The following is a 111,348-nucleotide window of genomic DNA, read 5'->3' as shown; positions in this document are numbered from 1 at the left end:
ACCTATGACAAACCAGACACCCACTAGATATTCCAGTATTTACCTCACAAACCATTAGGTGAACAGTTTTTTCTTTAGTGATCTTTAGTCAAAATGAAATATCTATCTACCAAAGCATGCTTCAGTTTCTCTCCTTCCTCCAGGTCCCTGAACTGTTTTCTTTTTTTGAGACAGTCTTGTTCTGTAGCCCAGGCTGGAGTGCAGTAGCATGATCTTGGCTCACTGCAACCTCCGCCTCCCTGGTTCAAGTGATTCTCATGCCTCAGTCACCAGAGTAGCTGGTGTTACAGGTGTGTGCCACCACACCCAGCTAATTTTTATATTTTTCATAGAGATGGTGTTTCACCATGCTGGCCAGGGTGGTCTTGAACTCCTGACCTCAAGTGATCTGCCTGCCTCAGCCTCCCAAAGTGCTGGGATTACAGGCATGAGCCACCACACCCAGCCACCCCTGAATTTTTGACTGATCCCTTCTAGGCTTATATGCAACCCCACTTTATGTATTTATTTAATATTTTTATTTTTACTTGCAAGTTCAGTACCTAGACTCTTTTTATGACCTCTCCTAATGACAAGCTGATTTCAGGGTCATTAAGGTAATTAAAAGTTACTTCTTGGCTGGGCACGGTGGCTCACGCCTGTAATCCCAGCACTTTGGGAGGCCGAAGCAGGCAGATCACGAGGTCAGGAGATCGAGATCATCCTGGCTAACATGGTGAAACCCCATCTCTACTAAAAAAAATAGAAAAAATTAACCAGGCATGGTGGCGGGCGCCTGTAGTCCCAGCTACTCGGGAGGCTGAGGTAGGAGAATGGCATGAACCCGGGAGGTGGAGGTTGCAGTGAGCTGAGATCGTGCCACTGCACTCCAGCCTGGGCGACAGAGCGAGACCCCATCTCAAAAAAAAAAAAAAAAAAAGTTATTTCTTACCGAAACCTACATTTGTTTCACTAGAAACGTCTAGGAAAAGCTCCATGACAAAAACTGTCACTTGCGGAGGGCATCACTGAGTACTGTATCTGCCTGTGGATCCCTAGCTTTCCAGGGATCTGAGGTTCTGTCAGTATAAAGCGCTCCTCCCATGGTCAATTTGAGCAGCTGAAAACACCTGCAGTGGGGGCACCATGGGAAGAACCAGGTGAGCTGTATTTATTTTTTTGGAGAGTCTTGCTCAGTCATCCAATCTGAAGTGCAATGGTGTGATCTTGGCTCACTGCAGCCTCCGCCCCGAGTTCAAGCAGTTCTCATGCCTCAGCCTCCCGAATGGCTGAGATTACAGGCTTGAGCCCCTACACCTGGCTAATTTTTGTATTTTTAGTAGAGATGGGGTTTTGCCATTTTGGCCAGGTTGGTCTCAAACTCCTTACCTGAGATGCTCCATCTGCCTTGGCCTCCCAAAGTGCTGGGATTACAGGTGTGAGCCACTGCGCCTGGTGTGAGCTTTCAATGACCTCTCTTTGTAGTTTTCTCACTGGCCTTAGTTTGCAGTCACTGGACTCAGGCCTCTGTTTCAATGAGAAAATAGCCAGTGTTTGAAGAATCCGGCAAAATCTCTCAAACTCGGTTTATTATAGGCTGGAAGGAAATTATAAGGCACTTACCTATCACCCCTCATCAGGGAAAGTATCTAACCCTTTCACTCAATAAACATATTGAGAAATGGGTTTACACTACCATGTAATTGCTCCTTCCGTGTGCATGTCAAAAAGATTAACTCTCTTCCTTGTTCTTGGGCTATAAGTGATTAGAAAACACTGAGAAGTGCCAGAGGTAGGATCCTTTTGACACCACTACCCCTCCTTACAAAAAGTTAAAGCAATCATCCTTGAAATTTGGTAAGCTGCAATTTGGCAAGCGGCAACCAATGAAATCATTGAAATATATGCATTGGCTTTGTATGGAAAATGTAACCCTATTAAGCATCTTCATTTTGCCCTACAGAAGTGAAGACTTAACTTCTCCAGTTAAGAGTGGGAGCAGTGACCCCACTCTTCAGGATGTGTTTCCCCAGTGGCTACCCTCAAACTTTGTGTTCACATAAACTCAATATTTAATCATATTATCTGAATTTTATTATCTTATTAAGGTGGACATTATTACTTCATTATGATTTCCATAACAAAGCACATACTACACATTAACCATATGTGAATACAAACATATCACAACAGTTGCCAGCCAGGTCTTACCCCACAGATAACAGGAAGAGAAGAGTTATCCACCATTACAAGTTCTCCAACCTGCAAAGGAGGACTGATATTTTTCCGAATCTTTGTAATTCACTGATTATCTACTATACTTTGTTGTAGAAGTTTATTCATTTTCTCCAGCTGTAATAAAAGATTTTCCCTATTTCTTTTCCCAAGCAGCATTCCCAAAGCTAAGCCCTGAAACTGTTAGAAATGATGCATAAATGGCCAGGCACGGTGGCTCACACCTGTAATCCCAGCACTTTGGGCATGGTGGTGTGCGCCTGTGGTCTCAGCTATTAGGGAGGCTGAGGTGGAAGGATAGCTTAAGCCTGGAAGATGAAGGCTGCAGTGAGCTGAGATTGTGCCACTGCATTCCAGCCTGGGCACCAGAGCCAGACCTTGTCTCAAAAAAAAAAAAAAAAAGAAAGAAAGAAAAAGAAATCATCCACGAAAAAGGATAGACCAAGAAATGTACTACACGGTCTCTAAGGAAGAAAAAAATTAAACAAGAATTTTCAGGCTGGGCACGGTATCTCACGCCTGTATCCCAGCATTTTCGGATGCCGAGGTGGGCGGATCACAAGGTCAGGAATTTGAGACCAGCTTACCCAATATGGTGAAATCCAGTCTCTACTAAAAATACAAAAATTAGCCAGGCATGGTGGTATGCGCCTGTAGTCCCAGCTACTCAGGAGGCTGAGGCAGGAGAATCACTTGAACCTGGGAGGCAGAAGTTGCAGCGAGCCAAGATTGAGCCATTGCATTCCAGCCTGGGCAACAAGAGTAAAGCTTTGTCTCAAAAAAAAAAAAAATTTTTTTTTGAAACAAACTCTATATAAGACAAATGATATTTTCCTGAAATCTGTCTTTATCTGGGCTCTGTGCAAAATTTTCTTATCTTTCCAATTGTAATGAAAATGCAATTTACAATTCATTAAAAAAATCTGAAGCTGCAATAAGTGAACAATTTTTTTTGTTTTTTGTTTTTTAACAAAGGCCCTCACTCAATTACCCAGGCTGGAGTGCAGGGGCACAATCACAGCTCACTGCAGCATCAACCTCCCAGGCTTCGGTTATCCTTCTGCCTCAGCCTCCTGGATATGGTATGTGCCACCATATCCAGCTAATTTTTTGTATTTTTTGTAGAGAGAGGGAATCGTCATGTTGCTGTGGCTGGTCTTGAGCTCCTGGGCTCAAGTGATCCTCCTGCCTTGGCCTCCCAAATTGTTGGGATTACAGATGTGAGCCACTGTGCCCAGCAATGAATAATTCTTTATAAGGAGACAAACCCTGTCTGGGCATGGTGGCTCATGCCTCGAATCCCAGCACTTTGGGAGGCTGAGCTGGGAGGACTGCTTGAGACAAACAATTAGAGAGCAACCCAAGCAACATAGCATAATCCTGACTCTATTACTTAAAATTCTAAATGAAAGTCTGAATGAAAAGCAGAATTTCCCACCTATTCTCTCTGAGGGAGCCTTCATCTGCATAAAAAGGTCTGCTTTGCTAGCCAAGCTTCTTCCTTTCCTCTTGCAGAATCTGTCTTGCTATTAAACCTGACTTACCCATCAAACCTGGGATTTTTTGGCCATGCCACATCTGCATTCTTTCCTACCCTGGAATGGTATATAAGTTTTTGTCTTATTGTTGGGTGGGTCTTCATTCTGAAGGCTCCCATATATACATGTTAAATAAATTTGTATAACTTTTCTCCTATTAATCTGCTTAACTTCCTTGAGCTGAAATTTTTTTCCTGTTTTTTCACCTTGTTTTATAAAAAAAGCACAAAAGTAAAACATGCATATGTAAAAATGAGCATTTTCATACCTCATAAATCAAGGTATTTTCCATATATAACCAGAAAATGCTGTTCATATTTAATAATTCCTTAACATCAACACATAGAGTAATATTAAAACCTTATTAATTGTGTAAAGTGGAATTCTGAAAGCTTACCTTTGAATACATTTCATTTTCTCTGTTACACATTGAAGAAAGTGTGGTGTTATGGTATGTATTTGTTTTCATCCAGGGTAATGTTGGGTGTGTTAGGCCTCTGGGGAAGGCCCCTGACCTTCTGCTGCCCTCTTTCCACTCAATGTTTCCCCACCTTTTTAATTGTGGGTCTTAAAACCCTCCCATGAGAGGGTCCCACTGACTTTGTGAAGAGTTTTAGTCTTGGAAATACTCATGATATTCCCTATCTGTAGCTGTTTGTCTCAAGTTAGTTCAGAATAAACCACGAGTGTGTGGATTGCTAAAATAACTTATTTCTAAATGCTGAAAGTCAAAAATTGCAGATTTCCTTGTCTAACCAGATGCAGAAAAGCATATATTATAAAGGATCAGGACTCCAACAGGAACCAACATCACTGCCTTCTAAAATTAGTGGCCTTCCTGGCATATGAACACCCTTTGGGCCTGTGCTCCAGTGTCTCTTTGGGTTGCTCCTTGGGCTCTTTGTGAAGGATCAAGACACCCCCATAGTCTAGGCAAATGTCAGGCTCTCCAGTGTGTCCTGTTCATCACCCTCACCCTGCACTTCTATTGTTACTGTCTTTGGCTATTCCAACACTGTGCTTGCATCCTGTGGAAAGTCACATTTGGGGTCAAGTGGATGGTGTTGTTTCTACTCTTTGGTGAAAAGTATCAGGGTGCATTTGGCCTTCAAGGCAGAAGGATGAGACAGGGGTTAGATCCAGGTGCACCCAACTCTTTTTTAATTTTTTTTTTTTTTTTTTTTTTGTGATGGAGTCTCGCTCTGTTGATCAGGCTAGAGAGTGCAGTGGCGTGATCTCAGTTCGGTGTAACATCCGCCTCCCAGGCTCAAGTGATTCTCCTGTCTCAGCCTCCTGGGTAGCTGCGATTACAGGCACACACCATGATGCCCAGCTAATTTTTGTATTTTTAGTAGAGATGGGGTTTCACCATGTTGGCCAGGCTGGTCTTCAACTCCTGACCTCAAGTGATCCACCCGCCTCAGCCTCCCAAAGTGCTGGGATTACAGGTGTGAGCCACTGCACCTGGTCAGGTGACCCCATCTCTGCCACTGCCCTGTCTTCCCTGCTGTGAGTCACTTTGTGTGATCTGACAATCAATGACTCCACCCTTCACTGATGAAGATGCATTATCTGAGACTGGGTATGTCATCTCCACACACACATAGGGTTTGGTCAATGATTGATGCTGCATCCTTTGGTGCCTGGATTTTGACAGTGTTTTTTAAATAAGGGTTTCTGAAGAGCAGCTTCATTGGTACCTTAAGGGAAGTGACTGAATTGTTCTATGCCATTGCATAATATATAAAAGTTACTTTTCCATGTTGCTGTTAACTTTACACTGCTGAGATAAGCAGGCTGTTGACAAGTTAGCATCAACAGCACATTATCAGAGAAAGAAAGGCTTGTATTCAGACAATTTACACAACTGTATTAGCTTCCTATGACTTAGTAAAACAATTTGAAAAAATATAGCTTTATAAGGCATAAATGAATTTGTATGTTTTAACTAAGGTACTTTCTAGTAAACAGTGCCCACACATTTTAGGAAATATTTTAGTCTTTAGAGAATAAGTAAGGCAAAAACCGGTCCAAGAGTCTAGAGCTGACCTCCCCTCATCACAAGGCCAAGTCTTTTTTTTTTGAGATGGAGTTTCACTCTTGTTGCCCATGCAGGAGTGCAATGGCGCCATCTTGGCTCACTGCAACCTCTGCCCTCCCCTGAGATTCAAGCGATTCTCCTGTCTCAGCCTCCTGACTAGCTAGGATTACAGGAGCATGCAACCACACCTGGCTAATTTTTGTATTTTTAGTAGAGATGGGGTTTCATCATATTGGTCAGGCTGGTCTCAAAGTATTGACCTCAGGTGATCTGCCTGCCTCAGCCTCCCAATGTGCTGGGATTACAGGCGTGAGCCACAGTGTCTGGCCAAGGCCAAGTCTTTTACCATTGGAGAGACACAAGTCACACACCGGGCATATGAGACGATGCTCCTCAGTGACCATGATGGATCAGGACAAAAAAAGAGAATATTTTATAACTATATTTCTAAATGTGATAAAAGAAAACATATTTCAAATCATAAACATAACCAAAATTTTTCTCTTCTTACTAATGTGACTTGTAATTCTCATACATCCCACAGTCATTTATGACTTGTGGTCATATTTACCACTACAGTATATTACACCCTTGCTGACAGCAGGTATGGCACTGGTGGTTTTGGGGAAGAAGGCACTCAGAGGTATATGAGATAACTTTTGGTATAATGAGTGAATGAAAAATTAGGGTTGAGGCCGGGCCCAGTGGCTCATGTCTGTAATCCCAGTACTTTAGGAAGCCGAGGTGGGCAGATCACGAGGTCCGGAGTTTGAGACCAGTCTGGCTAATATGGTGAAATCCCATCTCTACTAAAAAAATACGAATACTAGCTGGGTGAGGTGCGGCACGCCTGTAGTCCCAGCTACTCAGGAGGCTGAAGCAGGAGAATCGCTTGAACCTAGGAGGCGGAGGTGGCAGTGAGCTGAGACTGCGCCACTGCACTCTATCCTGGGCGACAGAATGAGACTATCAGAAAAAAAAAACAAAAACCAGCAAAATTAGGGTTGAGATAAAAAATAAGTACATAAGCATGAAAAGTAAAATTTCTTTCTTTTTTTTTTTTTTTGGAGATGGAGTCTTGCTCTGTTGCCAGGCTGGAGTGCAGTGGTGTGATCTCTGCTCACTGCAACCTCCGCCTCCCAGGTTCAAGCGATTCTCCTGCCTTAGCCTCCTGAGAAGCTGGGACTACCGGTGCGTGCCACCATGTCCAGCTAATTTTTGTATTTTTAGTAGAGACAGGGTTTCACCATGTTGGTCAGAATGGTCTTGATCTCTTCACCTCGTGATCCGCCTGCCTTGGCCTCCCAAAGTGCTGGTATTACGGGCGTGAGCCACTGTGCCCGGTGCAAAAAGTAAACTTTCCATGAGGAAAAAGATGCCTGGCATTTTATCCACATGGTAATACTGACTCACAATGTCCAAATAATAACAATGTAACATTATAAGCTTGATCTAATACATAAAACCAATGGGATATTTTATTATACCTTCTTATTTAAAAAGAATAACATGTTAGTATACTTATGATAAAGTTAATTGTTTACATTAATTATCTGTATTCAAAGAATCTTGGCAGATCTGAAGGCTTTCCCATACTGCTTACATTCATAGAGTTTCTCCCAAGTGTGAACCCTTCCATGCCGTTGAAGGTGCGAGGCACATCTGAAGGCTTTCCCACATTGCTTACATTCATAGGGTTTCACTCCAGTGTAAGTCCTTTCATGATATCAAACGGAACTAGAATACACTCATAGGGTTTCTCTCCCGTGTGAGTCCTTTCATGACATTGAAAAGAAGTAAAAGGAATGAAGGCTTTCCCACACTGCTTATACATTGATAGGGTTTCTCCCCAGTGTGAGTCCTTTCATGATATTGAAAAAAACTGGAAAATGTGAAAGTTTTGCCACATTGCTTGCATTCATAGCGCTTCCTTCCAGTGTGAGTCTATTCATGTCCATAAAAGGAACCAGGCTAGCTGAATGCTTTCCCACAATCCTTACATTGATATGGCTTCTCTCCCATATGAGTCCTTGCGTGTATATGCAAGGAAGAAAAATAATTGAATGCTTTTCCACATTCCTTACATTCATAGTGTTTCTCTCCAATGTGTGTTCTTGCATGTATTTGAAGAATCTTGGCAGATGTGAATCCATTCCCACAATGCTTACATTCATAGGGCTTCTCTCCTCTGTGCTTCCTTTCATGTATTTGAAAAGAAGAGAATTTACAGAATGCTTTTTCGCATTCCTTACATTCATAGGGTTTCTCTCCAGTGTGAGTCCTTTCATGCATCTGAAGGTTTGAGGCAGATCTGAAGGCTTTCCCACATTGCTTACACTCATAGGGTTTCTCTCCAGTGTGAGTCCTACCATGCTTTCGAAGGTTTGAGGCACAACTGAAGGCTTTCCCACATTGCTTACACTCATAGGGTTTCTCTCCAGTGTGAGTCCTTTCATGCATTCGAAGGTGTGAGGCAGATCTGAAGGCTTTCCCACATTGCTTACACTCATAGGGTTTCTCTCCAGTGTGAGTCCTTTCATGATATCGAAGGGAATTGCAACATCTGAAGGCTTTACCACATTGGTTGCATTCATAGGGTTTCTCTCCAGTGTGAGTTTTTTCATGTGTTTGAAATGACTTGGCAGAATAAAAGCCTTTCTCACATATACTACATTTATAAGGTCTTTCTCCAGAGGGCATTCTTATGTGTTTTTCTGTCCTTTCATGAATTTGAAGGTGCTTCACATATCTGAAGGCTTTCCCACATTCCTTACATTCATAGGGTTTCTCTCCAGTATGAGTCCTACCATGCACTCGAAGGTGTGAGGTAGATCTGAAGGCTTTCCCACATTCCTTACATTCATAGGGTTTCTCTCCAGTGTGAGTCCCACCGTGCACTCGAAGCTGTGAGGCAGATCTGAAGGCTTTCCCACACTGCTTACACTCATAGGGTTTCTCTCCAGTGTGAATCCTTTCATGATATCGAAAGGAACTGGAAAGATTGAAGGCTTTACCACATTGCTTGCATTTATAGCGTTTCTCTCCAGTGTGAGTTTTTTCATGTGTTTGAAATGACTTGGCAGAATAAAAGCCTTTCCCACATATCTTACATTTATAAGGTCTTTCTCCAGAGTTCATTCTTATGTGTGTTTGAAAACTTATAAGATAGGATAAGCCTTCCCCATATTGCTTACATTCATACGGTTTTTTCCCAGAGTGGGTCCTTTCATGTCTACGAAGAGAACTGGTATATGCAAATGCTTTTCCACATTCTTTGCATTGATAAGGCTTCTCTCCCATGTGACTTCTTTCATGTCTGTGATAGGAACTAGAACTATGAAATGCTTTATCACATTTGCTACATTCATAGGGCTTCTCCCCAGTGTGAGTTCTTTCATGTATTTGAAGGGTAGCAGAATAAGTAAAGGATTTACCACATTGTTTACATTCATATGGTTTCTCTCCAGTGTGAGTTCTTTCATGGATAAGATATAAACTGAAAGAATGGAAGGCTTTCCCACAAAATTTACATTTATAAGTTCCATCCCCACTGTGCATTACCATGTGTCTTCGAACGCTTGAATGGAAAATAAAGGTTTTTCCACAGACTTTACAAGCATAGGGTTTCTCTCCAGTGTGATCCCTTTCTTGTGTTCTAATGGAGGGGCGATACCTGAAGGCTTTCTTATTTTTAGGTTGTTGACACTTATATGGCTTTGGTCCATATTCCTGATACTCACATGCCTTGTGTCCAGTGTCACCTCTGATGTTCATATTAAAAGACGAGTTACCTATGCCAACTTCTGCACACACAAAGCTGTCACATGATTTTACTTCAGGAGAAGCTTTCTTCTCCTGGAAGTTCAGTCTGTCATCTAGAACCTGGGTAAAAGTTTCTCCACGATGACTGTCTTCTTTAATTTCATTGACTTTCTCTTCTATGAGACTCCTGTAAAACATGAGAAGCACATCATGAAGGATTTGTTTACAAGTACTTCTATATTAATCAACAAGTATTGCACTTGCATTTTTAACACTGTCCATCAAAGTGTAGGCTTTCTGCCCTGTCTGAATCGTTTGAAGGTGACTGGACATGTTCTACAAGATGACCCAGCCATACCTTTTGTTTAAAAAAATATTCATAAGGGGCTTCTTAATAGTATTCCCATGTAAACTATTTTACAATTACTAAATACTGTATGTCATTTTTCTTTTGAGTCCAGTTCTTGTCCTGTTGCCCATGCTGGAGTACAGTGATATCATCATAGCTTACTGCAGCCTTTAACTCCTGAAGTCTCGAGTGATCCTCCTGCCTTCGCCTCCTGAGTAGCTGGGACTACCGATGCATACATACCACAATGCCCAGCTAATTTTTTGCTGTTGTTGATATGTGGTCTCGTTATGTTGCACAGGCTGTTCTTGAACTGATGGCCTCAAGCTATCCTCCTATCTCCACTTCTCAAAGGATTGGGATTACAGGAGTGAGCCCTCAGCCTCAGTCACGTTTAAATATATGTTTTTTGAGAAAATATTCTAAGAAGAAATGAGTTTGATGCTGGATTTAGTTCTTTGTTTTACTTCTCTTCAACATATTCTCATATTCTAAGATTGTGCAGAGAGACACTGCTTTCTCTTGGAAATGCAAATTACCTGAAGCTTCTTCTGGGGTTTTGGTACTCATATTCAATGTTCTGGTCGCTCCATTTTTTTCCTAAAATACAGACACAGAAAAATAGTCCTGAAGCAGTATAAAATTGTGAAAAAATTATTAGATTCTGTGCCCATGATTTACTGCAGCCATGCCTCATTTATTCATCAAAGTATTTCCTGTCTATGTTCAAAATCACTCAACAGCATTCATGAGCTAGAAACACTGGTTTGCTAATGCACTGAGGGAAGGAACATTGTCATCCTTACCTATAGAGGTCAGGTTCCTGAAAGTTTCCAGCATCACTTCCCTGAAGAGATTCTTCTGGGAAATATCCAGCAATGTCCACTCTTCCTGGGTGAAGTTCACAGCCACATCCTCAAAGGCCACTGGGTCCTGAAACATCTCACATGTGTAGAGGAAGATGGGTGAGAGTGACAGCACTGGAGGCCTAGACTCTATTCCCAAGAAGTTCTCAGGATGCTGTGGACTCCAAACATTTATTCCCTGCTTCGGTTATCAGATCCCTTTCTCTCCACCTATACTTACTTTCTTCCATAAAGCAATTTATTTATTTATTTATTTTTTGAGACAGAGTTTCGCTCTTGTTGCCCAGGCTGGCGTACAATGGCGTGATATTGGCTCACCACCGGGGTTCAAGCGATTCTCCTGCCTCAGCCTCCCGAGTAGCTGGGATTATAGGCATGTACCACCACACGTGAGTGACCTTTACCCTTTCCCTCTTGTAGTGTGAGTGTTGTCTTGTCTCGAAAGAAAAATGGGTCAGACACAAAGTAAGCCCACCCCACTAGGAACTATGTTATAAAAAATTTCAAAAAGGGATTTAAGGGAGACTATGGAGTTACTATAACACCAGGAAAACTTAGAACTTTGTGTGAGACAGACTGGCCAGCATTAGAGGTGGGTTGGCCATCAGAAGGAAGCCTGGATAGGTCCCTTATTTCAAAAGTATGGCACAAGATTACCTGTAAGCCAGGGTATCCAGACAAGTTCCTGTACACAGACACTTAGTTACAGCTGGTTTTAGACCCCCCACAGTGGTTGAGAGGACAGGCAGCAGCAGTGTTAGTGGCAAAGGGACAGATAGCCAATGAGGGATCTCTCCCCACCCGCCAAGGGAAGTCAGCTCCTAAAGTTCTATCTGACCCAATGTCAGAGGACCCATGGCAGGAAATGGCACAGCAATGCCCCCTGTCCTTACCTAGAAGAGAGACTCCCCACTCCTGAGCCCACAGCACCTGTGCCTCCTCTGGACAGATACACCCCTAGACCACCCAGAGCAGACAAGAGAGAATGTGAAGCTGTGGGAGAAACCCCTCCCTTGGCAGCTCATTTACGATCTAAGACTGGAAAGACAAGTGCCCCCAGTTAAAGAAGAAACAAAATGGCTCTAAGCCAGAGGTCTCAGGCAAGGACGAAAGGGCCTTGTTTAATCTGGCAGAAGGGCTACTGGATTAAGGGGGACCGGGCTCAGGTGCCCCTAACGAGCCCATGGTCAGGATGACAGTCAGGGACAAGGACATTGAGTTTCTTGTCGATACTGGTGCTGAATATTCAGTAGTAACCACCCCGGTCACCCCCTTATCCAAAAAGACTATTGATATAATCGAAGCCACAGGAGTCTCGGCAAAACAAGCTTTCTGCTTGCCCTGGACTTGTACTGTAGGGGTACATGAAGTAATTCACCAGTTCTTGTACATGCCGGACTTCTCCTTGCCCTTGCTGGGAAGGGACTTGCTTAGCAAGCTGAGAGCCACCATCTCTCTTACAAAGCACAGCTCTTTTACAGCTAAAGTTACCCGGAAAGGGAGTCATCATGGCCCTTACTGTCCCCCAGGAGGAGGAATGAAGACTTTTCTTAACCGAGCCAGGTCAAGAGATAAGACCAGCTCTGGCTAAGTGGTGGTCAAAGGTGTGGGCAGAAGACAACCCTTCAGGGCTGGCAGTCAACCAAACCCCCGTACCTACAGAAGTTAAGCCTGGGGCCCAGCCGGTCAGGCAAAAACAGTACCCGGTTCCCTAGAGAAGCTCTTGAAGGAATCCAGGTCCACCTCAAGCACCTGAGAGCCTTTGGAATTATAGTCCTTTGCCAGTCTCCATGGAACACTACCCTCCTGCCTGTTCCCAAGCCAGGGACCAAGAACTACAGGCCAGTACAGGACTTGCGCTTGGTCAATCAAGCTCAGAAAGAAAGCAGGTCATCTGCAGCCTATTGCAACCTAAAACCAGAAGGCAGGTGAGAGAATTCTTAGGAGCAGTAGGGTTCTGCAGACTGTGGATCCCAAACTTTGCAGTACTGGCCAAACCTCTATATGGGGTCACAAAGAGGGGTGCTGGGAACCTTTTGAATGGGAATCCCAACAACAGTGAGCCTTTCATGAGTTAAAGGAAAAACTTATGTCAGTCCCAGCCCTGGGGCTACCTAATCTGACAAAGCCTTTTACACTGTGTCAGAAAAAGAAAAAAATGGCAGTTGGAGTTCTAACCCAGACTGTGGGGCCCTGGCCAAGGCCAGTGGCCTACCTTGTACCCACTTATTCTAAAGAAGAAAAGGACTTTCTCCAGGCAGAGGGAGGACAGGTGATGGAAGAAGGATGGATCTGGTTACTGGATGGGAGAGTAGCTGTGCCACAGCTGCTGGGAGCCACAGTCATACTGGCTGTGCATAAAACCACCCATCTAGGCCAGGAGTCACTTCAAAAGTTGTTAAGCCGGTACTTCTACATCTCACATTTATCAGCCCTTGCTGAAACAGTGGCACAGCGATGTATTACCTGCCAACAACACAATGCAAGGCAGGGTCCAACCGTCCCTGCCAGCATACAAGCTTATGGAGCAGCCCCCTTTGAAGATCTGCAGGTAGACTTCACAGAAATGCCAAAATGTGAAGATAACAAGTATTTACTAGTTCTTGTGTGTACATACTCTGGGTGGGTGGAAGCTTATCCAACGTGAACTGAGAAAGCTGGTGAAGTAACCCGTGTGCTTCTTCAAGATCTTATTTCTAGGTTTGAACTGCCCTTACGAATTGGCTCAGATAACAGGCCGGCGTTTGTGGCTGACTTGGTACAGAAGACAGCAAAGGTATTGGGGATCACATGGATACTGCATGCTGCCTACCAACCTCAGAGTTCCGGAAAGGTGGAGTGGATGAATTGGACTATCAAAAATAGTTTAGGGAAAGTGTGTCAAGAAACAGGATTAAAGTGTGTACAAGCTCTCCCTGTGGTATTATTTAAGATTAAATTTACCCCTTCTAGAAAAACAGGATATTCCCCTTATGAAATATTATATCATAGCCCTCCTCCCATACTATGGGGACTTCCAGGCACTCCCTGAGAATTAGGTGAAATTAAGTTACAGCGACAGCTACAGGCCTTACGAAAAATTACATGAACAATCTCAGCCTGGGTAAACGAGTAACGCCCCATTAGCTTATTCTCCCCAGTTCACCCTTTCTCCCCAGGTAATAGAGTGTGGATCAAGGACTGGAATGTAGCCCCCTTGTGCCCATGGTGGAAGGGACCACAGACCACTCACACCACCGTGAAGGTAGAGGGAATCCCGGCCTGGATCCACCACAGTCGTGTAAAACCTGCAGCTCCTGGGAGGCAGGACCAAGCCTGGAAAACCCCTGCAAAGTGACTCTGAAAAAGACGACAAGCCCTGCTCCTGTCACACCTGGAAGCTGACTGGTCTATGTGCGGCCAAAGCATGAGGAAACTCATCATGGGACTTATACTCCTTAAAATTTGGACTTGTAGAATAAGGACTTCAACTGATTTTCCCCACATGGAAGATTGTTCCCAGTGTATTCATCAGGTTACTGAGATAGGGCAACAAGTTAAAACAATCTTTCTGTTTTCTAGTTATTATGAATGCCTAGGAACTTTAAAAGGAACTTGCCTGTATAACACCACTCAGTACAAAGTGTGTAACCCAGGAAATGCCCGACCTGATGTGTACCATAACCCATCTGAGCCTCCCATGATCACAGTCTTTGAAATAAGATTAAAAAACTAGTTCTTTTCTAGGTAATAGAAGTAAAAAAAATAGCTAAAACAGAAAAAAAAGAAATCCCCATTTACATGCTCAACCGGATCATATGGTTACAAGCTATCTTAGAAATAATCACTACTAAAACTGGCAGAGCTTTAACTGTTTTAGCCTGGTAAGAAACCCAGATGAAAAATGCTATCTATCAAAATAGACTGGCCCTAGACTACTTGCTAGCAGCTAAAGGAGGGGTCTATGGAAAATTTAACCTAACCAATTGCTGTCTGCATATAAATAATCAAGGGCAAGTAGTCAAAAACATAGTTAAGGACATAACAAAGTTGGCACATGTGCCTGTACAGCTTTGGCATGGGTTTAATCCTAAATCTGTATTTGGAAAATGGTTTCCAGCACTAGGAGGATTTAAAACACTTATAATAGAAATAATAATAATAATAGAAACCTGCTTGTTACTCCCCTGCTTGCTACCTGTGTTCCTTCAAATAATGAGAAGCTTTGTCACTACCTTGGTCCACCAAAATGTTTCAGCACAAGTGTATTACATTAACCACTATTGATCTGTCTTGCAGGAAGACCTAGGTAGTAAGGATGAAAGTGAGAACTCCCATTAATAAGTGAGATTCTCAAAGGGGGGAATAAGGAAGGAGACCACCTCTCTTATTGTCTCATACCTCAGAACAAGAAAGAGGAAGCAAAAGTTAAAGGAAGGCAGAAATGAGATCAATAGTCAGACAGCCCGGTGCCACACCCCAGGCCTGGTAGTTAAAAATCAACTCCTGACCTAACCACTTGTATTATCTATAGATTCCAGACATTGTATGAGAAAGCACTGTGAAAGTCTTTCTGTTCTGCTCTGTCCTGTTACCGATGCATGCAGCCCCAATTACACACCCCATCCTTGTTTAATTGATCATGATCCTTTCATGTGGATCCCCGTGTAAGCCTTTAAAAGGGGCAGGAATTTCTCTCTCTCTGGGAGCTCAGTTTTTAAGACGCAAGTCTGCTAACGCTCCTGGCCGAATAAAGCCACTTCCTTCTCTAACCCAGTGTCTGAGAGGTTTTGTCTGCGGCTTGTCCTGCTACAAATCCAGGGAGAAAAACGAGCTGCCTGGGCTGTCCCTAATGTCTCTTTGGACTGTGGGTCTGTAGCACCTGTCATAACAGAGTACTATGAATTAATATGCAGAAAAAAGTTAACATTAGCAGTCCTGAGGCTGTGTTTCCTTGAAAATGCCTGCTCCCAAAGTGTAATCTTTGATGACATTGTTAGAGAAGGCAGATAGCTAGCCAAGAGCAGGAGGGGAAGTCCAGGGGAAAGCCCACACCCCCAGGGACCACCCAAAACAGGCATGCTAGATATAAGCAGAGAGGAGGGGAAACACCTAAGTAGAAAGAAACATCCATTATGATGCCCAGGAATCATTCACTTCGCAGTTATCCTGTCAGAATGCAGCTAGATAGATGCTGGTAAGAAGGGCAAAGGAAAGGGGACATTCCTAAGCAAAACCTGGCACCCTAAGTACACAAGAGGCCAAACGAGAAACTCCTAAGAGATACCAGGGTGTAATAAGCACAGATTCAACTACTATACAACCTTCCTGGGGTGGCAGTAATGAGCAATGCAGCCACCCACATATCCACTGACGGCTGAATGGATAAACGAAATGTGGTAAGTATATACATACTGAGAGGTGACAGCATGCTGGCAGTCCTCACAGCCCTCGCTCGCTCTCGGTGCCTCCCCTGCCTGGGCTCCCACTTTGGCGGCACTTGAGGAGCCCTTCAGCCCACTGCTGCACTGTGGGAGCCCCTTTCTGGGCTGACCAAGGCGGGAGCCGGCTCCCTCAGCTTGCAGGGAGGGGTGGAGGGAGAGGCGCGAGCAGGAACTGGGGCTGCGCGCGGCGCTTGTGGGCCAGCTGGAGTTCTGGGTGGGCGTGGGCTTGGCGGCCCCGCACTCGGAGCAGCTGGCCGACCCTGCTGGCCCTGGGCAATGAGGGGCTTAGCACCTGGGCCAGTGGCTGCAGAGGGTGTACTGGGTCCCCCAGCAGTGCCAGCCCACCGGCGCTGCGCTCGATTTCTCACCCGGCCTTAGCTGCCTTCCCGCGGGGCAGGGCTCGGGACCTGCAGCCCATCATGCCTGAGTCTCCCACCTCCTCCATGGGCTCCTGTGCAGCCCGAGCCTCCCCGATGAGCGCCGCCCCCTGCTCCACGGCGCCCAGTCCCATCAACCACCCAAGGGCTGAGGAGTGCGGGCACATGGCGTGGGACTGGCAGGCAGCTCCACCTGCAGCCCTGGTGCGGGATCCACTGGGTGAAGCCAGCTGGGCTCCTGAGTCTGGTGGGGACGTGGAGAACCTTTATGTCTAGCCCAGGGATTGTAAATGCACCAATCGGCACTCTGTATCTAGCTTAAGGTTTGTAAACACACCAATCAGCACCCTGTGTCTAGCTCAGGGTTTGTGAATGCACCAATCGACACTCTGTATCTAGCTACTCTGGTGAGGCCTTGGAGAACCTTTATGTCTAGCTCAGGGATTGTAAATACACCAATCGGCACTCTGTATCTAGCTCAAGGTTTGCAAATACACCAATCAGCACCCTGTGTCTAGCTCAGGGTTTGTGAATGCACCAATCGACACTCTGTATCTAGCTATTCTGGTGGGGCCTTGGAGAACCTTTATGTCGACACTCTGTATCTAGCTAATCTGGGGGGGACGTGGAGAACCTTTGTGTCTAGCTCAGGGATTGTAAACGCACCAATCAGCGCCCTGTCAAAACAGACCAATCAGCAGGATGTGGGTGGGGCCAGATAAGAGAATAAAAGCAGGCTGCCTGAGCCAGCAGTGGCAACCCGCTCGGGTCCCCTTCCACACTGTGGAAGCTTTGTTCTTTTGCTCTTTGCAATAAATCTTGCTAGTGCCCACTCTTTGGGTCCACGCTGCTTTTATGAGCTGTAACACTCACTGCAAAGGTCTGCAGCTTCGCTCCTGAAGCCAGCGAGATCACGAGCCCACCAGGAGGAACGAAGAACTCCAGACGCGCTGCCTTAAGAGCTGTTAACACTCACCACGAAGGTCTGCAGCTTCACTCCTGAGCCAGCGAGACCACGAACCCACCAGAAGGAAGAAACTCCGAACACATCCAAACATCAGAAGGAACAAACTCCAGACACACCACCTTAAGAGCTGTAACACTCACCGCAAGGGTTCACGGCTTCATTCTTGAAGTCAGTGACACCAAGAACCCACCAATTCCAGACACAATACATTGAAATATTATTTATACTTAGAAAATAACATCTTGGCTGGGCACTGTGGTTCATGCCTATAAGCCCAGCACTTTTGGAGGCTGAGGCAGGTCGATCACCTGAGGTTGGAGTTGGAGACCAGTCTGACCAACATGGAGAAACCTTGTCTCTACTAAAAATACAAAATTAGCCAGGTGTGGTGGCACATGCCTGTAATCCCAGCTACTCAGGAGGCTGAGACAGGAGAATTGCTTGAACCTGAAAGGCAGAGGCTGCGGTGAGCCGAGGTTGTGCCACTGAACTCCAGCCTGCTGTCTCAAAAAAAAAAAAAAAAAAAAAAAGTCTTGTTACATACTACAACATTCATGAAACCTCAGGATAATTGCAATAAGCAAAATACAATAGAATTTATCTTACAGAACTTATGTAGATTTGTCAAACTATCTCAAGTGTACGTGTAAAATTCCTTAAGCTGATAAGTTTTAAGTTTTGTTTTCCAATAAGTAATGATAATAAATCATGGTAGCAGCCAGGTGTGGTGACTCATGCCTATAATTCCAGTACTTTAGGAGGCCAAGGCAGGTGCAATTATGGAGGTCAGCAGTTTGAGACCTGCCTGGCCAACGTGGTGGAACTCCATCTCTACTAAAAATACAAAAATTAGCCAGGTGCAACAGCATGGTACTGGTACCAAAACAGAGATATAGACCAATGGAACAGAACAGAGGCCTCAGAAATAATACCATACATATACAACCATCTGATCTTTGACAAACCTCACAAAAACAACAAATGGGGAAACGATTCCCTATTTAATAAATGGTGCTGGGAAAACTGGCTAGCCATATGTAGAAAGCTGAAACTGGATCCCTTCCTTACGCCTTATACAAAAATTAATTCAAGATGGATTAAAGACTTAAATGTTAGACCTAAAACCATAAAAACCCTAGAAGAAAACCTAGGCAATACCATTCAGGACATAGGCATGGGCAAGGACTTCATGACTAAAACACCAAAAGCAATGGCAACAAAAGCCAAAATTGACAAATGGGATCTAATTAAACTAAAGAGCTTCTGCACAGCAAAAGAAACTACCATCAGAATGAACAGGCAACCTATAGAATGGGAGAAAATTTTTACAATCTACCCATCTGACAAAGGGCTAATATCCAGAATCTACAAAGAACTTAAACAAATTTACAAGAAAAAATCAAACAACCCCATCAAAAAGTGGGCAAAGGATATGAACAGACACTTCTCAAAAGAAGACATTTATGCAGCCAACAGACACATGAAAAAATGCTCATCATCACTGGCCATCAGAGAAATGCAAATCAAAACCACAATGAGATACCATCTCACACCAGTTAGAATGGCAATCATTAAAAAGTCAGGAAACAACAGGTGCTGGAGAGGATGTGGAGAAACAGGAACACTTTTACACTGTTGGTGGGACTGTAAACTAGTTCAACCATTGTGGAAGACAGTGTGGTGATTCCTCAAGGATCTAGAACTAGAAATACCATTTGATCCAGCCATCCCACTACTGGGTATATACCCAAAGGATTATAAATCATGCTGCTATAAAGACACATGCACATGTATGTTTATTGCGGCACCATTCACAATAGCAAAGACTTGGAACCAACCCAGATGTCATAGGCTAGATTAAGAAAATGTGGCACATATACACATGGAATACTATGCAGCCACAAAAAAGGATGAGTTCATGTCCTTCGTAGGGACATGGATGAAGCTGGAAACCATTATTCTGAGCAAACTATCTCAAGGACAGAAAACCAAACACCGCATATTCTCACTCATAGGAGAGAACTGAACAATGAGAACACTTGGACCCAGGGAGGGGAACATCACACACCGGGGCCTGTCATGGGGTGGGGGGAAGGGAGAGGGATAGCATAAGGAGATATACCTAAAGGAAATAACGAGTTAATGGGTGCAGCACACCAACATGTCACATGTATACATGTGTGACAAACCTGCACATTGTGCACATGTACCCTAGAACTTAAAATATAATATTAAAAAAAAAATCAGCCAGGTGTGGTGGTGTGTACCTGTAGTCCCTGTTACTTGGGAGGCTGAGGCAGGAGAATCATTTGAACCTGGGAGATGGAGGTTGCAGTGAGCCAAGATCGTGCCACTGCACTCCAGCCTGGATGACAGAGTGAGACTCCGTCTCCAAACGAACAAAAAACGACAAGAATGAATAAATAGAGGCAGAAAAGGCATCTGACAAGCCTTAGCCCATTTATGAGTAGTGTTCCATTTTTGGAACGCTAAGCATGTGGGAGTTATTTATATCCTACTGTTCAAGGTTATTGCCAAAGTCTGATTTTTCACACATCTGCAATTCAAAAAATTGCAATCTCCAGCATAAATGGGTTAATATCTCCTCATGATTAAAAACACTCAATGAACTATACAAGAGAAGATTCCATAAGATGACAGAGAGGCACAAGGAACGTAGAAAAATCTATAGGCCAGGTGTGGTGGCTCACACTTGTAATCCCAGCACTTTGGGAGGCTGAGGCAGGCAGATCACGAGGTCAGGAGATCGAGACCATCCTGGCTAACATGGTGAAACCCCGTCTGTACTAAAAATACAAAAAATTAGCCAAGCGTGGTGGTAGGCACCTGTAGTCTCAGTTACTCGGGAGGCTGAGGCAGGAGAATGGCTTGAACCTGGGAGGTGGAGGTTGCAGTGAGCCAAGATGGCGCCACTGCACTCCAGCCTGGGTGACAGAGCAAGACTCTGTCTCAAAAAAAAAAAAAAAAAAAGAAAAAAAAAAAAAGAAAAGAAAAAAAGAAAAATCTACTATAAAGACATGTATTAAAAATTCAAAACCAGAGGCCAAGGCAGACAGGTCATTTGAGCCCAGCAGTTCGAGACCAGCCTGGGCAACATAGGGAGACCCCGTCTCTGTAATAAAATAAATAAATAATTAGACATGGTGGCATACAACAAATGGTACTGAAACACCTGGATTAGCAAAGGCAAAGAAATGAATTAGATACAGAACTTCACCTTTTACAAAACTACCTCCTAATGAATCATTTACTTAAATGGAAAATGCAAAACTCACAACTTCTAGAACGTAACACTTGTGAAAACCATGACAACCTTGGATTTGGCAATAAGGTTTCACACACAACACAAAAAGCATGATCTGTGAATGAGAAAATCGATAAATTGGACTTCAAAGTAAAACTGTCAGTACTGGGACCAAAACAGATATATAGACCAATGGAACGTAACAGAGGCCTCAGAAATAACACCACACATATACAACCATCTGATCTTTGACGAACCTGACAAAAACAACAAATGGGGAAACGATTCCCTATTTAATAAATGGTGCTGGGAAAACTGGCTAGCCATATGTAGAAAGCTGAAACTGGATCCCTTCCTTACACCTTACACAAAAATTAATTCAAGATGGATTAAAGACTTAAATGTTAGACCTAAAACCATAAAAACCCTAGAAGAAAACCTAGGCAATACCATTCAGGACATAGGCATGGGCAAGGACTTCATGACTAAAACACCAAAAGCAATGGCAACAGAAGCCAAAATTGACAAATGGGATCTAATTAAACTAAAGAGCTTCTGCACAGCAAAAGAAACTACCATCAAAGTGAACAGGCAACCTATAGAATGAGAGAAAATTTTTGCAATCTACCCATCCAACAAACGACTAATATCCAGAATCTACAAGGAATTCAAACAAACTTACAAGAAAAAAACAAACAACCCCATCAAAAAGTGGGCAAAGGACATGAACAGACATTTCTCAAAAGAAGACATCTATGCCGCCAACAGACACATGAAAAAATGCTCATCAACACTGGTCATCAGAGAAATGCAAATCAAAACCACAATGAGATACCATCTCACGCCAGTTAGAATGGCAATCATTAAAAAGTCAGGAAACAACATGTGCTGGAGAGGATGTGGAGAAACAGGAACACTTTTACACTGTTGGTGGGACTGTAAACTAGTTCAACCATTGTGGAAGACAGTGTGGCGATTCCTCAAGGATCTAGAACTAGAAATACCATTTGACCCAGCAATCCCACTACTGGGTATATACCCTAAGGATTATAAATTATGCTACTATAAAGCAATATTCACTATTCACAACAGCAAAGACTTGGAACCAACCCAAATGTCCACCAATGATAGACTGGATTAAGAAAATGTGGCACATATACACCATGGAATACTACGCAGCCATAAAAAAGGATGAGTTCATGTCCTTTGCAGGGACATGGATGAAATTGGAAATCATCATACTCAGCAGACTATCACAAGAACAGAAAACCAAACACTGCATATTCTCACTCATAGGTGGGAAATGAACAATGAGACCACTCGGACACAGGGCAGGGAACATCACACACCGGGGCCTGTCAGGGGGTGGAGGGCTAGGAGAAGGATAGCCTTAGGAGAAATACCAAATGTAAATGACAAGTTGATGGGTGCAACAAACCAACACGGCACATGTTATACCTATGTATCAAACCTGCACGTTGTGCACATGTACCCTAGAACTTAAAGTATAATTTAAAAACAAAACAAACAAAGTAAAACTGTCTGTTTTGGAAATGACTTTGTTAACAGAATAAAAAGACAGGTGACAGACTGGGACAAAATATTTGCAGAACGCCTATCTGGTGATGGACTGGTATCCAAAAGGTATGAAGAAGTCCTAAAATTCTATAAGAAAAAAACCAACCAATCAAAAAAGAAGCAAAAAGCCAGGCACGGTGGCTCATGCCTATAATCCCAGCACTTTGGGAGGCTGAGGTGGGTGGATCATCGAGGTCAGGAGTTCGAGATCAGCCTAACATGGTGAAACCCAGTCTCAACTAAAAATACAAAAATTAGTTGGGCCTGGTGGTGTAAGCCTATAATCCCACCTACTCTGGAGGCTGAGGCAGATGAATCACTTGAACCCGGGAGGCAGATGTTGCAGTGAGCCGAGATTACACCACTGCACTCCAGACTGGGCAACAGAGCCAGACACAGTCTCAAAAAAAAAAAAAACAAGATCTTTCCAAGTATACCTCCCCACAAAGACTGTAATTTTTTTTTTTTTTTTTTTTGAGACGGAGTCTTGCTCTGTCGCCCAGGCTGGAGTGCAGTGGTGCGATCTCGGCCCACTGCAAGCTCCGCCTCCCGGGTTCATGCCATTCTCCTGCCTCAGCCTCCCAGTAGCTGGGACTATAGGCACCCGCCACCATGCCTGGCTAATTTTTTCTATTTTCAGTAGAGACGGGGTTTCACAGTGTTAGCCGGGATGGTCTTGATCTGACCTCCTGATCCGCCCGCCTTGGCCTCCCAAAGTGCTGGGATTACAGGCGTGAGCCACCGCACCTGGCCAAAGACTGTAATTATGGCAAACATATGACAGGATGCTCTACATCACGTGTCATTAAAGAGCGAAATGAAAACAGACCAGGCGCAGTGGCTCACGCCTGTAATCCAGCACATTGGGAAGCCAAGGCAGGTGGATGACCTGAGGTCAGAAGTTTGAGACCTGCCTGGCCAACATGGTAAAACCTCATCTCTACTAATAATACAAAAATTGGTCAGGAGAGGCAGCACACGCCTGTAATCCCAGACACTCCAGAGGCTGAGTCAGGAGAATCGTTTGAACCTGGGAGGCAGAGGCTGCAGTGAGCTGAGATTGCGCCATTGCACTCCAGCCTGGGAAACAAAAGCGAAACTGCATCTCCAAACAAACAAACAAACAAAGAAAAAAAGAAAAAAAAGAAAACAATGAGGCAGCAGCAAATACCTGGTGCAGTAGCTAAAATCCAAAACACTGACACTTCCTAATGCCAATGACAGTGAACACTCATTCACTATCGATGTGAATGGAAAATTCTACAGCCAATTTGGAAGACAGTCTGCGGAGGTCTGAAGAAAATAAGCATGGTCTTACTGATTCAGTAGTCTCAATCCTACAATACTGACCCAAATGAACTGAAAACTGATGTCCACACAAAAGTCCTCCCACAGACGTTTTTAGCAGCCTTACTCATAACTGCCAAAAACTAGACTCAAACAAGGTGAGTCTTTTTTTAAAAAAAAATAGATGAGGTCTCACACTGTATCTACCAGGCTGTTCTCTAACTCCTGGCCTCAAGCAATCTTCTCACCTCCGTCTCCCATGTAGCTGGGAATTTAGGGATGAGGCATCACACCAGGCTCAAGATGAGCCTTTCAGTAGGTGAATAAAGAAACTATGGTAACACCCATCCAACGTAATGTTACTCAGTGATGAAAGAAAATGAGTGGCCGGACATGATGGCTCACAAGTGGAATCCCAGCACTTTGGGAAGCTGAGGTGGGAGGATCACCTGAGCTGGGGTGTTTGAGACCCTGTCTCTAACAAAACAAAAACAAATTTTTTTTTTTTTCTGAGATGGAGTCTTGCTCCGTCGCCCAGGCTAGAGTGCAGTGGCGCGATCTCAGCTCACTGCAAGCTCCGCCTCCTGGGTTCACACCATTCAAAAACAAAATTTTTTTTAGATAAATAAAAATAAAAAATACATGAGTTGTCAAGCAACAAAGGTATCGAGAGACCTTCAATGCATATTTTTACATCGAGGAAGCAAGTCTGAAATGGCCACTTACAGCATCATTCCAAGTATTTAATATTCTGGAAAATGCAAAACCGAGGCAGGAACATTATCATTTGTTGCCAGGGATAAATAGGGGTGGCAGAAGAGGGAGGGGAGAGCTATGATTAGGAAGAGCACAGGGGATTTTGAGGCCTGTGACACGCTTCTGTATAAGACTGTGATGGTGGATACATGACACACGTAGTTGTCTTAAACCACAGAACAAAAAGAGTGAAGTTTCACGTAAAAGATGGACTTTAGGTAATAATAATATTGGCTTCTTCAATTTTCATTGTGTTCACATGTAATATATTCTTGCATCAATTATAGGATACACTACACACAGTCAATATGGTTTCCTTGGTTTAAAACATTTTTTTTTTTTGAAACAGGGCCTTGCTATGTTGCCTAGGCTGGCCTCCAACTCCTGAGTCCAAGCTATCCTCCCATTTCAGCCTCTCTAAGTGGTAGAATTACAGGTATGAGGCACAGCACCTGGCCAGTCAAGATGTTTAAAATAGGGGGAACTATGAGCTTGGAAGAAAAATGAGGGAACTCTGGATTATCTGCTCAATGTTTTGGGTAAACAACCACTGTTCTAAATAATAAAATCAACTAAATAAGAAAGTGAATTAACTATCATTCCATGTAAGGTTCATAACTGAGTTTAAATAAAATCCAATATAAAATATCACATATTGGCCGGGTGCAGTGGCTCACGCCTGTAATCACAGCACTTTGGGAGGCTGAGGCAGGCAGATCACGAGGTCAGGATATTGAGATCATCCTGGCTAACACGGTGAAACCCCGTCTCTACTAAAAATACAAAAAATTAGCCGGACGGGGTGGCGGGTGCCTGTAGTCCCAGCTACTTGGGAGGCTGAGACAGGAGAATGGCGTGAACCCGGGAGGCGGAGCTTGCAGTGAGCCGAGATCACGCCACTGCACTCCAGCCTGGGCAACAAGGCAAGACTCTGTCTCAAAAAAAAAAAAAAAAAAAAAAATTCACATATTGGTTTGCATAAAAAACATGCAAAAATAAAATACACTGATGTGGATGGGTACCCAGGTTGGGGAAGTATAAAGAAAAGTAAGGCAGTTATCATTCACAGTACTGACTCCATCAATATTTGGATTCATTGTGCAACTCTTTTATGTATTTTGTGCATATGTAATACTTTTAGTTAGTTTCTAGAATGCACACTCTATACAGAAATAAATCTCAGTGAATTTTAATTATCAGCTACAACAGTATAGCATATTGAAACTAATTTTTTTGTGTCTTTTCTTTTTTCTTGAAACAGGGTCTCGTTCTGTTACCCAGGCTGGAGTGTAGTGGTGCAATCATAGCTCACTGCAGCCTTGAACTCCTAGGCTCAACAGATCCTTCCACCTCAGTCTCCTGAGTAGCTGGGTCTACAGGCGCACATCACCATGACCAGGTAAGTTTTTGTATAGGCAAGGTTTGCCATGTTGCCCAGGCTGGACTAATTTATTTTCTTTCTTTTTTTTTTTTTTTGAGACAAAGTTTCACTCTTGTTGCCTGGGCTGAAGTGCAATGGCACGATCTTGGGATCTTGGCTCACTGCAACCTCCACCTCCCAGGTTCAAGCGATTCTCCTGCCTCAGCCTCCTGAGTAGCTGAGATTACAGGCCTCTGCCACCACGCCTGGCTAATTTTGTGTTTTTAGTAGAGATGGGGTTTCTCCATGCTCGTCAGGGTGATCTTGAACTCCTGAACTCAGGCTATCTGCATGCATTGACCTCCTAAAGTGTTGGGATTATAGGCGCGAGCCACCGTGCCTGGCCACTAATTTTAAAACTAATTTTCTTGAAGTCCAAAAAAGTCTCAAGAAGGATAAAAAATGATTATTATGCAAAAAGTTTATACTGAAAAACATCAGTATAAAATGCGATAAATGGAAAAATGCCATGTGTCCTTAAAAGGAGATTAAGTATCACTATGATGTAACCTCTCTGAAATATGCCTACAGGTATATTTTATGAAATTTACAATGCAGTTTGTTTCCCTCACTCAAATTAAGAAAAAGGTACTTCTAAAAACTGAAATAGAAGACAATGACTAAAAATAGACAAGATCCTCTATAGAATATTGTTGGGAGGTGTTATGGCATGAATATTTGCATCAATCCAAAAAAATCATACATTAATAACCTACCCCCAATATAGTATTAGAAGTTGACATCTCTGGGAAGTAATTAGGATTAGATGAGAGCATAGGAGTAAATCCTTTCTGAATGAGATTAGTGCTCTTATAAGAAGACACAGGAGAGCCGGCTTCCTCTCCTCTGTCATGTGAAGAAACCACAAGAAGACGATCATTTGCAAACCAGGAAGTGGGCCCTTGCTGGACACTAGATCTGCCAGCTCTCTGAAGATGGACTTCATGACCTCAAGAACTGCCAGAAATAAATGTTTATTCTTTAAGTCACCCAGTCTATGGTAATTTGATATAGCAGCCCAAGATGACTAAGATAGAGAGGCACTATCCCTACTACACACTGCAGCTTTGTACTCTCTACTAATTAAGAGAAAGTGGTATTAACAGACAGATGGAAAGATAGACCAATGGAAAACAGCAAATTGTGAAACGAGGGCATCTATGTTGTTTTTTTTTTTTTTTGAGACGGAATTTTGCTCTTGTTGCCCTGGCTAGAGAGCAATGGCGCAATCTCGGCTCACTGCAATCTTCACCTCCCAGGTTCAAGTGATTCTCCTGCCTCAGCCTCCCGAGTAGCTGGGATTACAGCCATGCACCACTATGCTTGGCTAATTTTGAATTTTAATAGAGATGGAGTTTCACCATATTGGTCAGGCTGGTCTCAAACTCCTGACCTCAGGTGATATGCCAGTCTCAGCCTCCCAAAGTGCTGGTATTACAGGCGTGAGCCACTGCACCCAGTCTGGGCATCTATTTAAGGTAATGTGAAACTATGACAAACCAGGTATTGTCAGCCAATGATACAAGTGGTGAACACTTAACAGAAAAAGCAGGGACAAATGGTTATCTACAGGAGAATAATCAAGCTACTACCCATCATCTCCATATACAATAATTTAATTAATTCTAGAGTTGCCGGTTATAGTGAGTTCTTATATTGATATGTTACCTTAGCATGCATTTTGATTATGGATTTAACATTCTCATAACAGAAGAAAACTTTACTCAAACTCAACAGAGTTTCCAGTTCTACACCTCCTCCCAGTTCCTCCATGTGGTCAACTCACATATATTTGTTACACAACTGCATTCTGGTGACCACCTCCCTGTAGGACAGCTAAATACAACCTTGTTGGGGTGGCCTTTCCTTGTCTTTTGGGATATTTCTCTCTTCACAGTTGAGACAATCCAAAGGACAGGAATCATTTCTGTTTTTCCTCAATAGCAACATCCAATTAGCTGATTGGCCATGTGTCTCCAATTAATGGAAACTGAAGTTAGGAGAGAGAAGCTGAGCACCCACGAACTGGGTATCTAGATGAAAAGTATACCAGGCATCTCCTCCACCACTAGTCATTCAGCTGCTCTCTTGGGAGGCCCCACTCCCCTAGGCACAGATACCCACTAGACCCTCCAAGAGACATGGCAATTGTGGGGGTCTTGGGTCAGCTACAGGCAGTTCTAAAACTCAAAATCTGGAAAAGATAGGAGGGTGTACTGAAGACATATCACCCTGCAAAGTTTCCATAAAGGAACCTCATCCCAAAGACATCCTGATAAGGTGTCTGTGTCTAGGAAAGATAAAAGGAGGAGAGGCAGAAAGGATTTTTCAGGAAAATGTCTAGTGGTTATTCTCTGCTTTCCTGTCATGTTAAATGTTCAGAAACAGATTTTACTGCAAGCCCTTGAAGAGTTAGGCTGTGGTATGAGGGTGGAGGATTTGAGATCCGGCATCCCATGTATTTGGAAAATATAAGGGGAAACCAGTTGCCCTGGAAAGTGTGGAAAAATTTAAATAACAAGCAATGAGACTGAACTGTGTGTAGTGTCCTAAGGTCCTACCTAAGGACCCTGAAATCGAATTTAAATACAACTCTCAGAAATTACTAATTTATAGGGAAATAAAATTCATGCTTAATCAAGCACAATTTACCTATTACCTTGGAATTACATACCTAGAAATTTTCTACCTACATAGGCTGTTTGAACAAGTAAGTCAGGCCGGGCGCAGTGGTTCACGCCCGTAATCCCACCACTCTGGGAGGCCAAGGTGGGTGGATCACTTGAGGACAGGAGTTGAGACTAGCCTGGCCAGTGTGGTAAAACCCTGTCTTTACTAAAAATACAAAAATCAGCTGAGTGTGGTGGCACATGTCTGTAATCCCAACTACTTGGGAGGCTGAGGCAGGAGAATTACTTGAACCCAGGAGGCGGAGGCTGCAGTGAGCTGAGATCGCGCCTGCACTCCAGCCTGGGTGACAGAGTGAGACCCTATCTCAAAACAAACAACAAAAACAACAAAGTAATTCAAATATTTAAGCTGGTAGATCTTTAAATTATCTTGAAGCAATGTGATCATGGGGTTGAGTCACCTGACACACAGCTTTCACATAGCTAGCTGGAATCCTCCATTCCCTGATTACAGATTCGCCTTCTTTCTTACCTATAGCGTTTTGTAAAATGTTGTAAATGACTGAAGGGAAACAGGAAAGACCCTTTCCCTCTCCACTATTTTTTTTAACTTATATTAATATGATTTTTCACAAATGAGATGGGGTCTCAATATGTTGCCCAGGCTGGTCTTGAACTCTTAAGATCAAGCCATCCACCTGCCTTGGCTTCCCACAGTGCTGGGGTTACAGGTGTGAGCCATCCTGCCAGGCCCCTCTTCACTACTGATCTCTGTAGTAAGACTACAGAGACTACTTTCTCACACAAAGATTTCATGGCTATCAGATTGTCTTCAGATGGAATGTTAAATTCACTCTTTTAAATTGAAAAGGAAATAAAAACCAGCTAGAAAGAAAAGAAAACAAGCTCTGGGGGAAAAAAGTAAACCATTACAAATTAAGTTTTTAGCCAGGTGCAGTGGCTGATATCTATCTGTAATCCCAGCACTTTTGGAGGCCAAGGAAGCAGGACTGTTTGAGGCCAGGAGCCAGAGACCAGCCTGGGCAACATAACGAGACCTAACCTCTGTAAAAAAAAAATTAGCCAGGTGTGCTGGTGGGCAATTGTAGTCTTAGCTACTCGGGAGGTGGAGGTGCTTGAGCTGGGGAGGTCAAGGCTGCAGTAAGCCATCATCGCACCACTGCTCCAGGCTGGGTCACAGAGCAAGATACTGTCTCAAAAAAAAAAAAAAAAAATTGTTGTATCTCATACATCAGCCTTCTATGGAAAACATAATCCTGTTACATTTATTTGCCTTTTGCCTATACAAGTGTTAGGGAAGCAGGTGCCTAGGGGAGCCAGAGTAACACCAATTTAAGTTCAGTTCCATCTTGACACTAACAAGAAACACTCCTTGTCAGTCACAACCCATGATCACAAAATGTTTCCCATGAAGAAAACAGCCTGAAGATGCCTGCAAGTATCCTTACACTCCCACAACAACAGAATGTCCTGATGTCCCAATACCTATAACAATATGTGCTTTTAAGATAATTATAGTTATGTTTTAATGCACTTGGGTGCTAAAATGTAAAGGATAGTTTTCTTTAAATCAACAGAGTAATAAATTTTGTGATGCTGTCAGCCCACATGCACATAGGCACAGGTAGTTTATTCTTTACATAGAAAAGATCCCTACATAAGAAAAACTTAAAGACAGTACGTTCCTCCACTTGCTGTATGAGGATGCCCTACTCTGAAACAGAGAAGCTTTTTCTTTCTTTTTCCTTTTCTATTTATTTATTTATTTAAATAGAGACAGGGTCTCGCTGTGTTGGCCAGGTTGGTCTTGACCTCTTTCCTGTTTGTTTTGGTTTTTGAGATGGGGTCTCACTCTGTTACCCACACTGGAGTGCAGTGGTACATCCTCGGCTGGGCTGCAACCTCTGCCTCCGGGGTTCAAGTGATTCTCTCACATCAGCCTCCTGAGCACCTGGGACTACAGGCGCAGGCCACCACACCCGGCTAATTTTTGCTAGTTTTGGAAGAGATGGGGTTTCACTATGTTGCCCAGGCTGGTCTCGAACTCCTGACCTCAAGTTATCCTCCCACCTTGGCCTCCCAAAGTGCTTGGATTACAGGCCTAAGCCATCATGCTGGCCCAGAGTAGCTTTCAATAAACTCTCTTCTCACTGCACTTTGTGACTCGTCTTGAATTCCTTCCTGTGTGAGATTCAAGAACTCTCCTGGGGTCTGATCAGGACCTCCTTTCCTGGTAATACAAGCAAGAACTTAACTTCCAATTTTGGAGTACTGAGTCTATTTCCCTAGAGTCTGTGTTTTTCCCAAATGGGCCACTGCTATCTTTCCGCTTGAATAAACTCTTCCAACTGAAATCTTGACCTTTCTATTATTTCGGAGTGACAAGTCCAAATAAGGCAACTGCATCTCTGCAACCAATCAAGCATTTATCTGGTTTGTCTCCTCACGTAACTTATAAAAGCCTACCCCTAAACTGGTAAACTAAAAATAAAAACATACCTCTGGCCCGGCGAGATGGCTCACATCTGTAATCCCAGCACTTTGGGAGGCTGAGGTGGGTGGATCACTTGAGGTCAGGAGTTCGAGACCAGCCTGGCCAACATGGTGAAACCCCATCTCTACTAAAAATACAAAAATTAGGAGGGCATAGTGGTGCATGCCTGCAATCCCAGCTACTCAGGAGGCTGAGGCAGGAGAATCACTTGAACCTGGAAGGTGGAGGTTGCAGTGAGCCGAGATCAGGCCATTGCACTCCAGTCTGGGCGACAGAAGGAGACTCCATCTCAAATAAAAACAAAGTACCTTCCCAGCTAAGTGAAGTGACCGGCTCTTGGCCAACAGGACCCCCAAAAAACCCTGAAAATTGAGTGCCTCTGTATGACAGGATGGGAGGTGAGACAGTCTCCCTATACCCTCTCCCACACATTCATGTAAAAATAGATATCATCAGAATGGAAAAACAGACTCCTTGTGGCAAGAAGATACTAACTTACAAACAAAACCTAAGGCCACGCAAGGCAAAAGTAAAGTCACGCCTCAGAATTCATAAAATCTAGAGAAACAGGTCTGTTTTCTGGCTGGGATGGAATCAAGTGGCAGATAACAGACCCCCTTCCTTCAGCATTCCTTCCTACCTCCTCCAAACTTTAGACAAAGATTCAACACTCTCAACCAGCTGCCACCTACAGAATCCCTCAACCACCTGTGCCTTCCAACCCCCCTTCCACAGGTCCCACCCTTTCTGCCAATGGAACTTACACCTTTCAGGCACTGATTCATCATTTTCCCTGCAATTCCTGTCTCTCTGAAATGAATAAAACCAAACTGTCTTGAGCTGCCTCGGGACCACTTACTCCAGGCTGCTTGGGGTTGTGTTTCCCTCGGCCAACGGCTCTCCTATTCGGCTCTGAATAAACTTCTTTATTTTACATAGTTTGGCTTTTTCCGTTGACAAACCACAAGCCAGGACGGGGTGTTTCTCATTCGTGAATCGCTGTTTGCTCAAACGAACTCTTTAATTGTTAACGTACCTCAGTTTAATTTTTAACAGGAGAAAGTGGGGACTGGGGGCCCCACAGACCACTGCTCCTCCCACGCACGAACCCCACACCCGAGTCAGGATGCCTCCATGACCCTCCCGTTGCTTCCGCACAATCTGGGGAGACGCGGGGCTGCGGGAGCGGAACTGCCCAGAGAGGGCTCCGGGGCAGGGGCCGGGGCCGCAGTCGCCGCGCAGGGACGGGACAGGACGCCCGGGTCCTGGCTGCCGGCCCAGCCCCGTCCAGCGGCCATGGGGACCGAGGGCCGAACTGCTCAAGGAGGACTCGGTCCCAGACCCCGGAGTCGCCCACAGGGAGGCCCGGGTCCCGCCACAGCCGGTTCCCGCCTGTTCCAGGCAGCCCCTCCCCCGTCTCACGACATCTGGTCCCGCACACGCACCATTTCCCGGCTTTCAGATGTCCCGGGGTCCTCTCTACAGCTCCTGTGACTACAGCAGGGCATAGCGCAGGCGACAGAGCGACAGAAGCCTGGGTACAGGCACCAGGTCCCTCTCGGGCTGGACTGACCGGTTACCAACCGCCGCCCGCGCAGCGAGGAAGGTGAGGAAAGCGACCCCCTCCATTTCCGGATGAACTGTGGGCAGTGCCACGCCCCAGCACCTCTGATTGGATGAAATACTAGGTCCCGCCCCCCACCTCTGAGTGACAGCTGAAGCCCTGGGTATCAGGCCCCGCAGAGCCAGACTGACGGATTCTAGCCACAGCTTCTCTAAGGGCGAGCTCCTTCCTGCACTCTGGTTATTGGATATTTGCATTTCAGCCAAACTTGCTATTGATAGAAGAGAACACTAGCGTCATCCTCATTCAAGGGACTGTCCCCGCTCCTTCGTTCTGCACGGGGTCACAGGAGTGTGCAGGGAATTTCAGACTCAGTGTCCATAGGAGCCATCTGCTGGCCTCAGAGCAGCAGGGGAACCGAGACCAGGCCAGGCACGACAGCACCAGGAGGAGAGGCATATGTCCTCGAGCGGGCCGGAATTGGGGATGAGGCGTGGCCAAGCCTTGCTCACACACCCCCATCCCCTTGTGAAAATGCTTCCTCCTTTCAGATCTTCATTTTCACCAGCAGGAAACTCTCACCAGGTTTTGTTTCTGACCTAAGTAAACTGTCAACTTCATGAACCCTTTATCCAGGTGACGCCACCAAACAATTCTGTCTCTAGCTCTAGCCTGATCTTCACACATTTTCTTTTCTTTTCTTTTCTTTTTTTTTTTTTTTTTTGAGACGGAGTCTTGCTCTGTAGCCCAGGCTGGAGTGCAGTGGTGCGATCTCGACTCACTGCAAGCCCCGCCTCCCGAGTTCACGCCATTCTCTTACCTCAGCCTCCGGAGTAGCTGGGATTAAAGGCGCCCGCCACCACGCCCGGCTAATATTTTGTATTTTCAGTGGAGACGGGGTTTCACCGTGTTAGCCAGGATGGTCTCGGTCTTCTGACCTCTTGATACGCCCGCCTCGGCCCCCCAAAGTGCTGGGATTACAGACGTGAGCCACCGCGCCCGGCCACACATTTTCTTTATCTATACAAATAACTCTGACCCCAACGACCCCATGCATGTCAAACCCCAAACCCTGCCCAGAAGACAGCTCCAGAGGTACAACACCAGAAAGGACAGAGATGCCACAAATGCGTCTGCACGTGGGTCTTCTGCTTTCGAGGGCTCTGCAGCTTCTCGGAATCCACACCCTTTCTGGAGCTGCTCTGAGCAGCTGGAGGCCACTTGTAGAAGGGGGTGGGCTGCCCGCGAAGCCCCCAGGGAAACTCTCTTTCCCTCCCTTTGCAGGCTCCAGAGACTGTCCTCAACGTGGAATCACTGGCCTTGGGCTCTGCTGCCCCCTGCAGGTTATTCAGCTACTTCTCACCCCATCGATTAGTTTCGCGAGACAAACACCTTCAATCCCATTGTGTAAATAAGACACCAGCAGAGTCCCTGCTCTCCTCTTATGCTTATGTATAAAGTGGGGGAGGAAAAATCTAAGATAACTTATGGGCATTTGAAAGACTTCCAGATCGCGGTGGAGGTGGCAGCTGAGGGACTCGCAGTCAATGACACTGCAGCACCTCCAGGCCTGGCTGGTGGGAGAGAGGGTGGAGAGCTGGAGATGGATGTGGATAGGTGGAGGGAGCTGCCCTGGGAACTGGGCTCTGCAGCAGCGCGGCTCTAGGGCCCGGAGCCCGGGAGAGCAGAGATGGGGGCTCCCAGGACAGGAAACTCAGGGAGGAGAGAGTCGGGTGGCTTCCATGGGACGGGGTGCTGTTGCAGCTTGTGTGAGCCAGTAGCTAGCATAACTAAGCCCAATCGGGACGTGAAAACTTGGATTCCGTGGGAATTTATGAAGAGGAAGGCTCTGATGACAAAGAAGTCATCGATGAGGGAGTTGAGGGTCACTGGCAAGCTCGCTTCCTTATGGAAAGAAAAGTGAACGTTCAGCTACTGCTGCAAAATGGGGTCAAAGGATGAGACTCTCGCTGTCAGGGAATAAACTGTTGCAGAACTCTTAGAGATTGCAAAGACCTTTCAAAAACAGCCTGGGAGGCCAGGTGCCATGGCTCATGCCTGCAATCCCAACATTTTGGGAGGCCAAAGTGGCAGGATCACTTGAAGCCCGAAGTTGAAGACCACCCTGAGCAGTGAAGTGAGACACTCCCATCTCCATAAATTTATTTTTTAATTAGCCAGGAGAGGTGGTGTGTACCTATAGTCACAGCTACTCAGGAGGCTGAGGCAGGAGGATCACTTGAGCCCCAAAGTTTGAGGCTGCTATGAGCTGTGATCAGGTTACTGAACTTCAGCAAGCCACTGTCTCAAAAAAAAAAAAAATCAAAAACAAAAAAACCCATAAAAAGCCCACCAAACTCCCCGGGGAAACCCCGACCCCCTTGGATGGTCTAATTGTAAAACACAGCAGGTGATATTTCCTTATGGACTGGATCATTCTGGCCACATAAGAGGCTTGGCCTACTGAGGATTTACCAGGAGGGATGACCTCCTTGCAGTCAATGGAAAAGGCCCCTGGTGAAATCATCCCTTTAAACTTTATCAAATTCATCAGAGAGGAAGGGAGGAGAAAACTTAAACCAAGCTGCAGAACCTTCAGCATTAATCATTAAGTCAGCTTGTTCCCTGAACTTCCTCATATTTGCTTCATACCTAGTGTCCTAGAATCCCATTGTTGTGGTAAACTGAGGAAGGAGAGACCAATATGGAGTACAGGAGGATTTGTTTATATTTTAGGTACGCACCGGCTCAGATGATTCATATCCAAAAAGCTGAGCATTGAACGAACACAAAGCGGGGTTTTTATAAGCTGCCTTACAGATGCCAAACAAAAGCAGTTAATCATACAGTGACAGGTCATGTAATCTATAGCATAACATAATTTATGACCTGGCATAGCCAGTGTCCTTGTAGCTGCATTGAAAGAAAAACAAGAACTGGCTAAATACAGACATTTGTAAAACGTAATGATGCTTAAGAAGACTTGCAAAAGAGTAACAGTAAAAGAATCTGTCTCTCTTTTTTTTTTTTCCTTCAACATTGCTCTGGAAGGGAGGGGTGTCTGGAGCCCATTCCTTTGGCCTTGGCTATTTGGACATCGTTATCTTCTTGATAAGGTCCTGGAAGTGAGCTGCTAGGCAGAGGAAAACTTGTGCTTTTCTTTTCTTTTCTTTTTCACCCTTGCCTTGCCACACTCTGGGCCTTAGCTTTTACTTTTCTTGGAGTAAATAAATTCAGTACTTATTATTTTTAAATTTCTGCCTCACGATGGACCCTAAATGATAGTTCCTGTTAACTGCTCTATAGATAATAACTTGAACGTTAGATGTTTTCCCTTTGAAATATTTCCATTTCAGGGCCGGGCGCAGTGGCTCATGCCTGTAATCCCAGCACTTTGGGAGGTCGAGGCAGGTGGATCACCTGAAGTCAGGAGTTCAAGACTAGCCTGGCCAAGATGGTGAAACCCCGTCTCTACTAAAAATACAAAAATTAGCCGGGCGTAGTGGCAGGTGCCTGTAATCCCAGCTACTCAGGAGGCTGAGGCAGAGAATCGCTTGAACCCGGGAGTTGGAAGGTTGCAGTGAGCTGAGATCATGCCACTGCACTCCAGCCTGGATGACAGAGTGAGACTCTGTCTCAAAAAACAAACAAAGAAACAAACAAACAAACAAAAGAAAATTTCCATTTCAGGGCTGGGAGCATTGGTTCATGACTGTAATCTCAGCACTTTGAGAGGCTGAGGTAGGGGGATCACTTGAGCCTGGGAGTTCAAGAACAGCCTGGGCAATATAGTGAGACTCCATCTGCACAAAAAATTTAAAAACAGCCGGGCATAGTGGCATGTGCCTTTATTCCCAGCTACTTGGGAGGCTGAGGCAGGAGAATCCCTTGGGCCTAGGAGTTTCTGCAGTGAGCTATGATCCCACCACTGCACTCTAGCCTGGGAAACAGAGCCATACTATGTTTCTTAAAGAAAAAAAAAAGGAGAAAAGAAATCCAGACATTTGTTAGTCTTTGGATTATTGGAGAGCATTTATCTGACACTGAGTACAATGTTTGAGACCAATATATAGACTTATTAGAAAGGGGCACTTTGGGACTGGGACACAGCTCTGCAGGAAGCTTTGGACATATTAACATGTTAGTATGGCAGGCACAAGCCTCAGGCACATCTTTAGAGGGTAGAGCTGTAACTTGGGATGTTACAGCTGCTGCTGAGGGTAAAAATTGGGCCTTATGGCACCCACAGTGTGGTAAATCAGTCCCTTTAGGATTTTGGTTGTAATTACGACATGGAGATGAGACCAGACACTCTTGAATTTAACAAGTTCTGGTAGTATATAATGCTTTCCAGCAGGTGGAATCCTTAAGAAAGAACCTTTCTGTGACTGTGAGGATGGGACTACCATGCCCGGCTAATTTTTTGTATTTTTGGTAGAGATGCGGTTTCACCACGTTGTCCAGGCTGGTCTTGAACTCCTGAGCTCAGGTGATCCACCCCCTCAGCCTCCCAAAGTGCTGGGATTACAGGTGTGAACCACCGCACCCAGCCTCCCACTAAGTCTCTTTCATTTGGCCTGGCACAGTTTCCCATGCCTTAATCCCAGCACGTTGAGTGGTCGAGGCAGGTAGATTGCTTGAGCCCAAAAGTTTGGCCTATGACCACCTTGGGCAACATAGTGAGAACTAGTCTCTATTTTATTAAAAAGAGAAATACACACAAACATATTCATATACATAAAACAGGGCGAGCATAGTGGCTCACGCCTGTAATCCAAGAACTTTGGGAGGCCAAAGTGAGTGGATCACCTGATATCAAGAGTTCAAGACCAGCCTGGCCAACATGGTGAAACCTTGTCTCTAACTACCAATACAAAAATTATCCGGACATGGTAGTGCACACCTGTAATCCTGGCTATTCTGGAGGCAGAGGCAGTAGAATCGCTTGAACCCAGGAGGCAGAAGTTGCAGTGAGCCGAGATCACGCCATTGCACTCCAGCCTGGACAACAGAGCACAAACTCCATCTCAGGAAGAAAAAAAAAAAAAAAAAAGTAAAAGTTCTTTTTTTGTCCCAAGTCATTATGGGCTATCACTACTATCACCAGTAGTTGCCTATGAAGCACACCTATTCTCACAATGGGTCCAAGAGGAAAAGTAGAAGATTTGGAGACATTCCAGGTAGATCCAAATGCAGCACGATATCATATACGATAGTATATGATTTATGTGAGGACTCTTGGGGTGACTTAGCTGAGGCTGGTATAACAAAATACCATGGACTCAATTTCTTAAACAGCAGAATTTTTTTCTCACAGTTCTGGAGCTTCGGGAGTCCAACATCTTGCTGCCAGCAATTTTGTTCCTAGTGAAGAGTGTCTTCCTGGCTTGCAGCTAGATGACTTCTTGCTGTGTCCTCACATGCTGGAGAGACAGAGTTCTCTCTCTCTTCTTACTCATCCCGTTGTGAGAGCCCTCCTTTATAAATGTATGTGATCTCCTAAAGGGTTCATGTCCAAATATGACCATGTTGGGGTTTAGGGCTTGCAAGTATAAGTTTTGTTTTTGAGACAGGGTCTCCCTGTGTGGCCCAGGCTGGTTTTAAACTCCTGGGCTCAACGGATCCTCATGCCTCGGCCTCCCAAATACTGGGATTACAGGCGTGAGCCACCACACCTGGCCTCCAGGTATATATTTTGAGGAGAGTAAATACAAGACACGCCAAGGGGTAAACAGAAGCCCAAAAAGAGGCTTTGGAGATGATGCAATCAGACAGGACTTTATCACATAGCAGATGGGGAGCAAGAGTCACAAAGCAGTGAGGTCCAATTTCAGAATGGCAGAGAGAAGGGACATCGAGGTAGCTGTATGATTGCATGAAGGATGAAAATGCATGCCAGAGCCACTACATGGAAAAGTATTGTAATTATCTAGGAAAAAATGAGAATAAAAAAGAAAAACAAGGGGCCAGGCGTGGTGGCTCACGCCTGTAATCCCAGCACTTTGGGAGGCCAAGGTAGGCGGATCACGAGGTCAGGAGATTGAGACCATCCTGGCTAACACGATGAAATCCCGTCTCTACTAAAAATACAAAAAATTAGCCGGGTGTGGTGGCGGGCGCCTGTAGTCCCAGCTACTCAGGAGGCTGAGGCAGGAGAATGGCGTGAACCCGGGAGGCGGAGGTTGCAGTGAGCGGAGATCACACCACCGCACTCCAGCCTGGGCGACACAGCGAGACTCCGTCTCAAAAAAAAAAAAAAAAGAAAAACAAGTAATCATAATGAAAATGGAAAACAGAAAATGAAAAACAGAATAACCTTGGTTAGTATGCAGTTGTTAAAGATTTTAAATAAAATATTTGTCAGAAACATGTACAGATATCTTGGTTTAAAAAAAAAAACCCTAACTGCTGAGCATGGTGGATCATGTCTGCAATCCTAGCACTTTGGGAGGCCGAGGCAAGAGGATTGATTGAGCCCGGGAGTTCGAGACCAGCCTGGGCAAAACCGTGACACCCTTGTCTCCACAAAAAATTTTTGAAAATTAGCTGGGCAGAAAGCCGAGGTGGGAGGATTGCTCAAGCCCAGGAGCTTGATGCTGCAGTGAGTGACCAGAACACTGCACTCCAGCTGGGCTACAGAGCAAGGATGTCTCAAATTAAAATAAAAGAAAACGAGGAGAAAAAGAGAGATAACTACAAATTAGTCAAATGTAAGAGGATGACTGGATACTGCTACACAGAAGATAAAAGATTATATAAGAAAAATGCTCAACCAATGGCAACAAATAAAAAGCAATAAATAATCACACAGAGATTCTGTTTAAGAGTAAATGGGCGACGAAAAGTGAGTTAGATAATTCAAAATGTGGGCAAATCACAAGAATAAAGACACGTGCATGAAAGGTGAGATGGTTAATTCATAAGTTACATTCATACTGTACTGACATTTCCTAGTAAATTTGAATTTATCCATAATCTACAACCCAGCAATTATTTCCCAATGTGTAAAACTTTGTGTTGTATTTCCAGTTAGGAATAAAAACAAGAAAAGCATTGTCAATAAGATCAAGAGATAGGCTGGGCATGGTGGCTCATGCCTGTAATCTCAGCACTTTGGGAGGCCGAGGCGGGTGGATCACCTGAGGTCAGGAGTTCGAGACCAGCCTGGACAACATGGTGAAAATGTCTCTACTAAAAATGCAAAAATTAGCTGAGTGTGGTTGCAGGTGCCTATAATCCCAGCTATTCAGGAGGCTGAGGTAGGACAGCTGCTTGAGCCCAGGAGACAAAGGTTGCAGTGAGCCGAGATCCTGCCACTGCACTCCAGCCTGGGTGACAGAGCAAGACTGTCTCAAAAAAAAAAAATCAAAAGATAGACTTGAACCAACTCAAGTGCCATTAAGTAGTGGAATGGGCGAGTCAATTACGTGACCCACAACTTCACAGAGCAGCATGTGTGCAACAGGCTCAGGCAAGAAAACCAGAAAGACACCCTCTCAGCACAATACTAATGGTATATTATGGTAATATTCTGTTACTAAAAATTCAAAAGCAGCAAAATTCTGCTTTGTGACAAAGAGATGACAAAGCTACAAAGAACAATAAAAAGAATCAAAACTTTGATCACCTTTGTGTATCAAAAATAAGAGACCAAGGAGACAAACCAGAACTGCCCAAAGCCTATTTATTTTTTGGGGTGGTATGTCTCTGAGTATTCATATTTTTATTATTTTGACTTGGCATAAAACAGCTTATTTCAAGAACTCGATTTCCTTCTTCAAACATTATCAAACTGTTCACTAAGGTTCCAACCAGCTAATTAAAATCCTAACACCCAAATCACAGAATAAAATTATTAGATGCAGCCAGGTGCAGTGGTTCATGCCTGTAATCCCAGAACTTTGGGAGGCTAAGGCAGGTGGATCACTTGAGGTCAGTACTTTGAGACCACCCTGGTCAACATGGTGAAAACTTGTCGTAACTAAAAATACAAAAAAAAAAAAAAAAAAGCAGGGTGTGGTGGCTTGTGCCAGTAGTCCCGGCTACCCAGGTGGCTGAGCCAGGAGAATCTGGGAGGCAAGTTGCAGTGAGCCGAGATTGCGCCACTGATCCAGACTTGGCCACAGAGTGACATTCTATCTGAAAAATAGACAAACAAACAAACAAACAAATAAATAAATAAATTCTCAGATGCGTGGGGAAAGAGCAATTTCATGGCAGCAAGATTCTGTAAAAAAACAAAAGGGAGGCAGCTCAGGTAGGCAGCCTGCCTCACCCACAGCTCACAAGGAATCCCACACTGCACTAGTTATACATTCTCAAGCTTAGGAACCACTGGGACTGTGCAGACACAGGCCAGGCTGGCCCACTCCTAGGTAGTGTGTGAGGGAAATGTGAGCAGCCAGAAAATTACTTCTGGGACTTCCACACACACCCTGCTGGCCCCTCCCCACAGTGTGGACACAGTCCTTCCACCAGGGTCTCAATGCCCACCAAAGACCACTCGCTTACTGTGAGTCAGTGGAAGGTTCTGACCTATGGTGTCTTTTTGCCTGACATCAAATGTGTGGTGCTTGCTGAACACCAATCAATTCTCCAGCACTAAGCAGTTATGCAACCATGCAATTCAGAAGCCACCCAGAGTTAGCAGAGACTCCATGAGTTCCTGGCTCACCCAACACAGCCCCACTTGGCAGATGCAAGTCAAAGCCCCAGGGGCCACCTGTACTTCTCAGCAACTGCATCTAGATCTGGGTCCTGTACAACAGCCTCCTCAAGTTCCATAATTTGGTAGAACTACCCACAGTTCACTTACATTTGCCCACTTACTATGAAGGATACAACTCAGGACGAGTCAAATCAAAGACATGGATAGAAAAAGAGTAAGGGGTGTGGAAAGGAGATGGGGGTGGGTGGGCAATCCTGAAAATGGCTGTGATTCATGAAATCCCCCATCCTTTGTGTTGTGCAAGAGCACCTTACTACAGTGAAACAAGCTTCCCATGATGACTTAGATGGTGCCACATTTGTTACCTATAACAAACCAGACACCCACTAGATATTCCAGTATTTACCTCACAAACCATTAGGTGAACAGTTTTCTCTTCAGTGATCTTTAGTCAAAATGAAATATCTATCTACCAAAGCATGCTTCAGTTTCTCTCCTTCCTCCAGGTCCCTGAACTTTTTTCTTTTTTTGAGACAGTCTTGTTCTGTAGCCCAGGCTGGAGTGCAGTAGCATGATCTTGGCTCACTGCAACCTCCGCCTCCCTGGTTCAAGTGATTCTCATGCCTCAGTCACCAGAGTAGCTGGTGTTACAGGTGTGTGCCACCACACCCAGCTAATTTTTATATTTTTCATAGAGATGGTGTTTCACCATGCTGGCCAGGGTGGTCTTGAACTCCTGACCTCAAGTGATCTGCCTGCCTCAGCCTCCCAAAGTGCTGGGATTACAGGCATGAGCCAATCTGCCCAGCGGCCCCTGAATTTTTGACTGACCCCTTCTAAGCCTATATACAAGCACATTTTATGTGTTTATTTAATATCTTATTAAATATTTATTTAATATCTTTATTTTTACTTACAAGTTCAGTACCTAGACTTTTTTGTTATGAACTGTTTTAATGACAAGCTGGCTTCAAGGTCTAGAATTAGAAGTTATTTCTTACCTAAACCCACATTTGTTTCACTAGAATGTCTGGAAAAAGCCCCAAGACAAAAACTATCACTTGCAGAGGGCATCACTGAGTACTGCATCTGCCTGTGGATCCCTAGCTTTCCAGGGCTCTGAGGTTCTCTCAGTATAAAGGGCTCCTCCCATGGTCAATGTGAGTAGCTGGTACACCTGCAGTGGGGGCATCAGGGGAAGAACCAAGTGAGCTTTTTTTTCTTTTTTGGAGACAGAGTCTCGCTCTGTCACCCAGGCTGAAGTGCAACGGCGTGATCTCAGCACACTGCAACCTCCGCCTTGTGAGTTTAAGCTACTCTCGTGCCTCAGCCTCCCGACTGGCTGGGATTACAGGCGTGAGCCACTACACCCGGCTACTTTTTGTATTTTTAGTGAGATGGAGTTTTGCCATGCTGGCCTGGTTGGTCTCAAACTCCCAACCTCAGATGATCCACCCACCTCGGCCTCCCAAAGTGCTGGGATTACAGGCGTGAGCCACCCCACCTGGTGTGAGCTTTCAATGGTCACTCTTTGTAGGATCAGGACTCAAGCAGGCACCAATGTCACTGACTTCCAAAATTAGTGGCCTTCCTGGCATATGAACACCCTTTGGGCCTGTGCTCCAGTGTCCTCTTTGGGGTGCTCCTTCGGCTCTTTGTGAAGCATCAAGACACCCCCATAGTCTAGGCCAATGTCAGGCTCTCCAGTGTGTCCTGTTCATCACCCTCAGCCTGCACTTTCATTGTCATTGTCATTGGCCATTCCAACACTGTGCTTGCATCCTGTGGAAAGTCACATTTGGGGTCAAGTGAATGGTGTTGTTTCTACTCTTTGGTGAAAAGTATCAGGGTGTATTTGGCCTTCAAGGGAGAAGGATGAGGCAGGGGTTGGATTCAGGTGCATCCAACTCTTTCTTTTTTTCTTCTGGAGACAGAGTCTCGCTGTGTTGACTAGGCTGCAGGGTGCAATGGTGTGATCTCAGTTCACTGTAACCTCTGTCTCCAGGCTCAAGCCATTCTCCTGCCTCAGCATCCTGATTAGCTGGGATTACAGGCACACACCACGATGCCCAGCTATTTTTTGTATTTTTAGTAGAGACAGGGTTTCACCATGTTGGTCAGGCTTGTGTTGAATTCCTGACCTCAAGTGATCCACCCGCTTTGGACTAGCAAAGTGGTGGGATTACAGGTATGAGCCACTGTGCCTGGCCAGGTTTCACTGCCCTGTCTTCCCTGCTCTGAGTCACTTTGTGTGATCTGACAATCAACGACTCCACCCTTCACTGATGTGGATACATTATCTGGGACTGGATGTGTCACCTCCACACATAGACAGGGTTTGGTCAGTGGCTGATGCTGCATCTTGTGGTGCCTGGATTTTGATCTTAGGGAGTTTTAAATAAGCGTTTCTGAAGAGCAGCTTCATTGGTACCTTAAAGGAAGTGACTGAATTGTTCTAAGCCGTTGCATAATATATAAAAGAAACTTTTCCATGTTGCTGTTAACTTTACACTGCTGAGATAAGCAGGCTGTTGACAAGTTAGCCTCAGCAGCACATTATCAGAGAAAGACAGGCTTGTATTTAGACAATTTACACAAATTTATTAGCCTCCTATGACTCAGTAAAGCAATTTGAAAAATATATAGCTTTATAAGGCATAAATGATTTTATGTTTTAACTAAGGTACTTTCTGGTAAACAGTGCCCATACATTTTAGGAAATATTTCAGTCTTTAGAGAATAAGTAAGGCAAAAACAGGTCCAGGAGTCTACAGATGACCTCCCCTCACCACAAGGCCAAGTCATTTTTTTTTTTTTTTTTTGAAACGGAGTTTCGCTCTTGTTGCCCAGGCTGGAGTGAATGGTGTGACCTCGGCTCACTGCAACCTCTGCCTCCTATATTCAAGCAAGTCTCCTGCGTCAGCCTCCTGAATAGCTAGGATTACAGGAGCATGCCACCACACTCCGCTAATTTTTGTATTTTTAGTAGAGACGGGGTTTGATCATATTGGTCAGAATGGTCTCTAACTCCTGACCTCGGCCTCCCAAAGTGCTGGGATTACAGGCGTGAGCCACCATGCCCAGCCAATGCCAAGTCTTTTACTGTTGAAGAGACACATGTCACATACCAGGCATATGAGACGATGCTCCTCAGTGACCGTGATGAATCAGGATAAAACTAAGGGCATTTTGTAACTATATTTCTAAATGTGATAGAGGAAAACATATTTCAAATCATAAACATGACCAAAATTTTTCTCTTCTTACTAATGTGACTTGTAATTCTCATACATCTCACAGTCATTTATGGCTTTTGGTCATATTTATCACTATGGTATATTACACACTTGCTGACAGCAGGTATGGTACTGCTGGCTTTTGGGAAGAAGGCACTCAGAGGTACATGAGATAACTGTTGGTATTATGACTGAATGAAAAATTAGGGTTGCGGCTGGGCATGATGGCTCATCTGTAATCCCAGCATTTTGGGAGGCCGAGGCAGGCGAATCATGAGGTCTGGAGTTCAAGACCAGCCTGGCCAATATGGTGAAACCCTGTCTCTACTAAAAAATACAAAAAATTAGCCTGGCGTGGTGGTGCATGCCTGTAGTCCCAGCTACTCAGGAGGCTGAAGCAGGAGAATTGCTTGAACCCTGGAGGCAGAGGTTGCAGCGACCTGAGATCATGCCACTGCACTCCAGTCTGGGTGACAGAGTGAGATTTTTTTCTGGAAAAAAAAAAAGATAAGAAAAATTAGGGTTGAGATAAAATTTTAAGTACATAAGCATGAAAAGTAAAATTTCCAAAAAAAAAAGATGCCTGGCATTTTATCCACATGGTTATACTGACTCACAATGTCCAAATAATAACAATTTAACAGTATAAGGTTGATCTAATACATGACACCAATGGGATATTTTATTATAGCTTTTTTTTTGAAACGGAGTCTCACTCTGTCGCCCAGACTGGAGTGCAGTGGCGCAATCTTGGCTCACTGCAAGCTCTGCCTCCTGGATTCACGCCATTCTCCTGCCTCAGCCTGCCGAGTAGCTGGGACTACAGGCACCCACCACCACGCCTGGCTAATTTTTTGTATTTTTAGTAGAGACGGGGTTTCACCATGTTAGCCAGGATGGTCTCGATCTCCTGACCTCGTGATCTGCCTTGGCCTCCCAAAGTGGTGGGATTACGGGCATGAGCCACCGCACCCGGCCTTACTATTATAGCTTCTTAATTATTTAAAGATAATATTTGTCAGTATACAGTTATTACAAACAGTTAATTGTTTACATTCATTATCTGTATTCAAAGAATCTTGTCAGGTCTGAATGCTTTCCCATACTGCTTACATTCATAGGGTTTCTCTCCAGTGTGAGTCCTTCCATACATTTGAAGGTGTGAGGCTGATCTGAAGGCTTTCCCGCATTGCTTACATTCATAGGGCTTCTCTCCAGTGTGAGTCCTTTCATGACATCGAAAGCAACTAGAAAAATGAAGGCTTTCCCACATGGCATACACTCATAGGGTTTCTCTCCCATTGAGTCCTTTCATGATATTGAAAAGAAGTGGAATAAAGGCTTTCGCACATTGCTTACACTGATAGGGTTTCTCCCCAGTGTGAATTCTTTCATGATATTGAAAAGAACTGGAAGAAGTGAAAGCTTTGCCACATTGCTTGCCTTCATAGGGTTTCCTTCCAATGTCTTTTCATGTCTATGAAAGGAAGTAGGCAAGCTGAATGCTTTTCTGCATTCTTTACATTCATAGGGTTTCTCTCCATTGTGTGTTCTTGAATGTATTCAAAGGATCTTGGCAAGTATGAATGCTTTCCCACAATGCTTACATTCACAGAGCTTCTCTCCTCTGTGCATCCTTTCATGTATTTGCAAAGAAGAGAAATTATGGAACGCTTTCCCACATTTCTTACATTCACAGGGTTTCTCTCCAGTGTGTGTCCTTTCATGAATTCGAAGATTTTTGACAGATCTGAAGGCTTTCTCACATTGCTTACATTCATAGGGTTTCTCTCCAGTGTGAGTCCTACCATGTTTTCAAAGGTGTGAGGTAGATCTGAAGGCTTTTCCACATTGCTTACACTCATAGGGTTTCTCTCCAGTGTGAGTCCTTTCATGATATGGAAAGGAAGTGAAAGAAACAAAGGCTTTACCCCATTGCTTACACTCATAGGGTTTCTCTCCAGTGTAAGATTTTTCATGTATTTGAAATGACTTGGCAGAATAAAAGCCTTTCCCACATATCTTACATTTATAAGGTCTTTCTACAGAGTGCATTCTTTTATTATTATTATTATTATTATACTTTAAGTTCTAGGGTACATGTGCACAATGTGCAGGTTTGTTACATATGTATACACGTGCCATGTTGGTGTGCTGCACCCATTAACTTGTCATTCATATTAGGTATATCTCCCAGTGCTATCTCTCTCCCCTCCCCCTACCCCATGACAGGCCCTGGTGTGTGATGTTTCCCTCCCTGTGTCCAAGTGTTCTCGTTGTTCAGTTCTCTCCTATGAGTGAGAATATGCAGTGTTGGTTTTCTGTCCTTGTTATAGTTTGCTCAGAATGATGGTTTCCAGCTTCATCCACGTCCCTACAAAGGACATGAACTCATCATTTTTTATGGCTGCATAGTATTCCATGGTGTATATGTGCCACGTTTTCTTAATCTAGCCTATCATTGATGGACATTTGGGTTGGTTCCAAGTCTTTGCTATTGTGAATAGTGCCACAATAAACATATGTGTGCATGTGTCTTTATAGCAGCATGATTTATAATCCTTTGGGTATATACCCAGTAATGGGATGGCTGGGTCAAATGGTATTTCTAGGTCTAGATTCTTGAGGAATCACCACACTGTCTTCCACAATGGTTGAACTAGTTTACAGTCCCACCAACAGTGTAAAAGTGTTCCTATTTCTCCACATCCTCTCCAGCACCTCTTGTTTCCTGACTTTTTAATGATTGCCATTCTAACTGGTGTGAGATGGTATTTCATTGTGGTTTTGATTTGCATTTCTCTGATAGCCAGTGATGATGAGCATTTTTTCATGTGTCTGTTGGCTGCATAAATGTCTTCTTTTGAGAAATGTCTGTTCATATCCTTTGCCCACTTTTTGATGGGGTTGTTTGATTTTTTCTTGTAAATTTGTTTAAGTTCTTTGTAGATTCTGGATATTAGCCCTTTGTCAGATGGGTAGATTGTAAAAATTTTCTCCCATTCTGTAGGTTGCCTGTTCACTCTGATGGTAGTTTCTTTTGCTGTGCAGAAGCTCCTTAGTTTAATTAGATCCCGTTTGTCAATTTTGGCATTTGTTGCCATTGCTTTTGGTGTTTTAATCATGAAGTCCTTGCCCATGCCTATGTCCTGAATGTTACTGCCTAGGTTTTCTTCTAGGGTTTTTATGGTTTTAGGTCTAACATTTAAGCCTTTAATCCACCTGGAACTTAATTTTTGTATAAGGTGTAAGGAAGGGATCCAGTTTCAGCTTTCTACATACAGCTAGCCAGTTTTCCCAGCACCATTTATTAAATAGGGAATCCTTTCTCCATTTCTTGTTTTTATCAGGTTTGTCAAAGATCAGATGGTTGTAGATGTGTGGTATTATTTCTGAGGGCTCTGTTCTGTTCCATTGGTCTATATCTCTGTTTGGTACCAGTACCATGCTGTTTTGGTTACTGTCGCCTTGTAGTATAGTTTGAAGTCAGGTAGCCTAATGCCTTGAGCTTTGTTCTTTTGGCTTAGGATTGTCTTGGCAATGTGGGCTCTTCTTTGGTTCCATATGAACTTTAAAGTAGCTTTTTCCAATTCTGTGAAGAAAGTCATCGGTAGCTTGATGGGGATGGCATGGAATCTACAAATTACCTTGGGCAGTATGGCCATTTTCATGATATTGATTCTTCCTATCCACGAGCATGGAATGTTCTTCCATTTGTTTGTGTCCTCTTTGATTTCGTTGAGCAGTGGTTTGTAGTTCTCTTTGAAGAGGTCCTTCACATCCCTTGTAAGTTGGATTCCTAGGTATTTTATTCTCTTTGAAGCAATTGTGAATGGGAGTTCACTCATGATTTGGCTCTCTGTTTGTCTGTTATTGGTGTATAGGAATGCTTGTGATTTTTGCACATTGATTTTGTATCCTGAGACTTTGCTGAAGTTGCTTATCAGCTTAAGGAGATTTTGGGCTGAGATGATAGGGTTTTCTAAATATACAATCATGTCATCTGCAAACAGGGACAATTTGACTTCCTCTTTTCCTACTTGAATACCCTTTAGTTCTTTGTCCTTCCTGATTGCCCTGGCCAGAACTTCCAACACTATGTTGAATAGGAGTGGTGAGAGAGGGCATCCCTGTCTTGTGCCAGTTTTCAAAGGGAATGCTTCCAGTTTTTGCCCATTCAGTATATGATATTGACTGTAGGTTTGTCATAAATAGCTCTTATTATTTTGAGATACATCCCATCAATACCCAGTTTATTGAGAGTTTTTAGCATAAAGGGCTGTGGAATTTTGTCGAAGGCCTTTTCTGCATCTATTCAGATAATCCTGTGGTTTTTGTCTTTGGTTCTGTTTATATGATGGATTACGTTTATTGCTTTGCATATGTTGAATCAGCCTTGCATCCCAGGGATGAAGCCAACTTGATTGTGGTGGATAAGCTTTTTGATGTGCTGCTGGATTTGGTTTGCCAGTATTTTATTGAGGATTTTTGCATTGATGTTCATCAGGTATATTGGTCTAAAATTCTTTTTGTTGTGTCTCTGCCAGGCTTTGGTATCAGGATGTTGCTGGCCTCATAAAATGAGTTAGGGAGGATTCCCTCTTTTTCTATTGATTGGAATAGTTTAAGAAGGAATGGTACTAGCTCCTCTTTGTACCTCTGGTAGAATTCAGCTGTGAATCCATCTGGTCCTTGACTTTTTTTGGTTGGTAGTCTATTAATTATTGCCTCAATTTCAGAGCCTGTTATTGGTCTATTCAGGGATTCGACTTCTTCCTGGTTTAGTCTTGGGAGGGTGTATGTGTCCAGGAATTTATCCATTTCTTTTAGATTTTCTAGTTTATTTCCATAGAGGTATTTATAGTACTCTCTGATGGTAGTTTGTATTTCTGTGGGATCGGTGGTGATATCCCCTTTATCATTTTTTATTGCATCTATTTGATTCTTCTTTCTTTTCTTCTTTATTAGTCTTGCTGGCGGTCTATCAATTTTGTTGATCTTTTCAAAAAAACAGCTCCTGGATTCACTGATTTTTTGAAGGGTTTTTTGTGTCTCTGTCTCCTTCAGTTCTGCTCTGATCTTAGTTATTTCTTGCCTTCTGCTAGCTTTTGAATGTGTTTGCTCTTGCTTCTCTAGTTCTTTTAATTGTGATGTTAGGGTGTCAATTTTACATCTTTCCTGCTTTCTCTTGTGGGCATTTAGTGCTATAAATTTCCCTCTACAAACTGCTTTAAATGTGTCCCAGAGATTCTGGTATGTTGTGTCTTTGTTCTCATTGGTTTCAAAGAACATCTTTATTTCTGCCTTCATTTGTTATGTACCCAGTAGTCATTCAGGAGCAGGTTGTTCAGTTTCCATGTATTTGAGCGGTTTAGAGTGAGTTTCTTAATCCTGACTTCTAGTTTGATTGCTCTGTGTCTGAGAGACAGTTCGTTATAATTTCTGTTCTTTTACATTTGCTAAGGAGTGCTTTACTTCCAACTATGGGGTCAATTTTGGAATAAGTGTGATGTGGTGCTGAGAAGAATGTATATTCTGTTGATTTGGGGTGGAGAGTTCTGTAGATGTCTATTAGGTCCTCTTGGTGCAGAGCTGAGTTCAATTCCTGTATATCCTTGTTAACTTTCTGTCTCATTGATCTGTCTAATGTTGACAGTGGGATGTTAAAGTCTCCCATTATTATTGTGTGGGAGTCTAAGTCTCTTTGTAGGTCTCTAAGGACTTGCTTTATGAATCTCAGTGCTCCTGTATTGGGTGCATAAATATTTAGGATAGTTAGCTCTTCTTGTTGAATTGATCCCTTTACCTTTATGTAATGGCCTTGTCTCTTTTGATCTTTGTTGGTTTAAAGTCTGTTTTGTCAGAGACTAGGATTGCAACTCTGCTTTTTTTGTTTGTTTTCCATTTGCTTGGTAGATCTTCCTCCATCCCTTTATTTTGAGCCTATGTATGTCTCTGCACGTGAGATGGGTCTCCTGAATACAGCACACTGATGGGTCTTGATTCTTTATCCAATTTGCCAGTCTGTGTCTTTTAATTGGAGCATTTAGCCCATTTACATTGAAGGTTAATATTGTTATGTGTGAATTTGATCCAGTCATTATGATGTTAACTGGTTATTTTGCTCGTTAGTTGATACAGTTTCTTCCTAGCCTCGATGGTCTTTACAATTTGGCATGTTTTTGCAGTGGCTGGTACCGGTTGTTCCTTTCCACGTTTAGTGCTTCCTTCAGGAGCTCTTTTACGGCAGGCCTGGTGGTGACAAAATCTCTCAGCATTTGAATCTGTAAAGGATTTTATTTCTCCTTCACTTATGAAGCTTAGTATGGCTGGATATGAAATTCTGGGTTGAAAATTCTTTTCTTTAAGAATGTTGAATATTGGCCCCCACTCTCTTCTGGCTTGTAGAGTTTCTGCCAAGAGATCTGCTGTTAGTCTGACGGGCTTCCCTTTGTGGGTAACCCGACCTTTCTCTCTGGCTGCCCTTAACATTTTTTCCTTCATTTCAACTTTGGTGAATCTGACAATTATGTGTCTTGGAATTGCTCCTCTCGAGGAGTATCTTTGTGGCATTCTCTATATTTCCTGAATTTGAATGTTGGTCTGCCTTGGTAGGTTGGGGAAGTTCTCCTGAATAATATCCTGAAGAGTGTTTCCCAACTTGGTTCCATCCCTGTCACTTTCAGGTACACCAATCAGACATAGATTTGGTCTTTTCACATAGTCCCATATTTCTTGGAGGCTTTTTCATTTCTTTTTACTCTTTTTTCTCTAAACTTCTCTTCTCACTTCATTTCATCCATTTGATCTTCAATTACTGATACCCTTTCTTCCACTTGATTGAATCAGCTACTGAAGCTTGTGCATGCATCACATAGTTCTCGTGCCATGGTTTTCAGCTCCATCGGGTCATTTAAGGTCTTCTCTACACTGTTTATTCTAGTTAGCCATTTTGTCTAATCTTTTTTCAAGGTTTTTAGCTTCTTTGTGATGGGTTCGAACGTCCTCCTTTAGCTTGGAGAAGTTTGTTATTACCGATCATCTGAAGCCTTCTTCTCTCAGCTCGTCAAAGTCAAAGTCCAGCTTTGTTCCATTGCTGGCAAGGAGCTGCGTTCCTTTGGAGGAGAAGAGGCGCTCTGATGTTTAGAATTTTCAGCTTTTCTGCTCTGGTTTCTCCCCATCTTTGTGGTTTTATCTACTTTTGGTCTTTGATGATGGTGATGTACAGATGGGTTTTGGTGTGGTTGTCCTTTCTGTTTGTTAGTTTTCCTTCTAACAGTCAGGACCCTCAGCTGAGGTCTGTTGGATTTTGCTTGAGGTCCACTCCAGACCCTGTTTGCCTGGGTATCACCAGCAGGGGCTGCAGAACAGCAAATATTGCAGAACGGCAAATGTTGCTGCCTGATCCTTCCTCTGGAAGCTTCGTCACAGAGGGGCACACGGCCGTATGAGGTGTCAGTTGGCCCCTACTGGGAAGTGCCTCCCAGTTAGGCTACTTGGAGATCAGGGACCCACTTGAGGAGGCAGACTGTCCATTCTTAGATCTCAAACTCCATGCTGGGAGGACTGCTACTCTCTTCAAAGCTGTCAGACAGGGACATTTAAGTCTGCAGAAGTTTCTGCTGCCTTTTGTTCAGCTATCCAGAGTGCATTCTTATGTGTGCTTGTGTCCTTTACTGAATTTGAAGGTTCTGGGCAGACCTGCAGGGTTTCCCACATTCTTTACATTCATGGTTTCTCTTGATTGTGTGTCCTACCATGCATTCAAAGGTGTGAGGCAGATCTGAAGGCCTTCCCTCATTGCTTACACTCATAGGGTTTATCTTCAGGGTGAGTCCTACCATGCATTCGAAGGACTGAGGCAGCTCTGAAGGCTTTCCCACATTGCTTGCATTTATAGGGTTTCTCTCCAGTGTGAGTCCTTTCATGGTATCGAAAGGAACTGGAACTACTGAAGGCTTCACCACATTGCTTGCATTCATAGAGTTTCTCTCCAGTGTGAGTTTTTTCATGTCTTTGCAATGATTTGGGACAATAAAAGCCTTTCCCACATAGCTTACATTTATAAGGTCTTTCTCCAGAGTGTATTCTTATGTGTGTTTGTGTCCTTTCATGACTTTGAAGGTTCTTCATAGATCTGAAGGCTTTCCCACATTCCTGACATTCATAGGGCTTCTCTCCAGTGTGAGTCCTACCATGCAATTGAAGGTGTGAGGAAGATCTGAAGGCCTTCCCACATTGCTTACACTCATAGGGTTTCTCTCCAGTGTGAATCCTTTCATGATAACGAAGGGAACTGGAATGAATGAAGGCTTTACCACATTGCTTGCATTTATAGGGTTTCTCTCCACTGTGAGTTTTTTCATGTCTTTGAAATGAATTGGCAGAACAAAAGCCTTTCCCACATATCTTACATTCATAAGGTCTTTCTCCAGAGTGCATTCTTATGTGTGTTTGAAAACTTGTAAGAGAGGATAATGCTTTCCCACACTGCGTACATTCATAGGGTTTTTTCCTAGAGTGGGTCCTTTCATGTATACGAACATACTGGGGACATGTGAATGCTTTTCCACATTCCTTACATTGATAAGCCTTCTCTCCCGTGTGAATCCTTTCATGTCTACGATAGCATCTGGGACTATGAAATGCTTTCCCACATTCCTGACATTCATAAGGCTTTTCTCCAGTGTGAGTTCTTTCGTGTATTCGAAGGGTAGCAGAATAACTAAAGGATTTACCACATTGTTTACATTCGTATGGTTTCTCTCCAGTGTGAGTTCTTTCATGGATAAGATATAAACTGAGACAATGGAAGGCTTTCCCACAAAATTTACATTTATAAGGTCCATCCCCACTGTGCATTACCATGTGTCTTTGAATGCTTGAATGGGAAATAAAAGTTTTTCCACATTCTTTACAAGCATAGGGTTTCTCTCCAGTGTGATCCCTTTGTGGTGTTCTAAAGGAGGGGCGATATCTGAAGGCTTTTTTAGGTTGTTGACACTTACATGGCTTCGGTCCATATTCCTGATACTCATAGGCCTTGTGTCCAATGTCACCTCTGATGTTCATATTAAAAGATGAGTTACCTAGGCCAACTTCTCCACACACAAAGCTGTCACATGATTTTATTTCAGGAGAAGCTTTCTTCTCCTGGAAGTTCAGCCTGTCATCTGGAACCGGGGTAAAAGTTTCTCCACAATGACTGTCTTCTTTAATTTCATTGACTTTCTTTTCTATGAGACTCCTGTCAAAAATGAGAAGCACATTACAAAGGGTTTGTTTATAAGTAATTTTATATTAATCAACAAGTACTGAACTTGCATTTTTAACACTGTCCATCAAAGTGTAGGCTTTCTGCCCTGTCTGAATTGTTTGAAGGTGACTGGACAACACATTCTACAAGGTGACCCAGTCATAACTATTATTTAAAAAACTGTTTATATGGGGCTTCTTAATACTCTTCCCATGTAAACTATTTTACAAATACTAAATACTCTGTGTCATTTTTCTTTTATTTAGGGGTCTTGTCCTGTTGCCCACACTGGAGTGCAGTGATATCATCATAGCTTACTGCAGCCTTTACTGGCTCAAGTGATCCTCCTGCCTCAGCCTCCTGAGTAGCTGGGACTACAGACTACAATGCCCAGCTAATTTTTTGCTGTTGTTGATATGTGGTCTCGTTATGTTGCCCAGGCTGTTCTTGAACTGCTGGCCTCAAGCTATCCTCCTATCTCCACTTCTCAAAGGATTGGGATTACAGGAGTGAGCCCACAGCCTAGGTCACATTTACATATGTTTTTTGATCAAATATTCTAAAAATAAATGAATTTGATCCTCGACTTAGTTCTTTGTTTTACTTATTTTTAATATATTGTCATATTCTAAGATTGTCTAGAGAGACACTGCTTTGTCTTGTAAGTACAAATTACCTGAAGTTTCTCCTGGGGTTTTGGTACTCATATTCAATGTTCTGGTCTTTCCAACTTTTTCCTAAAATATAGACACAGAAAAATAGTCCTGAGGCAGTATAAAATTGTGAAAAAATTATTAGATTCTATGCCCATCATTTACTGCAGCCATATCTCATTTATTCATCAAAGTATTTCCTGTCTATGTTCTAAATCACTCAACAGCATTAATGAGCTAGAAACACTGGTTCACTAATGGACTGAGGGAAGGAATATTGTCATCCTTACCTATAGAGGTCAGGTTCCTGAAAGTTTCCAGCATCACTTCCCTGTAGAGTTTCCTCTGGGAAATATCCAGCAAAGCCCACTCCTCCTGGGTGAAGTTCACAGCAACATCATCAAAGGCCACTGGGTCCTGAAACATCTCACATGTGTAGAGGAGGATGGGTGAGAGTGACAGCACTGGGGGCCTAGACTCTATTCCCAAGAAGTTCTCAGGATGCTGTGGACTCCAAGGGTCATCAGATCCCTTTCTCCCTGTGTATACTTACTTTCTTCCATAAAGCAATTTTTTTTTTTTTGAGACAGATTTTCACTCTTATTGCCCAGGCTGGAGTGCAATGGCGTGATCTCGGCTCACTGCCGGGGTTCTACCACTTCTTCTTCCTCAGCCTGAGTAGCTAAGATTACAGGCATGTGCCACCATGCCTGATTAATGTTGTATTTTTAGTAGAAACGGGGTTTCTCCATGTTGGTCAGGCTGCTGACCTCAGGTGATCCGCCTGCCTCAGCCTCCCAAAGTGCTGGGATTACAGGCGTGAGCCACCAGGCCTGGCCAGCAGTTGTTTTTTTTTCAAGACAGCATCTCGTTCTGTTACCCAGGCTGGAGTGTAGTGGCACCATCGTGGCTCACTACAACCTCTTACTCCTGGGTTCATGCAATTCTCATGCCTCAGCCTCCTGAGTAGTTGAGACCACAGGCATGTGCCACCACACCTGGCTAGTTCATAAAGCAATTGTGATGCTAGAACTGAACAAGGGCTAAAGCCACAGCAGGATAGGAAATGTATTTACCGAACCCAGGGAGAAAAGCGAGTTGCCTGGGCTGTCCCTAATGTCTCTTTGGACTGTGGGTCTTTGGACTGTAGCACCTGTCATGATAGAGTCCTATGAATTAATATGCAGAAAAAAGTTAACATTAGCAGTCCTGAGGCTGTGTATCCTTGAAAATGCCTGTTCCCAAAGTGTAATCTTTGATGATATTGTCAGAGGAAGCAGATAGCTAGCAAAGAGCAGGAGGGGGAGCCCCTGGGAAATCCCACACCCCCAGGGACCACCCAAATCAGGCATGCTAGATATAAGCAGAGAGGAGGGGAACAACCTAGGTAGAAAGAAACTTCCATTATGATGCCCAGGAATCATTCATTTTGCAGTTATCCTGTCAGAATGTAGCTAGATAGATGCTGATAGGGCAAAGGGGACATTCCTAAAAAATACCTGGCACTGTATGTACTCAAGAGAGCAAACAAGAAACTCTTAAGAGATACCCAGGTGTCATAAGCACAGATTTAACCACTATACCACCTTCCTGAGGTGGCAGTAATGAGCAATGCAGCCACCCACATATCCACTGATGGCTAAATGGAAAAACAAAATGTGGTAAGCATATATATAAAATGGGATATTATTTACTCTTAGAAAATGACATCTTAGCCGGGCATGGTGGCTGACGCCTGTAATCCCAGCACTTTGGAAGACTGAGGCGGGCAGATCACCTGAGGGACAGAGTTTGAGATCAGCCTGACCAGCATGGAGAAACGCCATCTCTACTAAAAATACAGAATTACCCGGGCATGGCGGCACATGCCTGTAAACCTAGTTACTCAGGAGGCTGAGGCAGGAGAATTGCTTGAACCCGGGAGGCAGGAGGTTGTGGTGAGCCAAGATTGCACCATTGCACTCCAGCCTGGGCAACAAGAGTGAAACTCCGATTCAAAAAAAAAAAAAAGAAAGAAAATAATATCTTGGCCTACACTACAACATTCATGAAACCTCAGGATAATTGAAAAAAGCAAAATACAATAGAATTCATCTTAGAGAACTTATGTAGATCTATCAAACTATCTCAACTGTACATGTAAAATTTCTTAAGCTGATAAGTTTTACATTTTGTTTTAAGATAAGTAATGATAACAAATCATGGTAGCAGCCAGGCATGGTGGCTCACGCCTGTAATCCCAGCACTTTGGGAGGTTAAGGTGGGCGGATCACTTGAGGTCGGCAGTTTGAGACCACTCTGGCCAACATGGTGGAACTCCATCTCTAAAAAAACACAAAAATTAGCCAGGCATAGTGGCACGTGCCTATAGTCACAGTTACTTGAAAGGCTGACATGGGAGAATCATTTGAACCTGGGAGGCGGAGGTTGCAGTGAGCCGAGATCGCGCCACTGCACTCCAGCCAGGGCAACAGAGTGAGACTCTTAAAACAAACAAAACACCATAAGAATGTCCTAATAGAGGCAGAAAAGGCATCTGACAAGCCTTAACCAATTTATGCCTAGTGTTCCATTTTTGGAACGCTAAGCATGTGGGAATTGTTTATATCCTACTGCTTAAGGTCATGGCCAAAGTCTGATTTTTCACACGTTGGCAATTCAAAAAAGTGCAACCTCCAGCATAAATAAGTTAATATCTCCTGATGATTAAAAATGCTCAATAAATTAAATATAAAAGAGAAGATTCCATAAGATGACAAGAGAGGCACTAGGAACATAGAAACATCTACTATAAAGACATGTATTAAAAATGCAAACACAGAGGCCAAGGCAGACAGATCATTTGAGCCCCTCAGTTCAAGACCAGCCTGGGCAACATAAGGAGACCCTGTCTCCATAATAAAGTAAAAAATTAGGCATGGTGGCACAAAACAAATGGTATTGAAACAACTGAATTAGCAAGTGCAAAGAAATGAATTAGACACAGAACTGCACCTTTTACAAAACTACTTCCTAATGAATCATTTACTTAAATGGAAAATGCAAAACTCACAATTTCTAGAACGTAACACTGAGAAAACCAAGACGACCTTGGATTTGGCAATAAGGTTTCACACACAACACAAAAAGCATGATCTGTGAATGAGAAAATCGATAAATTGGACTTCATTTAAAACAAAAATGTTTTGGAAAAGACTTTGTTAAAAGAAGAAAAAGACAGGCAGCAGACAGGGACAAAATATTTGCAAGACACTATCTGATCAAGGATTGGTACCCAAAAGGTATAAAGAACTCCTAAAATTCTATAAGAAAAAAACCAACCAATCAAAAAATAAGCAAAAGGCCGGTTACGGTGGCTCATGCCTTAATCCCAGCACTTTGGGAGGCAGAGACGGGTGGATCACCGAAGTCAGGAGTTTGAGACCAGCCTGACTAACATGGTGAAACCCCGTCTCTAGTAAAAATACAAAAATTAGCTGGGCCTGGTGGCGTGAGCCTGTAATCCCAGCTACTCAGGAGGCTGAGGCAGGAGAATCGCTGGAACCCAGGAGACAGAGGTTGCAGTGAGCCGAGATCACGCCACTGCCCTCTAGCCTGGGTGACAGAGCCAGACTCAGTCTCAAAAAAAAAAAAAAGCCCAATCTTTCCAAGTATACCTCCCCCTAAAGAATGTAATTATGGCAAACAAACATATGACAGGATGCTCTACATTACATGTTATTAAAGAGCAAATGAAAACAGCCCGGGCGCAGTGGCTCATGCCTGTAATCCAGCCCTTTGGGAAGCTGAGGCGGGTGGATCACCTGAGGTCAAAAGTTTGAGACCAGCCTGGACAACATGGTGAAACCCTGTCTCTACTAATAATACGAACAGCAGCCATGCGTGGCGGCGTACACCTGTAATCCCAGTTAATTGGGAGTCTGAGTCAGGAGAATCGCTTAAACCCGGGAGGCAGAGGCTGCAGTGAGCTCAATCACACCATTGTACTCCAGTCTGGGCAACAAGAATGAAACTCCGTCTCCAAAGGAAAAAAAAAAGGAAAACAAAAATAAAGCACCAGCAAATACCTGGTGGAGTAGCTAAAATCCAAAACATTGACACTTCCAAATGCTGGAGACAGTGAACTCTCCTTCACTAGGGATGTGAATGGAAAATTCTACAGCCAATTTGGAAGACAGTCTGTGGAGCTCTGAAGAAAATAGGCATGGTCTTACTGATTCAGTAGTCTCATTCCTACATATTGATTCAAATGAACTGAAAACTGATGTCCACACAAAAGTCCTCCCACAAATGTTTTTAGCAGCCTTACTCATAACTGCCAAAAACTAGAATCAAACAAGGTGAGTCTTTAAAAAAAAAAAATAGATAAGGTCTCACACTGTATCTACCAGGCTGTTCTCTAACTTCTGGCCTTAAGCAATCTCATCTCAGTCTCCCATGTGCTGGGAACTCAGGGATGAGGCGTGACACCAGGCTCAAGATGAGTCTTTCAGTAGATGAATAAAGAAACAAACTATGGTAACATCTGTACAATGGAATGTTACTCAGTAATGAAAGAAAGTGAGTGGCCGGACATGGTGGCTCACAAGTGGAATCCAGGCATTTGGGAAGCTGAGGCGGGAGGATCACCTGAGCTGGGGAGTTTGAGACCCTGTCTCTCACAAAACAAAAATCTTTAGATAAAGAAAGAAAAATAAAAAATAAGTGAGTTGTCAAGCAACAAAGGTATCGAGAGACCTTCAATGCATATTTTTACATGAAAGAAGCAAGTCTGAAATGGCCACTTACAGCATCATTCCAAATATGTGATATTCTGGAAAATGCAAAACTGAGGCAGGAACATCATCATTTGTTGCCAGGGATAAATAGGGGTGGCAAAAGAGGGAGGGGAGACATAGAATTAGGAGGAGCACAGGGGATTTTGAGGGCAGTGAAACGCTTCTGTATAAGACTGTGATGGTGCATACATGACACATGTAGTTGTCTTAAACCACAGAACACAAAGAGTGAAGCCTAATGTAAAAGATGGACTTTAGGTAATAATAACATTGGCTTCTTCAATTTTCATCATGTTCACATGTAATATGTTCTTGCATAAGTTGTAGGATACACTACACAAAGTCAGTATGGTTTTTTTGGTTTAAAACAATTTTTTTTTTTGAAACAGGGTCTTGCTATGTTGCCTAGGCTGGCCTCCAACTCCTGAGTCCAAGCTGTCCTCCTGCTTTGGCCTCCCTAAATGGTAGGATTACAGGTATGAGGCTCAGCACCTGGCCAGTCAAGATGTTTAAAACAGTGGGAACTATGCTGGGCGTGGTGGCTCACGCCTGTAATCCCAGCACTTTGGAAGGCTGAGGTGGGTGAATTATGAGGTCAGGAGTTCGAGACCAGCCTGGTCAATATGGTGAAACCCTCTCTCTACTAAAAATACAAAAATTAGTTGGGTGTGGTAGTGTGTGCCTGTATTCCCAGCTACTCCGGAGGCTGAGGCAGAAGAATTGCTAGAACCCGGGAGGCGGAGGTTGCTGTGAGCCGAGATCATGCCACTGCCCTCCAGCCTGGGCAACAGAGCGAGATTCTGTCTCAAAAAAAAAAAAAAAAAAAAAAGCCAGGAGGAACTATGAGCCTGGAAGAAAACTGCGGGAACTCTGTGGATTATCTGCTCAATGTTTTGGGGAAACAACCACTGTTCTAAATAATAAAACCCATTAAATAAGAAAGTGAATTAAGTATCATTCCATATAAGGTTCATAACTGAGTTAAAATAAAATCCAATATGAAATATCACATATTGGTTATCATTTGCATGAAAAACATGCAAAAATAAAACATACTGATGAGGATGCAGACCCAGGTTGTGAAAGTATAAAAAAAAGTAAGGCAGTTATCTTATTCCCAATACTGGCTCCATCATTATTTGGATTAATTGTGCAATTCTTTTATGTATTTTGTGCATATGTAATATTTTTAGTAAGATTCTAGAATGCACACTCTATACAGAAATAACTATCAGTGAATTTTAATTATCAGCAACAGTCTGCTAAATATAATTTTTAAAAGAGCACACTCTATTGAAACTAATTTTTTTCTTTTTTCTTTTCTTTTTTTTTTTTTTTTGAGATGGAGTCTCACTCTCTCACCCAGGCTGGAGTGCAGTGGCGCCATCTTGGCTCACTGCAACCTCCGTCTCCCAGGTTCATGCCATTCTCCTGCCTCGGCCTCCCGAGTAGCTGGGACTACAGGCACCCACCACCACGCCCGGCTAATTTTTTATATTTTTAGTAGAGGCGGGGATTCACCATGTTAGCCAGGATGGTCTCGATCTCCTGACCTTGTGATCCACCCGCCTCGGCCTCCCAGAGTGCTGGGATTAGAGACGTGAGCTACCGCACCTGACTCTTTTCTTTTTTTTTTTTCAAACAGGGTCTCATTCTGTTGCCCAGGCTGGAGTGTAGCGGTGCAATCATAGCTCACTGCAGCCTCGAACTCTTAGGCTCAACAGATCCTTCTACCTCAGCCTCCTGAGTAGCTGGGACTACAGGCACGCATCACAGTGACGAGGTAATTTTTTGTATAGGCAAAGTTTGCCATGTTGCCGATGCTGGAATAATCTCTTTATTTTTATTTTTATTTTTATTTTTATTTTTATTTTTTGAGATGGAGTTTCACTCTTGTTGCCCAGGCTGGAGTGCAATGGCATGATCTTGGCTCACCGCAACCTTGGCCTCCCAGGTTCAAGTGATTCTCCTGCCTCAGTCTCCCAGGTAGCTGGGATTACAAGCATGTGCCACCAGGCCTGGCTAATTTTGTATTTTTAGTAGAGACAAGGTTTTTCCATGTTCATCAGGCTGGTCTTGAACTCCTGACCTCAGGTGATCCACCCACCTCAGCCTCCCAAATATTGGGATTACAGGCATGAGCCACCATGCCCAGCCACTAATTTCTATTAAAACTAATTTTCTTCAAGTCCAAAAAAGTCTCAGGAAGGATATAAAATGATTATTATGCAAAAAGTCTACACTGAAAAACATCAATATAAAATGAAATAAATGAAAAAATGTCATGTGTCCTTAAAAGGAGATTAAATAGCACTATGATGTAACGTTTCTGAAATATGACTACAGTTATATTTTAGTCCATGAAATTTACAAGGCAGTTTGTTTTTTTCACTAAAATTAAGAAAAAACTACTTCTAAAAACTGAAATACAAGACAATGACTAAGAATAGCCAAGATGCTCTATAGAGTATGGTTGGGGGGGTGTTACAGCATGAATATTTGCATCACTCCAAAAAAATCACACATTAATAACCTACCCCCCAATATAGTATTAGAAGTTGACATCTCTGAAAAGTAATTAGGATTAGATGACAGCATAAGAGTCGATCCTTTCTGAATGAGATTAGTGCTCTTATGAGAAGACACAGGAGAGCCGGCTTCCTCTCCTCTGTCACGTGAAGAAACACAAGAAGACGACCATCTGCAAAACCAGGAAGCGGGCCCTTACCAGACACTAGATCTGCCAGCTGCCTGAACATGGACTTCACAACCTCAAGAACTGCCAGAAATAAATGTTTATCCCTTAAGTCACCCAGTCTATGGTAATTTGATATAGCAGCCCAAGATGACTAAGATAGACAAGCAATATACCCACTAAACACCACAGCTTTGAACGTTATACTAATTAAGAGAAAATGGTATTATCAGAGAGATGGAAAGATAGACCAATGGAAAACAGCAAATTGTGAAACCAGGGCATCTTTTTTTTTTTTTTTTTTTTTTTAACGGAGTTTCACTCTTGTTGCCCAGGCTGGAGAGCAATGGTGTGATCTCGGCTCACTACAACCTCCATCTCCCAGGTTCTCGTGATTCTCCTGTTTCAGCCTCCTGAGTAGCTGGGATTACAGCCATGTACCACCACGCTTGGCTAATTTTGTACTTTTAGTAGAGACAGGGTTTCACCATATTGGTCAGGCTGATCTTAAACTCCTGACCTCAGGTGTTCCCCCCGCCTCAGCCTCCCAAAGTGCTGGGATTACAGGCGTCAGCCACCATGCCCAGTCTGGACATCTATTTAAGGTAATGTGAAACTATGACAAACCAGGTATTGCCAGCCAATGATACAAGTGGTGAACACTTAACAGAAAAAGCAGCGACAAATGGTTATCTACAGGAGAATAATCAGTTTACTACCCATCATCTCCATATACAATAATTTAATTAATTCTAGAGTTGCCTCTTATACTGAGTTCTTATAGTTATATGTTAACTTAGCATGCATTTTCTTTATGGATTTAACTTTCTCATAACGGAAGAAAACTTTATTCAAACTCAACAGAGTTTCTAGTTCTCCACCTCCTCCCATTTCCTCCATGTGGTCAACTCACATATATTTCTTACACGACTGCATTCTGGTGACCACCTCCCTGTGGGACAGCTAGATATAACCAATTTGACTTGTTCCACTGACCCTTACACCCCACATGGATGGCACAGACCACCTCTTAATCACAGTGCGACTTCACAGAGCTAGTGCCTGCTTGCTCTAAATCCAGCAGAAACAACTCCCTGAGCGACGTCTCCTTGGTCAATTCCCTGGACCCCGAGAAACGCTTTGGCCCACAGGCCCCCGTCTGTCTTGCTCCCCACCTGCTGGTTGAATGTGCATCCTGGATGGTCCCCCCACTCTGTGTTGCTCTGCAGCTGTGCTGCCCTCATCTCCTGGGATTGTGAGCCATGCACTGTATGTCATGGGCTTTGTTGAGTTGCCTCTTCTGTGTCTCACTGACCTACGCAATCATTCTTGGATTGGCTCTAGTGAAAAATGCAATGTAAAGTTAATTTGAAACACTCAAGCTGCAATCTATGAACAATTCTTTACAAGGGACAAGCCCACAGAGGGGCAGTGCTGGCTGGAACACAGTGATGTCTGACTCATGTGTCAGCACAGTCACCCTATCACATGAGACATCTCTCCACCCCCATCCTGCTCACCGAAGCGCTCATGACTACTTTCCACCAACACCGCACTATGCCCCCCTGTGAACCTCAATTTCATATTCTGATTTGCAGGCTACTGGTCCACCCCATTGGGGTGGGCTTTCCTTGTCTTTTGGGGTTTTGTCTTCCTTCACAGTTGACACAATCCAGAGGACAGGAATCATTTCTCCTTTCCCTCAATAGCACCATCCAACTGGCTGACCAGCCATGTGTCTCCAACTTACGAAAACTGGGACTGGGAAAGAAAAGCTGAGCATCTCGAGGGGTTGACTATCTAGATGCAGAGTATACTAGGAGTCTCCTTCCATCGTAAGGCATTCAGCTGCTCTCTTGGGAGTCCCCATTCTCCTACCTCAGTCTGTCCCCTGGGAGGAGTGACTCAGGGGCTGATACTCACTAGACCCTCCAAGAGACATGGCAGCTGTGGGAATATTAGGTCACCCCAATTCTGCCACCCAGGACCAAGAAAACATAGGAGAGTGTGCTGAAGACACAATACCCTTTGAAGTTTCCAAAGGGGAGCCTCAACCAAAAGACAATCTGATAAGATCTCTGTTTTTAGGCCAGGTGGGGTATCTCACACCTGTAACCCCAGCACTTTGGGAGACCAAGGCGGGTGGATCACGAGGTCAGGAGATAGAGATCATCCTGGCTAACATGGTGAAACCCTGTCTCTACTAAAAGGCTCCTGTAGTCCCAGCTACTCGGGAGGCTGAGGCAGGAGAATGGCGTGAACCCGGGAGGTGGGGCTTGCAGTGAGCCGAGGTCGTGCCACTGCACTCCAGCCTGGGCGACTGAGCAAGACTCTGTCTCAAAAAAAAAAAAGATCTCTGTTTTTAGGATAGATGAAAGGAGGAGATGCATACAAATTTTCACACGGGAGTGTCTGGTGGTGATTCTCTGAACGTTTCACATAGAGGAAAGGAGAAGCGCTCAATGACTATTTCCCACCAACACTGCATTGTGTCCCCTGTGTACCCCCATGTATATCTTGCTTTGCAGGCTATTGCTCCACTATGTTGGAGTGGCTTTTCCTTGTCTTTTGGGATATCTCTCCCTTCACAGTTGAGACAATCCAGAGGACAGGAATCATTTCTCTTTTTCCTCAATAGCAACATCCGATTGGCTGACTGTCTATTTGTCTCCAATTAATGGAAAGTGGAGTTGGGAGAGAGAAGTTGAGCACCCCAAGAATTGGTTATGTAGATGAAGAGTATACCAGGCATCTCCTCCACCATAAGGCATTCAGCTGCTCCCTCGGGAGGCCCCACTCCCCTAAGGCACTAATACCCATGAGACCCTCCAGGAGACAGGGCAGTTGTGGGCATCTTGAGTCAGCCCCGGGCAGTTCTAAAACCCAAAACCAGGAAAAGATAGGAGGGTGTACTGAAGACACATCACCCTGTAATGTTTCCAGAAAGGAACCTCATCCCAAAGACATCCTGATAAGTTGTCTGTGTCTAGGAAAGAAAAGGAGGAGAGGCAGAAAGGACTTTTTTTGGGAAAATGCCTAGTGGTTATTCTCTGCTTTCCTCTCATGTGAAATGTTCAGAAACAGATTTCACTGCAAGCCCTTGAAGAGTTAGGCTATGGTATGAGGGTGGAGGATTTGAGGCCCTGCATCCCATATATTTGGAAAATGCCAGGGGAAAACAGTCTCCCTGGAGATTGTGGAAAAATTTAAATAAAAAACAATGAGACCAAACTGTATGCAGTGTCCGAAGGTCCTACTTAAAGACCCTGAAAGCAAATTTAAATACAACTCTTCAAAATTATTAATTTATAGGGAAACAAAATTTATGCTTAATCAGGCAGAATCCACCAATTAACCTCTGATTACATAACTAGAAAATTTCTACCTAAGTCAGGCCAGGAAAGCTGGCTTATACCTGTAATCCCACCACTTTAGGAGGCCAAGGTGGGCGGACCACTTGAGGACAGGAGTTGGAGACCAGCCTGGCCAACGTGGTAAAACCCCGTGTTTACTAAAAATACAAAAATTAGCCATGTGTGGTGGCACATGCATGTAATCCCAGCTACTTGGGAGGCTGAAGCAGGAGAATTACTTGAACCCAGGAGGCAAAGGCTGCAGTGAACTGAGATGATGTCACTGCACTCCAACCTGGGCCACAGAGTGAGACCCTGTCTCAAAACAAACAAACAAACAAAAACAACAAAGTAATTCAAATATTTAAGCTGGTGGATCTCTATCTTGAAGCAATGCGATCATGGGGTTGAGTCACATGACACACAGCTTTCACATAGCTAGCTGGAACTCTCCTTTCCCTGATTACAGATTCGCCTTCTTTCTTACCTATAGTGTTTTGTAAAATGTTGTAAATGACTGAAGGGAAACAGGAAAGACCCTTTCCCTCTTCACTTTTTTTTAATTTATTTAATATGATTTTTCACAATTGAGATGGCATCTCACTTATGTTGCCCAGGCTGGTCTTGAACTCCTGAGATCAAGCCATCCACCTGCCTCAGCCTCCCAAAGTGCTGGGGTTACAGGTGTGAGCCATCCCACTGCGCCCCTCTTCACTACTGATCTCTGTAGTAGACTAACTTCCCTCTTAACTTTCTCACACAAAGACTTCATGGCTATCACATTGTCTTCAGCTGGAATGTTGAATTCACTCTTTTAAATTGAAAAGGAAATAAAAACCAGCTAGAAAGAAAAGAAAACAAGCGCTGGGAGAAAAAAGCAAACCATAACAAGTTAAGTTGTTAGCCAGGTGCATTGGCTAACGTCTGTGATCGCAGCACTTTTGGAGGCCAAGGAAGCAGGACTGTTTGAGGCCAGGAGCTAGAGACCAGCCTAGGCAACATATCAAGATGCCACCTGCATACAAAAAAAAAAAAAAATCAGCCAGGCGTGCTGGTGGGCGACTGTAGTCTCAGCTACTTGGGAGGCTGAGGTGCTTGAGCCAGGGAGGTCAAGGCTGCAGCAGGCCATGATCGCACCACTGCTCCAGCCTGGGCCACAGAACAAGACATTAGCTCAAAGAAAAAAATAAAATTAAATTATTGTACCTCATACATCAGCCTTCTATGGAAAATGCAATCCTATTATATTTATTTGCCTTTTCCCTATACAAGTGTTAGGGAAGCAGGTGCCTAGGGGAGCCGGAGAAACACCAATTTAAGTTCAGCTCCATCTTGAGACTAACAAGAAACACTCCTTGCCAGTCACAACCCGTGATCATAAAGTTTCCCATGAAGAAAACAGCCTGAAGATGCCTGCAAGTATCCTTACACTCCCACAACAACAGAATGTCCTGATGTCCCAATACCCATAACAATATGTGCTTTCAAGATAATTATAGTTGTTTTAATGCACTTGGGTGCTAAAATGTAAAGGATAGTTTTCTTTAAATCAACAGAGTAATAAATTTTGTGATGCTGTCAGCCCACATGCAGGTAGGCACAGCTTAGTCTAGTCTTTACATAGACAAGATCCCTACCTAAGAAACACTTAGTACATTCCTCCACTTGCTTTATGAGGATGCCCTACTCTGTAACAGAGAATCACTCTCTTCCTTCCTTCCTTCCTTTTTCTTTCTTCCTTCCTTCTTCCTTCCTTCCCTCCCTCCCTTCCTTTCTTTCTTTTCTTTCTTTTCTTTTCTTTTTTTTTTTAATACAGACAGGGTCTTACTGCATTGGCCAGCTGGGTCTTGAACGCTTGCCTCCCGAGTACATGGAACTACAGGTGCAAGCCACCACACCCGGCTAATTTTTGTTATTTTTGGAAAAGATGGGGTTTCCCTATGTTGCCCAGGCTGGTCTCGAACTGCTGACTAGAAGTGATCCTCCTGCCTCGGCCTCCCAATGTGCTTAGAAAACAGATCTAAGCCATCATGCTGGCCCAGAGTAGCTTTCAACAAACTCCCTTCTCACTGCACTTTGTGACTCGTCTTGAATTCTTTCCTGTGTGAGATCCAAGAACTCTCTTGGGGTCTGATCAGGACCTCTTTTCCTGGTAATATAAGAAAGAACTTAACTGCTAATTTTAGAGTACTGAGTCCATTTCTCTGGAGTCTGTTTTTTTTCCTGAATGGGCCATTGCTATCTTTCTGCTTGAATAAACTCTTCAAACTGAAATCTGAACCTTTGAATTATTTCGGGCTGGCAAGTCCAAATAAGGCGACTGCATCTCTGCAACCAATCAAGCATTTATCTGGTTTGTCTCCTCATGTACCTTATAAAAGCCGAGCCTTCAACCTATAAACTAAAAATAAAAACATATCTTCTGGCCTGGCGAGGTGGCTCACATCTGGAATCTCAGCACTTTGGGAGGCCGAGGTGGGTAGGTAACTTGAGGTCAGGAGTTCGAGAACAGCCTGGCCAACATGGTGAAACCCCATCTCTTCTAAAAACACAAAAATTAGGCAGGCGTGGTGGTGCATGTGGGGAAAAGAGAGATCAGATTGTTACTGTGTCTACATAGAAAAGGAAGACATAAGAAACTCCATTTTGGTATGTACTAACAAAAATTGTTCTTCTTTGAGATGCTGTTAATCTGTAACTTTAGCCCCAACCCTGTGCTCACAGAAACCTGTGCTGTATTGAATCAAGGTTTAATGGATTTAGGGCTGTGCAGGACGTGCCTTGTTAACAATATGTTTGTAGGCAGTATGCTTGGTAAAAGTCATCGCCATTCTCCATTCTCGGTTAACCAGGGGCACAGTGCACTGCGGAAAGCCGCAGGGACCTCTGCCCAACAAAGCCTGGGTATTGTCCAAGGTTTTCCCCCACTAAGACAGCCTGATATCCGGCCTCGTGGGAAAGGAAAGACCTTACCATCCCCCAGCCTGACACCCCTAAAGGGTCTGTGCTGAGGAGGAATAGTGAAAGAGGGAGGCCTCTTTGCAGTTGAGATAAGAGGAAGGCTTCTGTCTCCTGCTCGTTCCGGGGAATGGAATGTCTCGGTGTAAAGCCGACCATTCATTCTATTCTGAAATAGGAGAAAACCGCCCTGTGGGAGGCGAGATATGCTGGCAGCAATACTGCTCTGTTACTCTTTGCTACACTGAGATATTTGCATAAAGTGAAACATAAATCTGGCCTACCTGCACATCCAGGCACAGTATCTTTCCTTGAACTTATTCATGATACAGGTTCCTTTGCTCACATGATTCCCTGCTGACCTTCTCCCCACCATCACCCTGTTGTCCTGCCACACTCCCCTCGCCAAGATAGTAAAAATAGTGATCAATAAATACTGAGGGAACTCAGAGACCAGCGCCGGTGCATGTCCTCGCATGTTGAGCGCCGGTCCCCTGGGCCCACTGTTCTTTCCCTATACTTCGTCTCTGTGTCTTATTTCTTTACTCAGTCTCTTGTCTCTACCTGACAAGAAATACCCACAGGGGTGGAGGGGCAGGCCCCCTTCAGGTGCGTGCCTGTAATCCCAGCTACTCGGGAGGCTGAGGCTAGAGAATCGCTTGAATCCGGAAGGTGGAGGTTGCAGTGAGCCGAGATTGAGCCATTGCACTCCAGCCTGAGCGACAGAAGGAGACTGTTTTAAATAAAAACAAAAACAAAGTACCTTCCCAGGTAAGTGAAGTGACCGGCTCTTGGCCAAGGGAACCCCCAAAAAACCCTGAAAATTGAGTGCCTCTGTATGACAGGATGGGAGGTGAGACAGGTCTCCTTATACCCTCTCCCTTTAGGAGTTTACATGCAGCAACTGACGCACATTCATGTAAAAACAGACATTCTCTGACTGGAAAAACAGACTCCTTGTGGCAAGAAGATACCAAATTACAAACAAGACCTAAGGCCGTGCAAGACAAGGGTAAGTCACGCCTTAGAATTCATAAAATCTAGAGAAACAGGACTGTTTTTTGGCTGGGATGGAATCAAGTGGCAGATAACAGACCCCCTTCCTTCAGCATTCCTTCCTACCTCCTCCAAACTTTAGACAAAGCTTCACACTCTCAACCAACTGCCACCTACAGAATCCCTCAACCACCTGTGCCTTCTAACCCCCCTTCCACAGGTCCCGCACTTTCTGTTTTTTGTTTTTGTTTTTGTTTTTGTTTTGAGACAGAGTCTCACTCTGTCGCTGAGGCTGGAGTGCAGTGGCACTGTGTGGGCTCACTGCAACCTCCGTCTCCTGGATTCAAATAATTCTCTTGTCTCAGCCTCCCGAGTAGCTGGGATTACAGGCGTCCACCATCACGCCCGGCTGGTTTCTTTTTTATATTTTTAGTAGAGACGGGGTTTCATCATGTTGGCCAGGCTGGTCTTGAACTCCTGACCTCAGGTGATCCGCCCGCCTTGGCCTCCCAAAGTGGTGGAATTACAGGCGTGAGCCACCGTGCCCGGCCAGGCCCCTCCCTTTCTGCCTAAGGAACTTACACCTTCCAGGCACTAATTCATGATTTTCCCTGCAATTCCTGTCTCTCTAAAATGAATAAAACCAAACTGTCTTGAGCCGCCTCGGGACCACTTACTCCAGGCTGGTTGGGGTTGTGTTTCCCTCGGCCAAGGTCTCTCCTATTCGGCTCCGAATAAACTTCTTTATTTTACATAGTTTGGCTTTTTCCGTTGACAAACCACAAGCCAGGACTGGGTGTGTCTCATTCGTGAATCGCTGTTTGCTCAAATGAACTCTTTGTTAACGTTCCTCAGTTTAATTTTTAACAGGAGAAAAAGTGGACACTGGGGGCCCCACAGACCGCTGCTCCTCCCACGCACGAACCCCACACCCGAGTCGGGATCACCCACATGACCCTCCCGTGGCCCCCGCACAATCTGGGTAGACGCGTGGCTGCGGGCGCGGAGCTGCCCAGAGAGGGCTCTGGAACCGCAGTCGCCGCGCAGAGACGGGACAGGACGCCTGGTGTCCCGGCTACCGGCCCAGCCACACCGAGCAGTCGAGGGGACCGAGGGCCGAGCGGCTCCAGGAGGACTCGGTCCCAGATCCCAAAGTCGCCCGCAGGAAAGCCAGGGTCTCGCCACAGTCGGTTCCGGTCGGTCCAGGCAGCCCCTCCCCCGTCTCACGACACCCGGCCCCAGACACGCACCATTTCCTGGCTTTCAGATGTCCCGGGGTCCTCTCTACACCTCCTGTGACTACAGCAGGGCATAGCGTAGGTGACAGAGTGACAGAAGCCTGGGCAGAGGAACCGGGTCCCTCTCGGGGCTGGAAAGACCGGATCCCAGCCGCAGCCCGCGCAGGGACAAAGGTGAGGGAAGGAATGCGACCCCCTCAGTGTCTGGAGGAACAGCGGGCAGGGACCCGCCACAGTGCCTCTGATTGGATGGAATGCTAGGCCCCGCCCCCCATGTCTGAGTGACAGCGGAAGCCCTGGGTATCGGGCCCTGCAGAGCCAGACAGACGGATTCTGACCACAGCTTCTCTAAGGGCGAGCTCCTTCCTGCACTCTGGTTATTGGATATTTGCATTTCAGCCAAACTTGCTATTGATAGAGGAGAACACTAGCGTCTTGCTCACTCAAGGGACTGTCCCTGCTCCTTCGTTCTGCACGGGGTCACAGGAGTGTGCAGGGAATTTCAGACTCAGTGTCCACAGGAGCCATCTCCTGCCTCAGAGCAGCAGGGGAACCAAGACCAGGCCAGACACGACTGCACCAGGAGGAGAGGCATATGTCTTGGAGCGGGCCGCAACTGGGGATGAGGCATGGCTAAGACTTGCTCTCACACCCCCATCCCCTCTTCACAGTGTGAAAATGCTCCCTCCTTCCAGATCTTCATTTTCACCAGCAGGAAACTCTCTCCAGGGGTTAATTTAAGCTTTTGACCTAAATAAACTGCCAACTTCATGAACCCTTTATCCAGGTGACGCTCCCAAACATTTCTGTCTCTAGCCTGATCTTCACACATTTTCTTTTCTTTTCTTTTCTTTTCTTTTTTTTTTTTTTTTTTTTTGAGACAGAGCCTCGCTCTGTCCCCCCAGGCTGGAGTGCAGTGGCGCAATCTCCACTCACTGCAACCTCTGCTTCCTGGGTTCAAGTGATTCTCCTGCCTCAGCCTCCCTAGCAGCTAGGATTACAGGCACATGCCACCGCGCCTGGCTAATTTTTTGTATTTTTAGTAGAGACAAGGTTTCACCACGTTGACCAGACTGGTCTTGAACTCCTGACCTCAAGTGATCCACCCGCCTCGGCCACCCAAAGTGCTGGGATTACAGGCGTGAGCCACCGCACCCGGCCCACATTTTCTTTATATATATGAATATCTCTGTTGGATATAAAATGCTTTAGGAATAAATTCTTGGTCCCACGAAGTAAAACTAGCACTTAGGGGAAAGTTTAATTTGTTTAGCAAGGCAATTTACTTCTGCAGAAGGGTGCCACTTGTGTCAATCAAGATCACAAGAGCACAGAGAACAAAGGTCACCAGGGGGTTTTTATCCTTAATGCAGTCCTTATCTCTGTGTCACTCCTTCACGGGCTGGGGTTCGATCACACAATCTGAGCTGACCCGACTGGCTACTTGTACATATTTTTCTAAATATAGAAGGAGAGGGGAACGTGAGGCACAGAGATGGAGCGTGTGAGACGTGCAGTTTCGGGGGAACAATGGGTACAGGTAACCAAGGGAACAGATGTGAGTTATTGATTAGAGCTGACGGGAAGGGGGTAGGCTGTTTTACAGTAACTAGGGGCAAGGAGGAACAGGAAAGTTGAGCTTGAGAACAAAAGACAAGGAAGTCAGCAGGCTAAGTCTTTGAAGAGAAACTCAGAGTGGCCAGGCGCGGTGGCTCACGCCAGTAATCCCAGCACTTTGGGAGGCTGAGGCGGGTAGATCACGAGGTCAGGAGATCGAGACCATCCTGGCTAACATGGTGAAACCCCATCTCTACTAAAAAATATGAAAAATTAGCCAGGCGTGGTGGCGGGCACCTGTAGTCCCAGCTACTCGGGAGGCTGAGGCAGGAGAATGGCATGAACCCAGGAGGCAGAGCTTGCAGTGAGCCGAGATCATGCCACTGCACTCCAGCCTGGGTGACAGAGCGAGACCCCGTCTCAAAAAAAAAAAAAAGAAACTCAGAGAAATTTACTGTATGTTACAATTCCTCCCTTTTAATTTTCTTATGATTTTTTCTCTTTAAACTTTTTTAACGTGTTTTGGCTTTGCTGTTTGATTTGATATTTTAAAAGGAAAAGCTTACTTGAACAAGGTGGAGGAGAACTAAGGGAGGTTTCAGTAAATGCTGTTCGTACAATCCTTTGTATTAGCCTATGGATGCATGGTATGACACAACGCCTAACAAGAATAAGTACACCTGTTACGACTGTAAAAGAAATAAGTATTGAGGCTATGATTCTTTATTGACTGAACTACTTTCCTAGCCATCTTGAAATAGGGTCATTGACTCCAGAAGTTTTAGCTAATTCATTGGATAAAGCGGTAAGTCCTTGCAAGGCCTTTGTTATGCTCTCACTGGGGGCAGTGTTGTTTGGGATGAAGGTACAACACTGGGTTTTAATCATAACACAAACTCCACCTTTTTCGGCTAATAACATGTCTGGAGCCATTCTGGTTTTTTTTTTTTTATTTTTTGAGATGGAGTCTCACCCGGTGGCCCAGGCTGGAGTGCAGTGGCACCATCTTGCCTCACTGCAAGCTCTGCCTCCCAGGTTCACGCCATTCTCCTGCCTCAGCCTCCCCAGTGGCTGGGACTACAGTTGCCCGCCACACCCGGATACTTTTTTTGTATTTTTTAGTAGAGACGGGGTTTCACCATGTTAGCCAGGATGGTCTCGATCTCCTGACCTTGTGATCCGCCCACCTCGGCCTCCCAAAGTGCTGGGATTACAGGCGTGAGCCACCGCGCCCAGTCAAGTGATTCTGTTTTCTTAAGCTATTTGGCTAGTAGGCCTTAACTGGTCAGCTGTTGTGTTTGATAAGATCCTTGGTGTAATTCATAAACTGCTGCTAATTATAATAGATGTAATTTATCTAAGCTACATTTTTATTAATAGTTATTCGGGGAAATATGGGTTTAATTCTTGCAGTTATTTGGTCTCAGGTTTTGAACTTGTTAGGCACTCCCCGTGGGACTCTAATGGCCTTTATGTAAACTTGAGAGTCAAAAGACTTATAAGGGGCTTCTCCTATTTTTTGGTGTTGTGGCTTTTCTTTTATTTTGGTTGATGAAATGCCAGTGTGAAAGGGATTGCCAATTGGACAAGAGCACAAGTGCCGCTCCAGTTACTTGGCAGAGTATCCAGTAAAGGTCCACTACAATACCACCATACATCTGCTTGAGGATGACTAAGGGCAGACTGATGGGTAAGTTTTTGGAAGGGCTTAAGCTTATTGCCTCTTGTTAAGCTTCTAAGGAACGCCAGATTCTCCTCTTGTCGTGAGAGACATGAGGTGAAACTGACGTCAGGAGAAGGAAGCTGAATGGCCTTTGGGGGCTGGCCTGCAGGTTGTTGGACTTCGGGATATAGCAGAGAGAGAGCTTGGCATGATTTGTTGCCCCAGGCTGTGGAATTTTGGAAAACAGCTACCATACAGCCTATGCCTGATCGACTGAAGGGCTATCCTAGTGGAAAGGAAACAGTCTGGGCCTCTAGTCTGCCATGCATACAAGCGTAACAATTGCTTTTGTTCAATGTGCAGACGGAATATTGAATCCATTCCAACCAGGCATTTACATCTTGATATCCTGTTTTAATTGCTAGGGTTTGTCTTAAATCTTTTACTTCTACAATATTTACTTTAGTAGTATCATTAGGTAGAAAAGAGGTGGCAGTCTGATTAGAAGAAAGCTTAGAAGGAGAAGAGAAGGAAGGGGTGAAGAGAATGAAGGATTAATAAAACGCATTTCGAAAGATCTTATGAGGTCTGTGCTGGCCAAGTTGGCTCCTGTTCCATAGAAGTGACTTAAAGTAGGTTTAGAGTCAGTAGAGGTGGAAATTTGTATGGGATTACATTGATTATACTGGCAATTGGGGAGGTGCTTTTTTTAGTGAAATGAATGTATGGTTTTAAGGATATACAGCCACCTGCTGATGAGGTCTAGCCTTGATATTTGATTGTCCATAGGACATCATTCTAGCTATGACAGACTTGTTTTCTTATATTTGTTAAGGAACAAGAGTCTTGGTGGGGGGGGGGGCTTTCACCTTAAAGGGGCAGAGATACTTTTCTGAGGCTGAGACTTGTCTTTGACTTTGGAGATCTTTACAGGGTATGACTAGACATAGCATTAAACGTGATAACTTGGGGTGAGTTTGATTGAGTTACATTAATGACAAGGTGGTCAGCATTGGAAGGGGAAAAGAAGAAAGAGTAATAGAATAGATGGAAGAGGTTAAATTTTTCTTAGCTTTAGTTTGAGGGGGTTTTCCCCTGGAATAATGGCCTACGACTTTGGGGGTGGCGGTGCTCTCTTGACTCGGGTGTGATGGGTCTATCCTTTCTCTGCTGTCCAGACTGCAGTTTCAATGGTGGGAAGTGCTAGGCCAGCTCCTCAGGCCAGTGTTGACGCACTGGGAACTCCAGGAGCTGCACCTGTACTGGAAAATTGTGAGTTTTGAGGGAAGAGAAAGTGGAAGATAAACCAAGTATGTAGGAATGTTGGCAGTGGATTGCTTTGAGAGGTAGTTTGGATTAATAGGAAGACAGAAGACATTTGAGTTATGGCACCTAAGTTTCTAGACTTGTTTGGCTAAGGATATACATTTTCATACACATATAAACTTTAACTGTGCTATACATAGCTTGAGGTCTTCAATGGGTCCCCTAATTTAGGTGGGATAGGACTTCTTTCATAAGAGGTTTAAATAACATTTGAGTTCCCTTCAGTGCCTACAGGAGAAACGGCAGCTGGTTCGGATTATCTGATTTGCTAGGTTATTTTCTTAACTCTTGAAAGATAGGATTTTTGGTGCCTGGGGACGTGGAAAATAGCTTTTTTTTTTCTGGTAACTGAAGGTTATTTAACACTTGGGTTATTAACTCTTCATGAACAAGGCTTTGACCTTTATTATTGTCTGAAATTTTCTAAATGTATGAGCCACCATAAAGGTGTATTTAGAATCAATATAGATTAGTATAGATGGTTCCTTTGCAGTTACTTTGAAGCTTGACTAAGTGCAAACAGCTTACAAATTTGGGTAAACTAATTATTAAACAATTTTTAAATTTTATTTCTCTAGGAACTTCTCTATTAATTATTGAACATCTGTTGAATCCTTTTTCCTTTAATCATTTTTGAAGGGGGTTTCTCTTAAGTTTGGCCAGACATTTGTATGGTAATCAGTTAAATCTAAACATGTGTGCTTCCTTTTTAGATTTGGATCTTTCGTTGAGAAACTTGTTAGGTTAAGCAAATTACTAGTAACGTTAAACTATCATTTTTAACAGAATAGCCTCATATTTATACACATGTAATTCTTTTTTGGTGGTACATTTTAACATGGGTGACTTTAAAGAATCAGAGTTCTTTTCTGGTGGATATTTTCACTTTTAACACTGGCCTGACTATAATAAATGCTAGTGGATATATCTGCTGAAAGATTATCTACTTCTTGCTCAGGAAACTTAGCTGCGGGGATGCCAGGCTGCTTGGAGCCATCGCTGAAGCCCCGTATTACTTGGCCTCAGCAAAGTAAGGCAGATATCCTATAATGTAGTTTGCATGGGGCATAGGCTGGGGCCTGGCTCGCGTGTCATGCAGAGCTGCCATCAATACAGTGCCGGGACCTTGGACCAGCCAGTGGGCAGGAGCATGGGCTTTGCCACTGCAGGGGTGCACTATGGGCCAGACAACGCTGACAACATGTTGCGGCAGATCCTTCATGTTGCTAGCCTGGCAAAAGCCATTTGGTGAATTAGGAGCTTGGAGTTCTTTAGGGGAGAGGGACTTAGGCTGGGGAAGAACAGACTTACTGGGCAATGCCTGAGGGGAAGGGTTGGGTATATTAGGTGGGGAATGGTCTAGGGGATCTTGCGAGTTGTTCTTTTTGCTAGGATCCCCCAAGCCCCTTCCTTCACTGTCTTTTTCATTAAAGATGGTTCTATCTTAATAGGGCACATGTACAACTCATTTTCCTCCAAATATTAGTTTTTGACTTGCTCCTTTCAATCCTTGGAGGAGGGGAAAGGACAACTCCTTGCAACTAACATACGGCATAATTTGTTTCTTCTCGGGAGGCAGGTCTTCTACTAGCAACATTTTCTATTAGAAGTTCACAAATCCATCCCTCATTCGACTTAAATTCTGGCCAGAAAACTAAGGGTTCAAGGATTCGTTCTGGAGTCTAAATGGAACAGCAATATTTTACCACTAATTGCTTTTTCTTATGTTTAGTCTTTTCATTATCTTTCTAATGTTTTAACATGAGACCTAGGGGACTATTAGGGGGGATATCTTTGTTGCTAACTTTGTCTTTTTTGCTTGTAATATTTCCTATACTGGGTCCTGGCTAGGCTCAATCCCTCGTGATAGGAATCTCTTGCCTAGGGGGGCTTGCTGTGGCTCAGCCTCTCATATTAAGGATCTCTTGCCTATTTGGGGGGTTCCTTGTGGCTCAACCCCTCATATTAGGGGGTCTTTTGCCTATCCCTCACAGGAAGCGTGGCTAAGGCTCAATTCCACTATCCTTTAGCTCCACCTGCTGGAGGTTCCTTGCACCCTTCTTTGGCTTCATCCACTCTGGCCGCTTCCCTCGCAGGTTTGTTTCAGGTTCCTCTTAGCATTGATGGCAGGTCAGTATAAACCTGTGACAGGACCCCCGCAGGGCTGCCCTAAGCCGTGTGAGGTGACCACAGAACCGCAGATTGGACTCACTCGCTCCGCACAGCAGTAGTGCTTGTTACCATTCATGCACTTTCAACCCCCAGAATGCCCTGACACACCCCTCTGACTACCAAAGAATTACTTTGTTGCCCCTGCGACGTTTCCCACCTTGGTCTGTGCACAGAGTTTACCTGGTCGCTGCGGTATTGCAAGCCTCTCTTCCCCGCGTTGCTGAGAGTCCGGGGTTATTCGTCAAAATGGGTGGGTCTCGATCTCCTGTCCCTGAGGCCACCGCAATGGGGCAGTGGGACGCATCTCCCCAGGGTAGGGTGACTGAAGAACTCTTCCAAAAGGAGCATGGGGATCTCGGACGATCCCCCAGAATTGTTGGATATAAAATGCTCCCGGAATAAAAGCTTGGTGCCGTGAAGTAAAACCAGCACTCAGGCAAAATTTTAATTCTCTCAGCAAGGCAATTTACTACAGCAGAAGGGTGCCACTCACGTCAATCAAGATCACAAGAGCACAGAGAACAAAGGAGACCAGGAGGTTTTTATCCTTAATAAGGTCCCTATCTCTGTGTTACTCCCCCGTGGGCTGGGGTCGGACCACACAATCTGAGCGGACCCGATTGGCTGCTTGTACATATTTTTCTAAATATAGAAGGGGAGGGGGATGTGAGGTACAGAGGTGGAGCATGTGAGATGTGCAGTTTTGGGGGAACAATGGGTGCAGGTAACCAAGGGAACAGATGTGAGTTATTGATTAGAGCTGATGGGAACGGGGTAGGCTGTTTTAAAGTAACTAGGGGCAAGGAGGAACAGGAAAGTTGAGTTTGAGAACAAAAGACGAGGAAGTTAGCAGGCTAAATCTTTAAAGAAAAACTTAAAGAAATTCACTGTATCTTACAAATCTGACCCCAGTGGCCCCATGCATGTCAAACCCCAAGCCCTGCCCAGAAGACAGCCCCAGGCTCCAGAGTACAACACCAGAAAGGACAGAACCCCCACACATACGTGTGCATGTGGGTCTTCTGCTTTCCAGGGCTCTTCAGCTTCTCGGAATCCGCACTCCTTCTGGAGCTGCTCTGAGCAGCTGGAGGCCACCTGTAGGGGAGGGCGGGCTGCCCGGAAGCCCCCAGGAAAGGCTCTCTTTCTCATCCTTTGCAGGCTCCACACTGGCCTCAGCGTTGAGTCACCGGCCTCGGGCTCTGCTGCCCCCTGCAGGTTATTCAGCTACTTCTCACCCCATTGATCAGTTCCATGACACAAACACCCTCAATCCCATTGTGTGAATAAGACACCAGCAGAGTCCCTGCTCTCCTCCTATGTTTATGTATAAAGTGTGGAAGGAAAATTCTAAGATAACTTAAGTGCATTTAAAAGATTTCCAGATCGTGGTGGAGGTGGCAGCTGAGGGACCCACGTTCAGTGACACTGCAGCACCTCCAGGCCTGGCTGGTCGGAGACAGGGTGGAGAGCTGGAGATGGATGTGGATATATGGAGGGAGCAGCCCTGGGAACTGGGCTCTGCAGCAGCACGGCTCTAGGGCCTGGAGCCCGGGGGAGCAGAGATGATGGGGGCTCCTGGGACAGGACGCTTGGGGAGAAAAGAGTCGGACGGTTTCCATGGGACAGGGGTGCTGTGGCAGCTGGTGTGGGCCTGTGGCTATCATAACTAAGCCCGATTGGGACGTGAAAACTTGGATTCCGTGGGAATTTATGAAGAGGAAGGCTCTGATGACAAAGAAGTCATCGATGAGGAGAGGGATGAGGGTCACTGGCAAGCTCGCCCCCTTATGGAAAGAAAAGTGAACGTTCAGCTACTGCTGCAAAATGGGGTCAAAGGATGAGACTCTCACTGTCAGGGAATAAACTGCTGCAGAACTCTTAGAGATTGCAAAGACCTTCAAACAACAGCCTGGGAGGCCGGGTGCCATGGCTCACGCCTGTAATCCCAACATTTTGGGAGGCCAAAGTGGGAGGATCGCTTGAAGCCCGAGATTGGAGACCACCCTGAGCCGTGAAGTGAGACCCTCCCATCTCCATAAAAAATGTTTAATTACCAAGGAGAAGTGTGTGTACCTACAGTCTCAGCTACTCAGGAGGCTGAGACAGGAGAGTCACTTGAACCCCAAAGTTTGAGGCTGCTGTGAGCTATAATTGGGTACTGCGCTTCAGCAAGACACTGTCTCAAAACAAACAAACAAAAAATTAAAATCCCACCAAACTCCCTGGGGAAACCCTGTACCCCTTTGATGGTCAAAGTGTAAAATACAGCAGGTGGTGACATTTCCTTATGGACTGGATCATTCTAGCCACGTAAGAGGCTTGGCCTACTGAGGATTTACCAAGCGGGATGACCTCCTTGCAGTCAATGGAAAAAGCCCCTGGTGAAACCACCCCTTTAAACTTTATCAAATTCATCAGGGAGGATGGGAGGAGGAAAACTTAAACCAAGCTTGCGGCACCTTCAGCATTAATCATTAAGTCAGCTTGTTCTCTGACCTTCCTCATATTTGTTTCATACCTAGTGTCCTAGAATCCCATAGACCCTAAATGATAGTTCCCGTTAACTGCTCTATACATAACAATTTGAACATTAGATGTTTTCCCTTATAAATATTCTTTTTTGAGTTCTGGGTGCATTGGTTCATAACTGTAATCTTAGCACTTTGGGAGGCTGAGGTGGGAGGATCACTTGAGCCTTGGAGTTCAAGAACAGCCTGGGCAATAGAGTGAGACTCCATCTGTACAAAAAATTTAAAAACAGCCGGGCATAGTGGCATGTGCCTTTATTCCCAGCTACTTGTGAGGCTGAGGCAGGAGGATCCCTTGAGCCCAGGAGTTTCTACAGTGAGCTATGATCCCACCACTGCACTCCAGCCTGGGAAACAGAGCCATACTATTTCTCTTAAGAAAAAAAATCCAGACATTTGTTGGTCTTTGGATTATTGGAGAGCATTTATCTGACACTTAGCCCAATGTTTTAGAAAGGGACACTTTGGGACTGGGACACAGCTCTGAAGGAAGCTTTGGACAGGTTAATGTGTTAGTATGGCAGGCACAAGCCTCAGGCACACCTTTAGAGGGTAGAGCTGTGACTTGGGATGATATAGCTGCTGCTGAGGGTACAATTTGGGACTTATGGCAACCACAGTGTGGTAAATCAGTCCCTTTAGGATTGTGGTTGTAATTATGACATGGAGATGAAACCAGACACTCTTGAATCAGTGCAGGCAGTATATAATGCTTTCCAGCAGGTGGAATCCTTAAGAAAGAGCCTTTGCATGACTGTGAGAATGGGAGTACCATGCCCAGCTAATTTTTTTGTATTTTTAGTAGAGATGTGGTTTCACCATGTTGTCCAGGCTGGTCTTGAACTCCTGAGCTCAGGTGATCCACCCGCCTCAGCCCCACAAAGTGCTGGGATTACAGGTGTGAGCCACCGTGCCTGGCCTCCCACTAAGTTTCTTTCATTTGCCCTGGCACAATTTCTCATGCCTTAATCCCAGCATTTTGGGTGGCTGAGGCGAGTAAATCGCTTGAGCCCAAAAGTTTGGGCTATGACCACACGGGGCAACATAGACCTAGTCTCTATTTTTATTAAAAACAGAATATACACACACATATGAATGAGAGACTGAGTGTGGTGGTTTACGCATGTAATCCTAGTGCTTTGGGAGGCCAAGGCAGGTGGATCACCTGAGGTCAAGAGTTCGAGAGCCACCTGGCCAACATGTTGAAACCCCATCTCTAACTAACAGTACAAAAATTATCTGGATGTGGTGGCATGCACCTGTAAACCCAGCTACTTGGGAGGCTGAGGCAGGAGAATCACTTGAACCTGGGAGTCAGAACTGGCAGTGAGCCGAGATTGCATAATTGCACTTCAGCCTGGGTAACAGAGCAAAAACTCCATCACAAAAAAAAAAAGTAAGAAAAAAAAAAGAAAAACTTTCTTTTTAGTCCCTAGTTGGTAGGCTATCACTAATATCACCAGCAGTTGTCTATGAGGCAAACCTATTCTCACAATGGGTCCAAGAGGAAAAGTAGATTTGGAGACATTCCAGGTAGATCCAAATGCAGCACTTGTACGACAGTATATGGTTAATATGAGGACTCTTGGAGTGACTTAGCTCAGGCTAGTATAACAAAGTACCATGGACTCAGTTTCTTAAACAGCAGAAATTTGTTTCTCACAGTTCTGAAGCTTGGGAAGTCTGAAATCTTGCTGCCAGCAATTTTGTTCCTAGTGAAGGCTATCTTCCTGGCTTGCAGCTAGATGCCTTCTTGCTTTGTCCTTACATGCTGGAGAGGCAGAGTTCTCTCTCTCTCTTACTAATCCCATTGTGAGAGCCCTCCTTTATAAATGTATGTGATCTCCTAAAAGGTCCGTGTCCAAATATGACCCTGTTGGGGTTTAGGACTTGTAACTATAAATTTTGTTTTTGAGACAGGGTCTCCCTATGTGACCCAGGCTGGTTTTAAACTCCTGAGCTCAAGGGATCCTCCTGCCTCGGCATCCAAAAGTAGTGAGATTACAGGCGTGAGCCACCGCAACCGGCCTCCAAGTATATATTTTGAGGAGAGTAAATACAAGACACGCCAAGGGGTAAACAGAAGTCCAAAAACAGGCTTTGGAGACGATGTAATCAGACAGGACTTTATCACATAGCAGATGGGGAGCAAGAGTCACAAAGCAGTGAGGTCCAATTTCAGAATGGCAGAGAGAAGGGACATCGAGGTAGCTGTATGATTGCATGAAGGATGAAAATGCATGCCACGGCCACTACATGGAAAAGTATTGTAATTATCTAGGAAAAAATGAGAATAAAAAAGAAAAACAAGTAATCATAATGAAAATGTAAAACAGAAAATGAAAAACAGAACAGAATAATTTTTGTTAGCATGCAGTTCTTAAAGATTTTAATAAAATATTGGTCAGAAACATGGTTTAAAAAAAAGAAAAAACCCTATTGCTGAGCATAGTGGCTCATGTCTGCAATCCCAGCACTTTGTGAGGCCGAGGCAGAGGACTGATTGAGCCCAGGAGTTCAAGAGCAGCCTGGGCAAAACAGTGAGACCCCTGTCTCTACAAAAAAAATTTTTTTAATTAGCTGGGCAGAAAGCTGAGGTGGGAGGATTGCTCAAGCCCAGGAGCTTGATGCTGCAGGGAGCAGTGAGTGACCACTGCACTCCAGCTGGGCTACAGAGCAAGGCTGTGTCAAATTAACAAAAAAAGAAAAAAAGAAAGAAAAATAACTACCAATTAGTCAAATGTAAGAGGATGACTGGAAACAGCTAAACAGGAGATGAAAGATCATATAGGAAAAATGCTAAACCAATGGCAACCAGTAAAAAGCAATACATAATCACACAGAGATTGTGTTTCAGACTAAATGGGCAATAAAAACTACATTAGATAATTCAAAGTGTTGGCAAATCACAAGAATAAAGACACATCTATGAAAGGTGAGATGGTTAATCCATAAGTTACATTCATACTCTGTCGACATTTCCTAGTAATTTTGTATTTATTCATAATCTACAACCCAGCAATTTTTTCCCAACATGTAAGAATTTGTGTTGTATTTCCTGTCAATAAGATCAAAGATAGACTTGAACCAACTCAAGTCCCATTAAGCAGGGAAATAGGCGAGTCAATTACACGACCCACAACTTCACACAGCAGCATGTTTGCAACAGGCTCAGGGAAAAACCCAGAAATACACCCTCTCAGCATAATACTAATGGTGTATTAATGGTAGTATTATGTTACTGAAAATTCAAAGGTGGCAAAATTCTGCTTTGTGACAAAGAGATGACAAAGCTACAAAAAATAACAAAAGGAATCAAAACTTTGATCACCTTTGCATACGAAAAATAAGTGAGACCAAGGAGACACACCAGAACTGCCCAAGGCCTATCCATTTTGGGGTGATATGTCTCTGAGTATTCATATTGTTATTATTTTGACTTGGCACAAAACAGCTTATTTCAAGAACTCGATTTCCTTCTTCAAAGATTATCAAAATATTCACTAAGTTTCCAACCAGCTAATTAAAATCCTAACACACAAATCATAGAATAAAATTCTTAGATGTGGCCAGGTGCAGTGGCTCATGCCTTTATTCCCAGAACTTTGGATGTTGAGGTGGGTGGATAACTTGAGGTCAGTACTTTGAGACCAGCCTGGTCAACACGGTGAAAACTTGCCATAACTAAAAATACACACACACACACACACACACACACACACACACACACGAGCAGGGTGTGGTGGCATATGCCTGTAGTCCCAGCTATTTGGGAGGCTGAGCCAGGAGAATCGCTTGAACCTGGAGGGCAAAGGTTGCAGTGAGCCGAGATTGCGCCACTGCACTCCAGCCTTAGGGACAGAGTGAGATTTTGTCTGAAAAATAAATAAATAAATTAAGTAAATAAGGAAATAAAATAAAATAAATTCTCAGATGCGTGGGGAAAGAGCAATTTCATGGCAGCAAGATTCTGTAAAAGAAATAAAAGGGAGGCAGCTCAGGTAGGCAGCCTGCCTCACCCACAGCTCACAAGGAAACCCACACTCCAATAGTTATACATTCCCAAGCTTAGGAACCACTGGGACTGTGCAGACACAGGCCAGGCTGGCCCACTCCTAGGTAGTGTGTGAGGGAAATGTGAGCAGCCAGAAAATTACTTCTGGGAATTCCACACACACCCTGCTGGCCCTCCCCACAATGTGGACACAGTCCTTCCACCAGGGTCTCAATGCCCACCAAAGACCACTCGCTCACTGTGAGTCAGTGGAAGGTTCTGACCTATGCTGTCTTTTTTTCTGACACCAAATGTGTGGTGCTTGCTGAACACCAGCGAATTCTCCAGCACTAAGCAGTTATGCAACCATGCAATTCAGAAGCCACCCAGAGTTAGCAGAGACTCCATGAGTTCCTGGCTCACCCAACACAGCCCCACTCAGCAGATGCCACTCAAAGCCCCAGGGGCCACCTGTACTTCTCAGCAACTGCATCTAGACCTGGGTCCTGTACAACAGCCTCCTCAAGTTCCATAATTTGATAGAACTACCCACAGTTCACTTACATTTACCAACTTATTATGAAGGATACAACTCAGGAGCAGCCAAATCAAAGAGAGTAAGGGGTGTGAAAAGGAGATGGGGGTGGGTGGGCAATCCTGAAAAGAGCTGTGATTCAAGAAATCCCCCATCCTTTGTGTTGTGCAAGAGCACCTTACTACAACAAAACACCCTTCCCCTTATGACTTAGATGATGCCACATTTGTTACCTATGACAAACCAGACACAGACTAGACATTCCAGTATTCACCTCACAAACCATTAGGTGAATAGCTTTGTCTTTAGTGATCAGTCAAAATGAAATATCTATTAATCAAAGCATGCTTCAGTTTCTCTCCTTCCTCCAGGTCCCTGAACTTTTTTTTTTTTTTTTTTTTTTTTGAGACAGAGTCTTGTTCTGTAGCCCAGGCTGGAGTGCAGTAGCATGATCTTGGCTCACTGCAACCTCTGCCTCCCTGGTTCAAGTGATTCTCATGCCTCATTCTCCGGAGTAGCTGGGGTTGCAGGTGTGTGCCATCATGCCCAGCTAATTTTTGTTTTTTTTTTTATAGAGATGGTGTTTCACTATGCTGGGTGTTTCACCCATGTTTCAAGGGTGGTCTTGAACTCCTGGCCTCAAGTGATCTGCCCAAAGTGCTGGAATTACAGGTATGAGCCACCACGCCCAGCAGCCCCTGAATTTTTGACTGACTCCTTCTAAGCCTATATACAACCCCATTTTAGGTATTTAATCTTTTTATTTTTACTTACAAGTCCAATACCTAGACTTTTTTTAAAAAATGACCTCTTTTAATGACAAGCTGACTTCAAGGTCTAGAATTACAAGTTATTTCTTACCTAAACCCACATTTGTTTCACTAGAAGTGTCTAGAAAAAGCCCCATGACAAAAATTATCACTTGCGCACAGCATCACTAACTACTGCATCTGCCTGTGGATCTCCAGCTTTCCAGGATTCTGAGATTCTTTTATTATAAAGGGCTCCTCCCATGGTCAATGTGAGTAGCTGGTGCACCTGCAGTGGGGGCACCATGGGAAGAACCAAGTGAGCTTTTTTTTTTTTTCTTTTTTTTTGGAGACAGAGTCTCGCTCTGTCACCTAGGCTGAAGTGCAGTGGCGCGATCTCGGCGCACTGTAACCTCTGCCTCCAGAGTTTAAGCGATTATCGTGCCTCAGCCTCCTGAATGGCTGGGAACTGCAGGCATGAGCCACTATACCTGGCTAATTTTGGTGTTTTTAGTAGACATGGGTCTTGCCGTGTTGGCCAGGTTGGTCTCGAACTCCCGACCTCAGATGATCTGCCCGACTCAGCTTCCCAAAGTACTGGGATTACAGGTGTGAGTCACCGCCTGACGTGAGCTTTCAATGACCTCTCTTTGTAGGCTTCTCATTGTCCTTAGCTTGCAGTCACTGGACTCTGGCCTCTGTTTCAATGAGAAAATACCCAACCTTTGAAGAATCCAGCAAAATCTCTCAAACTCTGTTTATGTTTATAGGCTAGAAGGAAATTATAAGGTACTTACCTTTCATCCCTCATGAGGGAAAGTAGAAGTATCTAACCCTTTCAGTCAATAAACATATTGAGAAATGTGTTTACACTACCATGTAATTGCTCCTTTCCTGTGAATATCAAAAAGATTAATTCTCTTTGTTGTTCTTGGGCTGTAAATGATTAGAAAAGAGTGAGAAGTGACAGAGGTAGGATCCTTTTGAGACCACTACCCCTCCTTACAAAAAGTTAAGGCAATCATCATTGAAATTTGGTAGCTGCAACCAACCAAATCACTGAAATGTGTGTACTGGCCTTGTATAAAATGTCACCCTGTTAAGTGTCTCCATTTTGCCCTATAGAAGTGAAGACTCAACTTCCCCACGTTGGAGCACTGACCCCACTCTTCAGGATATCTGTTTCCCCAGTGGCTATCCTCAAATTTTGTGCTCAGAAATACTCAATATTTAATCATCTTCTCTGAATCTTGTTATGTTATTAAGATGGATAGTATTATTTCATTATGATTTCCATGATAACAAAGCCCATACTACAAATTAATCACATGTGAACACAAACATATGACAACAGTTGCCAGCCAGGTGTTACCTCACAAATAATAGGAAGAGAAGAGTTATCCACTGTTACAAGTTCTCCAAGTTGCAAAGGAGGACTGATATTTTGCTAAATCTTTGTAATTCACCTATTTATCTACTATACTTTGTTGTGGAAGTTTATTCATTTTTCTCAAGCTGTAAGAAAAGATTTTCCCTATTTCTTTTCCCAAAGCTAAACCCACCAACATCACTGACTTCCAAAATTAGTGGCCTTCCTGGCATACGAAGATCCTTTGAACCTGTGCTCCAGTGTCCTCTTTGGGGTGCTCCTTGGGCTCTTTGTGAAGCATCAAGACACCTCCATATCTAGCCTAATGTCAGGCTCTCCAGTGTGTCCTGTTCATCACCCTCAGCCTGCACTTCTATTGTCACTGTCATTGGTCATTCCAACACTGTGCTTGCATCCTGTGGAAAGTCACATTTGGGGTCAAGTGAATGGTGTTGTTTCCACTCTTTGGTGAAAAGTATCAGGGTGCATTTGGCCTTCAATTCAGAAGGATGAGGCAGGGGTTGGATTCAGGTGCACCCAACTTTTTTTTTTTTTTTTTTGTGATGGAGTCTCGCTCTGTTGACTAGCCTGGAGAGTGCAATGGTGTGATCTCATTTTACTGTAACCTCCACCTCCCAAGCTCAAGCGATTGATTCTCCTGCCTCAGCCTCCTGAGTAGCTGGGATTACAGGCACACACCACGATGCCCAGCTATTTTTTGTATTTTTAGAAGAGACAGGGTTTCACCATGTTGGCCAGGCTGGTCTTGAACTGCTGACCTCAAGTGATCCACCTGCCTTGGCCTCCCAAAGTGCTGGGATTACAGGTGTGAGCCACCATGCCTGGCCAGGTTTCACTGCCCTGTCTTCCCTGTTCTGAGTTACTCTGTGTGATCCGACAATCAATGACTCCTCCCTTCACTGATATGGATACATTATCTGGGACTGGGTGTGTCGCCTCCACACACAGACAGGGCTTGGTCAGTGATTGATTCTGCATCCTGTGGTGCCTAGATTTAGACTATAAAGATTTTAAATAACTGTTTCTGAAGAGCAGCTTCACTGGTACCTTACAGGAAGTGACTGAATTGTTCTAGCCATTGCATTATATATAAAAGTGACTTTTCCATGTTACCGTTAACTTTACACTGCTGAGATAAGCAGGCTGTTGACAAGTTAGCATCAACAGCACATTATCAGAGGAAGAAAGGCTTTTATTTAGACAATTTACACAAATTTATTAGCCTCCTATGACTCAGTAAAGCAATTTGAAAAAAATATAGCTTTATAAAGTGTAAATGAATTTATATATTTTAACTAAGGTACCTTCTAGTTAACAGTGCCCATACATTTTAGAAAATGTTTTAGTCTTTACAGAATAAGTAAGGCAAAAGCAGGTCCAGAAGTCTAGAGCTGACCTCCCCTCACCACAAGGCCAAGTTGTTTTTGTTTTTGTTTTTGTTTTTTCAGAAAGAGTTTCGTTCTTGTTGACTAGGCTGGAGTGCAATGGTGGGATCTCGGCTCACTGCAACCTCTGCCTCTCAGATTCAAGTGATTCTCCTTTCTCAGCCTCCTGACTAGCTAGGATTACAGAAGCATGCCACCATGCCTGACTAAGTTTTGTATTTTTAGTTGAGACAGGGTTTCATCATATTGGTCAGGGTGTTCTCGAACTCCTGACCTCAGGTGATCCGCCTGCCTCAGCCTCCCAATGTGCTGGGTTTTCAGGTGTGAGCCACCGCACCCAGCCAAGGCCAAGTCTTTTACTGTTGGAGAGACACATGTTACATATCAGGCATACGAGATGATGCTCCTCAGTGATCACGATGGACCAGGACAAAAACAAGGGCATTTTGTAACTGTATTTCTAAAACTGATAGAAGTAAACATATTTCAAATCATAAACATGACCAAAATTTTTATCTTCTTACCAATGTGACTTGTAATTCTCATACATCCCACAGTCATTTATGTCTTCTGGTCATATTTATCACTATGGTATATTACACCCTTGCTGACAGCAGGTATGGCACTGCTGGTTTTGGGGAAGAAGGTACTCAGAGGTACATGAGATAACTTTTGGTATGATGAGTGAAAGAAAAATTAGGGTTGAGGCTGGGCGCAGTGGCTCATGTCTGTAAATCCAGTACTTTGAGAGGCCAAGGCAGGAGGATCACAAGGTCCAGAGTTCGAGACCAGCCTGGCCAATATGGTGAAACCCCGTCTCTACTAAATAATACACAAAATTAGCCGGGTGAAGTGGTGCATGCCTGTAGTCCCAGCTACTCAAAAGGCTGAAGAAGGAGAATTGTTCAAACCTGGGAAGCAGAGATTGCAGTGAGCCAAGATCGCACCACTGCACTCCAGCCTGGGCAACAGAGTGAGGCTCTTTCTAAAAAAAAAAAGAAAAGAAAAGAAAAAGAAAAAGCGAAAGGAAAAAAAAAGAAAAATTATAGTTGAAATAAAAATTAAAGTACATAAGCATGAAAAGTAAAATTTACATGAGGAAAAATATGCTTGGCATTTAATCCAGGTAATGCTGATTCACAATGTCCAAATAATAACAATGTAACATTATAAGCTTGATCTAATACATGACACCAATGGATATTTTATTATAGCTTCTTAATTATTTAAAAAGAATAACATTTGTTAGTATACAGTTATTATAAACAGTTAATTGTTTACATTCATTATTTGTATTCAAAGAATCCTGGCCGATCTGAAGGCTTTCCCATACTGCTTACATTCATAGAGTTTCTGCCAAGTATGAGTGCTTCCATGCATTTGAAGTCGTGAGGCTTATCTGACAGCTTTCCCACATTGCTTACATCGATACGGTTTCTCCCCAGTGTGAGTCCTTTCATGATATCGAAAAGAACTGGAAGAAGTGAAAGCTTTTGCCACATTGCTTACATTCATAGGGTTTCCTTCTGGTGTGTCTTTACATGTCTATGAAAGCAACTAAGCAAGCTGAATGCTTTCCCACAATCCTTACATTCATACGGATTCTCTCTCGTATCAGTCCTTTCATGTATATGCAAGGAAGAAAAATAATTGAATGCTTGTCCACATTCCTTACATTCATAGGTTTCTCTCCAGTGTGTGTTTTGCATGTATTCAAACGATCTTGGCAGATATGAATGCTTTCCTACAATGCTTACATTCTTAGGGCGCCTCTCCTCTGTGCACCTTTCATGTATTTGAAAATAAGAGAAATTATGGAATGCTTTTCCACATTTCTTACATTCATAGGGTTTCTCTCCAGTGTGTGTCCTTTCATAAATTGAAAGGTTCTTGACAGATCTGAAGACTTTCCCATATTGCTTACACTCATAGAGTTTTTCTCCACTGTGAGTCCTTTTAGATATCGAAAGGAACTGGAACAATTAAAGCTTTACCACATTGCTTGCATTTATAGGGTTTCTCTCCAGTGTGAATTTTTTCATGTGTTTGAAATAACTTGGCAGAATAAAAGTGTTTCCCATATATCTTATATTTATAAGGTCTTTCTCCAGAGTGCATTCTTATGTGTTTGCGTCCTTTCATGAAATCGAAAGTTCTGGACATATCTGAAGGCTTTCCCACATTCCTTACATTCATAGGGTTTCTCTCCAGTGTGAATCCTACAATGAATTCGAAGTTGTGAGGCAGATCTGAAGGCTTTCCCACATTCCTTACATTGATACGGTTTCTCTCCAGTGTGAGTCCTACCATGCAATTGAAGGTTTGGGGCAGATCTGAAGGCTTTCCCACATTGCTTACACTCATAGGGTTTCTCTCCAGTGTGAGTCCTTTCATGATATCGAAAGGAACCGGAACGAGTGAAGGCTTTACCACATTGCTTGCATTTATAGGGTTTCTCTCCACTGTGAGTTTTTTCATGTCTTTGAAATGACTTGGCAGAATAAAAGCCTTTCCCACATGTCTTACATTCATAAGGTCTTTCTCCAGAGTGCATTCTTATGTGTGTTTGAAAACTTGTAAGAGAGGATAATGCTTTCCCACACTGCTTACATTCATAAAGTTTTTTCCTAGAGTGGGTCCTTTCATGTCTACGAACATAATGGGGACACATGAATGCTTTTCCACATTCCTTACATTGATAAGCCTTCTCTCCCATGTGAATCCTTTCATGTCTGTGACAGGATCTGGGACTACGGAATGCTTTCCCACATTCCTGACATTCATAAGGCTTTTCTCCAATGTGAGTTCTTTCATGTATTCGATGGGTAGCAGAATAACTAAAAGATTTACCACATTGTTTACATTCATATGGTTTCTCTCCAGTGTGAATTCTTTCATGGATAAGATATAAACTGAGACAATGGAATGCTTTCCCACAAAACTTACATTTATAAGGTCCATCCCCACTGTGCACTGCCATGTGTCTTTGAATGCTTGAATGGTAAATAATGTTTTTTCCACATTCTTTACAAGCATAGGGTTTCTTTCCAGTGTGATCCCTTTCTTGTGTTCTCAAGGAGGGGTGATATCTGAAGGTTTTTTTAGGTTGTTGACTCTTACATGGCTTTGGTCCATATTCCTGACATTCATATGCCTTGTGTCCAGTGTCACCTCTGATGTTCATATTAAAAGATGAGTTACCTAGGCCAACTTCACACACAAAGCTTTCACATGATTTTACTTCAGGAGAAGCTTTCTTCTTCTGGAAGTTCAGCCTGTCATCTGGAACTGGGGTAAAAGTTTCTCCACAATGACTATCTTGTTTAATTTCATTGACTTTCTCTTCTATGAGACTCCTGTCAAAAATGAGAAATAAATTATGAAGAGTTTGTTTATAAGTAATTTTATATTAATCAACAAGTATTGTACTTGCATTTTTAACACTGTCCATCAAAGTGTAGGCTTTCTGCCCTGTCTGAATTGTTTGAAGGTGACTGGACAACACATTCTACAAGGTGACCCAGCCATACTTATTATTTAAAAAAATGTTTATATGGAGCTTCTTAATACTCTTACCATGTAAACTATTTTACAAATACTAAACACTCTGTGTCATTTTTCTTTTGTTTCAGGGTCTTGTCCTGTTGCCCACACTGGAGTGCAGTGATATCATCATAGCTTACCGCAGCCTTTAACTCCTGGGGGCTCAAGTGATCCTCATGTCTCAGCCTCCTGAGTAGCTGGGACTACGGATGCATACCACAATGCCCAGCTAATTTTTTGCTGTTGTTGATATGTGGTCTCGTTATGTTGCGCAGGCTATTGTTGAACTGCTGGCCTCAAGCTATCCTCCTATCTCCATGTCTCAAAGGACTGGGATTACAGGAGTGAGCCCTCAGCCTTAATCACATTTAAGTATATATTTTTAGATAAAATATTGTATGAATAAATGAATTTGGTCCTGGACTTAGTTCTTTGTTTTACTTATTTTTAACATAGTCTCATATTCTAAGATCGTGTAGAGAGACACTGCTTTCTCTTATAAGTGCAAATTACCTGAAGTTTCTCCTGGGGTTTTGGTACTCATATTCAATGTTCTGGTCTTTCCACTTTTTTCCTAAAATACAAACACAGAAAAATAATCCTGAGGCAGTATAAAATTGTGAAAAAATTATTAGACCTATGCCCATGATTTACAGCAGCCATGCCTCATTTATTCATCAGAGTATTTCCTGTCTGTGTTCCAAATCACTCAACAGGATTGGTGAGCTAGAAACATTGGTAAACTAATGCACTGAGGGAAGGAATATTGTCATCCTTACCTATAGAGGTCAGGTTCCAGAAAGTTTCCAGCATCACTTCCCTGTAGAGATTCTTCTGGGAAATATCCAGCAAAGCCCACTCCTCCTGGGTGAAGTTCACAGCCACATCCTTAAAGGCCACTGGGTCCTGAAACATCTCACATGTGTAGAGGAGGATGGGTGAGAGTGACAGCATTGGGGGCCTAGACTCTATTCCCAAGAAGTTCTCTGGATGCCGTGGACTCCAAACATTTATTTCCTGCTTTGGTCATCAGATCCCTTTTTCTCTGTCTATACTTACTTTCTTCCATAGAGCAATTATTTATTTATTTTTTTGAGACAGAATTTCACTCTTATTGCCCAGGCTGGAGTACAATGGTGCAATCTTGGCTCACGGCCGGGGTTCAAGTGCTTCTTCTGCCTCAGCCTCCCGAGTAGCTGGGATTACAGGCATACACCAGCATACCCGGCTAATTTTGTATTTTTAGTAGAGACAGGGTTTCTCCATGTTGGTCAGGCTGGTCTCGAACTCCCAACCTCAGGTGATCCACCTGCCTCAGAGTCCCAAAGTGCTAGGATTACAGGCATGAGCCACCATACCCAGACAGCAATTTTTTTTTTTTTTTTGAGATAATGTATCGCTCTGTCAGCTGCCTGGGCTGTCCCTAATGTCTCTTTGGACTGTGGGTCTGTAGCACCTGTCATAACAGAGTACTATGAATTAATATGCAGAAAAAAGTTAACATTAGCAGTCCCAAAGCTGTGTATCCTTGAAAATGCCTGTTCCCAAAGTGTAATCTTTGATGACATTGTTACAGAAGGCAGATAGCTAGCCAAGAGCAGGAAGGGTAGCCCCTGGGAAATCCCACAACCCCAGGGACCACCCAAATCAGGCATGCTAGATATAAGCAGAGAGGAGGGGAGACACCTAAGTAGAAAGAAACATCCATTATGATGCCCAGGAATCATTCAGTTTGCAGTTATCCTGTCAGAATGTAGCTAGATAGATGCTGATAAGAAGGGCAAACAGGACATTACTGAAAAAAAAAAAAAGACCGTAATTACACAAGAGGGCAAACAAGAAACTCCTAAGAGATACCCAGGTGTAATGAGCACAGATTTAACCACTATACGACCTTCCTGGGGTGGCAGTAATGAGCAATGCAGCCACCCACATATCCATTGATGGCTGAATGGATAAACAAAATGTGGTAAGCATATACATACAATGGAATATTATTTAGTCTTAGAAAATAACATCTTGGCCTGGTGCGGTGGCTCATGCCTGTAATCCCAGCACTTTGGGAGGTGGAGGCGGGCAGATCACCTGAGGTTGGGAGTTCAAGACCAGTGTGATCAACATAGAGAAACCTTGTCTCTACCAAAAATACAAAATTAGCCGGGCGTGGTGGCACATGCCTGTAATCCCAGCTACTCAGGAGGCTGAGGCAGGAAAATTGCTTGAGGTTGGGGTCAGTCAATATTGTGCCATTGCACTCCAGCCTGGGCAACAAGAGTGAAACTGCGTCTCAAAAAAAAAAAAAAGAAAGAAAGAAAACAATATCTTGGCCCATACTACGACATATATGAAACCTCAGGATAATTGCAAAAGGCAAAATACAACAGAATTCATCTTAGAGAACTTACATAGATTTGTCAACCTATCTCAATTGTACATATAAAATTCCTTAAGCTGATAATTTTTAAGTTTTGTTTTGTAGTAAGTATCGATAACAAATCATGGTAGCAGCCAGGCGTGTTGGCTTATGCCTGCAATCCCAGCACTTTAGGAGGCCAAGGTAGGTGGTTCACTTGAGGTCAGCAGTGTGAGACCAGCCTGGCTAACATGGTGGAACTCCATCTCTACTAAAAACACAAAAATTAGCCAGGCGTGCAGCACGTGCCTGTATTCTCCGTTACTTGGAAGGCTGAGGTGGGAGAATCCTTTGAACCCGGGAGGCAGAGGTTGCAGTGAGCCAAAATCCCACCATTGCACTCCAGCCTGGGCGACAGAGTGAGACTCCATCTCAAATCAAACAAAAAATGAGAAGAGTGTCCTAATAGAGGCAGAAAAGGCATGTGACAAGCCTTAACCCATTTGAGCCCACTGTTCCATTTCTGGAACGCTAAGCATGTGGGAGTTATTTGTATCCTACTGCTCAAGGTCATTACCAAAGTCTGATTTTTCACACATCTGCAATTCAAAAAATTGCAACCTCTAGCATAAATGGGTTGATATCTCCTCATGATTAAAAACACTAATAAACTAAATATACAAGAGAAGATTCAATTTGATCACAAGAGAGGCACTAGGAACATAGAAAAATCTACTATAAAGACAAGTATTAAAAATGCAAAACCGGAGGCCAAGGCGGACAGATCATTTGAGCCCCGCAGTTCGAGACCAGCCTGGGCAACATGGTGAGACCCTGTATCCATAATAAAATAAATAATTAGACATGGTGGCACAAAACAAATGGTACTGAAACACCTGGATTAGCAAATGCAAAGAAATGAATTAGACACAGAACTGCACCTTTTACAAAACTACCTCCTGATGAATCATTTACTTAAATGGAAAATGCAAAACTCACAACTTCTAGAACTTAACACTTGTGAAAACCAAGACAACCTTGGATTTGGCAATCAGGTTTCACACACAACACAAAAAACATGATCTGTGAGTGAGAAAATCGATAAATTGGACTTCATTCAAAATAAAACTCTGTTTGGGAAAAGAGTCTGTTAAGAGAATAAAAAGACAGGTGGCAGACTGGGACACAATATTTGCAGGACACCTATCTGATCAAGGACTGGTACCCAACAGATATGAAGAACTCCTAGAATTCTACAAGAAAAAAGCCAACTAATCAAAAAATAAAAAGGCCGGGCATGGTGGCTCACGCTTGTAATCCCAGCACTTTGGGAGGCTGAGGAGGGTAGATCACTGAGGTCAGGAGGTTGAGACCAGCCTGGCTAACATGGTGAAACCCCGCCTCTACTAAAAATACAAAAATTAGCTGGGCGTGGTGGCATGAGCCTGTAATCCCAGCTACTCGGGAGGCTGAGGCAGGAGAATCACTTGATCCTGGGAGGCAGAGGTTGCAGTGAGCTGAGCCAAGACTGTGCCACGGCACTCCAGCCTGGGCCAGAGAGCCAGACTACAACTCAAAAAAAAAAAAAAAAAAAAGCAAAATCTTTCCAAGCATACCTCTCTCTAAAGAACATAATTATGGCAAACAAACATATGACAGGATGCTCTACATTACATGTTATTAAAGAGCAAATGAAAACAGGCCGGGCACGATGGCTCATGTCTATAATCCAACACTTTGGGAGGCCGAGGCAGGTGGATCACCTGAGGTCAGGAGTTTGAGACCAGCGTGACCAACAAGGTAAAATCTCATCTCTACTAATAATACAAAAATTGGCTGGGCATGGCGGTACATGCCTGTAATCCCAGCTACTTGGGAGGCTGAGGCAGAAGAATCACTGGAACTGGGGAGGCAGAAGCTGCAGTGAGCTGAGATCACGCCATTGCACTCCAGCCTGGGCAAAAAGAGCAAAACTCCGTCTCCAAAAGAAGAAGAAAAAAAAAACCAGAAAACAACAATGAGGTAACAGTAAATACCTGTTGCGGTAGATGAAATCCAAAACACTGATACTTCCAAATGCTGGTGACAGTGAACTCTCCTTCACTAGGGATGTGAATGGAAAATTCTACAGCCAATTTGAAAGACAGTCTGTGGAGTTCTGAAGAAAATAAGCACGGTCTTATGGATTCAGTAGTCTCATTCCTACATATTGACCCAAGTGAACTGAAAACTGATGTCCACACAAAAGTCCTCCCACAAACATTTTTAGCAGCCTTACTCATAACTACCAAAATTAGAATCAAAAAGGTGAGTCTTAAAAAAAAAAAATAGAGGAGTTCTCACACTGTATCTACCAGGCTGTTCTCTAACTGCTGGCCTCAAGCAATCTTCTCACCTCAGTCTCCCATGTAGCTGGGAATTCAGGGATGAGGCATCACACCAGGCTCAAGATGAGCCTTTCAATAGATGAATAGAGAAAGAAACTATGGTAACATCCGTACAATGGAATGTTACTCAGTGATGCAAAAAAAATGAGTGGCCGGACATGGTGGCTCACAAGTGGAATCCCAGCACTTTGGGAAGCTGAGGCGGGAGGATCACCTGAGCTGGGGAGTTTGTGACCCTGTCTCTAACAAAACAAAAAAATTTTTTAGATAAATAAATAAAAACAAAAACTAAATGAGTTGTCAAGCAACAAAGTTATCGCGAGACCTTCAATGCATATTTTTACATGAAAGAAGCAAGTCACCCCATTTCTGCCACTCAGGACCAAGAAAAGATAGGAGAGTGCACTAAAGACACAATACTCCTTTATGTTTCCAAAGGGGAGCCTCAAGCAAAAGACAATCTGATGTCTGTTTCCAGGATAGATGAAAGGAGGAGCAACACACATACTTTTACAGGAGAGTGTCTGGTGGTGATTCCCTGAACATTTCACATAGAGGAAAGGAGAAGCGCTCAATGACGATTTCCCACCAACACGGCATTGTGTGCCCTGTGTACCCCCATGTATATTTTGCTTTTGCAGGCTATTGTTCCACCCTGTTGAAGTGGCCTTTCCTTTTCTTTTGGGACATTTCTCTCTTCACAGTTGAGAAAATCCAGAAGACAGGAATCATTTCTGTTTTCCCTCAATAGCAACATCCAATTGGCTGACCGGCCATGTGTCTCCAATTAATGGAAACTGGAGTTGGGAGGGAGAAGCTGAGCACTCAGAGAATTGGTTATCTAGATGAAGCGTATACCAGGCATCTCTGCCACCATAAGGCATTCAGCTGCTCCCTTGGGAGGCCCCACTCCCCTAGGCACTGATACCCACTAGACCCTCCAGGAGACATGGCAGTTGTGGGGATCTTGAGCCAGCCCAAGGCAGTTCTAAAACCCAAAACCAGGAAAAGATAGGAGGGTGTACTGAAGACACATCACCCTGTACAGTTTCCAGAAAGGAACCGCATCCCAAAGACATCCTGATAAGGTGTCTGTGTCTCGGAAAGATAAGAGGAGGAGAGGCAGAAAGGTTTTTTCAGGAAAATGCCTAGTGGTTATTCTCTGCTTTCCTCTCATGTGAAATGTTCAGAAACAGATTTTACTGCAAGCCCTTGAAGAGTTAGGCTCCGGTATGAGGTTGGAGGATTTGTGGCCCTGTATCCCATATATTTGGAGAATGCAGGGGCAAACCAGTCGCCCTGGAGAGTATGAACAAATTTAAATAAGAAGCAATGAGGCTGAACTGTGTGTAGTGTCCTCAGGTCCTACCTAAGGGTTGGAAGCTGAAGGCTTGAGGGTCATGACCAACTCAGCATTCCACTGGAGGTTATATGATCATACAGTAAACTGTTTATCATCAATGCAGAATGTGGGCAAACTCGCGTCTGCGCCTGCCGCCAGAAGGTACACTGAGGACAATCACCCTGGCGCTGTGCTGCTTGAGGTTATCTACTGGGACATCTAGAGCCTATTGTTCAAAGAATGCAGTCATGCAGGCCTGCTCTAAATCAAGCAGCTGACCTACAACCATCCCCTTCTATCTCCTTTAATCAATAAATACGAAGGGCACTAGAAGCTCAGGGCCCTTGTTCACTAGAAGCAAGGTGCCCCCGACCCCTTCTTCCAAACATATTCTTTTGTCTTTGTCTTTATTCCCGCGTTCGTCCTCCTTTGTTCAGTATAGTAGGGTCCATGGCAAAGCGGCGCCCGTGAACAGGGACTTGAGGATGTGAACGAAGAAAGCTTGCTGGAGCAGAGGAAATGAAATTCACCACACAAATGGGGACCCCAGGATATCTGCCGGCAGCTGATATAAAGTCAGTGCCCTAAAGAGATACTGATCAGTGCCCTAAAGAGGTACTGGGAGCAATATAAGGTAGGTGCTCTAAAGAAGTACTGGGAACAGGAAGTTTCTGAATCAGTGTAACATGGGGCAGTATTTGTCTATTGAGGAGCAATAGACAATTTTTTTTGTTTTTTTTTTTTTTGTATTTTTAGTAAAGACGGGGTTTCACCACGTTAGGCAGGATGGTCTTGATCTTCTGACCTCATGATCCACCCGCCTCGGCCTCCCAAAGTGCTGGGATTGAGGAGCAACATTATGTGCAGTTGCTTAAAGTTTTACTTAAACAGTCTGGTACTCAGGTTAGTTCTCAGACACTAAGATGCTGCAGGAGGTTATTATGCATAACCCATGGTTTCTGCAGACAGGCACTTTCGATGTGGAAAATTGGGACACAGCAGGTGAAGGATTAAAATGGGCTCATCAAAAAGGTCTAAAAGTTGATCCTTCTGTTTTCTCCACTTGGAGTTTAGTCCATACTGTCCTTCTGCCATTATCTCCTTCTTATTCTGCTAGACAGCTGGAATCATGTTCTGAGTCTAAAAATCTGAAAGAATCTTTTGTCCCACCCACAGTACCAACTGAAAATAATAAACAGGAGAAGGAGGATAAAAATTGGCCTATATCGCCCCCTCCAATAGCAGAAACATCTGTACTGCCTCCTTCGGTAGCAGAAATAGAGACCCCAAAACAAACAACTTTATGCTCTGCTGCCATAGCTGGAGAGCCCTTAGGACCTTGCGTTTTTCCTATTTCCATAAGGCCCGATTCAGATAATCCACAGCAGTTTATTCATGAACACACCCCCACTAGAGTTTAAGTTGTTGAAGGAATTAAAAGCTAGTGTAGTTAATAATGGAGTACAGAGCCCATTTACTTTAGGATTACCAGAATCTCTTTTTGGTGCTATGCGCCTTATACCCTTTGATGTAAAGCATTTGGCTCAGATTTGTTTGTCTGCTAGCGCATACCTAACATGGAATTTAAATTGGGAAGAAATGTGTGCAGACCAGGCTAGACAGAATCGTGCTACTGGACATAGAGACATTACAGAGGATATGCTGTTGGGTAATGGCCCTTATTCAGAACTGGAACATCAAATGGCACTCCCAGACGCTGCTTATAAGCAGTGTGCACTGGCTGCTAAATGTGCCTGGGCCACAATTCCAGAGGAAGGGGTTCCAGTACAATCCTTTTTACATATCACGCAAGGGTTGCAGGAGCCCTGTGCACATTTTCTTGAAAGATTACAAGAGGCAGTGAAGAAACAGATTCCTCATACCATGGCTGCAGAGATGCAATCCGTAACTTTAGCTTTTGAGAATGCAAACGTAGATTGTAAATGTGCACTAGCACCTGTGAAGTATACAGAAGAGTTGGGAAATTTTCTCAGAGCTTCTCAGGATGTAGGAACTGAGCTTTATCGTTCTACAATGTTAGGTCAAGCAATGGCTAATTTAGTAGTTGACAAATCTAAAAAGAGCCAAGGGTCAAACCCTAAAATGGGATATCAGAGCAGAAAAGGCTTAGAAAAGTCCCTACAGGGAAACCCTGATCCTATATCAGTAAGTGGGCAAACAGATAGAAAAGGGCTAGGAGTCAGGATTTCTGATGGGGGTCATTGATACTTCTCCTTCACCTACTGCCTTACCATTAGAATGGCTCAGTGACAAACCTGTGTGGGTGGATCAATGACCCCTATCACAGGAGAAACTAACTCAACTTCAGCAGTAGAAAAAGAGCAACTGGATGCAGGCCATAAAGAGGAGTCGGTTAGCCACTGGAATTCACCAGTGTTTGTAATTCCAAAGAAGTCAGGAAGATGGCGACTGCTGCATGATTTGAGAGCTATTAATGCACAAATTAAACTGATGGGTGCATTACAACAAGGCTTGCCATCTGCAGCCGTCATTCCTAGAGACTGGCCTCTTGTAGTAATAGACCTTTCTTTTTTTTTTTTTTTTTTCGAGATGGAGTCTCGCTCTGTCGCCCAGGCTGGAGTGCAGTGGTGCGATCTCGGCTCACTGCAAGCTCCGCCTTCCGGGTTCACGCCATTCTCCTGTTTCAGCCTCCCAAGTAGCTGGGACTACAGGTGCCTGCCACCATGCCTGGCTAATTTTTTTTTTTTTTTTTTTGTATTTTTAGTAAAGACGGGGTTTCACCTTGTTAGGCAGGATGGTCTTGATCTCCTGACCTCATGATCCGCCCGCCTCGGCCTCCCAAAGTGCTGGGATTACAGGCGTGAGCCGTCGCGCCCGGCATAGACCTTTCTTTACTATACCCTTACACGAGAAGGATAAGCCTGGATCTGCCTTCTCTGTGCCTTCTATTCAACCAAGAGAACCTGTTTCTCGTTATCAAAGGAAAGTTTTACCCCAAGACATGCTTTACAGTCCTACGCTATGTCAGCATTTTGTAGGACAAACATTGAAGGAGACTCTGAATATGTTTCATGGATGACATTCTTTTGGCCACTCCTACAGATCAAATCTTACATCAGTTATTCAGAGAAAGAAAGCAGGCTTTGACTAAATGGAATCTCAAAATTGGTCCAGAGAAAGTACAAACAACTTCCCCATACCATTACTTAGGCACTATTGTTACTGAAAGAAGTGTTCGGCCTCAGAAAGTAGTTCTCCATAAAGACAGGTTACAGATTTTAAATGATTTTCAACAGTGGTTAGGGGATATTCATTGGCTGTGCGCAATGCTAGGTATTGCAACTTATCGACTCAAACATCTTTATCAAACCCGGCAAGGAGATTCTTCATTAGATTTCCCCGCAGCAATTGACCAAAGAGGCAGAAGCTGAGTTGCAACTTGTAGAACAGATGCTTCAGCAGAGACATGCCTCATGGCTGTAGCTGCAAAAGCCTTTGCTTATTCTTCATACCCCTCATTCTCCAACAGGACTCCTGGGCCAGTGCTTAGACAAGTCTGTATCAGTAATAGAATGGCTCTTTCTACCTAATCAAACAGTTAAAACCTTGCAAGTCTATCTTCCTTTAATTACACAACTTGTGACTATAGGTAGGCATAAATTAAAAGTGCTTATGGGATATGATCCAGACGCAATTATTGTTTCCTTGGATTCCAACAACAGGCCACAGCATGGGAAATATCGACTGTGTAGCAAATTGCTCTTGCAGATTTTGTGGAAATAATAGACAACTACTCTCCATCGGACAAAGTTTTACAATTTTATAATGTCTATTATTTTATCTTCCCTGTGATTACTCATCACGAGCCTATTCCAGGAGGTCAGGCCTATTTTACCGATGACTCTTCCAAAGGGCGTGCAGCTATGTTGGGACTTAAACATACTCAAACAATAAGGATCTCTGGACTTTCAGCTCAACGCTCAGAGTTAATTACGATCATTCTAGTTTTAGAGCTCACAGCTTCAACTCCCATTAACATTGTCTGTGATTCAGCCTATGTCGTAAATGTAGCCAGTCGCATAGAAACTGCTACAATTAATAGCACACTAGAGCCAGAACTGCTTAGCTTGTTTCTAAGACTTCAGCAAGCTGTTCGCTCTCATGCTGCTCCTTTACATATTTCTCATATTTGCTCTCACACACAACTCCCTGGACCACTATCTCTAGGTAATGATAGAGCAGATAAACTGGTTGGTTCTGTATTTCAACAAGCTCAAACTTCTCATGCAATACTGCCTCAAAACACCTCGCCCTTACTCGTATGTTTCACCTGCCTCACAGCCAGGCTCGAACTATAGCGCAAGCCTGTCCCACTTGTCAGCATGTCCCTGGTGTTATACCTGTGGAAGGATGCAATCCACAAGGCTTGGCTCCAAATGAAATTTGGCAGATGGATGTTACACATATAGCAGCCTTTGGCAAGCTTAGCTATGTTCATGTAACTATAGACACTTAATCTCATATGCTGCATTCTACATGCCAAACAGGCGAGACAGCTGCTCATGTGCGGTGACATTGTCGGTCATCATTTGCTCATATGGGGATCCCTAAACAATTAAAAACGGACAATGGACCTGCTTATACTTAGCCATGTTTTTCAAAACTTTTTACAGTTATGGGCAATCACCCACAAAACAGGAATACCTTACAATCCCCGAGGACAAAGCATTATAGAGCGGGCACATCAAACATTACAATGCATGTTGAAAAAACAGAAAGGGGGTATAGGAGACCAGCTACCACCTCAAATAAAATTACATTTAGCCTTATTTACTTTAAATTTTTTGACTCCTGGTCTGGATGGTAAGACTCCAGCAGAAAGACATTGGCAAGTGTTAGAGGAAAAGAGGAAAGTTTATCTGAAAGTGTTATGGAAATCCCCGGAAGAAGGACAATGGAAAGGTCCGGTGGATTTACTGACATGGGGATGAAGGTATGCTTGTGTTTCTACAGGAGATGGACACACCATGTGAGTGCCCTCAAGGTGCGTGCCACCATGGAACGGGAAACTGGAGGGACCCATGGTGGCCAACAATGGGCTTGGTCCCTCCGGTACAACCCATGAGCCAGCTGAGCCTGAGTGTGAAGACGGAGAGAAGGCTGACTGGAGTCACAACGACATCAACCCCCATAACCTGGGGACAACTCAAGAAAACCATGCAAGAAGCTGAGAAACTACTGGAGCGTCAGGGACAGGCAAAAACCCCTGATGCCATGTTCTTGGCCTGTCAGCCATAATGTCCTGTGCGGTATGTTTTCCCTGTACAGAGGTAAAAACATATTGGGCATATGTTCCCAATCCCCCAGCAGTACGGCCTATACTTTGGAGTGACACTCTTTCTGAAATCTGTCATGATCAGGGAGCGTGGGCTCCAGGACCCCTAACTCCCCATGGCATAGAACAGTTAGACTCTTAGAACAATGTCATCAATTATACCACCCCACTAGAAGGACTCCCTTTGTGTATCACCACAGAGATGTCACTCAACAGTAGCTGTCTTATAATTCAAGCTCAAGCATGGTGGAATCACTATGGAAAAGTCATGTACTTTTATTATGTCTTGGTTCCATTAATGTAACTGGTGTGCTAACCAACCATTCCCGGCCTAGTCGCCCCAACTGTGCTGACTATATGGAATGGATTCCCTTCCATAGTTCCTACCCCCCTCCATGGACCCAGAGTCTTGGCCCGTAGAAAACAATCTATGTTAACTGCAGACATTGTGGACTGGGGACCTAAAGGTCAACTAGATGGAAAAGATGAAAATTAGAAATCATGGCACAAACTTGGCTGGCATTGGTGGTAAGCTTTTAATGCTTCTTCTTTATACCACACCGGGATCCAATCCCAGTCTGCTGCCCAGATTGCTTGGCGTGGAGCAGGCTTTAGCTCACCTCTTCCTCAGTGGCATTATCCAGGCAGGCAAGGACCAATCCAAAAGACGTTATGGAAGGCAGCACCTTCATTTATGAATGGCAGCATCGGGGTTGGGATACTATCCAATAATAGCAATAGTAAGCAACACAGTTTTAATGCTACACTTGTAAAGAATATCACCACTCAATTTACAGTTTGTGTTTTTAATCCTTATGTCTTTTTGGCAGCTAAGAAGGATTAGCTCCAGGTAAACAATACCCAATTGACCTGTAAATCTTGTCAGTTATATCACTACATTAATCATAGCACATTGCAAACACATAATATCTCTTTTTTTTTTTTTTTGAGACAGAGCCTTGCTCTGTTGCCAAGCTTGAGTGCAGTGGCACGATCTCGGCTCACTGCAACCTCTGCCTCCTGGGTTCAAGCGATTCTCCTGCCTCAGCCTCCTGAGTAGCTGGGATTACAGGTGCCCGCCACCATGCCTGGCTAATTTTTGTATTTTTAGTAGAGACAGGGTTTCACCATGTTGGCCAGGCTGGTCTCGAACTCCTGACCTCATAATCCACCTGCCTTGGCCTCCCAAAGTGCTGGGATTACAGGCGTGAGCCACTGCGCCTGGCCACAAACACATAATATCTCTACTTTGATGATTTTGGGTTGCATCCCTGGGCTATGGATTCCCATTAATCTGTCCAAGCCTTGGGCTGCCACCCCTGCTTTGCACTTTGTGAAACTTCTTCTAACTCAGCTTACTCATCGTGCCCGTAGAGCCTTAGGCATGATAATTTTGGCTATTGTTTCCTTGGTCACACCAAAAACTTCTGTTGTGATGTCCTCCATCACTTTGCATAGTTCTATTCAAACAGTTCAGTACGTGCAGAACTGGATGCATACAGCCAACCAAGTGTGGCTACTTCATAATAGAATTAACACTGAGTTACAAACTGAAGTGGCAATGTTGAAATCCATAGTTCTATGGTTAGGGGAACAAGCACAAAGCTTACAATTGCAACAGCAATTGTGCTGTCATCTTAATGCCACTCATATTTGTGTAAACAACTTAGAATATAACCAAAGTGAGCATCCACGGGACCTTTGATATTGGTGAACTGCAAAACAAAATTCTTGACTTAAATAAGCAAACTCAAGAGTTTCAGCCTCCCTTAGAAGTCTGGAGTGAATTCCTGCAAGGCCTAGAGAGCCTCAATATTTGGACCAATCTAAAGCACTACATTAACATCTCATATATAGTTATTGGAATGATGTTTAGTCTCTGTTTTTTGTTCATAGTCTGTAAAATCAGATGGACCGCCAATCAGAAAATGAGAGCTGCCCAACCTGGCCTTACATTCATTCAATTAATGCATAAACAGAAAGGGAGAGATGTTGGGAGCCCAAGGCCCGAAGGTCGTGACCAACTCAGCTTTCCACTGGAGGCTATATGATAAACAGTGAACTGTTTATCATGAATGCAGAATGTGGGCAAACTCACATCTGCTCCTGCCTCCAGAAGGTATACTGAGGACAATCACTCCCTGGTGCTGTGCTGCTTGAGGTTATCTACTGGGACATCTGGAGCCTATTGTTTGAAAAATGCAGTCATGCAGGCCTGCTCTAAATCAAGTAGCTGACCTACAACCACCCGCTTCTCTCTATCCCCTTTACTCAATAAACATGAAGGGCGCTAGAAGCTCGGGGCCCATGTTCACTACAAGCAAGAAGCCCCCCGACCCCTTGTTCCAAACACATTCTTTTGTCTTTGTCTTTATTCCCGCATTCGTCCTCCTTTGTTCAGTCCAGTAGGGTCCATGGTACCTAACGACCCTGAAATCAAATTGAAATACAACTCTTGAAAATTACTAATTTAGGCCAGGCGTGGTGGCTCACACCTGTAATCCCAGCACTTTTGAGAGGCCAAGGCAGGTGGATCACGAGGTCAAGAGTTCAAGACCAGCCTGGCCAACATGGTGAAACCCCGTCTCTACTAAAAATACAAAAATTAGCCAGGCGTGGTGGCGGGCGCCTGTAATCCCAGCTTCTCAGGAGGCTGAGGCAGGAGAATCGCTTGAAACTGGAAGGCAGGGGTTGCAGTGAGCCGAGATTGCACCACTGCACACCACCCTGGGCAACAAGAGTGAAACTTCGTCTCAAAAAAAAAAATAAATAAAATTACTAATTTATAGAAAAATGAAATTTATGCTTAATCAGGCACAGTCCACCAATTAACCTCTGATTACATAACTAGAAATTTTCTACCTATATAGGCTGTTGGAAGAAGTAAGTCAGGCCAGCCATGGTGGCTCACACCTGTAATCCTGCCACTTTGGGAGGCCAAGGTGGGTGGACCACTTGAGGACAGGAGTTGGAGACCAGCCTGGCCAATGTGGTAAAACCCTGTCTTTACTAAAAATACAAAAATTAGCCGAGTATGGTGGCATGTACCTGTAATCCCAGCTACTTGGGGGGCTGAGGCAGGAGAATTACTTGAACCTAGGAGGTGGAGGCTGCAGTGAGCTGAGATTGCGCCACTGCACTCCAGCCTAGACGACAAAGTGAGACCCTGTCTCAAGACAAACAAACAAACAAAAACAACCAAGTAATTCAAATATTTAAGCTGGTGGATCTCTAAACTGTCTTGAAGCAATGTGATCATGGGGTTGAGTCACATGACACACAGCTTTCAAAGAGCCAGCTGGAACACATCTTTCCTTGATTACAGATTCGCCTTCCTTCTTACCTATACTGTTTTATAAAATGTTGTAAATGACTGAAGGGAAACAGGAAAGACCCTTTCCCTCTTTGCTATTTTTAATTTATTTAATATGATTTTTCACAATTGAGATGGGGGGGGTCTCACTATGTTGCCCAGGCTTGAACTCCTGAGATCAAGCCATCCACCTGCCTCAGCCTCCCAAAGTGCTGGGGTTACAGGTGTGAGCCATCCCACTGCGCCCCTCTTCACTACTGATCTCTGTAGTAGACTAACTTCCCTCTTAACTTTCTCACACGAAGACTTCATGGCTATCACATTGTCTTCAGTTGGAATGTTGAATTCACTCTTTTAAATTGAAAAGGAAATAAAAACCAGCTAGAAAGAAAAGAAAACAAGCTCTGGGGGAAAAAAGCAAACCATAACAAATTAAGTTGTTAGCCAGGTGCACTGGCTGACGCCTGCAATCCCAAGACTTGTGGAGGCCAAAGAAGGAGGACTGTTTGAGGCCAGGAGCTAGAGACAAGCCTGGGCAATGTATCGAGACCCCACCTCCATAAAAAATTAAAAATTACCCAGGTGTGGTAGTGGGCGACTATAGTCTCAGCTACTTGGGAGGCGGAGGTGCTCGAGACGGGGAAGTCAAGGCTGCAGTAAGCCGTGACGGCACCACTGCTCCAGCCTGGGCCACAGAGCAAGACATTGCCTCAAAAAAAAAAAAATTAAATTATTGTACCTCATACATCAGCCTTCTATGGAAAATGTAATCCTATTATATTTATTTGCCGTTTCCCTATGTAAGTGTTAGGGAAGCAGGTGCCTAGGGGAGCCAGAGAAAGACCAATCAGCTCCATCTTGAGACTAAAAAGAAACACTCCTTGCCAGTCACAACCCATAGTCATAAAATGTTTCCCATGAAGAAAACAGCCTAAAGATGCCTGCAAGTATCCTTACACTCCCACAACGACAGAATGTCCCGATGTCCCAATACCCATAATATGTGCTTTCAAGGTAATTATAGTTATGCTTTAATGCACTTGTGCACTAAAATGTAAAGGATAGTTTTCTTTAAATCAACAGAGTAATAAATTTTATGATGCTGTCAGCCCACATGCAGGTAGGCACAGCTTAGTTTATTCTTTACATAGACAAGATCCCTACATAAGAAACACTTAGACAGTACGTTCCTCCTCTTGCTTTATGAGGATGCCCCACTCTGTAACAGAGAAGCTTTCTTTCTTCTTCTTCTTCTTTTTTATTTTTTTAAATAGAGACAGGGTCTCGCTGTGTTGGCCAGGTTGGTCTTCAACTCTTTTTTGTTTGTTTGTTTTGTTTTTGTTTTTTGAGATGGGGTCTCACTCTGTTACCCAGGCTGGAGTGCAGTGGCGCATCCTCGGCTGGGCTGCAACCTCTGCCTCCCAGGTTCAAGTGATTGTCCCACCTCAGCCTCCTGAGTAACTGAGACTACAGGCACAGGCCACCACACCCGGCTAATTTTTCTTATTTTTGGAAGAGATGGGGTTTCGCTAAGTTGCCCAGGCTGGTCTCGAACTCCTGAGCTCAAGTGATCCTCTCGCCTGGGCCTCCCAAAGTGCTTGGATTACAGGCCTAAGCCATCATGCTGGCCCAGAGTAGCTTTCAATAAACTCTCTTCGCACTGCACTTTGTGACTCGTCTTGAATTCCTTCCTGTGTGAGATCCAAGAACTCTCTTGGGGTCTGATCGGGACCTCTTTTTTCAGTAATATAAGCAAGAACATAACTTCCAATTTTGGAGTACTGAGTCCATTTATCTGGAGTCTGTGTTTTGGTCATTGCTATCTTTCTGCTTGAATAAACTCTTCCAACTGAAATCTGAACCTTTCGATAATTTCCGGTTGACAAGTCCACATAAGGCGACTGCATCTCTGCAACCAATCAAGCATTTATCTGGTTTGTCTCCTCATGTACCTTATAAAAGCCTAGCCTTAAACATGTAAAACAAAAATAAAAACATATCTTCTGGCATGGCGATGTGGCTCACATCTGTAATCCCAGCACTTTGGGAGGCCGAGGGGGGTGGATCACTTGAGGTCAGGAGTTTGAGAACAGCCTGGCCAACATGGTGAAACCCCATCTCTACTAAAAATACAACAATTAGCTGGGGGTGGTGGTGCGTGCCTGTAATCCCAGCTACTCAGGAGGCTGAGGCAGGAGAATTGCTTGAACCCAGAAGGCAGAGGTTGCAGTGAGCCGAGATCGAGCCATTGCACACCAGCCTGGGCGACAGAAGGAGACTCCGTCTCAAACAAAAACAAAAACAAACAAAGTACCTTCCCAGCTAAGTGAAGTGACTGGCTCTTGGCCAAGGGAACCCCCAAAACACCCTGAAAATTGAGTGCCTCTGTATGACAGGATGGGAGGTGAGACAGGTCTCCTTATACCCTCTCCCTTTAGGAGTTTACATGCAGCAACTGACGCACATTCATGTAAAAACAGACATTCTCTGACTGGAAAAACAGACTCCTTGTGGCAAGAAGATACCAAATTACAAACAAGACCTAAGGCCACGCAAGGCAAAGGTAAAGTTACGCCTTAGAATTCATAAAATCTAGAGAAACAGGACTGTTTTTTGGCTGGGATGGAATGAAGTGGCAGATAACAGACCCCCTTCCTTCAGCATTCCTTCCTACCTCCTCCAAACTTTAGACAAAGCTTCACACTCCCAACCAGCGGCCACCTACAGAATCCCTCAACCACCTGTGCCTTCTAACCCCCCTTCCACAGGTCCCGCCCTTTCTGCCAATGGAACTTACACCTTCCAGCCTTGATCCATCATTTTCCCTGCAATTCCTGTCTCTCTGAAATGAATAAAACCAAACTGTCTTGAGCCGCCTCGGGACCACTTACTCCAGGCTTCTTGGGGTTGTGTTTCCCTCGGCCAAGGTCTCTCCTACTCGGCTCTGAATACACTTCTGTATTTTACATAGTCTGTTTTTTTTCCGTTGACAAACCACAAGCCAGGACCGGGTGTTTCTCATTCGTGAATGGCTGTTTCCTGAAATGAACTTTTTGTTAACGTACCTCAGTATAATTTTTAACAGGAGAAAGTGGAGGCCGTGGGCCCCACAGACCGCTGCTCCTCCTACGGACGAAATCCACACCCGAGTCGAAATCCGCCCATGACCCTCCCGTGGCCCCCGCACAAGCTGGGGCGTCGGGCTGCGGGCGCGGAGCTGCACAAAAGGGCTTCGGGGCCAAGGCCGCAGTCGACGGGCAGGGACGGGACAGGACGCCCGGAGTCCCGGCTGCCGGCCCACCCACATCCAGCGGCCGCGGGGACCGAGGGCCGAGCAGCTCTAGGAGGACTCGGTCCCTGACCCCGGAGTCGCCCACAGGGAGGCCCGGGTCCCGCCAGTTCCAGGCAGCCCCTCCCCCATCGCACCACTCCCGGCCAGCACACGCACCATTTCCCGGCTTTCAGATGTCCCGGGGTCCTCTCTACAGCTCCTGTGAGTACAGCAGGGCATAGCGCAGGTGACAGAGCGACAGAAATCTGGGTAGAGGCACTAGGTCCCTCTCGGGGCTGGAAAGGCCAGATCCCAACCGCCGCCCTCGCAGCGACAAAGGTGACGGCAGGAATGCAACATCCTCCGTGCCTGGATGCACAGTGGGCAGGGCCCCGTCCCAGTGCCTCTGATTGGATGGAATGTTCGGCCCCGCCCCCCACGTCTAAGTGACAGCGGAAGCCCTGGGTATCAGGCCCTGCGGAGCCAGACTGACAGATTCTAGCAACAGCTTCTCTAAGCTTACACGAGCTGCTTCCTGCACTCGGGTTATTGGATAGTTGCATTTCAGCCAAACTTGCTATTGTTAGAAGAGAACACTAGCGTCATCCTCACTCAAAGGACTGTCCCCGCTCCTTCGTTCTGCACGGGGTCACAGGAGTGTGCCGGGAATTTCAGACTCAGTGTCCACAGGAGCCATCTCCTGCCTCAGAGCAGCAGGGGAACCGAGACCAGGCCAGGCAAGACTGCACCAGGAGGAGAGGCATATCTCCTCGAGCGGGCCGGAATTGGGGATGAGGCATGGCCAAGACTTGCTCACACACCCCCATCCCCTCCTCACAGTATGAAAATGCTCCGTGCTTCCAGATCTTCATTTTCACCAGCAGGAAACTCTCACCTGGGGTTAAGCTTCGGACCTAAATAAACTGTCAACCTCATAAACCCTTTATCCAGGTGACGCCACAAACGATTGTGTCTCTAGCCTGATTTTCACACATTTTCTTTATATATACAAATAACTCTGACTCCAGCGACCCCATGTATGTCAAACCCCAAACCCTGCCCAGAAGACAGCCCCAGGCTCCAGAGGCACAACACCAGAAAGGACAGAACCCCACAAATGCGTCTGCACGTAGGTCTTCTGCTTTCCAGGGCCCTACAGCTTCTCGGAATCCACACTCCTTCTGGAGCTGCTCTGAGCAGCTGGAGGCCATCTGTAGGGGAGGGCGGGCTGCCCAGGAAGCCCCCAGGAAAGGCTCCTTTCCCTTCCTTTGCAGGCTCCAGACTGGCCTCAGCGTGGAGTCACTGGCCTCGGGCTCTGCTGCCCCTGCAGGTTATTCAGCTATTTCTCACCCCATTGATCAGTTCCATGACACAAACACCCTCAATCCCATTGTGTGAATAAGACACCAGCAGAGTCCCTGCTCTCCTCCTATGTTTATGTATAAAGTGGGGAAGGAAAATTCTAAGATAACTTAAGTACATTTAAAAGACTTCCAGATCGCGGTGGAGGTGGCAGCGGAGGGACCCACGGTCACTGACACTGCAGCACCTCCAGGCCTGGCTGGTCAGAGAGAGGGTGGAAAGCTGGAGATGGATGTGGATACGTGGAGGGAGCAGCCCTGGGAACTGGGCTCTGCAGCAGCGCGGCTCTAGGGCCTGGAGCCCGGGAGAGCACAGATGGGGGCTCCTGGGACAGGACGCTCAAAGAAGAGTCAGGTGGCTTCCATGAAATGGGGTGCTATGGCAGCTGGTGAGGGCCTGTGGCTATCATAATTTGGGACGTGAAAACTTGGATTCCGTGGGAATTTATGAAGAGGAAGGCTCTGATGACAAAGAAGTCATTGATGAGGAGGGGGATGAGGGTCACTGGCAAGCTCGCTTCCTTATGGAAAGAAAAGTGAACGTTCAGCTACTGCTGCAAAATGGGGTCAAAGGATGAGACTCTCACTGTCAGGGAATAAACTGCTGCAGAACTCTTAGAGATTGCAAAGACCTTCAAACAACAGCCTGGGAAGCCGGGTGCCATGGCTTACACCTGTAATCCCAACATTTTAGGAGGCCAAAGTGGGAGGATCACTTGAAGCCCGAAGTTGAAGACCACCCTGAGCAGTGAAGTGAGACACTCCCATCTCCATCATTT

At 44.3% G+C, this 111,348-nt stretch overlaps 3 protein-coding genes and 1 pseudogene across 9 annotated transcripts; all 4 read right to left on the bottom strand.

The window, feature by feature from the left end:
• Positions 1 to 1,388: 1,388 nt before the first annotated feature.
• On the bottom strand, positions 1,389 to 32,633 carry LOC100984186 (zinc finger protein 700). Of its 2 annotated transcripts, XR_010110835.1 has the most exons (5): positions 32,434 to 32,566; positions 10,711 to 10,837; positions 10,444 to 10,504; positions 7,397 to 9,742; positions 1,389 to 1,506 (listed from the first exon to the last, which is right to left on the bottom strand). XR_010110835.1 is itself a non-coding variant. In XM_034945042.3 (4 exons), the coding sequence occupies exons 1-4, from the start codon at positions 32,494 to 32,496 to the stop codon at positions 7,765 to 7,767; spliced, it is 2,229 nt and encodes a 742-aa protein (XP_034800933.1). In that variant the 5' UTR covers positions 32,497 to 32,633; the 3' UTR covers positions 7,247 to 7,764. The 2 variants fall into 2 exon arrangements, 1 of the variants encoding a protein (XP_034800933.1); XM_034945042.3 differs by lacking the exon at positions 1,389 to 1,506 and having other exon boundaries at positions 7,247 to 9,742; positions 32,434 to 32,633.
• A 1,335-nt stretch (positions 32,634 to 33,968) lies between these two features.
• Positions 33,969 to 73,696, bottom strand: LOC100986646 (zinc finger protein 69). 6 transcript variants are annotated; one of them, XM_055103637.2, is made up of 5 exons: positions 70,396 to 73,684; positions 54,656 to 54,740; positions 54,389 to 54,449; positions 53,465 to 53,703; positions 33,969 to 40,691 (listed from the first exon to the last, which is right to left on the bottom strand). In XM_055103637.2, exons 1-5 carry the CDS (start codon positions 70,456 to 70,458, stop codon positions 40,534 to 40,536), a joined length of 606 nt encoding a protein of 201 aa, XP_054959612.2. In that variant the 5' UTR covers positions 70,459 to 73,684; the 3' UTR covers positions 33,969 to 40,533. The 6 variants fall into 6 exon arrangements, with proteins under 6 accessions (XP_054959612.2, XP_034800939.2, XP_034800940.2 ...); XM_034945048.3 differs by having other exon boundaries at positions 54,656 to 54,782; positions 70,396 to 73,679; XM_034945049.3 differs by having other exon boundaries at positions 40,558 to 40,687; positions 54,656 to 54,782; positions 70,396 to 73,683.
• LOC103785273 (zinc finger protein 440-like) lies at positions 43,796 to 46,435 on the bottom strand (annotated as a pseudogene).
• Positions 73,697 to 88,771: 15,075 nt separating the features above from the next.
• Positions 88,772 to 109,617, bottom strand: LOC103785275 (zinc finger protein 439). The gene is given in 9 exon segments (XM_024926449.4): positions 88,772 to 89,176; positions 89,178 to 89,208; positions 89,210 to 89,642; positions 89,645 to 89,671; positions 89,674 to 89,813; positions 89,815 to 91,038; positions 91,739 to 91,799; positions 92,005 to 92,131; positions 109,386 to 109,617. Coding segments are annotated over 9 exon segments (2,304 nt in total). The 5' UTR covers positions 109,449 to 109,617; the 3' UTR covers positions 88,772 to 88,978.
• Between the last annotated feature and the right edge of the window lie 1,731 nt (positions 109,618 to 111,348).

The sequence above is a fragment of the Pan paniscus genome, chromosome 20 (genome assembly GCF_029289425.2).
Source record: "Pan paniscus chromosome 20, NHGRI_mPanPan1-v2.0_pri, whole genome shotgun sequence".
Taxonomy (NCBI): Eukaryota; Metazoa; Chordata; class Mammalia; order Primates; family Hominidae; genus Pan; species Pan paniscus.
Note: the sequence above shows the minus strand (reverse complement) of the source record. Positions and strands in the feature narration are given on the sequence as shown.

Excerpts from the sequence above, each read along its gene's own strand:
- LOC100984186 (XM_034945042.3), bottom strand. The coding sequence starts at position 32,496 with ATGCCCTGCTGTAGTCACAGGAGCTGTAGAGAGGACCCCGGGACATCT. Across the intron at positions 10,505-10,710 it reads CAGGAACCTGACCTCTATAG|GAAAAAAATGGAGCGACCAG; the intron begins GTAAGGATGACA and ends TCTGTATTTTAG. Across the intron at positions 9,743-10,443 it reads AACCCCAGAAGAAGCTTCAG|GAGTCTCATAGAAGAGAAAG; the intron begins GTAATTTGCATT and ends CATGTTTTACAG.
- LOC100986646 (XM_034945047.4), bottom strand. The coding sequence starts at position 70,458 with ATGCCCTGCTGTAGTCACAGGAGGTGTAGAGAGGACCCCGGGACATCT. Across the intron at positions 54,450-54,655 it reads CAGGAACCTGACCTCTATAG|GAAAAAGTTGGAAAGACCAG; the intron begins GTAAGGATGACA and ends TCTATATTTTAG. Across the intron at positions 53,704-54,388 it reads AACCCCAGGAGAAACTTCAG|GAGTCTCATAGAAAAGAAAG; the intron begins GTAATTTGTACT and ends CATTTTTGACAG.